General features: G+C 44.9%; 3 protein-coding genes and 1 long non-coding RNA gene across 5 annotated transcripts; 2 read left to right on the top strand and 2 right to left on the bottom strand.

The window, feature by feature from the left end:
* Positions 1 to 1,495: 1,495 nt before the first annotated feature.
* On the bottom strand, positions 1,496 to 61,913 carry RNF144A (ring finger protein 144A). Its single transcript, XM_083607425.1, has 8 exons — positions 61,504 to 61,913; positions 21,317 to 21,462; positions 12,364 to 12,468; positions 12,105 to 12,165; positions 11,144 to 11,351; positions 9,563 to 9,710; positions 7,613 to 7,702; positions 1,496 to 6,169 (listed from the first exon to the last, which is right to left on the bottom strand). Exons 2-8 carry the CDS (start codon positions 21,449 to 21,451, stop codon positions 6,038 to 6,040), a joined length of 879 nt encoding a protein of 292 aa, XP_083463551.1. The 5' UTR covers positions 21,452 to 21,462; positions 61,504 to 61,913; the 3' UTR covers positions 1,496 to 6,037.
* Positions 61,914 to 65,802: 3,889 nt separating this feature from the next.
* RSAD2 (radical S-adenosyl methionine domain containing 2) lies at positions 65,803 to 76,546 on the bottom strand. Its single transcript, XM_083607406.1, has 6 exons — positions 75,816 to 76,546; positions 74,708 to 74,869; positions 72,010 to 72,239; positions 70,955 to 71,104; positions 69,846 to 69,878; positions 65,803 to 67,701 (listed from the first exon to the last, which is right to left on the bottom strand). Exons 1-6 carry the CDS (start codon positions 76,096 to 76,098, stop codon positions 67,537 to 67,539), a joined length of 1,023 nt encoding a protein of 340 aa, XP_083463532.1. The 5' UTR covers positions 76,099 to 76,546; the 3' UTR covers positions 65,803 to 67,536.
* Positions 76,547 to 77,421: 875 nt separating this feature from the next.
* CMPK2 (cytidine/uridine monophosphate kinase 2) lies at positions 77,422 to 85,129 on the top strand. 2 transcript variants are annotated; one of them, XR_014546283.1, is made up of 6 exons: positions 77,422 to 78,202; positions 79,665 to 79,779; positions 81,131 to 81,409; positions 81,622 to 83,428; positions 83,500 to 83,993; positions 84,164 to 85,129. XR_014546283.1 is itself a non-coding variant. In XM_083606184.1 (5 exons), exons 1-5 carry the CDS (start codon positions 77,555 to 77,557, stop codon positions 84,699 to 84,701), a joined length of 1,323 nt encoding a protein of 440 aa, XP_083462310.1. In that variant the 5' UTR covers positions 77,422 to 77,554; the 3' UTR covers positions 84,702 to 85,129. The 2 variants fall into 2 exon arrangements, 1 of the variants encoding a protein (XP_083462310.1); XM_083606184.1 differs by lacking the exon at positions 83,500 to 83,993 and having other exon boundaries at positions 81,131 to 81,332; positions 82,627 to 82,860; positions 84,578 to 85,129.
* Positions 85,130 to 107,666: 22,537 nt separating this feature from the next.
* On the top strand, positions 107,667 to 108,053 carry LOC310758230. The gene is made up of 2 exons (XR_014545655.1): positions 107,667 to 107,764; positions 107,821 to 108,053. It is a non-coding gene; the product is annotated as an uncharacterized lncRNA (long non-coding RNA).
* The last annotated feature ends 13,843 nt before the right edge of the window (positions 108,054 to 121,896 follow it).

The raw sequence follows: 121,896 nt of genomic DNA, 5'->3' as shown, positions 1-121,896 counted from the left end.
GATCCTAAGGGTTCTTCCTTTCAAGTTGCTTTGCAGTGCCTCTTGTGCAGAGATTCGTTAATGGGGGGAAAGCAGTAATGGTTGTGTTTTGATTCCAGGAAGGAGAAAAAAGGACAGAGTGAGTTCAGATGATAATTTCATCTCAATTTGGCAGATCAAAGTTAAGTCACACTTGTCATCACTGTGCCCATGCTCACCTTCTTGTCAAAATGTGATCCTGCACACAAATAATCCAGTGCATGCAAACTTCAAAGATAAAGCTTATTTCCCAATGGAAAATCAACTGAGTGATTGAGGATTAAACATGGTGATGACCAGCTTTTTTTTTTTTACAGCCGGAACTCAGTTCTGGCTCCTCTCAGGTGGGCACCATTGCCATTATAAGAGAACAAGGGAGGCATTCATGGTGAGTTTCGGCACCTCTTTTTCTAAAAATAAATAAATATAGCAGTGGGGATGACACATACAAAATCAGCCTGTATAGAAGGACAGGGAGAAAGCATGCCAGGTTGGGGAGGGGGCAACCAGGCTCTGCTTACAGGCAGGGGGTTAGGTAAAGGTAAAGGGACCTCTGACCATTAGGTCCAGTTGTGGCCGACTCGGGTTACGGCGCTCATCTCGCTTTATTGGCCGAGGGAGCCGGCGTACAGCTTTCGGGTCATGTGGTCGGCATGACTAAGCCGCTTCTGGCAAACCAAAGCAGCGCACAGATATGCCGTTTACCTTCCCGCTGGAGTGGTACCTATTTATCTACTTGCACTTAGACGTGCTTTCGAACTGCTAGGTTGGCAGGAGCAGGGACCGAGCAATGGGAGCTCACCCCGTCACGGGGATTCAAACCACCGACCTTCTGATCAGCAAGTCCTAGGCTCTGTGGTTTAACCCACAGCGCCACCCGCGTCCCTCTGGCATGGGATTAGTTTGGGACAAAATGCCATTGGAAACACCCCAGGCTTTTCAGTTTAAACCGGGCCTTTTGACAGCCACAGGACTGTGGACAGGCTTGACATTGAAATATTATTATTTCTTCACCATCTTGAGATGGTTGGGTTATGTGGAGCAGAAGTAGCAAATAGGATGTTAGTGAAACATTGGGCAAGACTGAAATCTTGTCACTCTGATATGGGTTGACTGGGAACAACAGAAAAGACTGGAGCCACCAGAATCTCTATCAGCTATCATTGCTCAGTTCCATGGAGTGAGGTGGATGGTTCTTTGTACTGTTCTTGCAAGCAGCCAGACAGACGAAGCACATATTGCATGTGACGGAAGAAAATAGTTTAGCTGAAACAAACCAGTAGTCCCTGTGGCTTATTGCTGACCAAGATGCAAATCTTAAATGTGGTTTTTTTCTTGCAGTTGAAAACATCCAATGCATAGCCCTGAAAAAATAATCACTTTGTGTTGACTTCTCATTGAGAGCAAGCCCATGAGAAGGCTATTATGCTGAGAGGGAAGGGGGGAATAAACAAACAAACTTCTGACAGGAGACAGGTTCATTTAAAATATCTATTGAAATTACAAATAAAACTCTTCAATATGATTCGAAGTACAAAACAACATTCAAAGGCATTCAACAGCTCTTTTATACATCACAGTGTTAGTGGCACGAAATGTAGTTACATTTCAAATACAGAAAACAAAAATTCTTTTTACACTAGTCAAATACATCATTTATACATATGCATGACTCCTCCGTGCTTCTCTATACAAGGTTAAAAATACATCCATGGTAAAATGAGTAAGGGAAGGATTTGTTTATAGGGCACATACCTATACCTGTACCAAAGGTTCCTCATCTTTGTTAAGAAAGATACACACATTAACAAAGCCAGAACCATCATGGGGCCTTAAACACAAATGACAGGCATTTACTTTATGGAAGAGTATTAGTAAGTAAGCATGATTACAAGCTGTTTGGAAATCCCTAATGCCATCACCATCAACTAAATCCATTATTGTCCATCTTCAGTAGAGTCCCTGGGAGAAATCTCTTTGTAAAGCTAACCAGGCCAAAGAGCTTTGATACACACACACAAAACCAGAGATGAGTTCCATGGGTTGGCTCTGTCCTGCATTCCCTCACCCTTTTTTTCTTGTTCAACTTAAGACTTTTTTCAACATTATTTTTGGAATTTACTGCAGTTTTCAGTTCACTTTTTTTGTACCACCCTCTCTCCTACAGGTCACTGATGTGCAGGAACTTAAATTGAACTATGGATTTTAAAAAAAAGGCCTTCAAAGGATCTTGGTGCAATCATAGCATTGCCTCACGTGGACTTAAAAAAAACAACAACAACAAGCATGTATATGCACCCATGTTCATTAAAAACAAATGAGCAGGAACTGAAAACTGTGACACATTGTGTGCATGTATAGCAGCATGAACAAAGTCTGAAAATCAAAAATGGAACAATGATGGATTCCTAATGCATTGGTGCGATATTGCAAAGAAGATCAAGTAATTCAGAAACCCAAACCCATAGAGGAAGCAGCTCTAGGAAATAAACTATTACTTTCTCTCCCAGCCAAATATTTACAATTGCAAACAAGTATTTGTATGTATATATTTCTTAACATGGTTCATATGTCCAAAATTTCTGTCGCTCTGCTTCAGACAAAAAGATATTGTGCCAACTATACTAGACCATTCGTTGCATACGAAGAATTGGTCTAAATAGTTTTTATTTATTTTTTTGCAGCCCAAAGGTACACAGAATAAAACATTATCTAAAACACTGCCATGCCCAACATTAGAAAAACGATGACTTTGTATGGTACAAGGGTTGACGGTGAAGACAACTAGAATTGTACCCCAAGTGCTTCCCAAAGAAGCTTGAAAGACACAAGACACCTGCAAAATGAGGTTTGTTTATAGGTGGGCAAGGAAAGATGCAGTCAAAATGACTTGCCCCACATGGGTGAAGCTCAATTTGGCATACACTGGAGTTTGGTCTAAAGTTTAGGGACCAGGTGTGGCAGAACATTTTGCTAGTTGCTGCTCTCATTTTAGCATGTGTAGAAGTATAACCCAGGACATCTGGTAGGGGTTGGAACGTCCTAGGCCATGGAATGAGCTTTACATCAGTATTGTCCAAAAGAAAACACATTATGTCCATTAAAAAGGGATTTAAGGCAATGCACTAAAAGCAGCAACAGTACAGAAATAAAATACAAGTGATACCAGGAGATGAGGTCCACCCTTCATTAGAATGACAATAAAAATGCTAATATCCGATGTTCCTCTACAGAGGCTTGAATTTTAAAGTTTAAGTAAGTTCATGTTACATCATGCCCCCCCCCCATTTCAAAGAAATACTGATAGTCAAAATATGTGATTCCTAACAAATGGCAACTACTTGATTCAAAGCAAGGACCCAAACTTAAAACACAGTGTGATGTTTCTGATATGCAGGATGCAAAAGCAATTTCAGTATCTGGGTTCATGTTAAAGGAGGTTCCCACCCCCCCTCGTTGAAGTATTCTTTGAGGACGTGATATGTCAGGAAGAGCATGGCTTCCAAAGATAAGATGGAGGCTTCAACCTGAAGGCAAGTAAAGAAGTGTGCCTCTAACGCCATTTTGCTTCTAGTGTGATGCAACTTTGGATTTTTTTGTCGTCTGATGGTATCAGATGGACAGAACACCTCTGGAGGTTCTGTACTCACCCACATGCAAGCACACACAAAACAAAGTCGCAGTAATCAACCTGAGGTAACCAGAGAGAACAAAAGCGAGTGCCCACCTTAGCAGGTCTCTTCTACTTTTAACAGTTGCTCACTGCCTCAGCTCCATCGTTATTTGAAAGGGTGAGAAATGGGAGAGCCAGGCAGTGAATTTGTTAACTTCGTAAGCGGAATAGCTGAAAACACAGCAGAGGACTAAGTGTTTCCATACAAGACGGCCTGTGCAACTTGACAGGAGCAGGCAAACCATCCTCACTTTGATGTCTGAGGGGGTACATCCACAGCAACATATGATGCTGTTGATTGGGCGAATTAGTATATAAAACAAGGTCCAAAGATAGACAGAACAGGTTGCTTTCCCTCCTGCAATCAATGGATCGATTATTTGGAATGTGGGGAACAGCATGAACCAGGTGTACATTAGATTCACAAGCTACCTGCTCAATCCCCACTGCTGTGTACTTAATGCCTGGAAATTTTTGGTTGTCACCTACCTCAGATGTAGGCCTAGCTCCTGTTCACTGTCATTGCACAGGCATCAAAATATTTCCCATTCTCTTCATTCTTCGGGATCACGTTTCATTTTGATTATATACATTTTCAACTCATACTTTTTCCTACTATGGAAACCTACGTGCTTTTGAGAGAGTGTTTACAGTTCTCAACTAAAGCAGCACGAAAGACTCAAATAGAGTAGCCTATCGATATAGTAAGTTGATGTCCACATCATTCTCCTTCAGGATAATGGCAGCACCTCAATTTAGGCAAGACCCGGGACAACAAACAGAGCAGCAAAATGATAAACAAAGAAAAACGAAGGTGGGGGGAGGGCTGCTTAAAAACAAACAGAACAAAATGTTTTTTGTCACAGTATCATACAGCACGAGATATAACCGTTTTAAAAATGGACTGGAAAACCTATCAATCTCAATGGACCCTTTATATTATTACAACTGCGGGGGCTTGCATTAATTAAAGAAAAGTGAAAACAAAGCAAACTCAAGAGAGCCTAAAAATCTGCATACTCTATAGGGTGGAAATGATTGTACAAATAAATTTACATCTCATGCACTGAGAAGGATGTAAGGCTCAATACTACACTCTTTCCTTCCCTCTTCATTCTATTCAGGAGAAGATCTATTTGGCTTAAAATGACATATAGGTACATAAAAAGATACCTGACCAGAGGTAGCCCTATTTATGCAATACGTAGCCACGTAACGGGTGAGAGAGATGGAGAAAAGAATGTCGGACAGACTTTCAAAGAAAAGGAATACCAACATCTTTTTTTTTTTTTTTAAGAGCTTTGATAATAATAGCAGGTCTGGGTTGTGTATCTCAGCCTCAATGGTTTGCAATTTCTTTTTCTGTTCCAAAGAACAAATGTGCATCCACACAAATAGTTCACATTTCCCAAAATGTTAGGAGGCATCCTACTGAAAAGATATAGGCATAGGATGCCCTATGTCAGGGGTGGCTAACTTTTTTTAATAGATGCATTCACACTTTGCTAACCCTCCATGCCAGCGGCGGGTGCAACTCGCCCCCCCCCCCTACTCTCACATGCTCACGGACAACACACATACGCATGCAGATCAGCTGAGAAGCGGGGGCTACAGCCCAATCCTATCCAATTCCCCATTATGGGGAAAAGGGCATCCCTAGCTGGTGCTGGGGTGGGCAGAGAGGTTTCAACCCCCCCCCCCAGGCTGTGTCTACTTTTTTAGTGTCACTACCAAATTTGGTGGCATGGGGGATGCAGAAACATTTGCTTGGAGGGCTGCATCAGCCCCCACCCTCAAACATTCCTGGTCTATACGTACGTGGCCAGATTGTTCTTGTAATGTTGCATGGGGAACAGCTTCAGGGGTGTGTAGATGCTCAATATTTTCCCAGGGCAAATATTAGCAGAGACTTCAGTTTCATTAGACAAGATATTTAAAGTCACACTTTAAAATGGGCTGATTTTTCTTTTTTTTTTAATGGTAAGCGATTCTTAAAACACACATGTCTAACACCTCAATTTGATGCAAATAGATATGCTGAACGGGCTTTGTTTCGACACCGTAGCGTCTCAGTTCCAAATCGGCCAACGTAGCCTTGCGTTACTGACACATGATACTTCCGACGTCCCAGCTTGATTCGCGCTGGCCCCCCTAAAACACACCAGGATATGCCTTGCACTCTGTAAACCGACTTGCGGGCAAGGTCGCTGGGAATCGTGGCGCCTCCTGTCTCCTGCAATGTCGGGAATCAGGGTGAGTAAGGCCAACGCAATGTCAAGTGCAAGAAGGGGGTGGGTGGGTAGGAAATGCACTGTGATGGTGAGCCAGTCCCACTTTCACTCCACTTTAAGTCGGGAGGGGGTCGTCGTCTCCTTTACTACACTTGCACTTGCAGCAAAGCACGAATGGGGTAGCAAGCAGAAGGAAAGGGGAGGCCACTAACAGTAACAGACCAAACCCTGCAAAGATCCCCACGACCTGGATAAAAAAGAAAAAGAAAGAAGATCACGTATGCCAGTGGTTGTTCTCAAATAATCTGCTTGAAGGGGGACTGGGGGAGAGTTCTCCCCACCCCCTTCCAAACTGTTCAGTGGCAAGGGGTTGCACACTGTTGCAACACACACAGAGAGACACAGAATAAAGGGCTGGCAACTGCAGTTTCAACTGTTTTGCACTCCTGTCACCTGTCTCATGAAAGGCCCTGAGCTTATCCATGGAATTACGCACTCCCCAGGGTAGCCAATGAGGAGGTATGGGGTTCAGAAGGGTACTGTTCAATATGCATCTAAGGATTCAGTTTCATGGAGGATCAAAATCTCCAAATTGCTGACCTACTTGAAAAGTATGGTTCCAATGATTTATAAAATTGTCCAGCTAAAGGAAAGTACAACAGGTGCAGCCTTTAGCGTTTGACGTAATACATCCCCTAACATAACTGTCTTAAAGTTAAACAGGGATGATTTGGGTGGAGGGTTTTTCTTATTTAAAAAAAGCCACTTTATAATAATCTTTCTTTCTTTCCTTTTGCTTCAGATTCAGATTACTTAACTTTCTCTTTATTGGTCTTGAAAAAGTCAATTTGTTTTTGGCCAGCAGGTGGTACTGTTGAACAACATTCAAAATAAGGAATGGCATGCATTACTTACTGTATTATATAATAGTATATTTGGAGGTTTTCATTTCATTTCCCTTCCCACCCCCCAATAATTCCTCAAATATTTATATTTTTGTGGAGCGGCGAATTTATTATTGTGCTTAACATGGGCTTCCCCCGAATCCCCTGAAAAATATGTCTGCTTCCCTCTCTGCAATCTCCTGCTATACATCGTCTCTGAAGTGTAGTTTTGGCATGAGCAACACATTGCCTGCTGTAGTAATAAAAGCTCAGTTGCTCTTTTAATATTATTCTTCCAAGGTTCTTCTATGTCAAAATAAACATGGTAGGTTTTAACGGCTATCAATCTGTCTTGTGGGCCACCTCGATCAAATTATATCATCTTGGGTTTGTGGACTAATGTCTGTAAATCCTGCAACAGCTCTCAGGGGTGTTTTGTTTCTGCCCAGCAGAAATCTAGCAGCTACAGACCCACAGAAACTACAGAGAATAACTGACTGAGACCCCAATTTTACCTTACTCTCCACCTCATTGCAAGTTGGGTAACTGCCTCTATTTTCCTGGAACGTGACTCTGTAGTCTCTCCACCTTGAAGAGGAACTATTGTTTCTGCACCTCAGATCAGCTTTCATCAGCAATACTTGTATGCGAGGCAAGCCAGCTAACATTGCTTTTTAAAAACTTCCCATTTTCCTCATGCCATTTTCCCTCCTCTAACTCACAATTCCCCACATTCACTTTTTTCATGAATAAGATGAAAATTGGGGGGGGGGGCAGCAGATACGCAAAGTCACATCGACACCTACCTGCGTTCTGTGCCAAATAACTGATGCCCTGGAATGACCAAGCTTATTTCGGCAAGGTCCCTTGTCATAATGTATAAGAAGGAAGTCATCCTGTAAAGTGTCAATAAAAGGAGAGGGGGAAATATGCATATATATTATTTCAGCCGTGGTTGAGAACTTGACTCTTGACAAGCAGTCAAAAGGTTACCAAACCTTTTGGTTACAAAACCTTTTCACTTAGCAGGTATGGTTGCAATTTCAGCTGAATTTTCGGAAACTACTTGAAGCACCCGTTGGGTTGAGCTATTTCAATTGCTTCTTGTTTTCAGCAAACAGCTGAAAGTCTGCAAATTTTGATAATAAACCTGATTTGCGATGAGGGCTGAATAATTTCGATTGGGAGTCCAACTGCGTACTCAGAAATAAGTCCTACTGGGTTTAGCAAGCAGAGCTTACTCCCAAGTAAATGTGCAGAGGACTGCAGTTCTAGGATCCTGCCACAGGCTAGAGAGAGAGAGGAGTGAATGGTACTTCTCCCTGTTTTTCCGCCCCCAACTGCAGAGGTCAATTTTCATTTTTCCCCCTATCTACTTTTGGCACATCAGCCACATTTCACAATGCAATAGCAACGTCACAAGCTATGGATTTCGCTGCTGTGCCAAGTGGAATGACATCACTGAGTTGGCTCCTTTGGAACAGAGAGCAGCTAACAGCCAGCATAAATGAGTCAGACCACTCACCTCTATGGCACGGAGCGCAAAGTCAATATTAACTGCAGAAAGGGCCCCGTGGAACCCAATAACGCATATTTCACAGGTTTAGGCCGAAGTGGGCCACTGTGCAATCTACAAAATTGGCAGCAGCCCTTTCAGGGCTGTGAGTTAATGCCAGGAGGAGTTTAAAAGACAAAAACAAAAAAAACTTAAAGAAAGACAAGAGAAGGAAAAGGTAATACAGTGGTACCTCGGGTTACAAACACCTCAGGTTACAAATGCTTCAGGTTACAAACTCCGCTAACCTGGAAGAGTTACCTTGAGTTGAGAACTTTGCCCCAGGATGAGAACGGAAATCGTGTGCCGGCGGCACAGCAGCAGCAAGAGGCTCCATTAGCGAAAGAATGCCTCTAGTTAAGAACAGTTTCAGGTTAAGAATGAACCTCCGGAACAAATTAAGTTCGTAACTAGAGGTACCACTGTATGCCCAACCTGAGATAGTACAAATAAGACCCCTTCCCCAGTTTATCCCATTTGAGGGTTTGTTCTTGTGCTCTTTTTCTGCAGTTAAACCATGCCCAAAGTGTCATCATTGGTATAACAGCAAAACAATATTATGTAACAAAAAATGTAACCCTAACTTTTCAAAACAGTTAATTGCTTAAAAACACAAAAACCATACCAACGAAGTTTACAGCAGCAGAGAATCATCATTTAACAGGCCGATTCAAAAACACCCCGCATCGAAACATTCAGTACCAAAACTTAAAGATTAAACAGCCCATCATATTCAGAAGAATTCACAAAACCACCACCACCCAGAAACAGCCCTAAATTTAGCAACAAAAAATGTATCTCTAAAACAAAGCTAAATTTGCTTTCAACAGCAGCTAAGCCAAAGCCTAAACTCTGATACAGCCAAAGTAACTCTAACCTAAATGGCACTTCTGTCCCAGATGATGGGGCTTTTTATGCCATAAATATATACAAACTCTAACTTTTTGTAACAATGTTAGTTCATGCAATGGTATCTTGCTAATTGTTTACTGCAGTACAGCTAAATGTATGCCACAGTCTGTATTTATGTCTACAGAGGAAACCTAATTCTCTGGGACTTTTAACATTTCAATGCTTCCCTTTACAGTTTTTGAATATTATATCAATGGACATTTTGAATGTTTTATTAACAGGAATTTATTACAGGGATAGCATCAAGGAATTTCATCTTCCAATCTTAAACTCAACTACATATACTTACGTCAAGTGATTCCAAACAGTACCAGCAAAAGGCATGTTTACAGTTTTTGCACATCATTTGGGCACAGCCTTCATCCCGTTCAATGTAAACTTTGCATTTCGGGCAGCGTTTGATGGGTGCATCATCTTCTTCCATTTTATAAGCAGAGCTGGAAGAGACGTTTTGGAATTTTACGGGAGAAATGCGTCATGAGTCCAGGTTCCCGGCTTGGTAACACGGTAAGCGTCGTTAATTAAAAAGGAGGATTTATTGCAAAAACAAACAGATAGCTCCGAACGGCTCTAACAAAGCATCATCAATCAAGATGACCCTTCTGAAGACTCCTTCCGGTTTCTACAGAAGATATTGAACTTTCATACCTTGTCTCGTTTTGTTTCCTGTCTAGCAGCCCTCCCATTTGACGACTCTTAGGAGAGATTGGATCAGCTCCAACCTCTTCCCGTTCTGACAGACTGCTTCCGTCTCTGTTTGCGGCTGTTTGAGCTTTCTGAGAGCTTTGGTTGTGTTCCAGCCTGCTCTGTCGTTCCCTTGGCAACCGGCATTCCAATGTCCAGAAGATTTACCCTTGTCTGCTGTGGTCTTTGCTCAGCCTAAGTACAATCTAAGCCAGTGGTGACCAAACTCAGCCCCTCCAGCTGTTTTTGGACTACAACTCCCCTCACCCCTAGCTAATAGGACCAGCGGTCAGGGATGATGGGAACTGTATCCCACAAACAGCTGGAGGGCTGCATTTGGCCACCACTGATCTAAGCCTCTCTGTTCCTGGCTGCTTTCTGCAGTTGGCTGCAAACCTTCACTGGGAACTGGCTCATTCTTGACAAAATGCTCTTCATTTTTAAAAGGTGCATTTCTTAAAACACTCTGACCCTTTCGCAGACTGAAGCTATTCCTATGTCTGCATGGATTTGTCACACAGCCACAAGACCAAAGGCAGGTTTTCGTTTCCACTGAAACAACACATCCTTCATCTTTGTCATTCAGTTTTAATAGCTTCTACAAACCTCAAATAAGTCAGGTTGACTAGCAATACGTCTGCCCATATTGCTTGTATAAAATTGATTTGTATAAACCCAGGAATTGGGGGCGGGGAGCTAAGTTGTGCACACAATTATGGGCTCCTTCCAACATTGCGATGGTGGACTGCTCCTTATTTTTTTTTAATGCTGATCAGCAGCATTAGAATTCCGTAGGGAAACTGAGTAACACAGGTGTGCTGATAAAGCCACGGTGTGGAATATTTCCATCAGAACATGGACTTCTTACCAAACAGCAGGGCATAGAGCCACAGTCCAAAAGGTAACCCACATAGACAAGGTGACATCCTATAACTTCCAGAACCTTGAGGAATTCCTAGCATATACCTGGTTTCAGAAGTAGGGCAATCTATCTGCCAGAGTTGGCTTTTTCTGCTTCAGTCTTGTGATGGGAGGGAGAAAGGGCTTCAAATAACAGGTGAATAAGGAGACACCTGAGGCTATCACAATGAAAATCAGTCTTTTTTTAAAAAAAACAACTGCTGAGCGAAGCTGTTAATGTGTTAAGAACTATGCCAACATCAATTGGTAATGTACAGTTCTATACCTTGTTTCTCCTGGAAGGTAGCTGATTGGCATATTTTCTTGACAGCCTTGTCCTGGATGCCAATTCGATTTGCACGCCGAGCAAAATTCTATGTCGCAAGATTTGCATTGTACCAGCTGGGGGTTCTGGGGGCCTGATTCCTGAAGCTGACAAACCGCTTGGCAGGAAGAGGATGGGCACCAAGTCCGACAAGGATCCAAAAGCACTTCTGCGGGGGAAACAAACTGCAATTGGGAAAAGGCCACAGCTCAGTGAAGGAGCATGTATATAATATGCTTTTGCATGGGTTCAATTCCACAGCATCTCAAGGTAGGGCTGGAAAATCCCTGTCCTTGGAAGATAATGGTCTGACTCAAGCATAAGGCAAACGTTTTTAAGATGCAGAATTGATCTTGAATCAAGCCACACACAGTGGAATGCCAATTCCTGATCATATCCAATATCTTATTATTTGGTATGGCTGTGGAATATCAACGGGAAGCAGGAAGTTTAATAAATAAATAAATTTAAATACCATTTGTTTATAAAATGTTCCAAGTGATGTACAACCGTATAACGAAGACATAAGAAAAATAAATAAGAACCTTGTTAAATAGTATCTGTAGCCTCATTAAAACAGAGTCTACAATAGGTGCTAATACATGTAATCAAAATCAATAAATGCCTGGATGAACAGGTAAGTTTTTAACATCTGTTGGAAATACAATATTGACAGCACATTTCGAATTTCCGTGGGGAGACTATCCCACATGGTTAAAAAAAATAAAAATAAAGCGCCTTTTCCTCGTGGTTTGGAAATGTATTTTCCACACACGAGATTGAATCCAATGTTAGTCATGCTCAGAGATGACCCTTTGAAGTTAATGAACATGGGTACATTAATTTCAGTGGGTCTACTGTGAGTGGAATTTAGTTGGCTACAACCCCCAGTTTGGGGCCACCTGGGATGTCTGCTGTATACCTCTTTCAAACTGTAGCTTCTTATACTTCTGCATGATTTCTGATGCAACCATACACTCAATCTGTTTTAAAGAGAGAGAGGGAACGAGAGAGAGAGAGATACAAGCATCCGATTAATGATAGCGATAACTAAAGGGATAACAGGCAAAGATAGACAATGAGCTTGGAGCAGAAGTTACATAACGGCAACACGCACAAATATCTGCAATAACAACTGAGCTGAACTTTTACGTAAGACAAATTCGTGTCAGGAAACGTACTTCATTTTCTTGAAGATGACCTCGCTTCGGGCAGGAGGCATCAGGGCAGCTAATGGCTGTTTCTAAGCCTTCCTTGATCAAAATCTCCACATACTGTTTCAGGCACTGTAAGAAAGTCAGACCCAGTGGCTGTCAATATTATTCACCATTGAAATATATGCTTCAACAATAACAGTTGTTCTGTCATCCAAAAGGTGCAAATCCCGATGGGTCTACTCATGTGAGCAGCGTTATTTCAGATCTTCCTCGAGCATTTTCCATGCTATTAATCTTCCTTCTCCAATACCTGGCTGCTCACCAAAGAAGACCCCTGCCTCTGCTCCCCAGTTTGAATGTCTATTTGCACTCATCGGACGGCTCCTACAAAATCTGACCTGGCCATGGCCCAGTTGAGATGTTATGGCTGACCCACAGTTTTGATACCAAGCATGCAGTGGGGAAATCATGCGCCTTTCCTCTGCACATGTGCATTCCTTTTTTAACCAGGCTGGTAATATATTGGATGTAAACAGTCATGTGGTTGGTTAGACTCCCAACTTCCTGGACACCAGCTGGGAAACTATGAATAGTTTATTTAGAGCTTGGTTTGCCATGTGAGGATTGGCGAACCCTTCATCTTAAAAGGAAAGCCAACCTTCATTTCGTGAACAAGTCACTAGCCTACTAGAGTAAGCATCATTCTGTAATAATGCCCTCCTGCACATCCCTGGTTCAGGGTAAACCACAGTTTGCTGTTACCTTCATGACAGACCAGTAACTATGGTTGTAACTGGCTATAGTTGGCTTCCAAACCAGGATCAGAACCATGGTTTGAAGTGCTTTCCATTTCTGGTTTGGGGGAAAACAATGGTGATTGGTTACCCGATTCAGACCTCATGTCAAACTATATTCATTTATGAAGCAGAAAGTGTATGAGGGTTTTTTCCTCCCCCACCCCCAGGATGCAAGTCTATACAACATGTTCCTGATGACCAAGCTATAGTTTGACAGGAATGACTGAACCAGACTCAGACTTGACCAGACTCAAGAGAAGGTTGATGGGTTACAGAATCAGACACCAGGGATCCAAAGGGCTATTTTGGGATAGCCTAAGGGCTACAGCTCAGCTCGCCCAGTGGGATGTGTTGAACTCTTTCCCTTTCAACAGCAGCCTGTCACATGACCAGAAACAACTGTGGCATGGGGGGCTGCTATGGACTAAGTTCATTCATACAATCCTTGGAACTCTTTGTACACTTCTATGGTCCCTTCCCAGCACACAGGGCCTATTGACAGTTACATTTAAAACCAAGTTTGCGGCAGCTTCATTTTCTAAGACCGGTAACATGTTTTCATCCTTCGTGGTGTGAACTGTGGATTCCCACAGCTCTTTCCACAATGCTCTTAGCAACTACCAAGCCGTTCCCATCTTCAAGGATACAATACTAGAGCATTTTGCTATAATCGTTTTCTTTATATAGCTGTTTCCACCCACGGTGCTTTACATAAACGAACCCATGCTTTTTAAAACACACACACATATATGCATGCTCAGGCAGCCTCCATTCACACCAGCAGATACCCGCCCACCCCCCAGTTGCCATAGCTTTCTTTCATATGGCGTTTAATAGGTTTTAGGTGAGAATCCAGGTTTTGGGAGAGTAACGGTTGCAGAAAAAATGGAAAGCATATAGGTTTGTGTTCTGCTCACACTCAGCCTCTCTCGATGGGAGGGAATGGGTGCGCTGAATGGGACTGTAAGCAAAACTTGTACACATATGTACACATGTGGCAACCTGGTGCTGTGCTCTCTTTTTCCTTTTATAGTACCTCTGAGGCCAACTTCCTTCTCTTTCTCCCATGTTCCCAATGGCTAAGAACTGCAGACTCTAAAGAGAATGGAGTGGTGGGAATAAGAGGCACAGCTAGGCAGGAGAGGCACAGATAGGCAGGTGGTCATTTCAATTTCACTTTGGCTTCAGGGGAGGGAACTAAGGCAGTGTCTCCCAAACTTGTGCCTCTAGGTGTTTCTGGACTACAGTTCCCAACATCCCTGACCACGGGTTCTATTAGATAGGGATGATGGAAGCTGTAGATATCTTTCCTCCCAAGACACCCTAAAGCAGAACGGGCCTATTTCATAGTCTGTTCAGGTGACTGGATCTGCTCTGAGGGATTCCAGTCCTATTACAAATTACTAAATGAGACTAGGCTCTCCCATCCGCTTTCACAGAAAGCGCTGCTCATTTGATGGTCCCTCTTCTTCCTCCAATGAGACATACAGTGACCCGGGAAAGGCTATTCTCAGTGTTAAGTTGTGGGTGAACATATCAGACGACACAGCAATTCTCCAAACAGCTCTTGTTTATTCACAGATCAGAACAGAACTGAACTGAAGGGTTCAGCCAGCCTGCTTATATAGAGCTCCAGTACAACGTAACTGTAACAACTTTCTGTAACTATCCAATCACTGAATGTCACTTTCGAACCCTTATTTGCATATGTGGACCTGAACTATCTACAGTATCCCCCTGCTGGCCCAGGGTGAGAACTTCAGTACACAACACTCAGGCACCTCAACTTCCCTCGCAAACCCAAACAATGCCAACTCTTAAGTTGCTGGCATCAATTAAACACTTATTTATTTGCACAGCCCTGTGGGTGATTTATTGGCCTCTATGCCTGCTGCTGTGTAGTTTATTTATCTTGCTGCTATTTTATATTTTTAGAGTTTGTTGATGTGTTCCCTGCGGGTTGGGTTGTTGGGTTAGGTATTTTACTGGCAACCCACTGTGGGATCATCTTGCATGCTGAACAGCGGGATATAAATATTCGGAACGAACAAAGAAATATATATATATATATATATATATATATATATATATATACACACACACACACACACACACACACACACACACACACACAAATTGCCTTGTGTAAGCAGAGCAGCCTTCTGCAGCGAAATAAATATGGGCAGGGGAACTTTGTGCACATCACAGCTCTGTGCGCTCACAGAAGATCACAGAAAGAAGCACATCTTTCTTCAACAGGCGCACCATTAATGATCATCAGCCACACACCACACAGTACTGGAACCCGGCTAGGCAGGGACAGTGAGATTTCCGACACGGCGCTGTAAGTGCAATCGAGAATGCTACCCCACTTGCACATGAGAAATGTGTATTAAAATGAGACTGCGTGCATATCTGATGACAACATTTAGCCCTCAGAGAGCCACATCTAGAGATGAGTATACTTTGTGAATGATTTCCTGCTTGGCAGGGGGTTGGACTCGATGGCCCTTGTGGTCTCTTCCAACTCTATGATTCTATGATTCTATGATTCTATGATTCATTTAAAACAAAAGGGCTTCTTCCCACCAAGGTTAGCTGGAATTTTATTTTATTTTCCGAACATCTTCCAAACAAAAGAGGATACAGAAGATCCCCCTGCGATACATGGCAGGCAGTCCAGTTGTGTTAATACAGGTCTACCCATGCATTATTCTGAGATCTACAAGTAGGTATACAAATTTAACAAATAAATAACAACAACTCAGGTTCATTCCCACTATAACCAGGTTTGTTTGTTTTTTTAGTGCAGAGATAAACTGCTAAGTGGGCAAGGATGGCAGCTGTGTCACAACGCATAACACAATGAGCTGTTGCTACACATAAATAGCCAGAGGTAGCATGCTTGTACGGTGGCGTACAACATATCCATACATCAAAGCTAGCAATATATAGTACAAGAAATGCAAAACCCATGCTTTGCACTGATGAAACACACCACTCATGAGCTCTCATAATCAGAATAATTACTTGATAATTCATTTGGGCTAAAGCATTTTTATATAAAGATGATAGATGTCGCTGAGGGCTGTTTTATCTCTGTACAAATAACATCTCTTTTAGTGTTGTTGCGCAGAATATTGCACAGCAGATGTTCACATTGCTTAGCACCCCTTTACACTTTTTTTTGGAGGGGTGTCCACTTAGTGCTGATGTTTTTCCAATCCTCTCTGCTTGGGGCAGGGAAAGAGGGCACCCTTGTCTCTATTGCCAAAGTAACTAGGACATCATTTGAGCATGTAACTCCAATCCCAGCGCAACTGCTGATTAGTTTCCGGGCCCACTTCAAAGTGCTGGTGTTGACCTATAAAGCCTTACACAGCTCAGGACCTCAATACCTTAAGGATCACCTCTCCCCATACAAACCCAGCCTGCTTGTCATCTGAGGCCCTTCTCTATGTCCCCCATCCCAGAGAGGTTCGGAGGGTGGCAACAAGAGAGTGGGCCTTTTCTGTGGTGGCTCCCTGATTGTGGAATGCTCTCTCCAGAGAGGCTCGCCTGGCTGGCCATCATTACATGTCTTTAGGTGCCAGGCAAAAACATTCCTCTTTACCCAAGCCTATGGCTATTAAATAATCTATGGCCTGTGAAAGTAGGGGGGTGAAGGGAGACGGCTGTTATTATGATGATTATTTTATTATTAGGCTGTCTGACAGTATGCTTTCTATTATGATTTTATCATCGATGTTCTGTAATTTGTTTTTAATGCTGTACACTGCCAGGGATCTTTTGATAAAGGGTGGTGTATAAACTGCAGCAGCAGCAGCAATAACAACGATAATAATTCCCTTGCATGAGGATGTGTATACAATTGAGTACAGAGGAACAACATCCATACATGGGTGTCACTGCTCATTCCACTTCCAAATGCAAGGGAGCAGGGGACCAGTTCATTCAAGGAGCCAGTGTGGTGTAGTGGTTAAGAGCGGTGGACTCGTAATCTGGTGAACTGGGTTCGCTTCCCCGCTCCTCCACATGCAGCTGCTGGGTGACCTTGGGCTAGTCACACTTCTCTGAAGTCTCTCAGCCTCACTCACCTCACAGAGTGTTTGTTGTGGGGGAGGAAGGGAAAGGAGATCGTGAGCCGCTTTGAGACTCCTTAGGGTAGTGATAAAGCAGGATATCAAATCCAAATCTCTTCTTCTTCTTCATGGGAAGCTGCCTTGTACTAGAGAGACATTTGTCTCTCTAGCTCCATATTATCTACAATCGTCTCTCTAGCTCCATATTATCTACAATCGTCTCTCTAGCTCCATATTATCTACAATCGTCTCTCTAGCTCCATATTATCTACAATCGTCTCTCTAGCTCCATATTGTCTACAATGACCAGCAGTGGTTCTCTAGCCCTTCCTGGAGATGCCAGGGATTGAATCTAGGGTCTTCTGCATGCAAAGCAGGTGTTGTACTGCTGAGCTACAGCCCTTCTGTGAACAGGAGCTCCTGTTCTACCTGCCTCTTCTACCTGCCTCTTTGCAAACTCGTTTCAACTGCATTTCTTCTACAAGCAAGGCTGCACAACTAAGCCAGGGCCAGCACTATGTGTGTGGTTTTTTTCCCCTCTGCACCAGAAGATAACAGGCAGCTTGACAACCTTGGAAAGCTCTTCCCGCCCACACAGCGGTGAAACGTGGGCTGAGGAAACGGGTCCTTTTCTGCAACCTTCGTACCGCACTAATCCTGCTCGGCTGGCAAGTAATTCCCCTGCAAAGCATCAGTGCATTTTTAATCACGGCTGTGGCTTATACAAGGCCTCAGATGGAGCTGAGAGAGATTCTTCCTTAAAAAAGGACACAGGGCTACATGTTTGCTGGAGAACATGTCAAAGGGCACTGGCAGCAGATGCTCTCGCAAAGCTGCCCCGAGAGAGACCACAGCGCTGGCTACCCATTAAAAGAAGCTGGGATAAGCAGGACTAGGGGAAGTGACTGGCTGTAGACGGTGAGATTAATAGCCGAGAAACTGGAATATATTATAGGAAAGCAGTTTCAGAAATTGTTGCCGAAAGGATTAATTAGCAGTACTCTTAGGTGCTTCTCAGCTCGTGAACTGTGTTTTAATTTAAAGATGGTTTGATTCCCCAACAGCCGCTCACCCTCACATAATTAGCAATCAGGGAGAGGCATGGGTGCGGGACACAACAAGGAAACACAAACCCTGGTTAAGCGCTCAAACACCCACCCACACACCCCGGGAATCTCTTGCTATTGCTTAGCGGCGATTGGGGTGGTTTGTAATAGAAACTGTTCCAAAACATAACATAGTGAATTAAGCTGACCAATCTATTTCCTCCCCCCACCACCAAAAAACGACAACATTCTGCTAATGTGTCAAGGAGATTATCCTTTATGAGCTCCTTTCCAGCAACACTTCAGGGGTTGCCAATGTAGTGAGGGCTATTCAGTGATATAATGGTCCTTTACTAGTGCAGACTAAAACGTTGGCGTAGGATGTGTACTTCGTTCCGACTATGTAGTTCTGAAAGATCTCTGTGTGGCTCTTTTTCCATTCATTTTTCCACCCACAAAAATGAAAGAGATCTTCCAGCAGTTCCTACCAACGTACTGAACTGTAATAAATGCCAGATCTCTGAACAGCTGCATTTAGTCCTCCCCAGTTTAAGGGAGCTGCTCAGAGCTGCAATTCTATAAAAAAAGTTTGAAGTAAAGCCAAACCCAGTGATTTCAACAAAACAACAACAACAACAACAACAACAAAGAGTCTAGAACAGTCAGGTTTGTACCTAGGCTCAATTGCTCCTAGAAACCCTGCCTTAAAGGGCCCTTGCCATCATTCCCTTTATTTACAACATTCAGGCTTTCAGTACCATTGTTTATGTAGCCAAAATGCTCCCATGCACACACAAAAGGGAGATGTCAGCCAGCTTGGGGCAACCCAGAGGTTTATGGAAGTACAATGCAAGCTTCAGAGAAAGTGGGAGGGAAGAGAACCTCAAAAACAGCCAAATGTGGAATGAGTGTAGCCGCAGAATTGTTGACTATCTGGATAGTTAAAAATCAGGCAATGGGGAACCTCAGCAGGGCAGTGCTCCAGGCCTCTCTGACTGGCTTTCAGAACTCTCTGCAGCCACCTCTTGTCTCCAGGCCACACCGCTCACCAACCCTGCTTTGCCTCCTCCTGGAGCTAGAATGTGTCCGTGAACTGAGAATAGGCCTTGCTTGCCAAGGAAGCGCTGCCTGAGTCAATTAACAGTTGCTGCTCTGCTCTCGTTTGCCCCCTCCCCTGCCCCTTGGAAGGTTACTCAGAACAGAACATGGCACTGAAAAAAATTCCCCAACCTTGCTTTAGCAAAAGGACTGTGTGGACAGTGCTGTCTTTCAGGCTGAAAACCGAAGTGTGGGGCAAGTCACGCTGCCAGTTGTGGATTTGAAAAGCTTGGAACAGGTACCTCAAGCAGCCACAACCAAGTGGGTAAGAAGGGAAAGGCGCACCGCGGGAAGGTCCAGAAAATAGTTAAACTTTGCCAGTTACCTGCTCTATAAGGGATGATTGCTGCTTGTCACCAGCAATTTGTATGCGTGCACAAATTCCTGCTGCAACAAGCTGTAGAGAGCACAAAACTGCAAGCTAAGGGTTTTGTTGCTGTTGTAAAACTTTGCATAATTGATCTAGATGCTATGGTGCTAAAATGTTGCTTTTTGGTGAATGAAATACTGTACGGTGGTACCTTGGGTTACAGATGCTTCAGGTGACAGACGCTTCAGGTTACAGACTCCATTAACCCAGAAATAGTACCTCGTGTTAAGAACTTTGCTTCAGGATGAGAACAGAAATCGCGTGGTGGCAGCAGGAGGCCCCATTAGCTAAAGTGGTACCTCAGGTTAAGAACAGTTTCAGGTTAAGAACGGACCTCCAGAACAAATTAACTTCTTAACCCGAGGTACCACTGTATATGCAAATGTGGGGAAACTACCTCACTGCCCAGGGAACATGGAGTTGCCCTTAAGCCTTCCTGTGCTGCGAAGTGCAGTGCCTGAAGGAAATAAAGAGTCCCCATCACTTGGGCAAGAAGAATGTAGCTGCAGAAGAATGAAGCTGAAAGTCATTTAGGGTTGCACTTTTTGTTTAAGCCAAGGGAGGAGTTTTGCACCCTCTACCCACCCCCAAGAATTTCCGAAGAATTTTCTGCTTGGCTGTTGCTTAGACTCAGTCCTATTAATTTCTTTTTTAAGGGGGGGAAAACCTGTAGAAGTGGGTGGTGTTCTTTGACTGAAACTAGTCTTCTTCCTTGCTACCCTTCTAGACCCGACCCGGCCAAGTTCTCCCTGTGTAAATACATACTGAAGCTACTTTAGGCTTTTGTTTTTAACTGGAGATGGATGAAGCTCGACGCCCACTCGCTTCCCGCCCATGCCATTCTCAATACACTTATGACCTTAACCAGCTGGCTCTTTCTTTTCTGTGGCACGCTGCTTTTCAAAACCCAGACGTCAAAAGCTCCACACAGCCGTTCAGGAGATTGCTCTTTGGCTTCTCTGTTTGAAATGTCGCTGATGTAGCACAAAGACACCCTCCTCACACACACACAAACACACACATTCCGTTCCCCTCTTTCTTTCAGATGTGCTTTTTTATGAAGAAAGGCACACAACTTAATAAACACAACCTCACAATCCGGTAACGGATCATAACAATATGGGTCTGAATAAGCCCCAGGTGCCCGCTCATCCATAAATGGGCACATTATTATCATTATAATATTTTTATCCCTCTGCAAAAGCGGCACCTATAAGGATTACCTCCATTTTATCCTCTCACAGGCGCTGCAAGTGAGATTAGGCCAAACGCCAGCGAATGAACCAGCAAGGTGCATCTTGGGAGCTTCTGTCCAATAAACCTCACCACTCCCATCTTCCCTGAAGCAGCCCAGAATTTTCCCACAGGTCTGTATGTGTGGTATTAAGTACCAGGGTAATACAACAGGAGGTGTAAAAGCACCACAACAACCCTGGGACTATGCCCGCAAGCCTGCATTAACTATGTACAACCCACAAATCCTCAAGCATAACTTTTGTTGGCTTTGCACAGATCTTGGCGGTGTGGTGTGGACAACAGAACCGATTCCAGCCGAGGCGCATACATTGTTTGAAGCTTACTAACCAAAGTACAGAAGATGCACTGGCATTGTGCGATTGTTGTCATCTGCTCCACTGGAAATTCTCCAAGGCAGAGTTTGCACGACACGAGAGGATCGAGCACCAAGTCCCAAGTAGGTCTGTATCTTGCTGTAGTCATTGCAGAATAACCTGAAATGAGAGAGAAGAGATGCTTCAGTGAAAGAAAGAGAACTTTATCAGACACCTGGTCCATCTTCTGTCGCCTGGCCTCGATGCAGAGCTGAGCATAGCCTTATTTTTCCCTCCCGAAATGTGCATAGAAAGGGGACAGCCTGGCCACCCTACTTGACTGGGTGTTCTGCCCACAGCGTTCGCGCCACAGGTCAGTTTATCGCATCAGGCTATTCGTCACTTCCATCACAGCGCTAATGGGCTCAATCACTAGTCCCGTTTCAAACTGCAGAGTGTAATGATGCATAGAGTGGACACTTAAGACGTAATCTTGTTGAGGAGAAATGGTTTTATGTTATCACATAACTCATATGCACAGGCCAAAGAGGATGTTTATATTCAGCAATGGCCAGCCTTGCTGGCAAATATACTGTAAGCTGAGTCCAAGCTTCAGACTGTGCCATGCTAGTGAATCCTGAGCCTTGGTGTGTTTTTAGTTCTGTTCTACTGAGGTGGGGAGCAGAGCAACAGAGCATGAGCTTTCTGCCACAGGCTACATAATCCATAACATATAGCTCCCCCATTCTTTTAAATGCCCAAACACACACCTGCACCTTAAAACTAAAAGGGATAAAAGCCCACGCACTCCCGCCAGTCTAACAAACAATGTAATTACATAGATTCATCCCTATATCGAGCTACCGTTTTAGCTTTTTTCGTAATTCATATCTCAGCTCAAAAGGCTGAATTTTCCTGTAACTATCGATTTGCGGACTTGAAGCCCTCCAACGGTTACGAAAAATCGCTTTACAGTTTGGCCTTCAGGTCTCCAAGGAAACAAACAAACAAACAAAATATTTCAGATCTTCGCCACAAAGCAGTATTGGGCAAAGCTAACATTGAACTGGCAAGAATTGGTTGAGAGAGAGAAAAGCAAGAAAAGATCAAGCAATCATATATTGGGGTGGGCGTCCCAGATCATTTCTTCTGAAAATCCACGGCATGAACTTTGCTCGCGGCGAGGGGATAGAAAAAGGTACTGAACCGGATATTAGCTCTAAATCATGTTGTTACAGAGATACAGTGGACCTCGGAACAAATTATTTTCCTTGTGTGAAGTTCTAAGGGTGTGCAAGAGTGTGTGAACCAGGCAGAAGGAGGAGGGTAGAGATATTTGTGTGTATATTAAACCACACTTTTTGTTGGTTTTGGTTTACTGGGGTTCACTCCCCTCCCCCCCACCAATCAACCCAGGGCTGGTTTTGAAAAACGTTCATACAAATGTGTCTCTACAGATTTCCTGGAATATGTAGAAACCACTTTATTTTTAGATGGTTCCATTTTTTGCTTCCAAACTGAGAGACACTGAACTACCTGAGTTTATGCGGGAATGAAATTTGCTTACCAGTACATTTTTAAGCATTGCGATGCATTGGGTGTACCACTTACTGCTGCATTACGAAAACAAAAACAACACCGAAAATGGGAACATCAAGAGTTGCCATTTCATCTATGACTACTCAAGGAGCTGCTCTGTTTTCAATATGCCAGGGTGGCTCAACTGTGCTATTTTCCTCTCAAGATACACACAAGTAGCAGAGAAGAGCCTTCCCCAGTTGCCAAGTCTGTGGATTTTAAAGGAGAAAGTGGCTGTTTATACATATGTGCACTCTCACAAGTGATGTGGAGGCAAGTGTGTTTTCTACTTGCTGTGCTCCCTATCCAATTACAAAACACAACACAACAAGCTGCCCTTAGAGAGGAAGTCTGTTGTCTGTGGGTGAGAAAAACGCAGGCACTTGGTTGGTGCGAAGCAGAGAACAAAGAGGCCTGTTTACTTGTCGGGAGCCAAGTGGGAGTAGAACACTTAATATTTTGAAATCCAGGGTTGTGTTATTTCCTGTTGGGAAGTGCTATAGGGCCAGGCTGTGTGCAGGCCACAGAACCGTTAAAGGCGCAGAGTCCGTCCAGGGAAGAAAAGGGTGTCCATCTCTTCTGTTATTGTCAGGGATGGTACACAGGAGAGACATCATCTCTGAGAGAAGCTTTCGAAGAGGCTGGGCCTCATGCAGAAGCAAGCAAGACAACATTGATTTGTACCGTTAACTAATTGTATTTTTTTTTAAAAAAAAATCCCATCAGTATAATATCCACCATCCCATAAAATCTCTTCTGTCTCTGCTGACCTCATCCCTCTTGCAGCCTCATCCTCCAACTCTGCCCTCGCTAACTGCCCTCTTGGTACACCGGAAGATCTACTCTGATGTCACCTGCGGCTGCAAAGCAGCATGACATCACAGGCACTCTGGCTGCCATTAGCTCAGCTGCAAATAACTCACACGCTGAGCAAAGCTACACATCATGAGTAATGCCAGTCCAGTAAATGTTTCTCCCTTGTAAAGGAACCCTCGTTAAATATGAGTCGGGAACCCTGCAGGGCGGGGAGTGGGGAGACAGCTTAGGACGGTGTCAAGAGAAAATAGTCCACTAATGATAGACCCTAGCCTCTTCCCATTCTGCCCCCTTTTTTGCTACAAGCTTCCCCTTCCCAAATATGTTTCAAAAGGGGCAAGCAGCATAGCTCCATTGTAATGATTTTTTTAACTGGACCCGAGTGCCTTAGAACAGCCCTCCTCAATCTCGTGCCCTCCAGATGTTTTGGACTATACAACTATGAAGTCTCACTGGATAGCTCAGTTAGCTTAATCTCAGGGCTGTGGGTATGAGCCCCACGTGGGGCAAAAGATTCCTACATTGCAGGGTGTTGGACCAGATGACCCAAGTCCAACTAGGGTCCAGTTCTATTCTTCTAACTCCCATTGGCTATGCTGGCTAAGCCAATAGGAGTTGGAGTTCAAAACATCTGGAGGGGCACCGGATTGCCTTTGAGCGAGTGTGGGGAAGCGCTAGCCCTTCGGATGTGGTTGTAATAACACTCCCAACATCCCTGGCCACTGGCTACGTCTGCTGTGGCTGATGGGAGCTGTAGGTCAGTAACATCTGGAAGGCCAAAGGGTTCTTGGACCTGCCTTAAAGTGTCTTAGGTCCAAAAGCAATGGACTACCCTTACTCAGACATGATGCTGTTTGGCCGAGTAGTTTCAGAGCCTTATGCTGTTGAAGAGTCCCATCATATGCAGCTGCCGCTTGTAGTAAGTAATTAATCCCCAAGCCAGGTGATCAACAGAGGCCTGCATATATATTATTTGGGAGGCTGAATGAGGAAACGTTGTTCCTAAGGGGAAAGATTATGAAGTGTGTGTGTATGTGTTGAATCAAGTCAACCTAGGCTGCTCCAATGAGGGTGCACGTGGGAGAGCTGGACAAACTTAACTGGGAGCGAGTCCCATTCAGCAAAGTGTTAACCTGTGTTAAGAACAGGAGCACCATCCCAGAGAAACGATGAAAATAATATCATGAGGCACAGCTTACAAAAGATGGAAGCAACATAAACATCCCACAGGCTTCCTGAGGGATATTTCACTGTGGTAAATTATTGTTCCCAGCATGCACAAGTCCACCCATAATAGCAATGAATCATGGTAGAGCCTTAGATGCTACATTTTACAGTGTGACAGACAATGTGAGGGAGCCACTGAAAAAAAATATACCGTATTTTTCACTCTATAAGATGCACTTTTCCCCCTCCAAAAATTAAGGGGAAATGTGTGTGCGTCTTATGGAGCAAATGCAGGCTCCATGGCTTCAGCGATAGCAACACGAAGCCTCCGCAGCACAGTGGGAGCGCTCCCATCGCGCTCTGGAGGCTTCGCATTGCTTTCGCTAAGCCTGGAGAGCAAGAGGGGTTGGTGCGCACCGGCCCCTCTCGCTCTCCAGGCTTCAGGTTCCTTTCGCTGAAGCCAGGAGAGCAAGACACTCTCGGTTTCAGCGAAAGGAACCCGAAGCCTCCGGAGCGTGGCAGGAACTCCAATTGCGCTCCGGAGGCTTTGCGTTGCTTTCGCTGAAGCCTGGAGAGTGAGAGGGGTCAGTGTGCACCGATCCCTCTTGCTCTCCTGGCTTTGCTTTGCTGGAGAGGCCCTGCGCAGCTTTCCCTCTCTGCTCAGCGCCCCTTCAGCAAAGCGGGAGGAGAAATGGAAGGGGCTCCATTTCTCCTGCCGCTTCGCTGAAGGGGCGCTGCGCAAAGAGGGAGAGAATTTTTTTTTTCTTGTTCTCCCCTTCTAAAACAAGGTGTGTCCTATGGTCAGGTGCGTCCTATAGAGCGAAAAATACGGTACTCCCAGCGTAATAGTCTTCCTTCTTCGGGACAAAAGGCATGTGCGTTGGACCTTCCTTCCAGGTGGAAGGTTGCTGGTACCACAGGTGTGAATTGCAAGGCAAACCCTAATTCTGGTCAGGCAATTTCTGCCCCCTTTGGCAATTACTTGAAAAATATGAAAATGCGTCTGTTACTAATATACCAATGAAAATTACAACGTACTTTGTAATTGAGGAAGCATTTTTGTGAATTTTTTATGGTCCGCTTATTTAAAACTAAATGTTAAAAAAGGGGGGGGGGTGAAGGAAGCATCTTAACTAGAAGATAATTATTGTTGCCATGTCCGTCTCAAGCAGAAACCGAAAACTAACTTCTGAGTTAGTAAACTGATTAATTCCCTCCATGTCTCAGCTGCTTCTCTGAAAGTGGTTTAGCAATTCTAGCAAGCTAAGCAAATTAAGGAAGGGGAATGCCAGATTTAGAAATTAACTTTCCGTTTCAGTTGGAGCTAAAACAAATTTGTGTTCCCCTTACAGATGGTTCTGCGCTTCTTAAGCAAGCAACACTACTTAAAAGTTTCTCTTTGGTCACCATCCACCCACCTTCAGAGGGCAACAGGATACAGAACAGGGCCTCTGAGGAGGATTCTACCGCCTGGGGGCAGTTCTCTAAGTACCAGGGTCCAAAGCCATTAAGAGTTTTCAAAGGTAATTAGTGGCCCTTGGACCAAGAGTGGGCAGACAGCAAGCAAGAAATACACAAAAAGACACCAAACATTTGTACTTTTACATAAATCAGATCCTCCAAGTGTCCCTATTTTCCAGAGACAGTCCCAGATTTACAGAAGCTGTCCTGATTTCTGATTTGATCCCAGAATGTCCCGCTTTTCCTATTTTCACCGCAGAAATGTTCGAGGGCGTGGTAGGATGCCCCTATATTCATCAGAGAAGTGTTGGCAGGTATGGAATAGGACACCCCTATTTTGATCAGAGAAATGTTGGGTGGTGTGCATAAACACGTACTATAACTCATAACCTTGATAGCTTGAACATAAAAACTGAATGAAGAATTGAATGTATCTCAAGATACTAGAGCCAGCAATACTTTCCACACTTCCCATCATAAGCCCCTGCTCCCAATGAAGTTGCACTAATTGAAGAGGGGTGATTTATGCGCAGCCTGCTTGTCTATGCAGCCGTGTACCATATGGCCATTGCATAAACCAACTAAGTAGATACTACAATGCCACATCAAGCTGGGCACGCAGGGATCCATAATGGTCTGGCTCTCCCAACTTGTCAAGTACCTGATGGCTGGCATGGACAGCAATGAGGCCACAAATAACTTGTGTGGTGGAACACAGCACAGAGAAGCAAAGAAGCTAAGTGGACTGCAGGGGTCAGGAGAAGCTTCCTTCGTCCTATCAGATTTCAGAAAGAGAAATAATAATAATATACTTCTCTTATACTATGCTAAAAATTCTTCTGAAAACACCAGTCCTAATGATTTCGATGGAATTGATTTTCAAGTAAGCACACTCAGAACTGCAAGTTTTATTTTTAACTTCCAGATTGCGACTAAGTTATAAGGTGCATTGGGGGGAGGGGATTGGGTTGTCTCCAACAGACATCCAACCATAGGAGGTTGAGGGGGAAGAAGGGGCACCTCTCCCTTGGTGGGGAAGAGTTAAACAAGTGGTGCTTATTGTTAGAGCCTGTGGTCTAAACCACTGAGCCTCTTGGGCTTGCCGATCAGAAGGTCGGCGGTTCGAATCCCCGCAACGGAGTGAGCTCCTGTTGCTCTGTCCCAGCTCCTGCCAACCTAGCAGTCTGAAAGCATACCAGTGCAAGTAGATAAACAGGTACTGCTGTGGCAGGAAGGTAAACGGTGTTTCCGTGCACTCTGGTTTCTGTCACAGTGTTCTGTTGCGCCAGAAGCTGTTTAGTCATGCTGGCCACATGACCCAGAAAGCTGTTTGTGGACAAACACCGGCTCCCTCGACCTGAAAGTGAGATGAGCGCCGCAACCCCATAGTTGCCTTTGACTGGACTTAACCGTCCAGGTGTCCTTTACCTTTTACCTTACCTACAGGTGAATGGGCAGAAGCTATGAAAATGCTATTACAGACTTTCACTTCACCCAGAAATAATGCCTGCCATCTTTTTGCCCGCCGTGGAATCTTGTACAGCTTCCATTCACTACAATGGGGCTTTTGCTGGAAAACCTCCCAATGGATTGTGTGCCCGCTGGCATCTGTGACTGCATACACCAGGCAGTAGACAACACATGCCATATTGTGCTGACCATACTCCACGAAGGAGTACGGGTTGTCCTGCCAGGAAACTATTCTGGGAGGAATTTTCCTTTCGGGCTATTTTACCTTTGCGAGCCTACCTATGTCGGTGTTAATAATATCCAGGGCTCCGTGAAGGGCTCAAACATAGAGACGTCTTGAATAAATCCTAGTGCTCATTACAAAGCATCTGCTTGTGCCTCTCAGAACTGCACATTCCAAGCAGTGAAGTGGTTTTGGTAGAACATCAAACAAAATCCTCCTTCAGCCATGTCCTGATGTGACACCCAACATGTCCCTGCTTGAGGAGAAGCTGCTAGCCATGAGTGGTTATCAGAAGAGAGAAACTGCTTTATTCCTTTTACCTTGTGAGGATTCCATCATGCAAGAAAGAAACGGGGAATTAAGGGCTGTAAAAAGAAAACAAAAACAAACCTCTGGTTTGCTTGCAATCTTTCGAAGCTGAGGATTTCAATGCTTTTTCCTGCTCCATAAAAAGCTTAGTGCCTACAAATTCCAACCAATTCTGTCCATATTTACATAGCACTAAGTCCCATTCAGCTCAACGGGGGGCTTATCCACACTTACCTTTCCTCTGCTCTTTCCTGGCACAGTTTGCGATTTAAAGCTCTCATGTCTGAGTGCCTGGGGTTGTTGTTTTGCATTTCCTGCAAAAACCTGCTCTTTAAAGCTCAATTGGAGCAAACGTCAATCCACAGAGAAACTCGAGCTGACATTTGCACCGATTCAGCTTTAAAGAGCAGGTTTTTGCAAGGAAAGCTTGGGGCAAAAAATAAGAGCGGGGCGGTGCAAAAAGTAAGTGTGGATAAGTTTTACCTGTGAGTAACCAGGCATGGGACTCCTTCATAAGGCTGCAATCCTCCTAAACACACTTATCAAGGTGCAAGCTGCTCTAAAGACTTATTTAAAGCTTTTTAAAAGAAATCTCAACCTTCAGCTAAAGAGGGCTTCTGGAGCGGCTTACAAACATAGTTCCTGCCCTTAGTCTTACAATCTAAAAGACACAACACAAAAGGGATTGTGGGGGAGGAGGTACAGTAGTTCAGAGTCAACCTGCCCAGAACCACACAATGCAACCGGGAAGGAAAGGCTTTAGCTTCCTCGCAGGATTAAGGGACCCATTCTAACAAATCCATCTGTGCTCAACAGCCACACTGTTCATTTTGCTTGGATTGGCTTTGCCTGCACGGAGCAGGGTTGTGTGAATATGTGCACATTGCAGCAAACCCTTGAGAAGCTTCTGTTGTGGAAGGGTCCTAAAAGTCTAGCTGTGCAATTTTAATGTGTGGCAGTTGTGTGACCCTTTTGGCATTGAGCATTGTGGCTTGAAATTAGCTTGAACTGGCAAAAAGAAAGGAAGGAAGGAAATAAATGACAACCACCAGCACTAACCATGTGCACAAAGGCTCATGTGATTTGGCTCTGAAACTGGCAAGGAAAGGAGAAGAAAGCAAGAGAAAGGCACATCACTGCTACTGAAGTACAGTGGTACCTTGGGTTAAGTACTTAATTCGTTCCGGAGGTCCGTACTTAACCTGAAACTGTTCTTAACCTGAAGCACCACTTTAGCTAATGGGGCCTCCTGCTGCCGCTGCGCCGCCAGAACATGATTTCTGTTCTCATCCTGAAGCAAAGTTCTTAACCGGAAGCACTATTTCTGGGTTAGCGGAGTCTGTAACCTGAAGAGTATGTAACCCGAGGTACCACTGTATACCCAAAGCAGGACTTGGGTAAAATTTGGGGGGATTTGCCAATTCAGAATACTGCCCTGCAGAATACTAAACAAATCTAATGCATACTCATTTATCAATTGAAAAACTGCCTTGTGTACAGTGATGATCAAAAACAGTATATACTGTAAATTTAAAATTAAATGAAAAGTACAGACCCCCCCCTTTCCCTTCACACCATTTTTATAAATAAGCATTTTGTATTCTTGCAATAATCTTTATCCTTGCAGTAATATGATCCATTTAACTATGGTGGTTAAAAACAGCAAAAGGAATGCTTGAATCGGGCTTTGCTCTGCAAACTGTTCTCTCAAAGAGTTCTTGGGATACGCTTAGAAGACCTGCTTTTTCCTCATGCCCAAAAAGTAAACGCTTCAAATAAATTCTTATAAAAAGCTTCGCTGGAAAAATCAAGTTATTATTAAAGAGACTGTGATTAAAGAGGAAGAAGCCTGTCCTAAAGTTTCCAAAAAGAGTGTTTGCTGAATATTTTAGAAGGTAGGAATCTCAAAACTGAACTTATGCTGACAGAGATCAAACCAGTCCAAAACCCACAGGGCCCTGCCCTCTGTTAAAGCTTCTGGGACGATCGTAGATGAAGATCCCTCCACAGTAGCCCAGTTGAGTCATGTGGTAAAAGAAAATCAGCTCCTGGGACATACATGTCTATTTAAAGCAATACCACTGTTCCAACAGTGAATCTTTTTCTGGGTCAGTCTCTTTCATTATTGTCCTTTCCTATTTACTTTAATGACCGCTCTTTCCTTAAGGGCAGCCTTATAGTCCAGAATTACCATCTCAGATACAAAAATAGGATCTGGGTTCTAAGAGGGCACTACCTCGGGTTTTCCTATTTTAAAACTGAACACCCTAAATTACATCGGAATGCTTAAATTAGGACTTCCAAGCTGTTTTCGGACATTTCCAGTAACAGATTAAATCTTAATAAGTCATAAACTTTTTTCAGGGGAGGTTGTTTTTGTTGTTGTTTCACATGCTACTGCAAATGCGTACCAAAGAGGTCTGCGCTTGAGCAGAGTGTATATTTCCAGAGCTTGGATAGCTCATTTGGTAAGAGCTCGGTGCCGATAACACCAAGGTTGCAGGTTCATTCCCCTACATTGCAGGAGGTTGGACTGGTTAGATGATCCTCCCAGCTCTACAGTCCTATGATTCTATGACAACACTTGTACTAACCAAATGCAGTCCTCAGATGGTAAGAAAATGAAAGCAGAAAATACTTCAGAGGGCAATCCATGCCTTTGGTGGAGGTCGAGGTGGGGAGAATAGGAATACAGTGGTACCTCGGGTTACATACACTTCAGGTTACAGACGCTTCAGGTTACAGACTCCACTAACCCAGAAATAGTACCTCGGGTTAAGAACTTTGCTTCAGGATGAGAATAGAAATCGTGCAGCAGCGGTGTGGTGGCAGCGGGAGGCCCCATTAGCTAAAGTGGTGCTTCAGGTTAAGAACAGTTTCAGGTTAAGAACGGACCTCCGGAATGAATTAAGTACTTAACCCGAGGTACCACTGCAACTGCAAATAGTGAACTGAAATGTAGGCCTCCGAAGGAACAGCCCCACACCCTTGGTCTGTTATACCACGGGTAGGCAACCTAATGCCTGTGGGCTGGATGCGGCCCAATTGCCTTCTAAATCCAGCCCACGAATGGTCCTGGAATCAGCATGTTTTTACATGAGTAGAATGTGTCCTTTTGTTTAAAATGCATCTCCGGGTTATTTGTGGGGCATAGGAATTCGTTCATTTTTATTATTATTTTCAAAATATAGTCTGGCCCACCACATGGTCTGAGGGACGGTGGACCGGCCCACAGCTGGAAAAGGTTGCTGACCCCTGTGTTATATTATCTAGCTGGCCTGGGCTGGGCTAGTTGCTCGCTGGGATCAAACATTTTGGAATAGCACATCTCAGCCTTGAAGAGGAGCCTTGTAGAAAAATGCTCTTAAAAGTGGTTCTGGGTGGAATTCAACATTGCGCTTTTCCAACGGTTCTACTTGTGCAAGCATTCCAGCTTGTCAGATGTAAATAATAATAATAATAATAATAATAATAATAATAATAATAATAATCCCCCCCCTGCTGTTCTGGGGTTCTCCTGACAGCCCCTTGAGCCAATATGGGGGGGGGGGTCCTTGCTGTGCAGGCAGAAGTACCGTATTTTTTGCTCTATAAGACTCACTTTTTCCCTCCTAAAAAGTAAGGGGAAATGTGTGTGTGTCTTATGGAGCAAATGCAGGCTGTGCAGCTATCCCAGAAGCCAGAACAGCAAGAGGGATTGCTGCTTTCACTGCGCAGTGATCCCTCTTGCTGTTCTGGCTTCTGAGATTCAGAATATTTTTTTTTCTTGTTTTCCTCCTCCAAAAACTAGGTGCATCTTGTGGTCTGGTGCGTCTTATAGAGAGAAAAATACGGTACTTGCACAGGGTTTCTTGATGCAAAAACATTAGTGTGAGTCACCAACACATCAAAAGTCGTCAGTCATGACTAAGGCTGCAGTTCTAACCCTACTGACCTGGGAGTAAGTCCAAATGAATTCAATAGGACTTATGTCCACTGTGCAAACATGGCTGGCACTGAGCTATAAAGTCTCACCAAAACCAATGGAACCAATCTCAGTTGCAAGTTGGCTTAAGTCCCATTGGTGAGATTCAGATGTCCTGGGTTGGGCGATCTGGAACAAGCCCTGCGTCTCCACATTCCCTCTCTGCTTTCAGCTTCGTATACTGTGTTATGCATTGTAAGTATTTCTGTTACCATCCTTCAGTTGTATTCCCAGGACAGTTTACACAAAGAATAAAACAACGGAAACGCCTTTACGTCTAAACCTGTGAACCGTGACTTGACGAAACCTTCCAAATGGGGATCAAATCAGCAATGTGATCTATTCTTCTCAATGCATCTGGCAATTTTTAGGGTTTTACAGGTCAGGACTTTCAAAGCCATGAGTAGCAACGTCCCACGTTAGTATTTGCTTGACACCCAAACGGAATTAATTACTAGAAATTAAGTCCATACTACTCCTGCCAACCTAACAGTTCGAAAGCATGTCAAAGTGCAAGTAGATAAATAGGTACCGCTCCAGCGGGAAGGTAAACGGCGTTTCCGTGCGCTGCTCTGGTTCGCCAGAAGCGGCTTAGTTATGCTGGCCACATGACCCAGAAGCTGTATGCCGGTTCCCTCGGCCAATAAAGCGAGATGAGCGCCACAACCCCAGAGTCGGTCACGACTGGACCTAATGGTCAGGGGTCCCTTTACCTTTTAAGTCCATACTATTTCAATACAACTTTCAGGAAGTGGCTGCGGCTGCGGCACCATGCCGGCATGATTAGTCAAGCTTCCTAACAAACAAAACCGAAGGACTGATGGTTCTCAAAAGACCTTGCATAATCGGAAATGAAGTTAGCTGTGCATTGTTCCGATACCACCCATCCAAGTCCTGGGTTTTTTTTATCAGTGGGAGACCTGCTGCGTACAGTTCTAAATTTGCCCATTCCCGACCACAGAACACAATTAAAATGTACTTTAGCTTTCACCACATTCCTATGATAGAGCTCTTCCTTCCCTTTAGAGGCAGTTTAAAGAAAACAAACAACCGCTTGACCTGTGTAGGCAAGGTTACGCTTGCCCTCATAGAAAACTATTGTTATAGCGGCCCTCTCTGCGTTAAAAGAAATGGCTCCATCTAACTAGGACAAAGTAGCAACAAGTGGCACATTCATCACAATTGCACCAGAAATGTGAGCAGAAAAGGGAGAGCACGTGAAACGGCCAGGATCCAAGAAGCCACTGTTCAGTTGTCAGTCATACTTAGAGCAACCTCCGTCTGGGCTATATCATAAATTGCTTTTGAAGCTTCGCTCATTTTTAAAAGCTATTTGGCACAGTCATGGGATGGCGGGGAAGGCTGCGGTTTTGGAAGCGCGAGTCCGTTTGGGTGGAAGGAATGAGTTATGCAGTTGCTTCCGACACTGGCCAAATCTAACTATGAAGGAAAACTCAAAAGGTGAAACAAGAGGGAGTTGTGGCCAATTCATGTGACCCTAAGTGGGGTTGGTCACAAGTGTTTAGGTCAAGGGCATCTGAGTTTTGGCACCGGGCGATTTGATTAGGCCTCTACAGGCGTTACAGCCCGCTACACGAGTACCATCTTGAGAGGGAGAACGTTCCCTTCTGTCACCACCCTGCTCCGCAAACTGGGTGGTGAACTTCTGAAGTTAGGAGCACCCTGTACTCAGAGTCTCCTTTTGTGATTCAGAATCCAGGAAATTAGCTTTCTAAGCTGCTCTAATGGATTATAACACTTGGCTACTGATTTAGCACATGCCCCTTAATAACTCAACCCGTGTTTATCTGCCCCTGTTCAATGCACTTGCAGCCATTTTGTGTGGTGCAGTGCTTTTGAGAGTACTCTGCAATTCCGTCTTTTGAACTCAATTGATCTACTTAACACACAAATCTGCTCGTGGGACTCAACAGGGTCAGAAAAGGTAGGCAGCAATTGGGCACCTGTAATCTGGCCATGGGCAAATTCAGACAAGAACAGAGCCTAGGCTTGCTGTTAGATCCCTAGTCTACACAATATACGCTATGATAATCTTTATTGTCATTGTCCCATACAGAACAACGAAATTGAAAAAATCTACATCAGACATTCAAAAACCAACAAGCCTGCTATCCCAGCTATCCCAGCCTGGTTAACCCCCTAAAAACTCTGATACCCCATAATTAAATACCATATACTCCCATAGAGACTACCTTACACTGCGTTTAAAACCAGAAATGCATTTGGATAGAAACTGTTTCTCAGGTGGCTAGTCCTAGTCTTTATAACCCTGTACCTTCTTCCAGAAGGCAGAAGCTGAAAGAGATCATTTCCGGGGTGCGCACTATCCTGCACTATCTCTGCAGCTTTCTTATGACACCTGGAAGCATAGATTTGATCCAAGGTGGGAAGAGTGAACCCAATTATTCTCTCCGCAGTCTTTACAACCCTGGACAGCATCGTTTCTTCCCTTAACAGACCTAAAACATACTGCGGCTAAATCTGAAGCTCCCAGAAAGGACATTTACTTATCTCTGGCACAACAGCACAACTAAGGTCTACTTTGTATGTAGAATGAAGGAGCACACTAGTTGACCCTACAGATTTATTCTCTTGCTCAAAGTATACAATACAGCTGAACTGGAGTGCTGAAGGAGTTGAGTTTTAATCTGGAAGCGGTTTAGGAATCATCCCAAGTGGTGGCCATACCGCCAGAAAAAAATAGCAGTTCACAAAAGCCATGTTGCCTTAAGTCATAAACATACCAGCAGTGGTTCCCAACTGGTGGTCCACAGACCACAGAAGCTCCATGTAACCCACCCAGGGGGTCTGTGGCACCATTAAAATAACAAAAATTACCACAGAGATATCAAAATTTTCCAAAGTAGGAGGTCCATGCTTTGGCTTTTGAAAAACAGGGGGGTCTGCCTTCCTTAGCTAACTGGGAATCACTGCATTATAGGATTCTCTTTGATTGATATAATGCACAGAGCTTCTCCAGTATGAAAGGAAATTTGGCATTTTGCTTCACTAATTCATTATTTGGATAGCAGCCATTCTAGCTGTATTTAAAACTGAAAATGCATTTCTCATGCAACACTAAAATAATATATTAAACTGATAAAGTACATCAAGCTAAGTATTTTACACGGGGGAGGGGAGGGATTCCAGCTAAAATGACAAAAAGCCACCCAAAATCACTTTAAAAAGCAATTTACCCTGGTCCTGTTTAGCACACTGCCAAAAATCTTGTCAACTCTGTCCTTTCTTTTGCGCTGAAATTTGTTGCCAAGAGTTCAGTAATGAGCACTCATTTTATCATATATATCTTTCTGGTTCTTTCTTTTTTTTAAAAGCAATTGAATTATTTTCATGGTTGGTATGGGGGGGGGATATATAAATAGAAAGTTGCACTGTATCTCAGATTTGTTCAAAGGAACTTGCCATAATATTTCTTTATTTTTAAGCAAAGTAAAATCCAGGTTCTTCTTGGCACCGGACGACAATAAAAGGATAAAAAGTGAAAACCGTGTGCAGAGGCCAACTGTTGTCAAGACAGCTAATGCAAAGTCCAGCACAACAATGTCCCTTTTGTCTGCACTGCCTATCCCACGAGAAGGGCAGCAGGGGGAACGTTAGAATACTGTGAGCCAAATATCTAACAGAGGAACTAGTTGGAGGACCAAACCTTATCTAGATTACTAAACTAAAACAGAGGCACAAAAAGCGTGGAGTCATGGAACCACCATTATTCGTGTCTGAAGGTCACTCTTTTATACCTCGGGCTTTATGAGGCTGGTAACTAAAGAGCTAAATGAGCTGTCGCAGGTTTTCTGAATAGCGAGCCTCTTTTGAATGGGAAGAAAGGGCAACTGTCCGCTGCCACTGAATACATTAGGTGGAAATGGAACTAGGCTGTGCACGCTGCTTTCAGGAAAGACCCAAATTTAACTCTTAATGCTTGAAACCTCAAGGCTCTGGATCTGTCTCCCTGGGCATAATCTGAACTTCAGAAGCAATCGCTGTTCTCTGCCCACCTCAGCCCTCAATTCATACCTTTGAGGATTGAGGAAATAGCTCAGCTGGTTAGAGTGTGGTACTCATAATGCAAAGATCGCAGGTTTGATCCCTGTATGGGACAGCTGCATGATCTTGCACTGAAGGGTTGGACTAAATCAGGGCTTCCAAAAATTGGTCCTCCAGCTGTTTTTGGACTACAACTCCCATCATCCCTAGCCAGCAAGACTAGTGATGGTTTAGGGTGATGGGAATTGGACCAGATGATCCTCAGGGTCTATGATTCAATGACTTGTTTCCTATTGCTGGTGATGGCAAACGGTGTAACATTTTTCCGTGTTGCTGGTTACGTACGCCGTCTCTGTTGCCATAGGTCATAGGTAGGCAAACTAAGGCCTGGAGGATGGATCCGGCCTAATCGCCTTCTAAATCCAGCCCCTGGACGGTCCGGGAATCAGCATGTTTTTACATGAGTAGAATGTGTCTTTTTATTGAACATGCATCTCTGGGTTATTTGTGGGGCCTGCCTGGTGTTTTTACATGAGTAGAATGTGTGTTTTTATTTAAAATGCATATCTGGGTTAGTTGTGGGGCATAGGAATTCATTCATTGTTTTTTTTCAAAATATAGTCCGGCCCCCCCACAAGGTCTGAGGGACAGTGGACCGGCCCCCTGCTGAAAAGGCTTGCTGACCCCTGCTTTCTGGCTGCTCCCCACTGCTGTTCTTAGACGCATTTGCCTAAGAGCTTTCCTTTGCACAGCTCAAGTAAAGGAGGGGGGGAAACTGAGTCTGGGTAGATGAACTGCCACCTTCAGCGGTCTCTGCCTACGTAACACTTTTGCTTTTAAAAACCATATTCCCTCCACCCCTTTGTATGCAGTTTGGGCAAATCCAGGCTTTAAAACATCTGGATATGCTGCAACTACATCTCGGTTTGGCCCTAACTGGCGAATACAGTGCTGATGACAGGTCACATGGGCAAAGAGCAAATCACATGGACGGCACCTTCTCCACAGATAATAGAATCATAAGAGTTGGAAGGGACCACAAGGGTCATTTTGTCCAACCCCAGCAATGCAGGAATCTTTTGCCCAATGCGGGACTTGAACACACAACTCTGAGATGAAGAATCTCACGCTCTACCGACAGAGCTATCGAAAGACTGCAGGAGGGAGCAGCAGCATGACTGAATCTTCCTGTATTTAAAGAAACTCTCTACTCATAAAGAACTGGAGGTTGAAGAACAGGGTTCCAGCCTAGTATTCACTGACACGCTATTTCTCCCCCCCTCCCTTCCCAAACATTCAAACATGCAAATCCTCTGCTGCTAGTCCAAATAACAGAGCCAGGAACAGCTTTTATCACATGACCTGAGGCTTGTCGAAACCAGGCCAAAGTTATCAGATGCCCCTGTGGACAAAATGTGGCTTATTGTGTTGTTATCTCCATTTTCTTAACGTACCACCACTTTTTTCCCATTGGGAGAAAAGCTTCATTTCTTAAAGAGCTGAATTTTTACATCACTTTGCAAGTATACAGTGGTACCTCAGGTTACATACGCTTCAGGTTACATACGCTTCAGGTTACAGACTCCGCTAACCCATAAATAGTGCTTCAGGTTAAGAACTTTGCTTCAGGATGAGAACAGAAATTGTGCTCCTGTGGCGTGGCGGCAGCAGGAGGCCCCATTAGCTAAAGTGGTGCTTCAGGTTAAGAACAGTTTCAGGTTAAGAATGGACCTCCGGAACGAATTAAGTACTTAACCTGAGGTACCACTGCACTTGGAAAAAGAAAGGCACACAGTTCCCTTCTTCCCATAACGGAGCAACGTACCACCATTTAACTATTAGTGAATATACTTTTAATATTTCAATTTTTAAAAACGCAGGTATTTTGTATTACCAAAGAAATTCAAGAAATACATGCCTTCACCAGGAATGCTAGTAGTGCCCTTTCAAGCTGATGTGGTTGAACACATTGATGTCTTCATAATTCTCTCTTCTTCCACATACCTCCTGGATTTGCCAAAGCAGGTTATGCTGAGTTCTAGCATATAAACAAAGCATCTAAAAGCAATTTTGTAGGAATCGGCTCTCACCACAAGCAATGCTAGAAGCCCTCTGGTGCCATGCATTGAGAGAGAGAAAGATTACCTATCAAAAGTCACAGCCTTCCTGTCATTCAGCATTTTTTGCTTTCTGGAGCCTTTTTTTTTTTTAAGGGCGTTTCTATTTATATGTCTGTCAAATCCTTGTGACTTTGATAAGGAACATGGGTTCTCTGCATGCATGGCTTGCCATCATTCCTCTGTGCCTTGAGAGAGATTACCCTGAAGCCGTTCCTTTTTGCATTTATGCCCCCTGCATATGTGACGCATTTTCAGAAAAGACAAACTCTGCTACATCACAAGTTCTGGCTGAGCTGACCTAAGCCTGGCAAAGGGGAGGAAAGCCTTTAAAACAGAGTTTGGCTTGGCCCATTACCACTAAATATGAGTCTATTTGGCAACATTCATGTACAAATATAAACCGTGTATTTCAATATGGAATATATTTTACGAAAGTTTTTAAAACTTTCTATGATTATTCATTTATTATCTTGTAATTGTATTCTTCCTTTGGAATTTGCTGGATCCAGAGGTTAGAAGGATCTCAAATGCATCTTGCTTCCTCCCCACTCTCAAACTCATGACAATCCTTCCTTGGGGTTATCTCTCAGCAATAATAGGAGCTAAAACATACTGGAACACTTTGCAAAATCGAAGTGAATTGTTCAGCACAAACAGCCTTAGCAAAGAACAGGGCAGAGGAATGAAAGGAAGAGCAGCCTGCGCTATTTCAAAAGAGCAACTGTCTGGTAGTTAGAGAGACAGGCAATTAAAAAACAACAGCAACACCGGGTGAAAACTTTGCGTGACAATACAACCAGGGCTAATACATGATCAAAAGTAAGGAACAAGAGGGAAGTGTTAGGCTTTATGTACAACTGTGAACTGGAGCTGTTTGATGATTTAAATGAAATGTGAAATGGCTGGTGAAAATATTTTAGCACCAGCTGACAGTCTGCAAAGAGACATCCAAGTGCTTTGATTCTGCAAGTCTTTGAGGTATTTTGTCAAAGCCTCGTTTCAAGATAAACCTCCAACACAAACTGCAGTTAAAATTAATTTTCCTCTTCCCTGTGAAATCTGTCTTCCACATTGGGAGTTCTAAAATGGAGCTCCCATCTTGAAACAAAAGACGGAGGTTAAACGGGAAGAAACTGCGCCAAGCGGCCTGATTTTGCTGACAGACTTTGAGTACCAGTAGGTATTGCGCTGCCTCCCTTTTTTCCATAGAGGCAATGACAGATTTATGCACGTCCAATTGACGCCCCCACAGGCATCGCAGTGACTCGGAAGTGGCCTTCACACACGATGACCAGGCTCGTGACCCCCACACAAATCAGGGGTTGCCTGTACACACAGATGAGGCAATGGAAACATAATTTGTGTGGAACTGCAATTTATTTACTTATTTATTTACAAATAAGGCATTAAATGTAAGTGCATATATATATAGGGAGGCGGGATGTTACACATTTCTGTATTAGATGTGTTACAACACAGGTAGAGAAAACCCGTAACAACATATAGGACAGGAATCCCCAACCTTCGGCCCTCCAGATGTTTCAGACTACAATTCCCACCATCCCTGACCACTGGTCCTCTTAGCTAGGGATCATGGGAGTTGTAGGCCAAAACATCTGGAGGACCGCAGGTTGGGGATGCCTGATATGATAGGATATGGAGACAAGCAAACTGCAAGTGCTCCCACCAGTCAACACAACAAAGGCCCTGCTTGCAACCATGTTTTCTGAAAGCACTCCAATGCCTGCAGCCGCATGGTTGGCATGTGTGCAGGAAGCAAAACTTTCTGCTATCGCTGCTCCTCTAATCTGGAAAAGCTGCATTAGCTGAAACCTTGCTTGCCACCCATTTCTCAAGGCACCTGACACCTGCAAGGAAAGCAACAAATATGTTTTTTGATATCTGACGAAAACAAAGAAAGAATACAATAACTTGGAACTGTGTGTGAAAAAACTGTAGAAATAATAATACAGTGAGTCTAATCGGAAGCCAAATGTGTTTGTTTTGCTTTGTTTTCTTTTTCCTCCCCCCCCCTTCCCTTCACTCCTCCCCTCCTTCTTCTTTCTCTTCTCTTTTCCTTTTTGTGTCTCCTTTCTTGGTCTTTCTCCTTTTGATATGTTAAGAAAAAGATAAAGAGAGAAAAGTGTAATAGGAAAACCTCAGTAAGTTAAAAGTGATGTCGTGTAATTGGTTAATTGTAATGATTTGATGTACCATATTTTTCGCTCCATAAGACACACCAGACCATAAGGCGTACCTAGTTTTGGAAGGAGGAAAACAAGAAAAAATTATTCTGAATCCCAGAAGCCAGAACAGCAAGAGGGATCTGGCTTCTGGGATACCGTGTGGCTGTTCTGGCTTCTGGGATAACCACGCCAAGCCTCTTCAGGGCAGTGGGATGAAGGCTCCCCCTGCCCAAAGAGGCTGCGCACGGCTAAGGCAGAAGCCAGGACAGGCACGTTGAGTACCAGTGTGGTGTAGTGGTTAAGAGCGGTAGTCTCGTAATCTGGGGAACCGGGTTTGAGTCTCCGCTCCTCCACATGCAGCTGCTGGGTGACCTTGGGCCAGTCACACTTCTTTGAAGTCTCTCAGCCCCACTCACCTCACAGAGTGTTTGTTGTGGGGGAGGAAGGGAAAGGAGAATGTTAGCCGCTTTGAGACTCCTTAAAAGGGAGTGAAAGGCGGGATATCAAATCCAAACTCTTCTTCTTCTTCTTCTTCTTGCTGAAGGGGCGCTGCGCAGTCCTCCCGCTCTGAGAGGGAGAACTGCGCAGCGCCCCTTCAGCGAAGCGGGAGGAGGAACAGAAGGGGCTCCATTTCTCCTGCTGCTTCGCTGAAGGGGCACTGCACACAGCTCTACCTCTCAGCGCTGTGCCATTTGCTCCATAAGACGCACTCACATTTCCCCTTACTTTTTAGGAGGAAAAAAGTGTGTCTTATAGAGCGAAAAATACGGTAACAACTACTGTTTTCCCTTTGTTATTGTTGAATTCTAAATAAAGTATTGTTCTGTTGTTGTTTTTTTAAAAAAGACACCTGCAAGGAAAAGAAGGCAATTGTAGGAATAAATCTATGGCATTTGTTTGGGCAGGAAAGAGGGAGGGAGCACCGAGTTCTACATGGGTGGCAGTGATCCTCTGCCTTTAAGGGAGAACTGCCTGATGTGCAGCATTTCCGCAGAGGAAACTTTTCTAGGCCTGGAGAAGAAGTCATGGGAAAAAGCTTCCCCTGCTAAATTTCTGAAAGCCAAAGAGCTATTTAAAGGCATGGAATGTCTGCCAGGGAAAGGACTGGCAACTCTCGCAGAGGAGTGTGTCTGTGTGTGGGTGTGTAAAAACAGTGAAGATTCCTTGGTTTTAAGGAACAATTAGCAGTGCATGAAAATAACCAACAAAAATGACAAACGACACTGTTTGTGCAACCTGGTGCATGTAGTTAAAAATTAGATCAAACAAGTTGAAGTAACATAAAGGCAAGAGAGGGAACACCTAATACAGCCCCATCCCAAGACTGCAAGTCAGCCTCTTCTCCTCTGTCCTTCCCTGCCCAACATCCATGTTCTAGATCCCTGGAATAATAATAATAATAACCTCTGCAAACCTCAGTATCCTGCTTCTCAATGGCAAAAAAATAAATAAAATCCTAACCCAGCAAAGGGCAGCAATTATGAGCCCGTTATAAACCTGGATAAATAAAAAGCCTCAATTTTTATAAAGTGGCTGCAAATCATCACTTACAGTTATGAAACCCAACTGTAAGGTTGCCAGATTCTTGTCTGTCTAAGGCTGCCAACTTTGCAACTAGCACCTGTAACGATGTCTTTAAAAAACAAAGCTCCAACAGTGTGACCTATTGCAATTTGCATGTGATAATGTTCATCTCTGTACAGGAGAAAAGTTTTGCTGGCTAATTCTTGCCTTTTGTGCAGCTATTAAAAGGCATAGCTGCAGAGGCAGACTGAAAAGCTGGTTCTTGATGACAGTCCCTTTTCGCTTGTTGAAGCAGGCAGGACTCTGGGTTTTACCCCATAGCAGCCAGGGTATGAGGGACCTGTTGGAGAAAAGTTGGAGGGGGCACAAAAATATCTGCCAGGAATATAAGCTGCAAATGTATACCTATAGGCCTGAAAGTATGGAGTTGATTTCTGAGTAAGGTAAAAGTAAAGGGATCCCTGACCGTTAGGTCCAGTCGCGGACAACTCTGGGGTTGCGGTGCTCATCTTGCTTTACTGGCCAAGGGAGCCAGCGTACAGCTTCCAGGTCATGTGGCCAGCATGACTAAGCCACTTCTGGTGAACCAGAGCAGGGCACAAAAACGCCATTTACCTTTCCACCGGAGCGGTACCTATTTATCTACTTGCACTTTGACGTGCTTTCGAACTGCTCGGTTGGCAGGAGCAGGGACCGAGCAACGGGAGCTCACCCCGTCGTGGGGATTCGAACCGCCAACCTTCCGATCGGCAAGCCCAAGGCTCAGTGGTTTAGACCACAGCACCACCCATGTCCCTGATTTCTGAGTAGGGACTGGCAATTTGGTCAAACTCAGTTTCTCATTTTTCTAATGTTTAGTTCAGTTCTCCACAATCCCACAAAAGTTTGTGTTTATTATTTTTAAGTCCTCATGAAAATTCATCAGCAAATTTATACTACTACATAGGCTTTTTATGCAGTTTTGCATAATCTACACATTTTTGTAAAGCAATTTTCCCTAATTCAATGCCTTTCCAATGTTGCTTCCACTAATAAATACATTTGTATGAGCACTTGGACCTAGCATACGTATGTTACTACACACTGCTTGGCTGGAGAACTGCAAAGAAAATTCTGAAGTGTGAATTCAAACAATGCCTGAATTTCAGTTTGTGTAATGTTTTGTAGTTAGGTAAGCTTGCCTTTCAATGTGAATTAAATCTAATTTGTCTGCCATCCCTACCTCTGAGTAGACACAGTTTTAAAAATCTTTATCTGTTGTATTTTATCAGCTAGGCTGTTGTTTTATTGAACTGGAGTTGATAACAACAACATCAATAAACAACAACAACAACGTTATTATTTGTACCTATTTGTACTTAATTTATTTGTAACTCTATTCTCTCAACCCAGAAGCACTTGTGCATTGCAGGTGCAAGGTTAAAATAAATGACAAAAATACCAAGCTCTATCGTTACATTACTGCTGAATGAACTTCTGCATATATAGCTTTTCTTTCCAAACTTGGCAAACAGCTGGCGTCAACTTGCCAGCTAGCACTTTTTAAGTTGTTAGCAATTTATGTATTTTTAGCCATTTATTTTTCTTAAAGCCATTTGAACTTCAAAAAATACACATCAGAAGAATTTATATGAAATGAAGACTTTTGAGGCATGAGGTCCATGCACTAACAACACAATCCCATGTCTACTCAGAAGTAAGTCACACTTGAGTTCAAGGTGAATTCCAGGTAAAGGTGTGCAGGATTCAGCCTTAGCCTGTGATGGAGTGTTGCTAGATCCTGTTCTACAGCCCTTTTATAATACCTATGGTTGTCTTTAAAACTAAAACTAAGTGAGTTATCACTGTACAGTCGTACTGTACCTTGGTTGTCAAACGCCTTGGTACTTGGGACGTTTGGGTTCCTGAACGCTGCAAACCCGGAAGTGAGTGTTCTGGTTTGAGAAAATTTTTCGGAAGCTGAATGTCCGATGAGGCTCCTGCAGCTTCCGATTGAGTGCAGGAAGCTCCTGCAGCCAATTGGAAGCAGCACCTTGGTTTTCGAACCATTTCGGGAGTCGAACAGATTAAGTTCGACAACCAAGGTACGACTGTATGTGTGCCTGTTGGATTTCAGACTGTTACACCAAAATTAAAAGCACAAGAACCACGCTGGAACAAAACGTGGCAGTCCTAAGAGCATCCCCATTGTTACTAAGAATAAGGAGAACCTTTACAAAAATGTAGCTAGTTGCAATAAAGAATTGTATAAAGTTTATGGAATAAATTAACAAATAAATAACTTCAAAAACAACAAAAATGTAGCTAGTCTAACATGAACAAAGGACAGGAAGCACAACGTTAACTTTCCAAGGGAGGAACTGCCTTCTATTTCACCCTAGTCTAGTCAATATGTTTTGGCCATTGCTTCCCCTCTGCAATGGGGCACGGGTGGCACTGTGGGTTAAACCACAGAGCCTAGGACTTGCTGATCAGAAGGTCAGTGGTTCGAATCCCCACGACGGGGTGAGCTCCCATTGCTCGGTCCCTGCTCCTGCCAACCTAGCAGTTTGAAAGCACATCAAAGTGCAAGTAGATAAATAGGTACCGCTCCAGCGGGAAGGTAAACGGTGTTTCCGTGCGCTGCTCTGGTTCACCAGAAGCGGCTTAGTCATGCTGGACACATGACCCGGAAGCTGTCTGTGGTCAAACACTGGCTCCCTCGGCCAATAAAGCAAGATGAGTGCCGCAACCCCAGAGTTGGTCACGACTGGACCTAATGGTCAGGGGTCCCTTTACCTTTACCTTCCCCTCTGCAAGAAGGGCTTAATTTGCATTGGGGGGGGAGCAATACGTGGGAGAAGTATTTAACTCTTCTCCTGCTCACTGGTTTTCTTCCAAGGGGGCCCCTCCACCATTTTTCCTTCCAAAATTAAAACTGCCCTGGGGAAGGCACATTCATGTCTTCCACACTCAGCTCCCATTCTCATCTGAAAGTAGGAGCGGGGTGCGGGGGAATTCAGAAGGTGTGATACGTCTTCCTAGAGGAGGTGGGCAGGCAAGCAAAGAGTTTAATCCTGCTGCAACCTGCCTTTGACACAGAAACATGGGCCTGTAATCTGGGCTGCAGAAGGAAGCAGCTGGGGGTGGGTAGGTGGGTTAAGCCCCCTTTGCCCACTTCTCCGCCACCTCAATAAATGTATCAACACCTTCTGGAACCCCCACCCCAACTTGCAGAGGAGAAACGGTAGCAGGGTGTTGAAGACATGAGGCTGAGGCAGAACGTGCCGTCCGTCCCCAAGATGGCAGTTTTAGTTTTGGCAAGAAAGATGTGGTGACTCAGGCAAGTAAACTATATCCCAAGATTATTATTTTTTTTTAAAAAAAAAATGCAGAATCTCTTGCCAAAACCTATCTACAGAAGGCAGAAACCCTGCTGATGACTTAATATGGTGAGAAGTTAAAAATGTGAGAGAAAGGCTTTGAACACTGGTAGTTTCCTTATCCAATTGACAGCTACTTCGGGAAAATGCAATGCACGCCAGAAAGAAAGAAAGAACGAAAGTCTATTTTAGAGGCTAAGAGGGGAAATGTACCTACTGTGAAAGTTTAAAGCAGATTAGAACTGAGCAGTTTGAAAATGTGTTATTAGGTAGCCCACCAGACTGGATGTCAAGTGAGAAAACACAGATCTTAAGCCAAACAGATCACCACCTCGAGATACCACTGTCCTAAACTTGCCCTGGCTGGTTTTAGATTTGTCAGCTTCTGAAATCAGAAACCATCTCACTTGATAGCCACTTGTTATCACAGTAATGGCAAAACAACAACTAAACAACCCCCTGCCAGGAAACAACATCTCCTGGACAAATGGACCCCATCATGGGGTGTTAAGGCTTTAAAATTCCTTGCCTCTTTATCCATAGAATCATAGAGTTGGAAGAGACCACAAGGGCCATCGAGTCCAACCCCCTGCCAAGCAGGAAACACCATCAGAGCACTCCTGACATATGGTTGTCAAGCCTCTGCTTAAAGACCTCCAAAGAAGGAGACTCCACCACACTCCTTGGCAGCAAATTCCACTGTCAAACAGCTCTTACTGTCAGGAAGTTCTTCCTAATGTTTAGGTAGAATCTTCTTTCTTGTAGTTTGGATCCATTGCTCCGTGTCCGCTTCTCTGGAGCAGCAGAAAACAACCTTTCTCCCTCCTCTATGTGACATCCTTTTATATATTTGAACATGGCTATCATATCACCCCTTAACCTCCTCTTCTCCAGGCTAAACATGCCCAGCTCCCTTAGCCGTTCCTCATAAGGCATCGTTTCCAGGCCTTTGACCATTTTGGTTGCCCTCCTCTGGACACGTTCCAGTTTGTCAGTGTCCTTCTTGAACTGTGGTGCCCAGAACTGGACACAGTACTCCAGGTGAGGTCTGACCAGAGCAGAATACAGTGACACTATTACTTCCCTTGATCTAGATGCTATACTATTGATGCAGCCCAGAATTGCATTGGCTTTTTAGCTGCCGCGTCACACTGTTGGTTCATGTCAAGTTTGTGGTCAACCAAGACTCCTAGATCCTTTTCACATGTACTGCTCTCAAGCCAGGTGTCACCCATCTTGTATTTGTGCCTCTCATTTTTTTTTGCCCACTTCTCTTCAGGCTTATTAAGAGCTACTATTCTGGTTGTATGTGATGAGTAAAAACAGTTTCCCCTTCCTTTCAAGTCATCAATATGCCACAGGTAATTAGCTAACATAAATGGGCGAGGATATACTCACTGGGTGACCCTGGGCAAGTCACCATCTCTCAGCCTCATAGGGGCTGCTCTGAACTATGTACCTGACCTTAACCTCCTCAGAGGAAAAGTGAAGTATAATTCTGTTGTAGATGTCTTGCGGGCTGGTAAAAACAAGCCTGTCTCACCTTTAAATGCTGGGAAATTGTCAGGCTGAAGGGAGGGAACATTACAAGATGGAAGGCCTAACACTCCAATGTTCAGCAGTGCAACATGTTCGTTGTTCCTCAGTCATCAAAGATACAAGGACATTCCAGACTAGGTAGCAGACTTGACCATTCTTCCTACTATCTCTACTGAAAACTAAGCAGATCCTATACCACTGTACTATTCTGCTGCACAGCTTTCGTTATAATCAATAAAAGGTTTGCTAGAAACCAGAGAGGGAAGCTGAGGTTCTGTTGCAGCAGGATTAATCCGAGGAAATGCCTCGTGCACTGTTGGTGGGGATGGAGGAACTGTGCCAAATTTAAGCCACTTGTTTTCCTTAGTAATAAAAAAAATAAAAAAACGATTCCGGGGAACAGCAGGACAGAGAAGATTAGCTGGCTGTAGCAAATGCCGATTTCCTTGAGCTGCTGAGGCAACAGTTGCATGTATATTATTCTAACCTCAATTCAAGGCTTCAGATTCAAGATCTGATTTAAAGTGCTAGTGGCGGATACAAGTCCTAAACAGCTTGGGACCCAAATCTCTGCAACATCAGACAACTAAATCTGCTTGCAGACCCTGCCAAGATTCAGGGTGAGGGGATACACGGGGCAGCCTTCTCTGTGGTGTGGCCTTGACTCAGGCGTGTCTGTCTCCCACATGGTTAAGTTTCAGGCACCAATTGAAAACCTTTTTATTTACCTAGTCTTTTACAGTTTGCCAAATAGCAGCTCCTCTCCTTATCAGCAACGTATGTATTTCTGCTTTCATGATTTGCTATTCATTTCTTTTGTACATGCGTGCTTTTAGCTCTTCTACTAAAATTAGAGGATGAAATCAGGAGAGGATCAACAACCCCTGGAGGAATGATGGACTCTTCATTTTTCTCAATGGTCTTAAAACAATGCCCAGTTCCACCCATTGTTTTTGATACAGAAAGGTCAACATACAGCAATTTCACCATATTTGGGGTTACTTTGTTTGTATGCCCTGTTTGTTGGCAAAGGTTGGCACTTACCTATCAGGGCAAATTATATTTTGTTGGGCTCCCCCCCCCCATGGTGAAAATATCTGCTCTGAATCATAAACAGGCATATTAAAATGAAATATTCACCCCATGAGAAGTAACTCCAGTAACAGGGCAGTTACTATTGATTCTTCCAATAACAGGGCAGTTACTGTATGCAGAATTGAGTGAATGTGACTGCATGTGAATGACCCCCCCAAAAAAATGTTCAGCTATGGGATGTGGCTCTAACAGTCTGGAATTCCACCTTTCTTTGTCTTGGATTAGATTTATTTCAAAATCCGCTATGTGTTGTCTAAGTGGGGCTGGCCACACCGATTCACAGAAGCCACCAGCATATGTGTAAAAGTTAGTGTGTATGCATAGGACAGGGAACCTGTGGCCCTCTTATGTTAATGTATTCCAGCTCCCATCAGCCTCAAGCAGCATGGTCAATGGTCAGAGCTGATGATGAGCTGTAGCTCATCAAAATCCAGAGGGCCACAGAGTTCCCATTCATGATGTAGTGCTCAAAACGTTCTTGAGATTTTATCAATTCACTGAAGCCAAATCACTTTTAAAACCCTGTGTAGAGCAGTTTGGCACTGAATCATTTGTACTGGAAAGCTTCCTGTACACACACATACACCAACTTTGGTCTGCATCCATCCAAGGCTGCAGAAAGTATCTGGCAGTGACAGTTCAGAAATAATGTTCCAAGGCACATTAAAACAGTATCCCATTCATCTCATCTTGAGCATAATGAAAACCACAAGAAGTACACTACTAGATAAAATGAGACCACACTTGTCAAAATGCCCTTTACTTCAAATTCCCCCTGTGGTTCAAAACACTACGTATGTAACACTTAGTGGACCAAGCACATGATCCGGGGCCATAAAGGTTTGCTAACGCAAAATTTAAAGGGAGATACAAGAAAGAAAAACACAACAGAAGTCTCTCAGAAGTTACAAAACACGGCCACTCTGTTGTATACCCAGCTGAACCATAAGATCTTCAGAGGGGGCATTGCTAACCATACCATTATTGGCAAACTGTTGTTTGACAGTTTCTCAGATGTGGGTCTCTTCTGTGGTATTACCCACCCTCTGAAATGCTCTTCTTTGTCCAGTACAGGAGGCACCACACATAATGAGCTTCAGACTTCTTCAGATGGGAAGTCTCATCTGTTCCAACAGGATATCACTGACAGCAAGTATTAGTGCTTCACTCATTCTCTCACAAACTATATGTATCCATCAGATTTCCATGGTTCTGTGCAAGTTGAAAGGAGATCTGTGTGCCTTGCCAGGGGTGACAACCTTTGGAGCTCCAGATGTTACTGACCTACAGCTTCCATCAGCCCCAACAATGGCCACGGATGATGCAAGTTGTAGTTAGGAACATCTGGAAGCTAACAAAGGTTCTTCATGAAATCTGGGTGTCCAACCATTTGGAGAAGCCAATGTATGTACAGCTGTATACACACAGAAAAACCCCTTTCCATGTTTGCACTGAACACAAAAAGTTTGGAAGACAGAGCTATTGGGCACGATCCGTCCTCCTCAAATGTATCCAGCATACATGGAAATGGGGAGAGAAATCAAATGACTGAATTGGGCTATGGATTTCAAACAGAATGAAATGAGAGAAAAACTGAAATTATACTGGAATGGATGAAGTAAATAATTATATACAGAAGTCAGACGAAGAATCAAAATTTCTTTAGCTTCTTTACTTCTCCCTCTGAAATCTTTTTCTATTCCTTTTTCTCTATCTCTTCCTCTTTCTTTCTTTTTTCCTTTACCCTCTTTCCTTTCTCTCCCCCCCCCCCTTTAGATTATTGTTTTAGTTTGGACAAAAAAAAAGCTATTTGATAATAATCTTTGTCTATTTTTTAAAATCAATCCAAATTAAAAAAATATTTAAAGAAATCACCTTTACATAACACAAAGATTCAGGATGATCAATCTCCCCACAGAATAGAAAGGCATCTTCTTGAGCATCTTAGTGTGGGGAAAGATGCAAAAGTTCCAGTTTAGATGCACTGAGGAAGTGCAGGATCAGAAAGTGCAAGTCACTTTTGTAGCATTTCTCAGCATCTCCAAACATATCGAGTCCCTCTAAATAATAAACGATGCTTTCTTTTTCTAGGCTGATGTGTTTGTTTCCTTTGCCTCCTGCTCCCTCCCCTACCGAATCACTGGAGGAGACGGTGACTAGTTCACACCATCCCAACGGGATTGTTGTTTTGCTCTCAGCTTGAAGAACATTCAGTTGTCAGCAGCACTGGGAATACCCAAAGTGGGCCCTTATGGCTAGGATTAGGTGCCCATGAACAAAGGTTTAGAGATCCAGGGTAAGGATCACCCTGCCATCACATCTCATGGTGCCTCGGAGGGCACAGATGCAGTCTAGCAGCAGCTACCAGGAGCCACAGTTCTCTCCAGATGGGAAGAAGCTTTTTGGTGGTACTTTACCTCTGCTTCAACCACAGAGCCTAGGACTTGCTGATCAGAAGGTTGGCAGTTCGAATCCCCGCGACGGAGTTAGCTCCCGTTGTTCAGTCCCTGCTCCTGCCAACCTAGCAGTTCGAAAGCACGTCAAAGTGCAAGTAGATAAATAGGTACCACTCTGGCGGGAAGGTAAGTGGCGTTTCCGTGCACTGCTCTGGTTCGCCAGAAGTGGCTTAGTCATGCTGGCCACATGACCCGGAAGCTGTAAGCCGGCTCCCTCGGCCAGTAAAGCGAGATGAGCACTGCAACCCCCGAGTCGGCCACGACTGGACCCAATGGTCAGGGGTCCCTTTACCTTTACTAACCTCTGCTTCCTCCAAGGCAGCTACTTTGGCTTGGATGTACCTCTCACAAGTGCTTCTTGGGTGAGGAGTTCCATGGCTTTGCTGGGAGGCTGGCACCTCAAATGGGCTACAAATAACTTCCTGCCTGTCCAGCCCAGGGAAGAAGAAGAGTTTGGATTTGATATCCCGCTTTATCACTACCCGAAGGAGTCTCAAAGCGGCTAATATTCTCCTTTCCCATCCTCCCCCACAACAAACACTCTGTGAGGTGAGTGAGGCTGAGAGACTTCAGAGAAGTGTGACTGGCCCAAGGTCACCCAGCAGCTGCATGTGGAGGAACAGGGAATCGAACCCGGTTCACCAGATTACGAGTCCACCGCTCTTAACCACTACACCACACTGACTCTCTCCACACTGGAAAGCCTTTAATGGCAGGAAAAGCACATGCCAGGACACCTGCACATCACTTGCAAGCTGCTGTACACAGCTTGCCCAAGAGCCCCTTGCTATGTGGTACCCAATTCAATGTTCATCTGTGCTGCCAGCTTATCCAAGGTCAAGTATGGCTCTGGAAATACTCAGTTCTCAGTGTGTGTGTTAAGAACCACCACACTGTACCCAGCTCTGTATCAGAGCTAAGCCACAACCAGCTGTCAGAGGGAAATCAGGAGATGGGAACCAGAGCTCAGTAGTTGGGTCATGGAATGAGACAGTGGTCAGCTGTGGGAGGTGTTTTTTAGTGGGGCGAGGGAGACACTTTAGCCAGAAGTCAAAGCTTGGAGTCCGAGCAAACAAAAATGTGCTAGACCAGTACAACCACGGCTGTGGGAAGATACTCCAAGCCACGGTTCGAGTTGCTCCTGAAACAGAGTCACTGTGCACAGAGAACCAGATTGAGTCTAACCCATAGACATATGTGACAGCCAGGAACTAAGTAGCTGAGACGGAAGTATTTTCTAAAAGTTGGATATCTAGCTGGAGTCACACCTATCTCCAGGCTGATCCATACATACATGCATGCTCTTCCCTACTTCATGACTGTCAGACTTCATAATGGATCGTCACCACAGGCAGCAAAGAGTTGCCATCACAAACAGAGCTTTTTAGTAGCTGACACATTTAACAGTCAATCAAGTAAGAGCTGACAGAAAGATCAAGGGATGCATGTGAATCATGCGTGAAACAGGCCTCAGATGAGAGTTTTGCACCTCAGGTTCAAAGAATTCCCGCATGAGCACCGGAAAGCTATCTAGAAATTGGAGCAGAATTTAAAGGATATTATCTTGAGTGCAGTTTTCTGTTGAAAGCTCATACCACCAAAAGCTACCCTTTCAAAATATTAGCTAAATGTCTACCTGGGCTGGAGTTCCTATACAGTGGTACCTTGGGTTAAGAACTTAATTCGTTGCGGAGGTCTGTTCTTAACCTGAAACTGTTCTTAACCTGAAGCACCACTTTAGCTAATGGGGCCTCCTGCTGCTGCCGCGCCGCCGGAGCACGATTTCTGTTCTCATCCTGAAGCAAAGTTCTTAACCTGAAGCACTATTTCTGGGTTAGCGGAGTCTGTAACCTGAAGCGTATGTAACCTGAAGCGTATGTAACCCGAGGTACCACTGTATCTCAAAAGTCTGGACCCAAAAAGACCTAGTGTTCTGCTTTAGTGTACTGGAGCTTGGAAATATCCTGCTAATATGCTGCTTTATTTCTTCCTCTTTCACATCCTTCTGGAGAAGACAGCAAGAATGGATTACATGGGCAGCTCCTGAATGAGACATTATCTAGAGGCTTTCGAGGGAGCAACTGAGCCAATTATGGTTGCAATTGTTTTTTAAATGTCTGGAACATAATGCGCCGAAAGACCTAAATAGATAAAAAGAACTCTGACTGCTGCTTCTTATTACTTCCCTATAAAAATCTAGGAATGATACTGTACTCTTAGTTCTAGTAAACAGATAGAATTTTCAAACCAGTTAATTTTGGAAAATCCAAGAATAGTCCTATTTAATTGGTGGCTCTTGAGCATTTCCCCCCAAAGTACTGCAAAGCAAAAATGCCACATACCTTCCATAAAAAGCAGTTTACTTCAGATCATACAATAAAGCAGCATTTCTTAAACACTACTCAGGTGTTCTCAGATGCATAGGTCAGTCTTTTTACTGAACCAAACTATGCTGGAGAAGCTGGCCTCTGCATTTAACGGGCAGTCCAGAAGTACAAGCAGCCAAAACAAAGATGGATGGATGTTCTATATTACACAGGATGGCAATCTGCTCATAAAATAACCTGAGGCGTGTCGGCGAGTGACGGCATCGAAGGACAACTCAGTTAGGCTGAAACAACTTTCCACCTTCCTTAAATTGAGGGTGGGGGCACAGGCCATTGGTGCTGAGTGGAACTCTGAACAAACAGCCCTTTAAACGCACTGCCAAAACATTTCCACAAACTATGCCTCAGGGCTATGCGGGGGGGAAATGAATTGCACTGAGAGTTCAACACATTCTGCAACACCAACAGACACCAACAGCAAGAAGTCATCATCTGCACCAACTGGGGAAATGTGTCAGATGACGGTCCCCTAAAACATTTCCCTAAAATATTTGGAGGGATAGCCACACGACCGATATCATCCGCTGACACCTCTGCTGTTGGAGTTACCCTGGACAGAAACATGCGGCCAAGCATTCTCAAAACATTTAACTTCCAGGCATTTTTAAGAATGGATAGATCCCTGAGGCCCAGAACTCCTGAGTTCAAAAGCCTACAAATTTAGTGCCAAGCAACCTAGAAAATCTAAGATTATTTAGTTTTCACTGGCTACTGTTGTTGTGAATCCCTCCCTTAGCTTACTCTACATAATTAAATTGCCTTTCACTAGCCATTCCGCTGCCATCTGACCCCCACTGTTTCTTCCACCCATGTATAAATGTGCCTCTTAAGATAACCCTTTCACCCATCTGATGAAGTAGACTTCAGTCCATGAAAGCTAATGCCACAGTAAACTTGCTATTTGTTAAAATGTCACATAGATTCTTTGCTTTCTTTAATCCGTTCCTGAACCACGCGAGAATCCACCCTCCCCCCCCCACCCAGCCTGCTAAATTTACCCAAGAGCTAATGAAGAGAAATGCTGAAACCGTTTTGGAAGTCCAATGGGTGACTTCCTCCATGTGTGCTGACAGTGTCAAAGAATTCTAAAAAATTGTTGAGGCAGGGATACCAGCAGCCTTTTCTATAAAGCCATGCCCATGCTGTGCTTTATGCTAGCTACTTATCTGCATGGCGGGTGGTGTTAGATAACGTAGTCCTTAAAACAGAACAAAGTAACTACTGCTCAACAGATGCACACTTGGGTGTTGGAGGGCCTTCCCAACCAGTGTTCAAAATCAGCCAGGTGCCAGGCGCTTTTTGCACCTGGCTATTGGCCACTTAAGGGACAAGGGTGGCGCTGTGGGTTAAACCACAGAGCCTAGGACTTGCCGATCGGAAGGTCTGTGGTTCGAATCCCCGCGACGGGGTGAGCTCCCGTTGCTCGGTCCCTGCTCCTGCCCACCTAGCAGTTTGAAAGCACGTCAAAGTTCAAGTAGATAAATAGGTACAGCTCCAGCGGGAAGGTAAACAGCGTTTCTGTGCGCTGCTCTGGTTCGCCAGAAGCAGCTTAGTCATGCTGGCCACATGACCCAGAAGCTGTACGCTGGCTCCCTCGGCCAATAAAGCGAGATGAGTGCCACAACCCCAGAGTCGGACACGACTGGACCTAATGGTCAGGGGTCCCTTTACCTTTACCTTTATTGGCCACTTGCGACCAACGGAAGATTCCTGGGTGCCAAGATGGCGCCTGACATCTCCACCATCTGGAGGTGAATGCCTGGGGATCATTGGATCTTGACTGTTTCCACACACTAATTTCACATCCTGCAGAATTCTATCAGTTATATTTTATCTGCAGAATCGGAACAAATTTCAGGAACCAAACTTGGCTTTTTCTGTGCAGGGAACAACGTTATAGCTAATTGTTGTAGCTTGTCTCCACTTACCCTACCCCACTGCCCTGCTCAGGGCACCGTGTCACCATGAAGAAAAAGAGGTAGGAATAGGCCAATATCTACGTGCACTGTCTCTGGATCAAGTGACTTTTCTTCTCAAAGTTCTTAACCAAGCTCAAGGTTGTCTTCTGCACTAGCCTGGTGTTTAAGTGATAAACAGAGTCAGTCCATCATTTGCAAACTAAGACTTTAGAGCTGTCTTGCCCCAAAATGGCAAACAGACATTCTGTTTTGGCGACTGCAACCCTGGTTTAAGGAGCCATTTGGTACCTAGCTTATATATCTGAGTTTCTAACACTATTCCCAACCCCCTCAAAATAGCCAGTTTCTCATTTGTGATTCAGAAGTACAGTGTGCATGGGTATGCAAACTAAGGCCCTGGGGGCCGGATCTGGCCCAATCGCCTTCTAAATCCGGCCCGCAGACGGTCCGGGAATCAGCATGTTTTTACATGAGTAGAATGTGTCATTTTATTTAAAATGCATCTCTGGGTTATTTGCAGGGCATAGGAATTTGTTCATTCCCCTTACCCAAAAAAAATATAGCCCGGCCCCCCACAAGGTCTGAGGGACAGTGGACTGGCCCCCTGCTGAAAAAGTTTGCTGACCCCTGACCTAAGGGTACAATTAACCAAACACTGGTGCCCCATTAAAAGGAAGAAAAAAAAGACATTGCGATCACACCAGCATAAGCGATTAGCGAGGGAGCAGCACAATTAGTACTATTCCCACCCCCACCCCAGCTAAGGTTGCCAAATGTTTCCTGGCAGGACTCCTGGGTCTTTAACACCTACCTGGCGTGCAGAAATGTAGCAGGTGCAGCTTTAGCCATCCATTTGTCTTCATGGCAGGAAAAGCTTCATCTGCTATATTTCTGCCTGTCAGACAGCTGTAAAAAAAAGGCAAAGGAACTTGCCATGGCAAAAGAAGAAGAAGAGAAAGTTGTTAGCCTTTATTTCTAATCAGCTTACACTGCAGGATGCTTTCTCTCTCATTATTTTTCCTCTCTATAAAAGAGCTGTTTCGACCCCTGTGCTGGAAGGTATAGCTATTCCACTGTTGTGCTGAGAAACTGCAGGTAATTTTGCACAATGGGGCAAGAGCAAGCCTTTGTAAGGGTTCCTTCTTTTGCAGATTTAACTCCATGGTGCTGTAAATATTTACAGCAATGTTCCTTCCCACCCGCCTTCTGTTTCTGGGGAAACCCAGCCAGATAGGTGGGGTATAAATAATAATAATAATAATAATAATAATAATAATAATAATAAATTTCCCCTCTTATAGATAATAAGGAAACCCTCAGTAAATATTCATGTTTAAACTGACAAGCAAAAAAGGTAAGGGGATGGAGAGACCTCTTGAAGAGAAACCATAGGATCCTCATAACTCCCCATAAAGGCTTGGTGTGCAGCTACAGAGAAGAAATGGCCGGGGAGCAGAAGAGAACAAGAATTCTGAAGGATGTGAAGAGGTCAAAGGTCAGCGACGGAGGCTCATATAATTAGACCAGAAGATCTGCTGGAATAAAATAAGATTCCTATGATGTAACTAGATTTGAAATAGCCTGGGGTGACTCATGACATTAATGAAATCTGCCCCAAAATATAAGCCAAGATGGGAAGGACGCAGAGAACTCCAATGAATTATGGAAAATGCAGGCGAAACAGCAACAACTGAGAAGTTTTCATGCTGTCAGTGTTTCGTTAGCAAAGGATGGACTCCCTCATGATAAGCCACCCAGTTAATTCATCCGTTGCAGTTACTCAAAAATTAAAATTCCAGATTTCATCCCCAACAGCAGATGGCTTCAACTTTGCAAATTTTAAAATCTACAGGCTTAAAAAAAAAACCCAACACCAGTTTTTAAATTTAGGCCTTAATTTTAGGAGCTAAAATTAAATAGCTGTTTTGGAATGCATAGCTTTTTTAGCTTCTGGAATTCATGCTGCTGTTCCATTTATTTTTAACTGGTCTATGTTTCGGGTAATTTTGTGCTGCTAGCATTTAAAACGGTCTAGTTTGGCTTTAAATGGTATTGTGTTTTTATGATAGGTAAGCTGCCTTGTAAGGTCTATGCCCATAAAGACAGCTTATAAACAAGTTTATAAGTAAATAAGTACAGCCCAGACACGATGCAACACATACACATACATTCCTAAATTTTGATTTACACAGGGATGAAACCTGCGTCACCTGAAAGCTTGCATACAGCAATTCTGAACGACGACTCGGCCAAACAATACTTATTGCCTTTCTTTCTCCGTGTTCTATTTCTTACACTTCGATCTCACTCTGAGCCTCTTTATTGTGAAGCAAGGTTATGGATAAATGCCCAGTGACGCTGCGTTGACAGCATACTTGAGGGCACTATTCCCCCCCCCTGCCCCCATCTATCTCCTTCATGTTTCCCTGCAGCAAATGATGAGTATTCTGAGTCAATTTGTGTGGGTTTCCTGCCAGCGGCTTTAGCAAGGCTCGCTTTAAAAAACATACCAAGAATAGCACATGAGCCTCTCCAGGCAGCAGAGTTGGAGGGAGTGGAATATTCGCCAAGCCAGCCTATGGATGAGATGACCGGAGCTCCTTTAGAAAACACGTAAGGAGGCCTCTGTGCAGTTCTGCGGTCTCGAAGTGGCGGGATGCAACATATAGCTCCTCCTACACTTGGTATTTTTAAGATTAAGATTGCCGGAAGAAATATCAACAACCTCAGATATGCAGATGACACAACATTGATGGCAGAAAGTGAGGAGGAATTAAAGAACCTTTTAATGAGGGTGAAAGAGGAGAGCGCAAAATATGGTCTGAAGCTCAACATCAAAAAAACGAAGATCATGGCCACTGGGCCCATCACCCCCTGGCAAATAGAAGGGGAAGAAATGGAGGCAGTGAGAGATTTTACTTTGTTGGGCTCCATGATCACTGCAGATGGTGACAGCAGCCACGAAATTAAAAGATGCCTGCTTCTTGGGAGAAAAGCAATGACAAACCTAGACAGCATCTTAAAAAGCAGAGACATCACCTTGCCGACAAAGGACCGTATAGTTAAAGCTATGGTTTTCCCAGTAGTGATGTATGGAAGTGAGAGCTGGACCATAAAGAAGGCTGATCGCCAAAGAATTGATGCTTTTGAATGATGGTGCTGGAGGAGACTCTTGAGAGTCCCATGGACTGCAAGAAGATCAAACCTATCCATTCTGAAGGAAATCAGCCCTGAGTGCTCACTGGAAGGACAGATCCTGAAACTGAGACTCCAATACTTTGGTCACCTCATGAGAAGAGAAGACTCCCTGGAAAGGACCCTCATGTTGGGAAAGATGGAGGGCACAAGGAGAAGGGGGCGACAGAAGACGAGATGGTTGGGCAGTGTCCTCAAAGCTACCAGCATGAGTCTGACCAAACTGCGGGAGGCAGTGGAAGACAGGAGTGCCTGGCGTGCTCTGGTCCATGGGGTCATGAAGAGTTGGACATGACTAAACGACTAAACAACAACAACAACACTTGGTATTTGCACAATTCTGCTGCTTCTTCTGAGGCAAATTTTAGGAACTCACCATCTTTCAGCCATTTTAGCAGATCTGAACTTCCAAGAGCAAGGCATCTGCCAGTAGCAACACAAGAGAGACAGACTGACTTGACATTCACGCAACTCTGGCTCCTCCAGCGGACAGAGGGAATGGGAGAAAGGCGCTTGCACTCTAAGCCTCAACACTTCCACACTTGCATTTTGAAAAACCCACTTGTGAAGTGCCCAAAGAATGTGTTGCAAAAGAATTATTATTATTATCATCAGGACGTTTGCTAAACATGTGAACAGGAGGTACAAAGCGTTCCCGGATTGTGAACCAGGTACTCCATAAACCAGATTGCCCCCTTATGTAGTCCATGAATTGGTCCAGGCAAGCTCCACCATCTGTTTCCTTATGATCACAAGGAACTGGTTCACACATGCGAGCCGGCCACTTTCTCTCCCCCACCCATCTCTCAAGCAACCTTCCTGGTTATAGGGTTGCACAGACAACCACAATGACTTCAGGTGGCAATAGCCAGCAGCAATGCCAGTGCTTTTCTAGCTGGAGTGATTGCAGTGATTTCACACAGAATATCTCCATAACAAGAAGTGGTGAGCCCAATGGGTTCAAGGAAAGAGGTGGAAGCACCTCACCAGTGTATGCAAACCAGTGCTTCCCAAACTTGGGTGTCTCCAGCTGCTTTTGGACTACCACTCCCATCATCCCTAGCTAGCAGGACCACTGGTCAGGTATAATGGGAAGTGTAGTCCAAAAGCAGGTGGAGAGCCAAGTGTGGGAAACCCTGCTCTAATGGAAGCCTCCACTGGATGAAATGGCTTTCCAACAGGGGATGGACATGGCTGGATAGCACTCTTGCAACACAAGGCAGAACCAATAAGTGTGAGATGGATGAAGTGACTACAGGTGCAGCTGCTCCCAACAATGTATCCTGAAGAGACTGCTCATCTGTAAATGTTCACAGGTATAAGAATAAAGTCAATTACCCAAGAGCAGGGATGGAGAACCTAACACCTTCCAGATGCTGTTGGAATTCAACTCCCATCAGCCCCAGGCAGAATGGCCAATGCTCTCGAATGATGGGAATTAGGAGTCCTAAAAAACCCATCTGGGGGACCCACAGGTTCCCCATCGCAGCCTTACAGCCTTGACCTTCCCGGGGGACATAATAGGTAAAGGTAAAGGGACCCCTGACCATTAGGTCCAGTCGTGACCGACTTTGGGGTTGCAGCGCACAATCTCGCTTTATTGGCCGAGGGAGCCAGCATACAGCTTCTGGGTCATGTGGCCAGCATGACTAAGCCACTTCTGGCAAACCAGAGCAGCACATGCAAACGCTGTTTACCTTCCCACCGGAGCAGTGCCTATTTATCTACTTGCACGTTGATGTGCTTTCGAACTGCTAGGTTGGCAGGAGCAGGGACCGAGCAACGGGAGCTCACCCCGTTGCGGGGATTCGAACCGCTGACCTTCTGATCGGCAAGTCCTAGGCTCTGTGGTTTAACCCACAGCGGGATATAATATGTCTCAACAAATCAGAGAACCAGCAAAGGGGAATCTGGGCGTTATAATCACATCCATCCATCCATACACACATAGCACCATCCCAGGCCTAAATCCTCTGAAAGCTTCTTAAATACTCTCCCAACGCTTTCCCCTCTGTTCTGGCAGCCCTCCCCACATACTCAGACCTTCAAGTGCGGCCAAAGGTTGTCAGATCTCACCCTTTTTCCCCCTGCAGAAAATCTGCCAGTGGAAAGGATTAAGTTGGGAGATTGCTGTCCCTGCTGCTGCTTCTCCATGCGAAGGGATTCCAAGGCTGCCTGAGTATTAATGTCAGTGGAGACTGTGGATGCTGGCTGCATCTCTCTGCCTTTTTGTACTGTCTCTACAAACCTGCTTCTACCCTGGCTAGGGCAGGGTGGGGGAAACTAAACAAAAAAAAACAAAAAGTGTCCCATGGGTGCAGAGGGCTTTATAAATGGAGGGTCACGTCAGGATGGATGCCAAATGCGGCAGAAGGACAGCAGGAGAGAAGCCCATGATTATATTAAATTGTGTGCGTACAAAGAATCGTAGAGTCGGAAGGGACCCAAGGGTCATCTAGTCCAACCCCTTGCAATCCTGCCCACAGCTGTGCCTTGGTGGGCTCAGACCACCAGGCTTTGGGGTCAACAGCCAGATGCAATGACCCATTGTGCCACAAGATGCCCCATAGCTATGCAATAAAGTACTTCCACAGCCATCTGTACCTGCCACGGGTGCCAATCAAGGAGGTCTTCCCCCATACACCCTCATTTATTGGCCAGCGTGCAGGCCAGCTAAGGGGAATAAATAACTGACGTGAAAACCAATTCCAAGAGAGATAAATAACCAACACAAAATCAATTTGCGCCTCTTGGCGAACAACGACTTGCGTGGATATTTTTTTTTGTTTCAGGGAGATGCTACCTATATAGCACTTTATAAATCAAGAAGCGTTAAGAGGTGCCCGATCCAACTTCCTACACTCATTTGCCTGGTGGAGAAGAATGAGGAGAATAGACAAGGATGCCCACCACCCAAGAGGCACACCCACCGACCCAGCCAGAGGGACAGGCGAGAACCTGGAATCCGCATTCCCAGCTGCCCTGGGGGGCAAAGTGAACTTCTCCAAGGCGCCACCGCCTCAGCTTCTTGGGGGGAGTGGGGCTAAAACCTAACCCTGCACAGGGGTACCAACTTGAACAAAATATTGGGGATGGGGGACCAGGTAAGCTCCGCCCCGCGTAATCCATCACAAGACGTGGCGGTGCGCACAAGCCATTTGAACGGCAATGTCCATAAACTGTGGGGGGGGGAGCCCCCTCCAATATTTTATTTGGGGGAGGGGGGCGAAGGGAGACCTCGGCCCTAGGAAGGGGCTCCTATGCCCGCATCTTCGTCACCGGGAAGGAAACACAAAGGCGCGTGTCGGTGCGGACGCCTCGGCGAAGGAGCCGCCTCGCCAATCCCCGAGCGAGCGGCGTAGCGAGCGCGCCATCCCCGTCGGATGCAAGCAGACACAAAGCCGAGAGCGCCGCGCCGCCTTACCCTCCTGCCGCCGCCGCCGCGCGGGAAGAAGGGGGGACTGGGGCCGCCGCTGCCTCTTCCCTCCTGCTCTGCTGCTGCTGCTGCTGCTCCTCCTCCTCCCGCTCGCCTGGACCGCCGCGCCTCAGTCTCCCGCGCTGCCTTGCCCGGGTGTTGCCTCTTGGCGCATTGTGTGCGGCTGCCTTCCCGGCGAAGTCTTGCCCGCGCGCCTGGGCGCTTCTGCCTCTCCCTCTCCCGCCGCTCCTTTTCTTCTCCTCCTGCCCGCTGCCCGCCTCCCCGAAGGAAGGGGAGGAGGAGGAGGAGGAGGAGGAAGGAAGGAAGGAAAAGGGAGCAGCTAATCTGAGCGCAAGGACGCCATTAAGCTCCGGCGGCTTTGCAGCCGCGGCGGCTGGGCTTTGAAGCGCGCCGCTCAAGTCGGGGCGCGGCGCGCGCGCGGGGAGGACGCGCCCCCTGCCGGACTCCCCAGTTCGCGCCTCGCTCAGACGGGGCGGAGGCTCGGCGTGGTGGGGGTCTCCTTTCTCCGGCTTGGGAAGGAGAAGCGCCTCCGGAGAAGAGGGCTGGCTGGGGGGTAGCAGCCCCTCACAGCGCCCCGTGGTCGGGATAGGCCTCCGGATGGCGCTCCAGGAGCTGGAGCGCGGTTTCTTCACCCGTTGCGAAAAAGCGCCTCTGGGTGGGTTGTGCGGCAGTGCGAATGCCTGCCGTCGACCCGTGACAGAAAGCGAGGAGAGATTGTGTCCTCCCTGGCCAATATAGGTAGGATGAGTGTGAGTAGAAACTAGTCTGCTGTGGGGTTGGACTACAACTCCTGTCATCTCTGACTGCTGGTCTCTGCAGGCCAGGGATGGTTGGGGTTTGTAGTACAACAACATCTGGGAATCCGAGATGGAGAAAGGTAATAGGCATTCATTGCTTCACCTGGGCAGTGTGTATAGAGCACCTGGGCTGCCCGGATGACAAGCCTCGCTGATGTGGTCCGAAGAAAAGCAGAGCAATACGTTTGGCACCAGTTTGGCTGCTGGAGTTGCCGGAAGGAGGTGTACAAGGTGCCATCAACCGCCTTAGGGATTTGTGTAGACTTTTCTTCTCCTGAAGATATCCCACAAGGCAGTTCAGGTTTACGGTCGTTTCTTCTAGATGGGCTACCTTCCCAAGTTGATGACCCATATCTGCTCCTCGCTTCCTTCTACAGCAGGCATCCCCAACCTTTGGCCCTCCGGATGTTTTGTACTACAATTCCCATCAACCTGATCTGTTAGCTAGGGATCATGGGAGTTGTAGACCAAAACATCTGGAGGGCCGCAGGTTGGGGATGCCTGCTCTACAGCATGTGCAGAAACTGCCTTCTCGGCTGTTGGACCCGCTATTGGTCTGTCTGCTCAATCCTCCAGAGCCTGCCTTCACTCATTAAGGTTTTGATACCTATCAGCTGCCCTCGCTTGGTTTAGCCAGCCAATTGAAGCCATTCCCTGGGTATGGCTGCTGTCACATTCTGACAGCTTATAGGAGCCACAGGTGAGAGCTGAGTGCAGGGGGGGAGGCGGGACCAAAAGTGAGCAAACTACTCCAGGAGGACCACAACATGTCTCCCCCACCAGAGGTACTAACTCTCCCCTCACACTCCCATCAAGCACAATCAAGTGGGCAGCATTTTTGAACTGCTGATGATGATCTGAATGGGTTATCTGTTCATAACAATGAATGCCCGTTGCAAATGGAAGCCTGGCAGTTTCAAAGCGTATAGCTTTTTTTAAAAAAAAAATTTACTAATTATGAGCAAGATCAACACACTAATTAGATCATTCTCTGGGGCATCAGGAAGAATCTCTGTGCAGAATTGCCCAGGAAAACTACATTGCTGGCTAACTGAGCTAGGAGATTCAGTTCTACAGGCTGTTGTAATACATTCAGCTGCTAAGTAGCAGATATTCTGGATGAACAGCAGGCAGCGGTTGTAATGGTAGAGTAGCATTGCTAGTAAGGCTGGAACAGACACCATCACATTTCTTGCAACATGTGTGCTGGTGGCTTTGAGGTTTTAAGGCTCAATGCAATCCATAATGAAATATATGTGGTTTGGGTGTAGACTTGCAAACTTTATTTAGGCAAGATTCCATCTGAAGAGAGGGCAGATTTGGCTAAACTGCTGTGGAATCAAGCCCCATAATTTCTTCTTACATATTTTGAAGGCGGGGAGGGGGAAAACTAATGTCAAAGGCCTACATAAAAGAAATAATAAGGATGAGAGAATTTCTGGACACACTTTGTTGTATATGATTATGGTTATGGCAATAAAAATAGTGATTCAGAGAATTACTATTCAAGAAGTTCTTTTTTTTACATATTTATTTTGTCCCGGCAGCAAACGATACATCTTTATATAGAGCCTGTGGTTTGGTCTAAATTGGTGTCTTGCCGATGTAACGCGGGTCATCGTAACCAGCTTAAAATTCATCTTTCAAAATATTACTAGGCTGTGTGGTTAAAGGGACAAAATAAAATCCCTCTCAAATGGAAAGGATTGTAGCATAACGGTGCATTACAGTACCTTCCCAGGTTCATTGTCGTTTGGAATATTTATTAAATTTTAAATTGCTGTTATTTTTTACCTATGTCATTTTGAACTGCGATATTAATGCTGTATTTTTGATTTATGTGGAAATTGTTTTCCATTTGGTTGTGTATTTTTTTCATGTGGTTCATTTATTGTTTATGACTTTTGTAATTATGTAAATCTTGTCATGTTGTAAGCCGCCTAGGGCATAGTTTTTAACTGTGGAAAAGTGGCATGCAAATAAAAAATGATGACTTATTTTGAGGATTTTAGGCCTGTCTTTGAAATGTAGTTATTCTCAGGCCAGCTTACAAGTTGTTGACAGCAGCAATAACAAGCTCAAAACTCACATGCAGGCCAACAGCCCTGTTGATGGTCAGAGCATGCTCCGTGCTTGGGGCCTGCAATCTCACGGTCTCTGGCAGTTGCTATCCATAGAATCATAGACTTGTAGAGTGGGAAGGGACCTCTGAGGGTCATCTAGTCCAGCCCCCTGCAATGCAGGAATCTCAAGGAAGGAGAGTCCAGTGTTCTTTCTGGTGGTGGGAGAGGAGGGGAGCAAGCACCCTACAGCGGCTCCTTCACTGACTAATGGATGAGGCTGGTCTCCCCCATGTCATGATGTTTGACCTGGATAAGACTGGGCGCTCTAACAATATATCATTCAAAATAATCAGTTTGAAGTCCATATTGTGATATCCATTTCATTGTTTTTGACCTGGCCATATATCGTGAATCAGGATATGTTTTAGGGCTGGGCGATATATCATCCAAAACTGGTTTGAAGTCCATACCATGATGTTGCTTTCATAATTTTTGACCTGGCAATATATTACATTCATGGTGTGTGTGTGTGTGTGTGTGTGTGTGTGTGTGCTATGCAAAAATAACAATGTGGGGAAAACTGTGAAGCCAGCAGATGCCGTTCCATAGCTCCATCCTTGTTTCAGACATTGTGTATCAGTATATTGTGATGTTTGGCTGGCGGTACATCACAATGTTGAAAATCAGCTCCATCCTCATTTTGGACGTTGTGTTATCTCGGCTATATTGCAATGTTTAACTGGTGATACATATTGCGATGTTGAAAACCAAGTATCGCCCAGCCCTAGCTTTTGGGTGGAAATAGTGCAGGGGAGCATCAGCCTCCCAGTGTCCCTTGAGTCCCTGGTCTTGTAGGTATCCAGTTTTCCCACCCAGATGAACTGGGGCTACCATCTGCTTCATCATTTTGGCAAAGTCCTATTTCCAAGCTAGTTTGCCAAGGGTTATGGAAGTTGAGGGACATGGGGCCTTGGCGGGGAGGAGAGAATGGCCGTAGCTCAATGGTACAGCATCTGCTTTGCATGCAGAAGGTCCCAGGTTCAGTCCCCGACATCTCCAGGTAGGGATGGGAGGTGTCCCTACCTGGAACCCTGGAGAGCCACGGCTATCCAATGCAAGAAATACTGAACTAGGTGGACCAATGGTTTGTCTCGGTATAAGGAACCTTCCTGCACCCCATGTTTCTAAGCATGAGTGTGGAGGTGCTTGGCATCTGTTCTGTGGTGGACCCTCCTTCCTTGGTTTAGGGGCTGTGGGGTGAGAGGGAGAGAATATTATGTTGCGTAAGGAGGCTTACATTTCGCAAGGCACATGGCACCACATGCTCTTTTAACAGCCATTTTTATTTATTGCTTTTACTTCCATCCCTCACACAAACACACAAGCGCATGTAATCCCCCATCTTATTAAGAAAAACAACACTACTGTTTGTTTCTTTCTTTCTTTGTTTTTTATTTATTAAATTTGTGTACTTCCCTATACCCACAGTTCTCAGGGTGGCTTCAACATAAAATCACAATATAAAAACACAAAAAATACATAATCACTAGAAACAAGCAATGGTTTTTCCAGTTTTATGACCGTTCGCCTGTATTAGTTTACAAAAGTATTTATATGTCACATCAGAAACATCAAGGTGGTGTACGGCAATATATACAGAACGAAACAATACAAAATAATCTTCAAGATGCCTGCCTAATCTTAATAAAACTTAAACCAAATAGGCACATCTTTTCCATAGCATTATTTATTGAATTTATATACCGCCCTATACCCGGGGGTCTACACAGAATAAAATCAAGATATAAAACCACAAAAGACATAATAAAAATAAAAACAACCCAATAGCCCCCCCCAAAAAAAAAACACACACCACACATTTAGCCTCACTAAACACCTGGCTTCTAGCCCAGACCAGTTGGACCTCTGAAACACGGGGGACAAATCCTGCTCCTCCACATGATCTCAGTGATGGAGCTGAGATATAAGGACTCAGGCAGCCCTTAAGGTATCCTGGACACAAGTAGTTCAAGGGCTTTGTATATTAATACAAGAGATTTGAACCTGGGCAGCCAGTGCAGGTGATCTAGCAGAGTGGTCACACACTGCCAGCCCTCTCTGCCCCCATCAGTAGTCTAGCTGCTGCGCTCTCAACAGCTGAAGCAACTGGATCAGGTGCAACACAGCACAGTATCTAGAAGTTACCAGATAGCTCAGTAGGGCGGTTCTAACACCAACGCGGCAGGTTCGATCCCTGCATGGGACAGCTGCCTATTCCTGCAATTGCAGAGGGTTGAACTAGACAATCCTCAAGGTCCTTTCCAACTCTGCAATTCTATGAATTATAGTTTCCTTTTACAAAATAATAATGCTACGTGTGTCCAGCCAGAGTTAATGGATCATTGCTGGTGTATGGAATAAATGGCCATCACACCTATATATATTTTCTTAAAAGCTTGTGCCATTTTATTTGTTCTGTTGTGTTCCAATGCCACATTAGCCACTGCTGGGCCATTAGTCTGTTTGAGAGTTCCCCTGGTTTTTTGGCGGAATGAACATTTATATTTAGTTTTCTATGTATTGCTAAAGTCTTTGCCAAAGACAATCTTTTCACTCTTGGTAATTTAGTAATGCTCCAGTGATGTCTGTGTCTGCTTGATGCCCAGCTATATCTTCGACTTAAACAGCAATTATCTGAAAGTGTTGATGACAGCTGCCTCCGTGCAGGTAAATAAGTATCTGAGCGCTTGTGTCCTTGACACCGTGGGCCTTCCTCTTTATACATTTAAGCCTCACTGACGTTAGGTATTGCTGGTTAATATGTAGTCGTCCTCTACAAACCCAAAGACTTAGGAAGACTTGGTGTGGCAGTTCAAATCTTCTTCTGTGTTTGAGTCTTTGGGGAGATGTTTTATCCAAGCCGATGTATAAACCGTGCTGCTTTTGTTGCTGGTGCAAGCCATTATTTAAATATACAGTGACTGAAAGCTAATTCCCACTTGTGGGGAAATGTACACCTATTTTGCTTGCAGCAGTCCACAGTCATTAAAATCCTGCCGCACACCCAAAGAAGCTAAAATACATATCATTCTCTCTCCAGGGTGGAGGAAATGGATACTGTTCATGGTTTCAGTGCACATGTGGTAAACAGACAGGTTTGGTCACCATTCTAGTGCCATATCTGCTTTGCTCCAGACATATTTTCCTCCTCGCTTGAAAAACATATTTTCATCAAATCCACTGAATTTTATTGCGTCTTCTACACCTACATCCAGGATAGATCGGGAAGGCTCTTTCCGGCCATTTGCACAGTTTAGAAAACGCATCTGGGTGGAGGGGGGCAGACAGAGAGGAGAATTAAGAACATATATAGCAGATCCCACAAAACAAATACCCACATCCCAATCACTTGAGATTAAAGTTGTTGGGACACCCCTGGTGCCTAACTCCAAATGTATGTAAAGTATGCAGTGAAGCTCCACAGAGGAACATTTTAAATAAATGCATTTCCTACCCTGCCACACTGTATTTTTACACAACCCTTTGAGACCGCCTTGCACTACTTGTGTATGCAGGTGAAATAGAACAGGTAATAGAAATGTACATTCCAGCCAATAACAGAATTTGCTGTCACATTACAACCATGCACTTTTAATGAGATGTGCAACTGTCCCCCCCCCCCCAAAAAAAAAAACACTTTCAGAAAGCATTTATGGTTGAGCAGTTTGGGCTGCAGGTTTCCTAGGTAGGGTAAATAATAATAATAATAATAATAACGAATTGATACATTGGTGTGGTCAGGAATTAAAACCTCAGGATGCTGACAGCACAAATCTTAACCACTAGACTAAGGTTACCAGACGTCCCCATTTCCCGGGGAAAGTCCCCGGATTTACAAATCAGTCCCCATGCAAAATCCATTGAAGCTGAAAAGTGTCCCCGGATTCATTGAAAAAAAAATCTGGTAAGCTTACACTAGACACACACTGGGAAATGTTCAGGGACAGGGGCTCTACCCATCCTCTCAGGTATAGGTGTTGTATTCCATCAAAATACAGGAAGGCTCAAGCTGAATCAACTTATATTCCAGAACTGCACAGCCAAGCACAGTCATCTGTTCACGAACCCCATCGAAAAGCTGGTGGTGCAATGGTTAGAATGTTGGACTAGGAGCTGGGAGACTCCAGGGTTTGATTCCCCACTCAACCATGAAGCTCGCTGGGTGACCTTCGGCCAGTCATTCCCTTTAAGTCTAACCTACCTCACAGGGTTCTTGTGGGGATTAAATGAAGAGTGGGGGAACTATATAAGCCATCTTGAACTCCACGGAGAAAAAGGTGGGATATAAATTCAATAAATGAATAAATACTTCCGGTATCCAAGTGTGAAAAAAACATGGCGGGTATCTGTGCAGTATCCCAATATTGTTTTGTTTTGTTGCACTTCCTTGGGTTCCCCCACAGGATGTACCATTCCCTCTTTTTACTTTAATTTTATCATAATGAAATATAAACTAGAATTGTAAATACTTGCATCGGTGCCATTCGCACATTACAGGGATAAGCTTCAGTAAGCCTGCCTTTCCTCTCCACCAGCACAGTCACAAGAAAATCAAAAACTATCACTTCTGTTTTGGATTAACCACAGTTTACTGTGGGTTACCAGATTTTTTTTCAATGAATCCGGGGACATACCCCCCCCTTTTTTTTTTGAAGCTGAGTAGGGAGTAGGGAGTCAGTAGTGGGGATGCTGAGGCAAAAGACCATAGATCCAAGCATACATGCATATTGTATAAAGGTGCAAAGCCCTTCTTTTGCACCCTGTGAAACATAAATGCACTGAGTTTTTTAAAAAACTGGGCAACAGCCACCCGCCCGCGACTCCCGAGCTTCCCCCCGATCAGTCAAAACAAAGGGGAAGGGGGCAGGAGATTTCACAAGACACATCATATGAGCACAAGACACATCATATGGGGACTTCCGGTGAGGAAAAATGGTGGGCGCCACGGCAGCAAGCATCTCCTGAAGCCATCCAGAGCCAACTGCACTACCAGATTGGCTCTGGGCTGCTGAGGCTGCCGCTGCCACATTTCCCGGGGACAGATTTGCAAATCTGGAGACATTCTAGGGACGGAATTTGTCCAGGGACAGATTTGCAAATCCAGGGACTGTCCCCGGGAACCGGGAACATCTGGTAACCCTAGTTCAAACCCGAAAATGTGGTTAATCTTGAACAGTGGCAAGGTGGGTCTCCTAATTTGGCCTGTGAGGCAGTTTCCCCCAGACCACACTGCAGATTTCATATGTGACAGGTAAAGATGGGGCTGCGAAAGAACAATCCCCACTGATTTAAGTGAGACTCGTCCAACCAAGTAAATGCAGGGCAAAGCTGATATTTTGCCCCATAGATGGAATGAACATTTCAAGTTGTGGTTGTGGGGTAAATAAAACAACAAAAGAAAACAACTTACATATTCATCCAGAATTAAGTATGAATCTCTCATCTGTTAAATAAAAAGGGGGGTGGAGAAAAAAAATAATATTAAAATATAGCTGTAGGTTTGAATATTGGTGAACAGTAATAATGACAGATTTTACCTAATAATTTGTTATAGCTTTAGGATTGTTGTATTTCTAATAACTTAAACCTGTATATAAATTACATGGAACTGATCTATGCTTTAAGACAAAAAACAACTTCATTGGGTGTAAGAGGACAGCTCTCTGTCTTAAAGTGCTTTCAATCTAAAATTCACAGAGAGGAAACATAAAGGGGATGGTCTATCTTCAAACATTAGGAACCCCCTAAGATTTTCAGAATGCTGAATTCTACACCCAGTCCCAGTTTCTTCTCTTACACCTCTTACGTGGCCCTGGTGAGAGCATTCATCAGCAACAGCTCTATTACTACGGCAATTTTGTCTTCTTAACTATTTTGAAAAAAATGAGCTAATGTTTAAGAAGTGAGTAAACCTACAAAGCTACCCTCTCTGCCAACCTAGCAGTTCGAAAGCACACCAGCGCAAGTAGATAAATAGGTACCGCTGCAGCAGGAAGCTAAATGGCTTTTCCATGTGCTCTGGCACTCGTCACAGGGCTCCGTGCGCCAGAAGCGGTTTAGTCATGCTGGCCATGTGACCTGGAAAAGCTATCTGCGGACAAATGCCAGCTCCCTGAAAGCCAAGATGAGCACCACACCCCATAGTCGAATTCGACTGGACTTAACCGTCCAGGGTTCCTTTACCTTTTACCCTCTCTGATGAAACAGACTGCATCAGAAGCTGCTTTAACACTGCTGCAATGCCAGCATATTGTTAAGGCTTAATGTTTTCCACTGATAGACCTATCCGTCCAAGCCCTACCCATCTGGAGTGTTTATCATACAGCGCTGCAAGCTTACAAGAATTCTAGCCAACGTGGCCCCTATTTCCAACCGGGGAAAGCAAGAACTTTGTGCCTGCATTTTTCTGCTAGCAAGCTCCTTTCAAAATACAAAACCAAACCATTAGCATTTCTAGTTTTCAAGATAAAAAGGTCTTTTCTCAGAGTTGATGAATAGTCCGCATTAGAAGAACTTCACCTTTTGATTAGATTCGGGCACCAAGCACGAGACATCTTTATGGCGATGCAGGAATCGTTCAAAATCTTCGTCGCTGATGACAAATCTCTCTGCTTCTCTCAGAGCCTCTTCCCCTGTATTTTCTCCTTCGATGAGCAGGCACTGAAATACCTGTGAGACAACCGAGTGTATGATTAAGAGAAGATGTTTGTCGGTCACACAACCACCGCAGCAAAACAATGATCTGATGGAGAGACTCTCGGTAGTCTCTTTTTACACAGTAATAGACCATGGGTAAACTATACGATAGTGACTGGAGGCTCACTTACTGTCACCTATGAGAAAACACACCCACAGTATTTTGCCACCCACACCAGCCAGTAGGTCCATGATCCTCCTAGAGCAGCAGCAAAATCACTAGTCTCTTCTGGGGTTATGTGTGTGAAGAGAATGAATGTGGTGAAAGGGGCTGTGCAGCTGTATCTCATCATCACCACTGTGTTGGGCATAAATTCTGAAGCAATGAGTCTGCTTTACCAATGGAAGCTCCTGGCCCAATTGAGAACTGGGAGGAGCCACACAACCAGTGCTATTTTTCTAGGGCCAAACCTTCATTTAGTCCAGAACTCTGCTCTCAGTCGTCAACCAGGAAGCTTGTAAGCAGAACCTGAGTGCATTGCAGCAATCCTCTGTCAGGGATGGAGTTTTATTGGTGCAGAATCTTCCTGGATTCACAAGAACATTATTGTGCTTTCTAGTCAAACATGACCGCAGCTGGTGTTTTTCTCCCGTGAACCATGTGAAAACTCAAGATCGGTGCTCAGAGACAGGGAGATATAAACCTACCACTGAGCACATTATCCTTTCTTCTTACTTTACTTTTGGTCTGTATATACCATGTATTTTTTGCTTCTGCTGGATTCACAGCAGCTGGTATTTAGGGATATGCTGCCCCAAACAATGGAGGTAGAACACAGCCGTTACGTTCTAATGTGCCCTGGGACCTCATGGTGAAGGGCAAGTAAGAAATCTTATAATGAAATGAAAGCATTTTGCTGAAAAGAAGAAGTTCTTACCTTCCAACGGACAGGATTTAGAGCTTTAATGTGCTCATTCATATCCTCTTCCATGTTGAATCTGTTAATCACGGAGTTTATTTTGAAAGCGACGCCGTAATCTTGACACCACTTCTTCAATTTTTGGAGATTCTCAACATGGCTTTTCCTCCCTTGCCCACGGCCAATCAAAACATTGACTTCCTCACAAAAGCTGTCACAAGACACTGCAAGTATGTCTAGGTATTTCCCTGAAAGAGACAATGTTCACCCATGAACACCATGAGGCAAGGTGAGGCAAGAGCCCCAGGGGCAGCAGATCCCAATGCAGATCTTTCTTCAGGGCTGGCCCACCCATGAGGCAAGGTGAGGTGAATGCCTCAGGCAGCAGGATCCACCAGGGCAGCAATTCCTGAAGTTGATCTTTCTTCCCTCCTTGTTCATGACATAGATCTTACCCTCACCCCTTGTTTCCTGGGGCTACTTTGGGGTCCGCCTCAGGTGGCAAAATGTCTTGGGGCAGCCCTGATCCACACTAGGGGTCAATGACTCACATCCTATTCAATCCCAAGTATGGGATTATTTTCACAGGCCGTACCAGAAAATAACACACAATGTGCTTCTGGATTGTAATTAACTGTTCTTCCATTTACCTATAAATTCCTTACCAAAGCGTCAATCGAGCTCAACATTATTGTGACAACCATGAATTAATTCATTCAACATTACTGCCCCTCTTGCTGGTTGCCCTGGAACAGGCAAAATGATGGGAGTTTTACTAAAATACTAATAAACTCAGATGTTTTTAATTAATTAATTGAACAGGTATCCAATTGTCCAAACAAAGCAACTTATAGCTGAGGCCAAAAACAAGCAGAAATAAATTAGGGATCATCCATACTGCTGGGTAATGCAGACAACAAGCTTTGGTGCCTCCATTAATTCTCCACTGTTCACACATCCTCCTCATACTTCCTTGTCCCTCAATCCAGATTTTCTCATGCCTTCCCCTTTTCAGAGCATCCCTGGTATGAGAAAACCTGGGAAATCTCACCGGAGCAGAAAAACACCCCCCAAATCAACAATGTGATCTTTTTTTTTGCCCCCAGCCAGTAGATGAAGGTTAAGCAGGATAAAGGACTAATAACACATTTTCAAACAGATGAAAAAGAATGGGCCTTGAAACAAAACGTCTTGTATCTCTGCTACCCTAGAGAAAGATTCCTGTTCAAGGTTTCAGAATGTCTGGAGCAGCAGCCTTGAGCTGTTCACGCCTCTTGAGGAACGGCTGTCCTGATCCACCAGCTCATTGGAGTGGTTTGGTGCAGGGATACCAAAGGTGGATGTCAAAAACGCCAGTGTGGTCAATTCTAGTGCTCTATTATAGGAAAGAGTGAACTTACAGCCCAACCTTTGGAACTCTACTGCCTTTGGAGAAACGGGACAAACACCACAAATGTGGGAGGTCACCGTGACTTGTCCGTACCCAAGCAAACTTTTACACATTCCTTATACACAAAGCACCATGCCAGACCCTTCCACCCATTCACCTGCCTAGTGAGGCCATAGGTGGCAACTATTCAGAGCTTACAGATAAGTTTCTCTCTCTGGGCCAAGAGCCCAGCAACCCAAGGTCCGCAGATAAGCACAGCATCAAAGCACGTGAATAAACGGGCTCATTCTTCCAGCAACTACCAATTAATGTCTTGACTACCAAAATGCACACAAAAAAACCAAAACGCACACGAAAAGGCTGCACTAAAAATTCAATTTATGTGAGTAGTCGTGCATTCAGCATCAAATGCTATTGAGCAAAAGCAGACAAGAGTAAAAGGTAAAGGGACCCCTGACCATTAGGTCCAGTCGTGGCCGACTCTGGGGTTGCGGCGCTCATCTTGCTTTATTGGCCGAGGGAGCCGGCGTACAGCTTCCGGGTCATGTGGCCAGCATGACTAAGCCTCTCCTGGCAAACCAGAGCAGTGCACGGAAATGCCGTTTACCTTCCCGCTGGAGCGGTACCTATTTATCTACTTGCACTTTGATGTGCTTTTGAACTGCTAGGTTGGCAGGAACAGGGACCGAGCAACGGGAGCTCACCCCATCGTAGGGATTCGAACCACCAACCTTCTGATCAGCAAGTCCTAGGCTCTGTGGTTTAACCCACAGCGCCACCCGTGTCCCAAAGCTGTTGTAGGGATATAGTCATTGTCCTGTTGTGCATGGTTAGACTGTCTCCGTTGGCTCCATTTACATTCAGAGAACAGGGTCCCTATTAGTACAGTGTTACCTCGGGTTAAGAACTTAATTCGTTCCAGAGGTCCGTTCTTAATCTGAAACTGTTCTTAACCTGAGGTACCACTTTAGCTAATGGGGCCTCCTGCTGCCACCGTGCGATTTCTGTTCTCATCCTGAGGCAAAGTTCTTAACCCGAGGTACCATTTCTGGGTTAGCGGAGTCTGTAATCTGAAGCGTCTGTAACCTGAGGTACCACTGTATTAGTGTTTATCATTTTGTGGTAAATGGGAGATTATTTCTTTTACTTGTAAAGTAAAGCACCTATGCCCAGCTAGCTCAGTAGGTACAGCACAAGACTTTTGATCTCAGGGTCGTGGGTTTGAGCCCTACATTAGGAGGAAGATTCCTGCCCAGCAGGGAGGGTTGGTCTAGATGACCCTCACAGCCCCTTCCAACTCTATGATTCTCCTGCACTCTCTCTTACCATAGCATCTGAACCATCTTTCCTTAATCATACTTCCATTGCTCACGATGCTAACGCTCGGCAGCTGAAGGTCTTCCTTGCAGAACTGGACCAGCTTCCCAACAAATTCTCCTCTCTCGTGCAGAAACGGCTCCCCTCCTGAAAAGTTTATTTTCTCCATGCCTAGGATGCAGAAGTAGGTGGGGGGGGGGAGAGTAAGTCGAAAGCATATTCTGACAATTGCACATGCAGCGTGTATGTGTTTGTGTGTATTGTCACGAGGGCTGACAGAAAAGTGCTGGGCCCCTGCAGGTCAAGAAGAGGCCAGAGTCGTGCTTCTGCACAACTCACAGACTTAACATATAGAATAAGAGAACAAGAAGAACATATGTTTAAAGTTTATTGAATATATGGAAAATAATTGTGTACAGCTGAACATGCCGGCAGCATTAAGACAAATTCATCAGTATAAAATGGTTTTGATGGATGCAATAATGGAAGACTGTACTCAATGGCACAGGGTTTTTTTGGTAAAATATGCAGGGATTTATGATATGTAAAATGAACCACGGAAAGAGAAGAATGGAAGTCAGTGATATCTTAAGGATGTAAAATGAGTATTTTAAATTGTAAAACAGAAAGCTTAATAAAATTATATACAAAAGAAGAGTTTGGAGTCTTGGAATGCAATCGTTTTGTCTTGATTATTGCAAACGAAAGGCCGTGTGCAATTAATCTAGGCTGCAATCTTATACATATTCACACCGGGATAAATCCACTTGAACTTGCGAGGGAGACAAACATCAAGAGGTCCCATCACCGCTGCCCTTTTGCACGGTTGAACTACTGTGTGCCTAAACAACAAACAGCAGGACTCCCTCCTGGAGGAAAAGCACCAGCTATCTAGCTAGTACAGGAGCCAACTCCTAGGGGCTGAGGTCCCTTCCAGTCCCCCATAAAATATTTGAGATGTTGGCTCACCCACCCACCCTGCCCAAAGTTGATGGGCATTGCTATTCAAATAGCATCTTGTGATCGATTACTTGGGTGCCCCCAATGTTTTATTCAGGTGGGCAGCCCTGCTAGCTAGCCAGACAGCCCCGGGTCACCCACCCACCCACTCACTCACCCGCCTGCTTGAGCAAGCTGAGCCCTCTCTTGGCTTCCTGCAGGGGCAACACGAAGGAGGTCTTGGCTGTGTGGAAGCAGAAGCCGCACTTGTAGTTGCACTGCCGGGTGAAGTGGTAGTTGACGCTGAGCGGCACCGGCGTCCCAGAGGGGCTCCCTTTCTCCGGGGCGGGCAGGCGGCGCCCGGGAGCCCCCCAGAGCCAGAGGGGCGCCAGGCTGCTCCAGAGCGCGGCCAGAGCGCGGAGCAGGAGGCCGAGCAGGTGGCGGGGAGGCGAGAGCATCATCCTCGTTACGCACACAGGCGCTCCTCTCCGAGGCTTCAGTGCGCGGCGGGGAGCGAGCCGGCGGCTTTTTAGCTAGCAGATAACGGGACGGCGGGGCTGCGAGCAGGAGGAGGGGAGTTTCGGTTTCCATTTCCCGAGAAACTAAAATTGGCTCGGGGTTGCCAAGGGCGCGAGGACTCGCTCGGCTGCCTATGCAAAGGCGCACCCACTAGCAGCCCCCACGCGCACACAACACACCCAGAGAACACACCTAGCAGGAGTCTTTCCTTTTTAGTTAGTATACAGCCGTGATTCATTCATGACTCTACTTCTGTGCAAAAGGGAGCCTAACTTTTCATGCGGAATCTTACCTGTCCCGACTGCGCAAGTGAAGCTGGCGTTTAATATGATTTGGAAGTCTAGAAATGGAGCACATTCCACCCTTAAATAATTTGTGCCCCTGCTGATACTGTCTATCATTTGAATGCTCAATCCCCCCCCCCCATTTTTAAAACTGCGCATTACAGTATCCTCTTTCCAAGCGCACATTCCCCCACACCAAGTCCATGTTTTGTCACCAACTGCACGCTTAAAAAAAAACAAAACAAAAAAAACCTTGGATCAAGTCATGATATTAGGAAGTTGGTAAATAAGTGATTACAGAAATGTGATAAATATGTTAAAATAGTAGGAAAGTCAGAAAGAGTGACGGAAGGAAGTCGTTGCTCGTTTGGAGTAGTGATGTAAGCTCGAGATATGTATGATAAAATGAAATGAAATATGGAAAACTCAATAAAAATCACTAAAATAAACATCATTAACCAACGCAGGGAACGGCCGCTCCGTTCATAGTGTGCACGTTTGAGCTCTGTATTAGAAACGTCCCAGGCTTCTCTCCTAGCTTTTGGGGGTCTTTGTGGGGTCCTCGTTTCCGTTTCCCTATACCCGCGAATGTGAGCTGATGAAAGCTTATTCCAAAACATATCTGCGAAAGCGCCGTGGTTTTCGTTACGAGACCAATGCGGCTGTCCCTTTATTATTATTATTAGCCCTCTGGCTGCGTCGCCCCAGCAATCGAGAATGCCCAGGGGAAGGGTCGGCTTCACTTTCCCTTCGCGTCAGTTTCCATTTCGTTTTCTGGATCCGATTCTTGCTCCGCTTGGCAAAGAAGCGCCTGCACACCCCCGCCCCCTTTCCTCAACTCCCGCCTAATCAGGACATGCAAAACGCTCCCTGCCAAAGTTCAGGTTCGTTTCTCCCTCTGCAGGAGCGGCTGGTGATGAAGCGAACCTGCTTTTAAACAGAAGCCCAATGAAAAGTTGCAGAAAGCAACTCGTCCCCCCCGGAGCAAATGCACTATAGAGAGAAAGCGCATGCGCCGCCTCGCTGAAACCGCCCCCACTCCTCCTCGATCACTTTCGCGTCCCTGCCTGTTGCGCGCCCCGCTCGGTAAGTTTCGATTCTCTGCGGCGAAGCGATGCTACGACGGGGCGCCCTTGCTTTGCTGGTGCCGCTCAGACGCCGCTCCGCCATGGCGACGCCTCCCGATCGCCGCTTCGTGGTGGAACTCGCGGGCTCGGAGCTGGTCCATTTCACCCTGAGCGACGACGACAACAACAACAACCGTGCGCCTCCTCGGTGCTTCCTGCCCCGTCCGGGGAGATGCTACTCCTTCTGCCTCCCGGCGGCGGGGAGCTCCCGGGAGCGAGTCCGGGCTGCCCGGCTGCACCGGCTTCTGCAACGGAGGCTGAGCCAGGAGCAGCCCTTCGGGGCCGGGAGCGCAGCGCTGGCGCTCCTCTCCTACAGCCCCAGCCGCGAGGCTGCGCTGGAGAGAGGCTTCCTGGTGCAGGACGAGCGGCGGGCGCCGGAGACCGAGCGCTCCCTCGAAGAGCTGCTTCGCCACCTGCTGCCGGCGCCGGTCCACCTCGCGGTATACGAGGTGCTGGAAGGCGGCGAGGTGCGCTGCGCACTGTGGCGCCTTGACGGGGCGGCGCAGGGCAGGCAGCTGGTGCGCAGGGCGCGCGTGGTCGCCGAGGAGGAGCCGGCGCTGCATCCTGCCTGCGCGCACCTTCTGGACAACGCCGTGTTCCGCTCTCGGGGAGCTGCTCGGAGGGTCCTGGAGGAGGTGAGTGTTGCTTCTCATGTGCATCTCTTGCTTGTTGTTGTTGTTGTTTAGTCGTTTACTTGTGTCCGACTCTTCGTGACCCCATGGACCAGAGCACGCCAGGCACTTCTGTCTTTCACTGGCTCCCGCAGTTTGGTCAAACTCATGCTGGTAGCTTCGAGAACACTGTCCAACCATCTCCTCTGTCGTCCCCTTCTCCTTGTGCCCCCCCATCTTTCCCAACATCAGGGTCTTCTCTTCTCATGAGGTGGCCAAAGTATTGGAGCCTCAGCTTCAGGATGTGTCCTTCCAGTGAGCACTCAGGGCTGATTTCCTTAAGAATGGATAGGTGCGATCTGCTTGCAGTCCATGGGACCCTCAAGAGTCTCCTCCAGCACCATAATTCAAAAGCATCAATTCTTTTGTGATCAGCCTTCTTTATGGTCTCTTGCTTAGGCGAATGAAGTATTGGCAGAATGGGCAGCCTTCAGGTGCCAGTACTCACCATCAAGCTGTTACAGTAAACGCCACATTTTTAACAACAACAAAAAAGAGGTTCCTGCTGTCCCCCCCCCCCCCCGAGAGAGGGGCACAAGACAGCTTACAGCTAAAAACAGCTGAAAAGTGTAAAAAGAAACCATTCATTTTTTAAAAAAAATAATGAATTAGTAGAATTAAATCCCCCTCTCTTTATCTATCGAAAACATACAATCACAACAAAAGCAGCATGGCACCACCTCCCTTGTTAAAAGCAGTCAGTTCCAAAATGCCTGTTGGAACAAGGTCTTCTTCACCTGCTGGAAAAGTATAGAATCAAAGAGGCACCCTGAGGGTCATCTAGTCCAACCCCTGTAATGGAGGAATACTTTTGCCCAACATGAGGCTCAAACCCACAACCCTGAGATTATTAAGAGTCTCATGCTTCACTGACGGAGCTGTCCAGCAGCTGCTATACAGTGGTACCTCGCAAGACGAAATTAATTCGTTCTGCGAGTTTTTTCGTCTTGCGAATTTTTCGTCTTGCGAAGCACGGATTCCCTGGGTGTTAACGGTTTTAAGAAAAAGGAAACAAACTCGCAAGACGTTTTCGTCTTGCGAAGCAAGCCCATAGGGAAATTCGTCTTGCGAAGCAATGCAAAAAACGAAAAACTCTTTTGTCTTGCGAGTTTTTCGTCTTACGAGGCATTCGTCTTGCGAGGTACCACTGTAGTAGCATTGTTTCTTCCCTCTCTGTTTCCTTTAATGCCCAAATGAATCTCTCTCTGCAGTGTCCCTGTTTCAGGGAATTCAAACATATCTTGGCCTCCCAGCAAGGGGACTGGGCAGGCTGTCATTGGGGCATTTCAAAGAACCCCAGGAAACAAAGGCTACCTCTCAGAATTCTCGCAAGGCTTTTGTGACAGCCCTTTAAATGTTTCCCCGAGTTACTGATAAGCAACTGCTTCTTGCAGTTTTCCTTACTGCATTGCTGTTTTCCTTACAGTGCACTTCTCTCATTCCTGAAGCCAAAACAGTCCTTGATCTGGTGGATCAGTGCCCTCAGCATCCAAAGAAGGGCGATTTTCCGGTGATAGTTATCGAGGGTCTGGATGCAACAGGTAAGAGTTTAAGGCAAAACTCAAAAGGCGTGAATAAACCTGTGAGCTCTGCAACAGAATGTTGCAGTGAGAAGGGATTCAGGGCTTCAGCTGCTGCACCCAGGTTTCTGTCCATCCCCAACAGTCAACTTTCAGTGCCCACTGAGCACATTTGGTCTTCATTGGATGGTTCTTGGGGCTGCCCCTTGATAGGGCTGCTTCAAGAAAGTTGGGTCTCTCTGGTGATGATGCTAAACCTGCAGTCCTATTCACACACTCAAGATGACCCTAGCTCGTCAGGCGTGGGAGAAGAGCAGCAAGAGCACAGGCCACAAAACATGTCTAGAGGGTGAAGGAAGGAATGATCACGTCTTTGTCTCACCAAAAGAACCAGGAAGTGTCAGGAAGGAGGGAAAAACAGGCTGTTAAATTCACTCAGGCACATTTACATTGTGTGCCTCCTGCACAAGAAGTTCTGGAGGGTGGCAACACAAGAACGGGCCTTTTCTGCAGTGGTTCCCCATCTGTAGAGGTAAAAAGGTAAAGGTCAAGGGCCCCTGGACGGTTAAGTCCAGTCAAAAGCAACTGTGGGGTTGCGGCGCTCATCTCACTTTCAGGCCGAGGGAGCCGGCGTTCGTCCGCAGACAGCTTTCTGGGTCATGTGACCAGCATGACGAAACTGCTTCTGGCACAATGGAACACCGTGACGAGTGCTAGAGTGCATGGAAACGCTGTTTACCTTCCAGCTGCAGTGATACCTATTTATCTACTTACACTGGTGTGCTTCCAAACTGCTAGGTTGGCAGAAGCTGGGACAGAGCAACAGGAGCTCACCACGTCGCAGGGATTCGAACCACTGACCTTTTGATCGGCAAGCCCAAGAAGCTCAGTGGTTTAGGCCACAGCGCCACCCACGTCCCTTTGCCATCTGTAGAATGCTTTCCCCAGGGAAGCTCACCTGGAATCTTCTTACATATTCTTAGGCACCAGGCAATAACGTTTCTCTCCAACCAGGCATTCTGTGGCTATTTAAATGTGTGGGAGGGGACTTATTGGTTAGTTTTGTTTTATTATGTATTTTGTGTTCCTATTTTGTATTTTTCTGTTGTGAACCACCCTGGAATCTTTGGATGAAGGGCGGTATACAAATTTAATCAATCAATTAAATGATGATGATGATGATGATGATGATGATAATACATTACATCCTGTAATTTCTGGCTGAACAGTATGCATTTTTTTAAGTACTTACACAGATGCTACAAAATTCAAGAGGCTTTCAGAGGATGCTTTTGTCTCTGTTGAACTTCTTAGATCAGCTCTTGCACTGTGCCATGAATAAAGGACATGCTCTTCCTTGTATCATATATAGGCAAAACAACATTGACGCAAGCTGTGAAGGATTCGCTGAATGCTGTTCTCTTGAGGTCTCCTCCGCCTAGCGTCAGCCAGTGGAGAAAGGTATTTGATGATGAACCAACACTCATACGGAGGGCATTTTATGCTCTGACCAATTACATCCTTGCTTCCGAAATAGCGAAAGCATCGTCTAAGTCACCAGTGATCGTAGACAGGTTGGTAAAAAAGAAATATCCTCTTCATTGTACATTATCAAAAAGAACTTGGGAGCCCTTTTTCTGTCTGTACAGTAGTACCTTGGGTTAAGAACTTAATTCGTTCTGGAGGTCTGTTCTTAACCTGAAACTGTTCTTAACCTTAAGCACTACTTTAGCTAATGGGGCCTCCTGCTGCTGCTGCGCCGGCACTGCACAATTTTGTTCTCATCCTGAAGCAAAGTTCTTAACCCGAGGTACTATTTCTGGGTTAGCGGAGGCTGTAACCTGAAGCATATGTAACCTGAAGCGTATGTAACCCCGAGGTACCACTGTATATAATTACATTACCTGTTTCCTGTATGGGGCCACCACTGGCATTATTTTTGCCCTACTTGCCATCATTCTGCTTTAGAGTCTTAGAAAGCAGAAGCATGTATAATATAACCAGTCAATCACCCCTTGTTTTGATTGGCTGGACCTCACTCTTCCCCGAAGTTAACAGGCCTGAATCCAGAGAACTTGTTGCTTGTACTCAAGGAAGATTGAACGTGTGTTTGTCCAACAGCAGCTACCCTTTCCAGGATTCTCTGGAGGAAGCCATGACTGTCAAAGTGGTTCAGACGTATTTTAAATGCACATAGCATAGATGTGACCAGTGTCACCATCCCTTAAACCAGGGGTGGCCAACTTCTGAGAGACTGCAATCTACTTTCAAAATTAAAATCTGACAATGATCTACCCCTGCTTTTTGGGGTTCAGGGCAAAGTTGTTGACCTTTTCTTAAGGGAGGATGAAAGCCCCATTTCTTAGGACGGCAGTTCCATTTTGGGGGGGGGGGGTTAAAGGCAAGGGTCTAAGGAAAAAAGCCGCTCACAATAATATCACTTTTAACAGCCACAGGGAGAAAGCTCCGTCTTCCCTTCCACTGATCAGACAACAGTGGAGGGCAGGGCGAGGAGGCGGGGCAGGAGTCAGTTTCAATGCTGCTGAGGAAAGGGAGCCACAGATCGACCCGCGATCTACCAAAACCTCGCAGGGATCTACCAGTAGATCGCGATCGACTTGTTGGACATCCCTGCAGGCTTAAACTAACCTACCTCACACATGGTTCTTGTGAGGCTAGCCCTTCGTATAGACTGCTTTAAATGCCTCTTGAGAAGAGATGTAGTCCAAAATGAGAATGAAGGCCACATAACAGATTTTAGTTAGATGCAGAGTCGCCTATTTGCACAGCTCATTCTATGCACCTAGTGTTGAATTTTCTTGAAACCTTCAAATGCCTCGAGTTTCACCCACACCCGTAATTTGATAGGTATTGGCACAGCACTGCCGCGTATGCAGTTGCCACCGAAATAATTGGGAAAGTGCAGAATCTCCCTCCTCTACGTCATGAAGTATACCACTGGCCCGAAGACCTCCTAAAACCAGATGTTGTTCTACTGCTAACTGTTAGTCCTGAGGAAAGAATCCGGAGACTGAAGGGACGAGGGATGGAGAAAACAGAGGAGGAGACTGAGCTAGAAGCTAATACTTGTTTCCGTCAAAAGTATGTATTAAACCCATAATATTGTTGTAAGCTTGGCCAGAGAATTGGAGCGGATGAACTCAAGGGCCCCTTTCAACTCTTGATTCTATGATTGCAAGGTACTGCTAAAATGGACAAACCAGTCGGTCAGCTCTATCCCGGCATATTGCTTTGTTAGGTCAACAACCTGATGATGTGTTGCCTGGGAACCAAGATGGCCGAAGAAGGTTTAGGTGTTGGTTGAGGAGGAATGCCTGTATAGAGAAAGCAGAGCTGTCAGAGGGGAGCCACACCCTGAACAGAGAAGGAAAAAGAGAAGAATTGAACTGGACATTTTTTTAAAGAGTTGTTTTAACTGTGGCTCTCCAGAAGTTGTTGGGCTGCAATTCCCTTCAGCCCCAGCCTGTGCGGCAAATATTCAGGGATGATGAGAGTTGTAGTCCAACAACATCTGGAGGTCATAGGTTCCCACTTCATGGCTTACACCAGAGGTCAGCAAGCTTTTTCAGTAGGGGGCCGATCCACTGTCCCTCAGACCTTGTGGAGGGGGCAGACTATATTTGGGGGGGGGGAATGAATGAATTCCTATGCCCCACAAATAACCCAGAGATGCATTCTAAATAAAAGCACACATTCTACTCATGTAAAAACACCAGGCAGGCCCCACAAATAACCCAGAGATGCATTCTAAATAAAAGGACACATTCTACTCATATAAAAACACGCTGATTCCCAGACCATCTGCGGGCCAGATTTAGAAGGCGATTGGGCCGGATCTGGCCCCCAGGCCTTAGGTTGCCTACCCATGGCATACACCATGTGGCATTTTTAAAGACTTGGATAAGGCCACCTGTTCCAGGCGAGATAGCCTGGAGAAGGAGGCAGGCATGCAAACATCCTGCTACGCTACCCACTTGCTCCTGAACCAGATCACTTGACCCCTCCACCAATATGGCAATGACACCCCCTGCCCATTTTCTGAGCTGTTTTTCATCCTGCTCCCCTCTTCTCTCCACCCTGCCACACTGTCCTTTAGTTCTCCTTAGGAATCCATTTCTTTCAATGTTTTAATTATGGCTGTACTTCAGATGTGTCGTGAAGTCTTTTGACTCCAGTTGGAAAGTGGGATATGCATCTAAAACAGCTCAATTAAGGCTACAATCCTTTTTTTAAAAAAAATAAAATAATTTTTATTGAATGGTTTTATGTTACAAAAAACAATACAGCCATACTACCACTAAATATAATTAAAGAATAAAAATTACATACATCAATATTTAGTTTATTTGTTATTTACCGTCTTATTTCCTCCCAAACAATTAAGGCTACAATCCTAAACAAACTTTCTAGTGTGAAAGGCCTGTTCAGCTTGGTGTGATTCATGTTAGGTAAACACAGGTGGGGTGGTGCCATGGAGCCACCCATTTGATACCAACACTGTTGCTGGGATGGTGTGAGAGTGGCATGGTGAGGTTGGAGCTGAAGACGCACAGTGGCAGAGCCAATCAGGCATCCCTGCTGGTGCACTTACATGGCTCCGACCATGCCACCATCCTGGGAGGATAGTACTATAAACATATCAGTGGATAGCTGAAATCTGTTACGGGGGTCAATCCTAAATACATCGTCTTGGGAGTAGGTTCCTAAGGAGCGAACTGAGTAGCACTGCAATGGAAACATTGTGACTGACTTTTATGTGTGGGTTAAATTTGTACTCTTCCTTACTCTTTTCTGACAGAGTTGAAGAATCTTACAGAAGGATGGAGAATCCGACGTGTCAACCAGTTGACGCCAGTCCCTCTAGAGAAGAGGTTCTCAAAGCTGTTCTGCACCTAGTTAAAAACCAGTGTCATTTACCATAATTGGTTGCGAATGTGCCAGGCTGCTTTGGCACAAAAGGGGTTGCCCCCAAACTTCCCAGCAGATAAGTGTTGAGTAGGAGTGTTAACAACTTCATTTTCTCAAAGAGTGAGAAGCATATTGGATTATATGGGACGGATGCCACATTGTCGTGGGTTAGCCAAAAATCCTGTCAATTATAGTTTGCTGATGAGCACCAAGGATTTGTAACAGAAATCTCAGTAGAACCAGAGGCAAATCAGGGGTATATGTTTGGGGGGGGGAGGGATTTATTGCCCTCCCTCTCATTTTCACCTGTATTTTAAATTGGTTTCTTTTCTTTTCCCCTATTATGTTTTTACTGTGATTTTATTGGTGTTAGCCACCCTGAGCCTGGCTCTGGCTGGGGAGGGCGGGGTATAAATAAAATTATTATTTGTTGTTGTTGTTGTTGTTGATTTCCCCAGTTTTTCAGGGGACTACAAGAGTGAGGGCAATGCTTCATGCTCTTTCTCTGACTTGGCTTTGTGACAATATCACATGACCAAACCTGATGGGTTACTTAATTTAGCGAACTCATGCTGCCTACATGATTCCGCTTTCGCTAGCCCATTTAATAAAAAAATATGGAGCTGGAACTGTGGGTTAGGGAAGACAGCATTTCTGAAAAGTTGCAAAGCAGTACACCAAAAAGGTAAAAATGTGGTGATCATGAATTCCACACACACACACACCCTTCCGCTTGGAAAATGTTCACAGAATTCCCAACTCTCACCAAACTTCAGTGACAATTCTTTGCAGGAAGGTTATGACAATTAAGCCATTATAACACTAATGCGCTTTTGTGGAGTCAATCTGCCCAGTGAGTCATAGTCCATAAAAATGTAAAATAATGTCCTGAGAGCTGATTACTCTGATAATTAGAGATATAATTCTGCGCTGGGGGGCAGCACGGAATGGTGGATGTGCAAGTCCTTTCGTGCCACACTGCTGCTTTTCTGTGGCTTACGAAGTAACTCACACCACTCAACTTCATTTTTCCTTCCTTCCCTTTTTTTTGGCACACTCAAGTGGCAGCAAAGAGAGGTGCAGCTCACTGTTTTAAAAAAAGGAATTGGGGAAACAGGAGTTTTTATGCGTAGCCTGCTGGGCTGGATTTTGGCTTCAGCAAAAGATTGTAAGGGATATTGTTTAGATCTAAACTTTTAGTTTTGGCCTATATTAGCAGTGATCCTTGGGAGTGGCTGATATCTGAACTATTGCAGAAGAAGAAGATTCATGTCTCTTCAAGCAAGCTCTATGTAGGAAAGTAATCCAAAACTTTGACTTGTAGTGGGTAGAGCCGAAGGGTCTCTAGTTTTCACTTAAATGAGCCAGTTTACTCTCCCACTTCTCATGTTTTAATCAGCTGAATTTGTCACTGTCCTGCATTTTAACAGGAGAAGTAATGTATCTTGCACGGATTAAAAATGTCATTTCTCTTGCAAAACTTTGGCTGTGCACCTGTTGTCTGTGTGGTTATGCGTGTGCATATAAAATAAACCAGACTACTCATTCAGGGCAACAACATGATAACCTAAAAAGAACTCTGTGTAGTTGCCATCATGACTTTTAGTAGTCATTAATAGATGCTTGAAGATGCATTTCCACGAAGAGGGATGTTCATATTTCAAATTGCTTGGTGCTATAAATTGAAAGATAGCCTCAAAATGTTAACCAGCGGATTTTTGTGATTTTAATGCATATTTCAATTCACTAAAATTGAAGAGAAAAAAATAAGATTAATACTCTAAGGCAGTGGTGTAGCGTGGGTTGTCAGCACCCGGGGCAAGGCAAGTAATTTGCGCCCCCTAACCCGTGGATTTGCGCCCCCTAACCCATGGATTTGCCCTAACCCCAGATGTTGCGCCCGGTGCGGCCCGCCCCCCCTGCACCCCCCACGCTACGCCACTGCTCTAAGGAGTTTTTTTTCACTTATCACTTCCCTCTGTGGCCGCCTATCCTTGTGCTGTGGCCCCCCATTTATGCATTTTCACCTGTGGCCCCTTGGAATATCCTGGGGCCCACCAGGGGGCCTTTGGGCTAAAGCATCACTAACTTGTGCATCTAGAGCAGGGGTCAGCAAGCCTTTTTAGCAGGGGGCCGGTTCACTGTCCCTCAGACCTTGCGGGGGACCAGACTATATTTTGGAAAAAAAATAATGAACGAATTCCTATGCCCCACAAACAACCCAGAGATGCATTTTAAATAAAAGCACACATTCTACTCATGTAAAAACACCAGGGAGGCCCCCAAAATAACCCAGAGATGCATTTTAAATAAAAAGACACATTCTTCTCAAGTAAAAACACGCTGATTCCCGGACCATCCACCGGCTGGATTTAGAAGGTGATTGGGCCGGATCTGGCCCCCAGGCCTTAGTTTGCCTACCCATGATCTAGAGCTAACATGATATTTTACTTGACCAAAATCCCATTAACATAGTACTGCGTCGCCTTCTCAACCAATATTTACAATGGCTCTTTTTAATCCAAAGGACTTGGTTGTGGTCTATGGAAATTACAGTGGTACCTTGGGTTACATACTCTTCAGGTTACAGACACTTCAGGTTACAGACTCCGCTAACCCAGAAATAGTACCTTGGGTTAAGAATTTTGCTTCAGGATGAGAACAGAAATTGCAGAGCGGCGGCAGCAGGAGGCCCCATTAACTAAAGTGGTTAAGAACAGTTCCAGGTTAAGAACTGTGCTCCAGAACGAATTAAGTTCTTAATCTGAGGTACCACTGTAGTTTCTTTGCTGTGTACCGTACTTGCCTTTTAAAATTGGCAAACGGTTTTGTTAGGGAGGGAATTTCATTTTGTTGTTGTTTTTAACTAGATGAGCAGATATTGCCACTAGAGGGCAGAAAAGAGCTAGGCACAGCACGTCTCAAAAGTCAGGCAACAAATACCTTCTGTCATGGCAATCATTTCCAGCTTTGCAGGGATAGCGAGCAGAGATAAAGAGCGCTGAAACAGCAGAACGCATTACACTCAGTCTAGAGCTTCGGGCCATGCTGGAGCTCTCTGGTGGAGCTGCTGTTGATAGATCGTGGTCTGGCAGGATTTTGTGAATGGGGGGGGGCCTTCCCTGGGCGAAATGCTGTGAGACAGCCTTTGGCAACCTGGTGCCCTCCGGATTTTGCTAGCACCCATCGTTCCTGGCTGATGGGTGCTGGAATGACTTCATCTGAATGGCACCAGGATGATGAGAAAGGCTGTTTTGGCTTAAAAACACTTTGGCATTCCCGTTGAAAAGGTGCCTGCTGCAAGTGATTATTATCCCCAACATGGAAACCTTTCTTTAGCATCTCAGTTTTGCTGCGGTTTCCATGTTCTGAAATGAAAATGTTTCACACGTGTTTCCAAAGCTGGCAAAAAATTTCGTTAAATCATGTGAAAACTAGAAAGTAGCGCTTTTGGAAGGCCAACATATCTCTTGACCCCCTGCTAGGAGCTCATCTCTTTTGCTGTTGTTCAAAGGCATTTTGCTAATTAGGAGTTGCTGAAATGGATGACCCATCCAAGAAAACCGGTATCGGCAACATAAAACACAGACTATTGTTGTAAACAAAATCTGCCCTTCTTCCCTTATGGGGTATTCAAGAGCCCGTATAGAGTCCTTAAGTGGGTTCCCTATCAGTAGGAGAAAATAACAGAGGCCAACCAGAGAATATTGAGAAGCAAAGCAGCTAGTAAGCCTGATCTTTATTAAAGCTGTTGCAACAGGATACTTCCCTCACACACAGGAGGACGGAGGAGGACCCAGAAAAAAGGTGTGCCTGCCCATATATAGACATTTTAAATTCCCTGCCCTGGAGCTCAAGACCATCCCTCCATACATCATACATACATCACAGAAGGGGTGTAACCCAAGACCACCCCCCACAAACATCATACCTACTTCACAGAAAAGGCGGTCTACAACAGAAATTTGAATGTTGTTGTTTTTCCTGTCTGCCAGGTTATCTGATAATGCCTTATCTGATTGCCTTTCCTGGTAGTCTGCCCATTCCTTTGAGATGTTGATTACCCAATTCCCATAGCTATCAACTTTTCCCCTTTTTAAAGGGAAATTCCCTTATTCCAAATAGGATTCCTCGCAAGAAAAGTGAAAAGTTGAGAGCTATGCCAATTCCTGAGACAATGGGAAGGTTTCCTCACCCCCTCCCTCCTTGCAGAGAAAACATTTGGTCAGTTTGGGAGTCAAAATGGTTTCAGGGAGGTCTTCCTGTGCTGCTCCAGACATGTGGTCCATATATCTATGTACGTGCTTGGTTGGTACATTTATGAACATTATATATATATATATATATATATATATATATATATATATGACCTTATTTTTTTATTGCGCTATAAAGGAAGGCAGCAAAACTGTTGTCTACTGATATTGACCTTAATGGAGGTGACTTTAACAGGACTACTCTAAAGTAAATGGGATAAAGAGTACAAGCAGTGAGGTGGTGGCAGTAAGTATTCAGGGTTGCTCACATGGGCATAGCTGGGATTTATTTTAGCGGTGCAGGCTTTATGTTAGGGGAAGCAGAACCGAGTTGTCTGCAATGCAATTGGTCAGTTAGTTAAGTATTTTTATTTATTTACTTGATTGGGGATGGGGCAGCTGGCTACACCCATGGTTGCATTTTCTTCGGCACTGTGATTGAACAACAGTTCTTCCTATTTTACCAGACCTGTGTGTTTGCATATATCAGGGGTATACATTGGCTCTGAATGGGATGCCAAGGAACAAAGCAAATAGAGGTGCTTTGAGGTTACCCTTCCCCTAAGTTGAAGGGAGACATCAGTAGCTCCTCTCGCCTGAGTTAGATTTTTTAAGAGTTCGTTTTTAAATCCTGTGTTGCTCTGCTATACCACACATGCGTGCGTCTGCACAAACACACAGACACACACGCCACAGCTTTTCAGAACTCTGCAGGCGGTGATCTGATCGAGAAAGCCTCACATAATAAGACTTATTAAAGATCCCTGCCATAAGGGATGTGGAAGAAAGTGAATCCATTTTACTTCCCTCACAAAAAAGCCCCTGGACCTATTTGTCTGCAATTTCCCAAGCTTCATTCATTCTAGAGCAGGGGTCAGCAAACTTTTTCAGCAGGGGGCTGGTTCACTGTCCCTCAGACCTTGTGGGGGGTTGGACTATATTTGGGGGGGGGGGAAGGAAAAAAGAACAAATTCCTATGCACCACAAATAACCCAGAGATGCATTTTAAATAAAAGGACCCATTGTACTCATGTAAAAACACGCTGATTCCGATTTAGAAGGCGATTGGGCCGGATCCTCGGGCCTTAGTTTGCCTACCCATGTTCTAGAGGCTTAATCCACACAGCCATGTGAGTAAATTTCATCTATTTTGGCAAAAAGAAAGGGAAAAGGCATTCCAACAATTTTTTTTAGATTCCCCATTGTAGTGAATCAGGGGACTCAGAGCTTCATTTTCTACACAGAGCATCTTGGGAGCTGATTGCAGAGCAAAGCAGAGAGTGCACAGAACACCTCAGAAACAGGCTAGAATGTTTTTAAAGCACCAAAATGCAAGGTGAAACTTGAACCTTGCACATACCCCTGGTATGTACGTATGTGTAGTCTTTAAATTGCTGCGGAACGTGGTGGTGCACTGATCATTATAGAATTGCCCATCTCATCAGCTCCTATGAGCAAAACCTCCACTTTCAGCTGCATCGCTCTTTAATTTTCGAAGTCTTCCTTAGCAGACCTGCTCTGCAACATTGCTGTTCTCAACCAGCGCTATTTCCGCTATCATTGCATCATTCAGCCTGGGGAAAATGTTGGTTCCTGGAACTCCAAAACCATATACCAATTGCATTGATCTGACACCACATTGTAGAGAGCCCTTCTGTGCCTCTGATGTATTATATTTTAATAGGTTCGCTCATGCTGTTATAATTAAGGGTGTGTCAGACTTTCCATAATAGGGATCTGATTTTTTCAGGGGGTCTATAAAATTTCACTCTTGGCTGCATCTTGGGATACATACAAGAGGTCCCGCTGTTTTTAAAGCTTTTCTGGATGCCTTAAAACATTCTTTTTTACCAAATTGGCTCATTAAGAAAAGGAAAGGGGAGTGGACACAATAATACATTAGCTCCTGAAGTCTCCCTTCCCCTCCAACTGGGTTACGCAGCCCCCACCTCCAATTTTGTTCTGGTGCAAAGAAATATAGCCGTAATGTGAATTTGCTATTAAAAGAAATCACGAAAAGATAATTACGAAAGGATGCGCTGAAACACCATCTTGCAGTTGGCAGTTATGGGAATGTGGTTCAAGTGGGGAAATGAAGTTTTATGTGTGTTTTGTGCCTCTCTTAATCAGTCCAACCCTTGACGTGAACAAGTTGCAATCCACAAGCTTCGTGATCCCTTTATGTTGGGCAAACACAATAGTTTAGCTAGCTAAATTCACTAAATTAAGTAAAGAACTATTAACAAAGAGCTTAGTTAATTAATCTTCGGATCGCATTGTTTTATAATACAGCTTTAATTTAAGTCTTCTCAGGTCTTAGATAAAGGAGATCTTTGATGAGGATGTCTCAAGCCTCTTTGGGCGATCCAAACTAAAGGAAGCGAGTGCGATTTACACAAGGGTAAATTACGCTGGTGTAACTTGCTTATTCACAGTTCCTCTTGTCTCACGGCTTTCCCCCAGGGAAAACCACTCTTTTTTTGGCTCAATCAGAGCAAACGGCAATTTGGGTCTCCCCCCCCCCGGATTGCCACATGCTCCAATCTATCGCTAAAGAGCTTGGTAAGGAGCATGGCAAGAGGAAAACAGCTTGGACTCCTTGGATTCCTGCATTGCACTTCCGGGTTGGCGCCTCCGGCAATGGCAGAGCTCCTCCGATCGGGAGAGACTTGCTCCGTGAAAAGCAGGGTCTAACCGCCACGGCGGAGACCCATAGAAATCACAAGTGGGAGAAGCCGGTGAACTTGGGATTCGGCTGGCACCTTTTGCGCCTCCCCTACTCGCGGGGAAACCCTGTTTTGGGGATCCGGAGCTACGTGGGGTGAGTGGTGCGGTGCTTTGAATCGACCGCTTCTTTCATGGAGTGAAGCCACATTGCTGCTGCCGGAGAGCGCTGACTTTTTCCTTAAACAACTACCCGTGAGTAGACTGGAAAATTTGGATTTTCAAATATTTTAATTTGGCAACGAAGCGGGAAGGCTCTAAACAGGAAGTCCGCCTTCCGCTTTTGTAAACAGACTGAAGCAAAGACGTTACAAACTAAAGTCTCTGAAAGGTTTTGATAAAGGATTAAAATTCCATCGGTTAAAAATACAAAACCCCCTTGGAAGCAGGAGAAGAGGGGGGAAGTCGTGAACCTAGTGAGAACCTGCAGGAGAGAGTGAAAAGCAAACTAGCACTGCTCTGAACCTGGGAACGGTCTGCCTGATGACGTTTGGGGAAGATTCATTGACAGAACGGATTTGACAGTTACTTAAAATTGGAAAGATACTGTTTCCATTGATCTCTTCTGAGTTTATCAAAGGGAGGAAAAAAATAACTGAAAATCGAAACTGTTTCTGTGCTTGAAAGAATTGATACAAGTTGAGACTGTTTCCCTCTAGAGGGAGCATGTGAAACTGTTACAGGAGTGTAACAGGGTAAGCTCCAGCTGCAAGATAAAGTTTCTGAGAATCAGAGATTGACCTTGGACTATTCAAAATGCTGATAGGAGAAGGTATTGTGACTGTATTATATAAGATAAACCACTCACTTGAACAGCTGCATAAAAAGGCAGATGACATGATTTCCAAAATTGACAGCCGGGAACAGAAAGTGACCAATTTGAATCAAAACGCAAGCAACAATACAGAAATAATTCAGGACTTGGAACAGGAATATACCTTGGTAGGACAAATGGTGGAGGAAAAGGAGAAAGATGCCGTTGTGAAATCTAAGGTAGTTCAAGCAGGATCCTCAGTTCTACAGAAGCAAATTGAGGATTATAAATTGAAGCCTTGCATGATTGATTCTAGCAAAAGCCAGATTTTGAGGATTGGACCCTGGCTTGGACTGAAGAACGAAAGTTGGAAAGATCCCTTTATTCAGGGACCAACTGACTTTTGGGACATGGGTTTGGGCCTGGAGGAACTTGAAGCTTTGGGGGCCTATGGATTTGGAGGAATCCTGAAATACGTCCTGAAATACCTTATGGACTTTAGTTTTAATTATGGAAACTTGGCTGAGCTGTTCAGAAGGAAGAAAAGTTTTGTTTGGTTGGAGTTTTCCCGAGATTTGCTCCTGAGCATTCAAGAATACGAAGAAGATCCGCAGAAGGGACTTGGAAAAGAATTAAGAGCCTCGGATATAAGATCTCCAGGTTGATGGACTACATGGATCTGACGGAAAGGACTGGCAGAATCCGAAACCAGGGAAAAGAGGGGGTGGAAGAAGACTGGGAAGTCAAAGTTCATATTTAGAAATTTTGTAAAATTAATGACTGTTAGAAAAACCGTGGAATGATATTATAGGGATTTAGTAAAATGTTAGAAGAAGTTAAGTATAGATAAGTAGATAAGTAAAATATGTTATTTACAAGATGATAAAAAACAGAGAAAGATGGAAAGGATTTGCTGAAACAGTTAGAAGAACTGGAATACAAAAAGGGAGGTGTGAGGAAGTCGAGGAAACAAGGAAATGAAGGATAGAATATGGAAAAGGAGAGATGTATTTTAAACTGTTTTTGTTTTAAGTCATGTGTTTAATCTAATGGGTTTGGGTTGGGTTTTATAATATTTGTATACTGTATTGTATTGTGGTGTTTTTTCACTTTTTTGTTTTTTCTCTCTTTCTTTCTTGTCTTTATTTTTCTTTTTTCTTCTTTTTCTGTAATCTTCAAAAGTAATAAATATTATTTTTTTAAAAAAAGGATTCCTGCATTGCAGGGGATTGGACAAGATGACCCTTTCTATGATTCTATGGTCTCGAGCCTTCTAGGGCCCGACACAAGCAGGAATGTGGGCAAGCCCCTTTTCCAAACACTGTTCAGGAGCCTGCCAGAGCCTGGCAGAGGGAAAACAAGCCTTTAAAAAAAAGGTTGACTTACACCACTGAGTTGCTAGGTCACATGACTGACGTTTGCATTTCTTAGTGCAGAAATTATTGATCTGATGTGTAGAGATCTTTCCTATTCTAATTACCATATTTTTCACTCTATAGGATGCACTTTCCCCCTCCTTAAACGTAAGGGAAAATGTGTGTCCGTCTTATGAAGCGAATGCAGGCTGCGCGGCTAAGCCAGAACAGCGAGAGGGAGCTCTGCGCAGTGCTCCGTCTTGCTGTTCTAGCTTCGGGCTTAGCTGCGCAAAGCCTCTGCAGGGCAGCGGGATGAAGTCTCCCTGTGCCCTGCGGAGGCTTCGCGCAAAGCTAGACCAGCTAGAGCTATTCTAGCTACTCTGGATTTTGGATAGCCCCCACAAAGCCTCTGTAGGGCTGCAGGACGAAGGCTCCTTGCTGCCCTGCGGAGGCTTCGTGCGACTCTTGCAGGAAGTGGGGGGAAGGGACAGAGGGCAGCTTACCTGTGCGCAGCCTCTTCCGGGCAGGGGGAGCCTTCATCCCGCTGCCCGGGAGAGGCTTCAGCAGCTATCTCAGAAGCCAGAACAGCAAGAGGCTATCCCAGAAGCCAGATCCCTCTTGCTGTTCTGGCTTCTGGGATTCAGAATTATTTTTTTTCTTGTTTCCTCCCCCCCCAAACTAGGTGCGTCTGATCGTCTGGTGCGTCCTATAGAGCGAAAAATATGGTAATTCAAGAGGGTTCTGGAAAGCTTCTCTGTGTGAAAGAAACAAGCAGGAGGTTCATGATGTTTGGGTTATTCCTTCAGAGAAGCTGAGTACAGCTGGCTTAAACTGGTTCTCTTATCTCTTCTGTCAAGGTCATGCTGACTATAAAAATAGGGCCATAGGGAGCCTGGGTTTCACTTTCTCTTTCTATCTCTTTTACTTCTGGTGTGGCGTCCTGTACATAGTATGCTTAGTGCTAAGGTTATTATAAGTTATGTGACTTATTATAAGTTACAGTAAATTTAAGTATGCTGCAACTGGATTTCTTATGAACAATGCCAATCCTGGGTGTATTGGATTTGTGACCCTTATGCTCATTTGCCTTCAGTAGCAGTAAAGCAGTAAATGACAGAACACAGTTTGGAATAAGGGTATGTCGCCCACTGCCCTGTTCTGCCCCCGCCACACCCATTCCACCCTCCCAGGGTGCCCACTTTCCAGGACTCTCTCCAGCTTCGGCTCAGCTGGCTTCCACCGAGCGCCAGGTGAACTCAGAGAATTTCTGATGGCATATACCTTTCTGAGCTGGAATGAGGGCCTTCAGGTGGCTCAGCCAGAAACCAGTCTATTCTATTCTGGATTGGATTTGGATTACTCCCTCAGTGTATGAATTAGCATTGCCCTGTGGTGGCTGCTTTGAAGACTGGGGGGAGTAATAATAATATTAATAATAATAATTTATTATTTATACCCCGCCCATCTGGCTGGGTTTCTCCAGCCACTCTGGGCGGCTTCCAACAGAATATTAAAATACAATAATCTATTAAACATTAAAAGCTTCCCTAAACAGGGCTGCTTTCAGATGTCTTCTAAAAGTCTCGTAGTTGTTTTTCTCTTTGACATCTGGTGGGAGGGCGTTCCACAGGGCAGGTGCCACTACCGAGAAGGCTGAATTGGGATGGGATGGGGAAGGAGAGGAAATGACATCACACATAGCCCTCTCTATCAATTGTATTTCTATGGTCTGAGTGTCTTGCCTATCAGCAATACAGCTCTGTGGGCTCGGCCCCTTCTCATGCTAACTAGCAAGAATATACACTTGCTAGGTTTGGCTGCTTCCACATGGGAAACATTTAAGTGGCTATCCACTCTGGTTCTCCAGTTATCTGTTTCCATCCAGAGAAGCGGCAGGTTATATGTTTGAAAAGAAAGCAGAGGAAAGAAGTGAACCGCATTCCTTTCTCCCAAAGTGTCGACGACTCGTAGTTTAATTTAAAAGCTGCATTAATGAAGTGACAAATTAAATCTAAGTTTAAAACTTACTTTAAATAAGAGTACAAATCAGTCCCAGCGTTATTCAAACAGGAAACACATAATTTACAGCACATTTAATTTCAATCAGTGCTTTCAAATGGTTCACAGAGAGTTCAGTCGCTCTATAGCACAAGAGCGCAAGGCTGACTGTGGAAGGGAGTGTGAAAATGTAGCCAGTTATGCACATGCAGTGGTTTGGGTGGTGTGTTATTCTTCAGCTGTCTTGCTCTTGGCAGAGGCTGTATTTTTATTCTGCAGAGGAAATTTGCTCTAAAAGAGTGTCTTTCATTCAAGGCAAATCTGACAAAAGCCCTTTTGGGGGAATATATCTTATATTTGGCTTACTGACCATTAGTCAGGGCTCAGATGGGGGCATTATCTAAAGTGCAATCAAATACCATGCTACGGAGGGAAGCACTAAAACCTTTTTAATTAAAAATGTCATAAAGGCTTAAATAAAATAATAACCTCCAGTTAACAGCAATTGCTTAAAGGCTGTGTGTGTGTGTGTGTGTGTGTGTGTGCACTCATAAATGCACGCGCACACACACACGTGTGTTTGCAGCAAGAATAAGAGCATGGTCACCTGTTAATCGAGTATATTGTCTCGATTTCAACATGCTGATTCCACATTATGGTCACTTTTCAGTAACCTTCCAACCACTAAAGCACAAAATACACAGGAAAGCAAATGCAGAGTCTGAGCGCTCAAATCTTGTTAAAATGCATTTGCTTTCACAAGAGTGGAAAGAAGTGGTAAACCAGGATTTGCTGGTAGGTTGCTGTAGATGGCAATTTTTATTTTGACTTCCAACTGTCTAGCAATAGCAAGAAGGAGTATCCATGCTCTGTAGTAGTTTAGATGAAGATATAATACATACATATTATACATGTGTGTGTGTGTGTGTGTGTGTATTATACACACACACACACACACACAGACCATCTGGCTGAGCTACACCCTGATATGTCCATGCCCATTCAGGTTGTCCCAATGTATAACTCATGAGGTTTATTAGATAATTGGCTCCACCTGCTGAGCCACCATTTTGTATCTGGCTATACCACCTTCTCTGGGACGCGGGTGACACTGTGGGTTAAACCACAGAGCCCAGGACTTGCCAATCAGAAGGTCGGTGGTTCGAATCCCCGCGACAGGGTGAGCTCCCGTTGCTCAGTCCCTGCTCCTGCCAACCTAGCAGTTCAAAAGCATGTCAAAGTGCAAGTAGATAAATAGGTACTGCTCTGGTGGGAAGGTAAACGGCGTTTCCATGCGCTGCTCTGGTTCACCAGAAGTGGCTTAGTCATGCTGGCCATATGACCCGGAAGCTGTTCGCCAGCTCCCTCAGCCAATAAAGCGAGATGAGCACCGCAACCCCATAGTTGGTCACAACTGGACCTAATGGTCAGAGGTCCCTTTACCCTTTACCTTTATACATACCACTTCTCACCACTATTGCACATGACTCCTGTTGGTGGGGGGGTCCTAGTTAAAAAAAAAGAGAGAGACCACAGTAGTTTGGAGTTTACAGGGTTAAAACTCCTTGGTGTCCTGTATCTGGGGAGTGGCCTGACGCAGGGCCGTACGTCACAGGCTTTGTCTGAGTTGTCTGTGAGAATTGCTTTCACTTTTGACTGAAAGATGCAACAGAGAGACTGTGTGTGCTTTTAGCACGGGAAAGATGCCGGAAAGCTCCGATGGAATGAGACTGATTTATGGCTTTTAAATAAACGTTTTTAGAGATAGCAACGAACTGTCTCTGGACTTGATTTATCCCTCTATCTCACACGGACAACAGGACCGCTGCAACTCTGTTTTCCTGCCCAGGTCAGCCCCCAAGCAGAGCTGCGTAGGGGAAGAGCTGACTGGACAACAGGATTTATTGCCAAAGGTTATGGATCATCCGTGTTTCCTGCCAAGTGTGAGGAGGGAAGTAGGCTGCCAGCTTTGAGCTGCTTTGAGCTCCTGCCAGGAAGGGCAGTGGGAGACGCTGGTGGAGAGCGGAGCCAAGAGGAGACTGCTTCGGAGGACCAGCTAGCTGGCAACGCATGAGTACGCTTAAGCCCCGGGGGGAGGAAGATGGCTGCTCAACCACAGCAAGGCCATGAGAGCTACCCCGGTGAAAGACTCAATGGGGCCAATTGGGAAGCCTGGAGTAAGCGCATGTACTACTGGCTGGAAGGAAAACAGCTATGGGAATGTATGCAGGCCGAGAGGGCCGCAGGCGCAGTGGAAGCTTGTGAAGCAGACGTGGCTGATGCTCTAGAAAGAGAGCAAAGGGTGCTAGCCATTTTAAGGGCCAGCGTTGATGCTTGGCTGTTGCCAAATCTTCAAGGGAAGAAGCCCTGGGTCGCGTGGCAGGCACTGAAGACGGCATGTCAGGCCGCAGTGGGAGCCAGACCAGAGGGGGCTAGAGGATGCCCAGAGAGAGCACCAAGCCCAGAGGGGGCTGGGACTGTTCCGGGAAGCTGTTTCTATGCTTCGACACGTCTGTGTGATGGTCCGGGAGAGAGGCTGAGAGCTGGGAAGAGGAAGGCAGTAGCAGTCCGTTCCTCAGGCAGCTGGGCACCCAGGAGTGGGGGTGCAGGCCGATCCAAGAGCTCTGGGAAAGCCAAAGTCTCCGAAAGTTGTTTGTGCTCTGAGGCGAAGCCCAACAGCGAAGGGCATTGTTCTGCAGAGGCTCTGGAATGCAAGGTCAGCCACCTGCTAAAGCAGATAAGCGACAGTTCTCAGACAGCGAAGCGTGAGAACACCGGCAGAAGCCTTGCAGCAACCATGGCAACCAGGAGGGACACTGGCAGAGGCCCCGGTGGGGGTGCGAGCGTCGCCATGGCAACCTTGGAAAACAGCCAGAGAGCCACTTTATCTCTTGTTGTCGATACGGGAGCAACCCACAGCCTAGTCCCATCTGGTGGGCTCCTGAGAAATTGCAAGACAGTTAAATCTGGACGTTTTGTCACGATGGCAGATGGTTCTAAGAGACAGTTAACTGAGACTGGTTTTTTATACTGTCCTTTTATAGATCATGAGGTGCAAGCTTTTGTGGTCCCCGAGCTTGCTCATTCTCTTTTAAGTGTATCAGCACTTGTGGCTGATGGTTTTGATGTGGTGTTTACTAACGATATGTGTTATTTCTACAGGGATGGGAAGAAGCTCCACAGTGTTGAGGGGAAGGACAAGCTCTTTCTGGTGCAGATGCCTGTCACTGATGCTACTGTTGCAGAGTCCCCTGAAGAAGCACAAGTGCAGTGTGCAAATGTACCACCACACCATGATTGTTTACATTTGTGGCATCGCAGATTTGGGCATGCAGGGTGGTCATATGTTAAGAAAGCCGCAGAGAACACAATTGGGTGTGGGTTCAAGGCATGTGATAAATACTTAGATTGTCAAGCTTGTAAGCAATCGAAGGTTACAACATGCACATATCCCAGGTCAGAAAGGAGGACCAGCAAACCCTTTGAGCTGGTTCATGCAGATTTATCTGGGCCGATGCAGGTAGCTTCTTTAAGTGGATCGAAGCATGTTTTGGTTCTGATTGATGATTTTTCGAAACACACCTGGCTGTTTACACTTAAACACAAGTGGGAGGCGGCTGCACTGATCAGGGATTGGATCACAGTGGTAGAGCTGCGTTTCTCCGCCAGGGTGGTTTCCTTTCAATCTGATCGGGGGGTGGAGTTCACAGGTTCTGCGCTGCAATCTTTCTTCAGGCAGAAAGGTATCAGTCATCGATTGACTGCCCCCTACTCTCCGCAACAGAACGGGGTTGCGGAGAGAAAACATTGCACCCTACAGGAAGCAGCGAATGCTATGCTGGCACTCGGGTCTGCCACAGTGCTTTTGGGCCGAGAGTTATAAGACGGCATGCTTTGTTCAGAACAGGGTGTTCAATTCAAGTGTGGGAGACACACCGTACTTTCTGCTGCATGGGAAGAAACCCAAAGTGGATTTCTTGCGTGTGTTTGGCTGTGAGGCTTGGGTCCTCATTCCAAAGGCCACTCGCAGAAAGGGTGAACCAAGATCTAGGAAAATGATCTTTGTAGGCTATGAGCCGGGCTCAAAGGCGTGGCGTTTCACATACCCTACTGGCAACCAGTCTAAGCTGCTTATTAGCGGCAGTGCTGAGTTTTGCGAGCAGAGTGGGTGGAAACATCTTCACGGGAACCTGGATGTTCTGTTTGACTCAGATGAGGAAGAGGAGGAGGACGAAGCTGAACCTGTTGCTGAGGTGGACAGTCCACAGCCACAGAGTCCAGAACCGGGATCTCCAAGGCAGAGGCTCCGAACCTCTCCAAAAGGGAGTCCCAAGACCCCTCCACAGGTCTCTGTCAAGTCTGAGCCAAGGAGTGAGCCATCCTCGCCAGCAGACCCAGCTGTGAGGCCAAAAAGGCGCAGCAGGTCAGAGGGGGAGGTTTCTGACACAGGGGATGGTGTGGCTGGCCCAAGTGAATCAGGCGCAGTTCCAGAGTTCACGCTGAGGAGGTCAGCAAGGTCAACCAAGGGAAAGCCACCAGAAAGGTATGAAGCCACTAGCGTCTGGGTAGGTGTGGCTAGATGTGAACCTGAATCCTTTGAGGATGTTCAGAAGTTGCCTCAGGAAGAAGCTAGCAAATGGCGTGAGGCGATGCAGAAGGAGATGAACTCAATGGAGTCTCTTGGTGTGTTCTCACTCACACAGCTGCCGGCTGGCAAGCAGGCTGTGAGTTGCAGATGGGTTTATCGCCTTAAACCCACAGAAGCTGGAGAACCACAGTATAAAGCTAGGTTAGTAGCCCGAGGATTCACACAGAAGTCCACTTCACGGAGGTCTATTCGCCGACCTCGAGGGCCGAGACTCTGAGGACGCTTTTAGCAGTTGCTGCACAGAGAGGTTGGAAGGTGAACCATTTTGATGTGGATGTTGCCTACCTGAACTCAGACCTCCAGGAGGAGTCGTACATGCTTCCTCCTCCAGGGTTTGAGGTCAGTGTGCCAGGCACCATGTGGCGGTTGCACAAATCCATCTATGGATTACGCCAATCTGCCAGAAATTGGAACATGTGTCTGAATGAAGCCTTAGAAGAGCTAGGTTTCAGAAGTATTGCGGACAGCTGTCTTTACCTTAAAGGTTCAGGTAAGATGCAGCAAGCTGCTCAGCTTTTTGTTGATGATATCTTGATCATGGCACAGACAGGTAAACAAGTGGAAAAGTTTGCTAAGGAGCTTGGAAAGCGGTTCAAGCTCAAGCAGCTTGGAGATGTCAAGTCGTATCTAGGCGTAGGGATCACAAGAGCAAGAGATGGAAGCTTTTTGCTCAGCCAGAAAGGTAAGATTGAACAGTTGCTTGAGAAGTTCAGGATGTCTGAGTGTGCAGGTTGCAGAACACCCATGGAAGTTGGATACGCGAAAGAATGTCAGCAAGTAGAACGCGCTGTGTTCGAAAATACTGAACTCTTTCAGTCAGCTCTGGGTAGTCTGCTGTATCTGTCACAGTGGAGCAGACCAGACATAGCGTTTGCTGTCAATCTGCTCATTAGAGAGGCTTCAAGTCCTAGTGTGCAGGCCTGGAATGGTATTAAACGGGTGCTACGTTACCTGCAAGATACCAAAGACTTTTGCCTCAAGATGTCAGCTGAGGGTGGTGTCAAGCTGACTGCCTGGGTGGATTCAGATTGGGCTAATCTTGAGGACTGCAAATCAGTGTCAGGCCTAGTGGTGAAGTTTGGGAAGGTCCCGGAAGCAAAGTCTCATAGCGCTTTCATCTACTGAAGCTGAGTTCAGTGCGCTATCTGAGGTTTGCAGAGAGCTGGAGTTCTATGCGTGTTTGGTCCAGGAACTCTGTGGGAAACATTGTCTGCCCATCGTGGTGCACGAAGACAATCAACCGTGTCTCAAATTGGCCAAGACGGCGCAATTCAAGGCCAGGACCAAACATCTGGACATACGTTTTCAGAATGTGTGTCAGAGCGTTTGTGAGGGGCTAGTTGCTCTAAAATACTGTCCCTCAACCAAGAACCTCGCTGATGGCTTCATGAAGCCATTATCCTTCCAGAAGCATGAGGAGTTCTGTGAAGGTCTGTGTTTGGGGTGAGCATTGTTGCTTATTTCCCCAGATGCAGGACAAGAGGGGGTGTGGAGTTTGGAGTTTACAGGGTTAAAACTCCTTGGTGTCCTGTATCTGGGGAGTGGCCTGACACAGGGCCGTACGTCACAGGCTTTGTCTGAGTTGTCTGTGAAAATTGCTTTCACTTTTGACTGAAAGACGCAGCAGAGAGACTGTGTGTGCTTTTAGCACGGGAAAGATGCCGGAAAGCTCCGATGGAATGAGACTGATTTATGGCTTTTAAATAAACATTTTTAGAGATAGCAACGAACTGTCTCTGGACTTGATTTATCCCTCTATCTCACACGGATGGCAGGACCGCAGCAACTCTGTTTTCCTGCCCAGGTCAGCCCCCAAGCAGAGCTGCGCAGGGGAAGCGCTGACTGGACGACAGGATTTATTGCCAAAGTTCCCACTAGCCTGAAGTCTTTCCACAGTGTCTTTCTCCTGACGGCTTTCCAGCTGTGATTTGGGGCACCAAAGGTTTCTCAACGAACAGATTAGTAATGGTAGACCTTCCCTGAAGGGTCTTCTCTGAAGAACAGCTTTTCTACAGTTACAACTCTCTTCCCCTAAAATAGGGAAGCTGTGGCCCTCCAGATGTTGCTGAATCCCAGTTCTTGTCAGCTTCAGCCGGTGTTGCAGACGATGGGAATTGTAGTCTAGAAATATCTGTGGGAGCCACAGAGAGTGTACTGCCAAATCATGTGAGGTAATGTTGAAGCCTAACAGGCATCTCTGAGGGAACTGAGACAGTGTGTCTACCCTTTTCAGCCTGAGGCCTGCATCCCAGTGGTGGGTGAGGCCAGAGGCCAAAGTGGGCCAAAGTAGAAGTGTAAGTTTCACCTTTGTACAGTAGTCTAGCACGCGCGCACACACACACACACATTCAGACATTCCTCTCTGTCCTATACCAGCACTCAAACACACATTCCAGCCAGGCAAGAACACTCAAATAGGAAGGTGAAGGGTGCTGGTTGGAGAGAGGGTGTGTGGCCTAGAGGGAATCCTAGGAGCTAGATACAGCGAAACCAAAGGCCACTTTTGGCCTATAGGTTTGTCGTTGTTGTTTAGTCGTATCCGACTCTTCGTGATCCCATGGACCAGAGCACGCCAGGCACTTCTGTCTTCCACTGCCTCCCGCAGTTTGGTCAAACTCATGCTGGTAGCTTCAAGAACACTATCCAACCATCTCGTCCTCTGTCGTCCCCTTCTCCTTGTGCCCTCCATCTTTCCCAACATCAGGGTCTTTTCCAGGGAGTCTTCTCTTCTCATGAGGTGGCCAAAGTATTGGAGTCTCAGCTTCACGATCTGTCCTTCCAGTGAGCACTCAGGGCTGATTTCAATTCTTCGGCGATCAGCCTTCTTTATGGTCCAGCTCTCACTTCCATACATCACTACTCGGAAAACCATAGCTTTTACTATACGGACCCTTGTTGGCAAGGTGATGTCTCTACTTTTTAAGATGCCTATAGGTTTATGGTTTCCAAATTCTGCCCCCAAAAAAGGTACCCCAGAATCTTCTGCAGACAACCAGAGTTTTATGGAAGACAAATACCCAGGAACTCCTCAGAAGACGAATAAATGTTGTGGCATCGGCAGGAGGATTTGAAACCGCTGCTTTACCATGTGGATTTCATTTTTAAATGTTCATCTCAGCATGCAGGAGTCACCACACTGGTTAATTCTTTAAGCCACAATGTTTTATTTCCAAGACCTTGAATCGATTTGACTCTGTCAACAGTTACTGTTGATGGGGTAAAGAGGCTTGTTTTCTTTCTCACTCCTTTTTATAGGCCTGTTCATGATAAGAACCCATTGAACCATGTTGGCTCCGTTGCAACTAAATGTTCCCTGAAAGTATTTGAACCAAGCCAGTTTTTCTTTCCAGGATTAATATGTGAGTACTTGTTTGCTAAATGCCCTAGCTAGCCTCCATCTGCTTGCTTCAAAGAGATTCCCACAATCACCCATTACTCTCTGGGCTGTGTGCACCCAGTACAAATCAGCTACCCAAGCAATGGAAATCTGAAATATTTTTCCCCTGCTCTGCATACATTTACCCTCCATAATTCATTTTGGATTTTGCAGATCATGAGGTGGAGTGATGACCTGTCCAGGGCACTGAAGCTACTCTTCTCCTCCCAATCGTCTGGATATCTTACTCAGCAAGCCTGATTTCAGCAGACATTGCAACGTGGAAGCGTATATTCACAGAAGGGCTAGAAACCTGCTACGTTAAAAATAATAATAATAATAAGGTGGAGCCTGTCGAGAATGTATTCAAGTCTCCAGGGCCAGATGAACTGCATCCAAGAGTATTAAAAGAACTGGCAGATGTGATCTCAGAACCACTGGCAGTCATCTTTGAGAATTCCTGGAGAACAGGCGAAGTCCCGGCAGACTGGAGGAGGGCAAATGTTGTCCCTATTTTCAAAAAGGGGAAAAGAGAGGACCCAAATAATTACCGCCCAGTCAGTCTGACATCAATACCAGGGAAGATTCTGGAGCAGATCATTAAGCAAACAGTCTGTGAGCACCTAGAAAGGAATGCTGTGATCACCAATAGTCAGCATGGATTTCTGAAAAATAAGTCATGTCAGACTAACCTGATCTCGTTTTTTGACAGAATTACAAGCCTGGTAGATGAAGGGAACGCAGTGGATGTAGCCTACCTTGATCTCAGCAAGGCATTTGACAAGGTGCCCCATGATATTCTTGTAAAGAAGCTGGTAAAATGCGGTCTTGACTATGCTACCACTCAGTGGATTTGTAACTGGCTGAGTGACCGAACCCAAAGGGTGCTCATCAATGGTTCCTCTTCATCCTGGAGAAGAGTGACTAGTGGGGTGCCACAGGGTTCTGTCTTGGGCAAGGTCTTATTCAACATCTTTATCAACGACTTGGGTGATGGACTCAAGGGCATCCTGATCAAATTTGCAGATGACACCAAACTGGGAGGGGTGGCTAACACCCCAGAGGACAGGATCACACTTCAAAACGACCTTGACAGATTAGAGAACTGGGCCAAAACAAACAAGATGAATTTTAACAGGGAGAAATGTAAAGCATTGCACTTGGGCAAAAAAAATGAGAGGCGCAAATACAAGATGGGTGACACCTGGCTTGAGAGCAGTACATGTGAAAAGGATCTAGGAGTCTTGGTTGACCACAAACTTGACATGAGCCAACAGTGTGACGCGGCAGCTAAAAAAGCCAATGCAATTCTGGGCTGCATCAATAGGAGTATAGCATCTAGATCAAGGGAAGTAATAGTGCCACTGTATTCTGCTCTGGTCAGACCTCACCTGGAGTACTGTGTCCAGTTCTGGGCACCACAGTTCAAGAAGGACACTGACAAACTGGAATGTGTCCAGAGGAGGGCAACCAAAATGGTCAAAGGCCTGGAAACGATGCCTTATGAGGAACAGCTAAGGGAGCTGGGCATGTTTAGCCTGGAGAAGAGGAGGTTAAGGGGTGATATGATAGCCATGTTCAAATATATAAAAGGATGTCATATAGAGGAGGGAGAAAGGTTGTTTTCTGCTGCTCCAGAGAAGCGGACACAGAGCAATGGATCCAAACTACAAGAAAGAAGATTCCACCTAAACATTAGGAAGAACTTCCTGACAGTAAGAGCTGTTTGACAGTGGAATTTGCTGCCAAGGAGTGTGGTGGAGTCTCCTTCTTTGGAGGTCTTTAAGCAGAGGCTTGACAACCCTATGTCAGGAGTGCTCTGATGGTGTTTCCTGCTTGGCAGGGGGTTGGACTCGATGGCCCTTGTGGTCTCTTCCAACTCTATGATTCTATGATTCTATGATTCTATTCTATGAGAACCTGCATCCAGTATAATAACATCCTATGCTTTTTGCTGCAAGCTTGCAAAATTGTGGCTTACACATGGGTCTGATTATTCTGCCCTGTGGATAATCCTCGACTTTGAGAGGAGCCCTCAACATCTTTTGTGTGTGTGTGTGTGCCTGTGCATGCATCATCATAATTAATAACATCTTCTGAGCATCCCAGTTGGCACGCTCTGCACTGGAAGGGAATTAACTCATGTACTAATATCTCTGGGGGGGGGGGTGTCACTCCACCGGCTGTTCCTTCAGCAGGCCTGGGGCAGCAGGGAAGCACACACCTGCTCTAAATTAGATATGGCTTCAGAATCTGACCCGCTTCCAAAAACCTTTTGGCCTGGGAATCCTGCGTAAGGCGGCCTACTCCAACCAGTCACTCGGTGCTACATCGGCTAGCGAGGTGTGCATTTGAAAGTTACCTCTCGCTGTAGATCGGGCTCTGTGTCTCTCTGCCACATAGCCGGTGGCAGCCCCAGAATTGGCAGGGACTGGTGGTGGTGGGGCACTGTCAAAAGACCTCATTAAGCTGAAAGTTAGTGCTTGGCTACACAGGTTGAAAAATCCCCCACTATTGTCTTCAGCCTTCTTGGATGCTCCCTGCAAGGAGGGTAGGTCCATCTCAGATAAGGCCTTGGCAAATGCCCAGCTGTGCCGCTCTCCAAAGACATCCGTGTTGTTCAGCTGCCTCAGCATAGCCAAATAAAATACCGTTCTATTTCACCGCTGCAGTTCGGAACGGCAACGGTGCAGATGCGACAGAGGAGATGTTTCACGGGCGAGGACAGGTTGGTGCATAACAGCGATCCATTATCTCTCTGCTGCAGCTTTAGGAGTGTGGCAACAGAAGCGCTGAGCAGATGGCACCTTGGCAGACTGGGCTGCCTGCATTTGGCAGTCCTTCCTGTTTCAGGGCTTCAGCAGCTATTTTGAACATGTGTGACAATATTGGCTCTTCTGTTCCACAGGAAGGTAAGGTAGACCAGCTCTTTCTCCTTATGAAACTATCAATCACATTTATGCTCCACTTTTCCACCACACACACACACACACACGCACACACACACACACTTTCTCTTTCTCTTCTTGTGTGTGCTTCCCATCCAGGTAATTTAAATGGCCAGACCCACTTAAGTCTCCTTCAGATGACCTCTTTTTATTTTTATTCTTTATCATTCATCCTGGTTTGCTTGCACAAAGCTTACGTGGAGGCCAGATTGGATCCAGGTCTTATTAAGCATCTGCTGTGATTTATTTGTTGGGAGGTTATGCAACAATGATTGTTTGTCCTGCATCCTGCATTTATCTCCGTTTGCTTGCTGTGTCTTTGCACATTGTCTTGTTAATCGTTGATTCGTTCCAAACTGTTCAATACATTTCCTTGTCACTTTCGAAACTGCAAAAGTTCTTCTTCTTTTAAGGATTTGCTTTCCAAGGTGACATGGCCTTTAACTCATGTTAGTTGCAGAAACCTAAATCGACCTTACATTCTCGAATCCCTCCTGCAAAATACCGACAGTCTCCGGAGGCACCCTTACTTTCAGCAATGCATGTGCGCTGTGCTCCTTCGCAACATTCGCTGGGCTCTGACTGGTCACATGTGTTAGAAATGAGTGTTGGAGAACAGAGGTTGCTTAGAGCAGAAATCAGAATATTCTCTCACATGCTTAACACACTAAGCTGTGTTGTAGCCTGGAATGTGGATCACGAGGGGTGGGCAACCCGAAAAACGGCAAATATAATGAGGCTGGGTTGTTGATAGGTCAGCTGGAGGCAATGTTGTTTTGGAAGACTTGTCTTTCTCTCTAACCTTAAGAGGACCCAGAACAGATAGTGGCCTTGCAAGGGCATGTTTATGGGTTCAAAATCCAGCTGTTGTTGTTATTATTACTATTATTATTTATTAGATTTATATACTACCCTGTGTGGCGTTTGCCTCCTAGGATGGGTCAAGGAAAGGGTTAAAATGGGTGTGATGTGATTGGCCAGTGAGAATGCAAGGGGGGAGTAAAAGATAGAGTGGGAGGTTTTGAAAGTCAGTTGAGGTTTGGGAGTTGGGAGTTGAGGTTTGTCGGTTGGGAGTTGAGGCTTGGGTGTTGGAGAAGGAAGAGGGTGGAATAGGCAGTGGGTTGGTAGAGCTGTATTGTGAGAGAGTGAGAGGAATTGTTAGGTTGAGTCAGATAGATAGTTGGGAATAATTCAGTTTGAAGTTGTTAGGAACTAAGATTTAAGAAACTGACAAGAGAAAAATAAACTGCAACCATACGCTTGTTCCTGCATCTAAAAATAAACTTGATTATTTGTTAATGTTACAACTGTCTGGACTCAGTGTGTCCCCATGAGAAGCGGGGTGGTGGCAGCGAAGAAAGTTAACACAGTGGTGGCACAGGGTCAATAGACCGTGAAACGTCCAGGGGCCCTGTGTGATCGCCACACCCTGCATCATAAGATCTTAGGGCAGTTCACAGAATAAAATACAGGAGAGTTGTTGTTAACAACAACAACAACAACGGTGGCATTTATTTCTTCTTCTTCTTCTTCTTCTTCTTCTTCTTCTTCTTCTTCTTCTTCTTCTTCTTCTTCTGCGATCACTCATAGCCGAGTAAGATTGTCTTCCATAAACATGGTCTTAACAGTGAGTCCATAAGTGACCAATTCTGGATCCATACGTCCTTCCACAGTGGGGACATAGGTTTCTGGGCGGGAGTGATCATGGTGAGGGTTTGCCAAGGGTGCCTTCCTCTTAGCATGTTTCTCCCTATCATCCTGAGTTTGAGTGTCTTCAAAGCCCATGACACCGTTGGTAAAGGCTGTTCTCCAATTGGAGTACTTGCAGGCCAGTGTTTCCCAGTTGGCGATGTTTATACTACATTTTTAAAGATTTGCCTTGAGAGAGTCTTTAAACCTCTGTCGTTGACCACCAGCATTAGGCTTTTCATTTTTTAGTTCATAATAGAGTAGTTGCTTTGGAAGACGATCATCAGGCATCCGCACAACACAACCAGTCCAACGAAGTTGATGTTGAGGAATCATTGCTTTGGCACTGGTGATCTTTGCTTCTTCCAGAACACAATGGCATTTATATCCCACCTTTCTTCCAAGAAGCTCAAGGTAGTTCCCTTCCCTATTTTACACATGGTTCCCTTCCCTATTTTATCCTCACAACAACCCAGTAAGGTAGGTGAGAGACTGTGACTGTCCCAAGGTCAGTCTGGGAGCTTCATGGCTGAGTGGGGGATTTGAAGCCTAGTCTCCCAGGTCCTAGTCTTTCACTCTAACCTCTGCACCACACCAGCTCTCACCATGGGGTGATGATGATGATGATTCCTGTCCCCATGAGCTTAATACTTATGCACAGTGGTATTTTTCTAGAAAAAGAGGTGCCGGAACTCACCATGAATGCCTCCCTTGTTCTCTTATAATGGCTATGGCGCCCACCTGAGAAGTGCTGGAACTGAGTTCCGGCGAGTTCCAGCCACAAGAATACACACTCACACCCCATTCACACACAATTCTCATTACAAGTCACCAAAACCAACCAACCACACCCTAAGCCACCTCCCAACCTTTCTCACCACCAAGGAAATACAGTGGTACCTCGGGTTACAGATGCTTCAGGTTACAGACGCTTCAGGTTACAGACTCCACTAACCCAGAAATAGTACCTCGGGTTAAGAACTTTGCTTCAGGATGAGAACAGAAATGGTGCGGTGGCAGCGGGAGGCCCCATTAGCTAAAGCCGTGCTTCAGGTTAAGAACAGTTTCAGGTTAAGAACGGACCTCCAGAACGAAGTTCTTAACCCAAGGTACCATTGTACAACAAGTGAATAGTAAGAGAACCCAGACAAGTAACGCTGACACAACCCGCCCCCCCAAGTACAAAAATAGAAGCATAACCACTGACCCCACCCTAGTCACCATTCCTCCCCCTCTCTCTCCTCTTTTCTTCCAAATAGTTTAAACCAATTCATGAACTAAGCACTTATATCTTGATCACTAATAATGAAACATATGTTGTAGTTATTTTCCCACATTTATTGTGCTATTTTTGTGATATACAAATGACACGAGAAAACTTGGTGTACTTATTTGTATATTATTCTTGTTTATAAAACCCAAAAAGAAAGAAAGAAAGAAAGAAAGCCCTGCTTGTGCATGCCACTTTCAAGTTGTGATCACCACTCGCTTGAGATAATACAACCCATCTTTTTGAAAATCAAGTTGTGGTTTGGAGACCAGCAGTAGAAAGTTGCTCTCATGCTTCTTACAGCTGCAAACATATATAAAGGGGCTGTGTAAGATACAGCCAAACACTGCATTTACGTTGCAGTTGAAAAGAGGCGACGAGGAAGGCTGCCTGCACTGCAAAACGGAAACCTGGCATTTAAAGGGTGGCGTGGAGCCGGTTCCTGCTGTAATGCAGAATGCTCCATATAAATAGTGAAGCAAAAGACCCCTGTGGCGGATTGTAAGGCAGTAAACCAGGAAACAAATTACTGCTGCTGTAAAAAAAAAACACACAAATGAAATAATACAAACACAGGAGAATGGCAAGGCTCTCCTAAGATAATGTGGATGGCAGCAGGAGTGGCACAATGCAAAATCCCTGTAAATAAGATTTCAGCCTCCTGGCTAGGAGCCAAAACAGGAGTGTGTACTGTGGGGAGAGGAGAGTCAATTGTGTGTTTTTTTGCACGAGAGAGGTTCCTTTTAAGCAGGTTTTTATTTCTTTTCTGTACAGTGCGATTTTTGAAACTAAAAAAAAAAAGCAGTACTTTGCACACACCCAAAAGCACTTCCCCTCCCCTTTATAAGGTGGAAATCACTCTGAATGTGTTGAGGGGGGTGCTGTGCCCTTAAATGCAACCCAAGGAATGGCTCCCAGCTGTGACAAAAGGAAAGGGACTCTGCTCCTGTCCAGAGGCATTCAGACCAGGGTGCCAGAATTGTTTTAGAGCACCAGACTTCCCTTTCATATGCTTGCAGCACCCCCAGATCCCAGGGACAAAGTGGACACCAGCAAAAGGGCAGTGGGCTCAGCGTTGTGCTCTGTGTTGAGGCCCTTGGGAAAGAAAAGGGGGCGAACTTCCCTGGAAGTAACAGGGCCCTCTGTAAGAAGGCAGGAGGTCTCTGGCGTCCCTTATTAGAGAGGCTCCTCTTGTCAGCAGTCAGATGCAACCAGCAAACATAAGGTTCCAAATATGATTTCCATTTTGAATGTATGTATGTGCCTCTGGTTAAAAGGATTAGCTGGTGGTAATCTAGTTCTGGAGGACATTATCTTAACAAAAAAAAGAGGAGGGGGTAAATAGAATTTTTTTAAAAGAAAACTCTTCAGCTGGACATATTTTTGGCTCCAGTTCATTAGGCGGGCTGCTATTTGTGCATGTGCATGTGTGCAAATAGGGAGACGCTAACCTCTTCCATCCATCCATCTCCCCTCGGGAGGCCGCCACATAACTGTCAAAAAATAAGCTTTTATTGTCAGCATCTTCTTAGGTTTCCCCGACTGACAAAAGGCAGGGGCAAGTTGTTGCAAGATTCCGTGGGTTGTGGAGGAATTAAAGACTGTCCAATTATAGCGTTCCAAGGCCCCATAAAACCCTCCCCTTCTTGCCCAGAGCTACTCCTAATTGGGTTTAATTATGAGCCAGTGGTTTCCCTAGAATTAATTGTACAATATTTGTAGTCTGATTCTAATAACGAAGCCAGGTTCATACAGACACAGCTCTTGATTTATGTTTACAAGCGTGTAAAACACAGAACAGAGGGAGCCCCAGTTTGGGACTTCAAACATTAAATCAGGCCCGTTTTTATGCGGAATTCCTACAGGAAGTTCCTAAACCAGTTTTAAATGCCAGGCCCTCAGCCCTGGGACACATGGATGAATAACAAGCAAATACACCTGAGCATGTGCAGAATGCCTTTTTGTCATTCTTAAGTGAACACAGCGAGCTCTCCCCTCCCTGATACAGACCAATACATAGAAGATAAGGCTATCAATAGCCTTTTAGGAATGTTAGCTAAAATGGAACATCCTCGTTCAGACTAGAGATGGATGGCTCTCTCCGTTTTGAGTTCGTTCAGTTTCTCATTTCCCCAAACTTAAATTCAGCTTTCCACATTTTTGCAGCAATTTGCATTTTTTTTTGAAGTGTGAAAATTCCTCGTGCAAATAAACACATTTGGTTACGCACTTTTGACAGATTTTTGCTTTGCATGCAATTAGTCATAATATAATGCATTAATACACACATTTTTATGCATACCATATCCTAATATATACTTTCTTGTATGCATTGCTAGGCTGCAGAACTGCACTGCAAAATTCAAAGAAGTGCAAATTTCAAAGAATGGCTTCATTCTGTTTCACATACCGTTTCAGAAAGTGTGCATTTGCTAAGTTTGCTTTTAAATGTAAACAATATTGGATTTTCCACCCATCCCCAATTGTAGGAAAGGATCCCTCTGCTTCTTCCTCTTTCTCCTTCTGGATTTATGCTTAAAAGATGGACCAGGTTTAATTAGTAGAATGACATAATCCTCTGTCAGCCCGTAAGCTCTGGGAAAGGAATGGCGCTAGGGATTTAGCAGGCTTAGGTGAAGGAGCCAAACCACTGTGCGTCTCTTGCTTGTCTCAAATGCACAGCACAGAAGCTTCAAAAGAATGGACCTCAGAGGCCCTTTAAAACTCCTAGGAAAATTTACTGCCTTGGCATTGGGCTGGCCCCAGTGTTTACTGTTTGCTTTGCAATCTCCCTCTTCAGAAGAATGCAAGAGGTTGTGTTATAATGGCAAAGAGGTGAATGAGTTACGGAACTGGGGAACTCCTTGGTTTGATTGCTCAGACCCTCAGCTCTGTCATATGAGGGCAGTCAGGACCAGTTCAGTAGTTGCCATCCTATGTGGAGGCCACATCATGCAACTCCACACAATTCCACGTCACATCTCCATGCATGGTATGTTTGCCCTGGACCAGGAATGAAGAAGCCTGGCTTTGTGGAATTGCTGATCTGAAGCAACTCCTACACACCTCCATGCCTACTTTTGGCACACAGTGTCTTTGTGAGTCAGCGGAAAACAAAGTTATCACTTTGCTTCAAGGTAGACCTGCCAAAGATAGGTGAGTAGAGGGCTGCTCACTCCTAGAATTGACCTCAAATGCATGAAGGCCCACAAGGGGAGGGTTTTGGAGCATTCAAAGTGTCCTGCTCAGAGGCTCCAATTGCCTGTCTCTGTCAGGGACTGCCTGGATGAGGAAGAGTGGCGGGTGCCGCCTGCCCTAGAGACCCTCCAGAAGACATAGAAGATGACTTAGACCCTAGATCATGGTGATGGGACACTGGGGAGCTGTCTGGGGGAAAGGATGAGCTGGGAGGTGCTAGTAGCAAGAGGTTTGAGTGATCAAGGTGGGTCAGAAGCAGTGCCGGATTTATGTATAGGCTAAGTAGGCTGAAGCCTAGGGCCTCTAAATCTAGGGGTCCTCACCAGCCAGCCTGCTCCCCAGCAGGCAGTCACCCCTTTCCCAAAATTGAAAACCCAAGACTTCATGCAAGGGCAGGGCAACTTGGGCCTCTAAATCTAGGGGGCCTCCCCAGCCTATCTGCTCCCCAGTGCCGAAGTTTCCCCTCTCCCAAAATTGCAAACCCAAGACTTCATGCAAGGCCATGCAAGGACATTTCAGGCCCAGCAACTATGAGACTCAGGGCTAGCCAGTGGGGCCCAATTTGAAGCATTGGGGCCCAATTTGTTTTTTTTTGTAGGGCCCCAGTTCACAGCCAAAGTCTGCAAAATCTTAGAGATATAAATAAAATCTATCTAGATTGCCCTGCTCTTAGGAGCAGCCTGTAGGGCCCAATTGGCCAAATTGCTCCAATTGCCTTAAGGCCAGCCCTGATGAGATTGTGCAGGGGTTGGACTGACAAGCCCTGCCCCTTCTAGGTCCCTGGTGTCACTATTCAGAGTACAGACTCAAGGACTTGGTATGGAAATAAAGGGAAGCACTTATTGGAAATCAGTTTTGTCACCTCTCTCACCCCCCCAAACCCCAGGACGATGAGCCCAGCCACCTTTTATTCACAGTCGCATAAGCACTACACTACAGCATGGCCATAAACCTGTACGTATACACCCAATATGGACCAATGGAGATTTATGTTACTGCTTTATGAATGAACAGTGTGTTTTATGAATGGACACTGTATTTTGTGAATTACCTAAGAGCCACCAATAGCGAGCTCTATAATTTGACAGCTAACCAATCGGGTACTACCAAACAGTGACCCCTATTGCTGAAATCAGGTAACCAGCAGCAAATGTTTCAGCTCAGCCTTTGCACTGTTTACTGAACACCCCCTGCTGTGCAGATAATGGAGAAAGCTCATAAATTGTATAAAATATTATGAAAATGATGTAAAGTGGTATTTAACACCAACAAAATTGGCCAAAATGTATAAATTTAAAAAATAAGGAATGTTGGAAATGTAATGAAAAGGAAGGGAATTTTTATCATATGTGGTGGACTTGTGGTAAAGTAAAAGCTTACTGGGATATGATATATAATGAGTTAAAGAAAATGTACAAAAGTACATTTGTTAAAAAACCAGAAGCATAGGTGAAGAAATTCCAAAAAAAGATCAAAGATTGTTCAGATATGCAACAAATGAAGCAAGAATTTTATTAGCTCAAAAATGGAAACAACAGGATATACCAATGACACGACAATTGCAAGCAATTAACAACACTGGCAGGAATTAATTAAGAAGACTTATAATGTTGACTATATATACCTTTATACATATTGGTTAAAATTTTTGATAAACGAAGGGACATCATGTAAAGAGGAAGAAGTATAAATGCTATGATATAAAAAAGAATTAAGGTAACCATGAGATGGGAGGGAGATCAACAGTTTATTTGAACAAACAATGTGGAAAATATGAATGTATTTCAGAAGTCAACTTAGGAACAAAGAGGTCAAATTCTGAAGGGTTTTGGGAGCCACAAACACACACACATGTTAGTGGGCCCAAAACTTGACTGTTTATGTGCCGAACGTCCAGAACTTCTCAGACAAAGCTCAACAACTTTTGTGTCTGGATTTTCACTTTTTGAAATATGGCAACCCTCGCCCATGAATGAATCTGCCTGTCCTTTTCTCTCTCTGCTGATCTTGAGCAGCAGAAGTTCATGCACTGAAACAGAAGGGAGCTTCCACTTCTGCTTTGCTGCTACAGCCATATTAATGCTGGCCATTTGAAAGCACTACCCTAGAAGCACCCAGAAGCACCGTGGAACAATGTTAGTCCTGGTTCTTTCTGCCTTCCACGCTGAAACAAATTCTCTCTTTCTGTGTCTCCCTCCCTCCCTCCTTTGTTTTCCAGAGCCTCTGAAGAGAGTCGCTAGGCTTGTGCTTCAGAAGTGCTCAAATAAACAGACATATGGGCTGCACCTGGACAGTGCTTGCGATGCCCTTGGAGTCCTGCATGCTCTTGCTGGGGCTCGCAGAAGCCCCGGGAACCCAAGCTCTGTTTATATATTCCCAAAGGCTGTATAAACAGTGAGCTCTCCTCCTTTCCAGCAGTTCGAGGCTGAATATATACACAGGCAGGTACATGGGCTGGGCCTTTCCTCCTCCCATTACTTTGGAGGAGCGTTAGATTGTCATGGCTGCTGCCACCTCCTTCACTACTTTTCAAACTGCCAGTCCGATTGGCAAGAGATCTTCTCATATGTGCTTTGGGTTAGGGCAGCTTTCTCAAACTTGGGTCCCCAGATGTTGTTGGACTACAACTCCCATCATCCCTGATTGCTGGTCCTGCTAGCTAGGGATGATGGGAACTGTAGTCCAATGGGGACTGAAGTTTGGGAAAAGGCTGGTTTAGGAGAATATGGCTTAGGGCGTACACACATGGACCTTTCCAGGCACAGGTCTGAGCCTAAAAGCTGTGTATTCATGAGATTTCATTTCATTTCACTTTTATTTTGTATACTGCCTTTCTTTATTGCTATGCGCAAGGCGGCTTACAGCGGCTTACAGCAACATAAGACAAAGAACACACACCTTAAATTAATCTGATCCCATATCAAAAGTCACAATAAAACGTAACTTTGAAATGGGTAGGCTTATAGCAAATAAAGTAACAACCAATAATGTATTGGAATATAACAGCACACCATGAAACTGACTCTCACAATATCAGCAAATAATAATCAGAAGTTCATCCTTAACAACTGCAATAAATAATTACTAAGCTGTGATCAATAAAAATAACTGCAAGTAGTCACAATGAGTAAAATACCACAATACATACCAAACCATGTAAGAGGATCAAACTGAAAAACATAAGGCACACAACTTATAAAACTATTCTTTTAAAAAATCACTGAACTGCATGAAAACCCACTCTTTAGTGCTCAATCAGAACAAACATCCATTCAGGTCTTCTGTGGATTGTCGTTTGCTCCAACTGAGCTTTAGAAAGTGGGTTTTCATGGGGGAAATTCCAGGCCACGAAAAGGGTGATTGGACATGGAGCTTTAAAGCATAGACTGTACCTGGAAAGAGCAGAAGAAATGTAAGTGTGGATAAGCCTTTAGTTTCTCTTTTTTCCCACCCAGTGCAGTGTAGTGGTTAAGAGCGGTAGACTCGTAATCTGGTGAACCGGGTTTGTGTCTCTGCTCCTCCACCTGCTGGTTGACCTTGGGCTAGTCACGCTTCTCTGAAGTCTCTCAGCCTCACTCACCTCACAGAGTGTTTGTTGTGGGGGAGGAAGGGAAAGGAGAATGTTAGCCGCTTTGAGACTCCTTAAAGGGAGTGAAAGGCGGGATATCAAATCCAAACTCCTCTTCCTCCTCCTCCTCCTCCTCCTCCTCCTCCTCCTCTTCTTCTTCTTCTTCTTCATCTTCTTCATCTTCTTCTTCTTCTTCTTCTTCTTCTTCTTCTTCAGTTTGGTTCTCTACATTTCCACATACGTTTGCTCTTTTTATTTGGTGGGGGAAAGTCCTCATGAAAACTCATTAGCATTTTGGTGCAAATTTCTCTGAATATATACATTTTTGAAAAGCAATTTTCCCTAATATAATGCCTTTCTGTATGCTACTGTCACTAATAAATCTGTTCATTTGCACATTTCACCACAGCATATGCATTTTTGTACCCATTACTTGGCTGGGAAACCGCATTGCAAAATTCAAAGAATTGTGGATTTCAAAGGATGGCTTTGTTGGAGTTCACGTATTGTTTAGTAAAATGGGAATTAGTAAGTTCACCTTTAAATGTGAACCAGATCAAGTTTCTCCGCCATCCTGTGTTGTCCTACTGTTGTCCTTCTATGCTTAGAGCTATGCTTCTAATCTCTCAACTAAAAACACAGACCCAGTGTAGTTGAGTGGCAAGAGTGTCAGACCTGAACCTGCCCATCCAGGCTTCAAATCCCCACGTGGTCAGGAAGCTCCCTGGCATAGCTGTCAACTTTTCCCTTTTCTTGCGAGGTATCCTATTCGGAATAAGGGAATTTCCCTTAAAAAAGGGAAACGTTGACAGCTTGGGCCTGCAAGGGTGACCTTGGGCCAGTCACTGACTCTCAGTCCAACCCACTGCACAGGGTTCTTGTGAGGATAATGTTAAGAAAACAAACTTGCACTGGCAATTAAGATAATATCCTTCTGTAATAGCTGGTCTCTCATTTTAAAATTGTATACGGTTTTATGTACAATTATTGTAAACCGCTCTGATTTTTTTAAAAAAATGAAAAGTGGCATATAAATATTTCTATAAACTAATAAATAAAGTGGAGATGGGCAGAGAACACCAATGTACGCCAAACCTGAGCAGAGCTGTGCAATAAGGAGTAAAAGGATCATAAGTCTTCAGCACAAACCGCAACTCTGATGAGAATGATGAACAGATGGCTTTATCTTGCATCGTCGTTTTCCTTTCGGCCAAGTTCAAGCTGGAAAACCTTCCTAAGGACCCCATCCTTTTTATCTGCAATTGCTTAATAGGATGGTTTTATGAACTCTGCTGGAGAAAGGCCAATCTAGTCTAGGGAGATGTTCGCAACCTCTTTGACGGAGCCTTTGCTTCTCAGAGGACGTTATGTTTCCAGCGGCCATTTTGCTCCATTTGTCTCAACGTTCTGCTGCTCATGCTGTGAGCTCTTCAGGAAAAAAACAACAACCAGGTCTTTGTGTCTCCTCTACCTGTATCCTTTGCCTGTGAGCAGCTTTGCAAAAAAGAGCGAAGGTGAGGGAAGGCAGTTTACAGACTCTCCTATACGTTTGCAATACAAAAATCTATCTCATTTTATTAAGGTTAATTTGACCCTTGCAATTGACACAAGATTCCTACCAATGAAGGAGACACATTTCTGGAGATCATTCTTTTCAGATGCATGCAGAAATCCTATTGCACCGCTGAAGTCCTGTGATGCTTTTGAGAAACACAATACACGTACGCAGGTGGGCTTCTGACATTTTCCGTGGTTTTGCACAGTATGTACCAATAGGTGGCAGTGTTTTCCCTACTATTTAAAGCCTTGCTTTTTGGAGAGAAACTTTCTAGCATACTTGCAGCAGATGCTACTGTGTGACCATTGAAGGTCCTGTTTGACCCTTTGACATTTTTGGTCACCGTGACTCATAAAGCTGTGATCCAGCCCTTTGCTTCAGGGCAAACACTGAAGAAGCAAACACACAGTCAATTCCACCTTTGACTGCTGCAGGTGCTGATTGTAATATTCGCTGGCAAAACTTGCGCAAAAACCTTGTTTCCAAAATGGAAGGTTTTCTGTGGGAAATTTTCCAGTTTTGGAAATGTGTTGTATCATAAAACCCCTCAGCAGCACAAGGAATGAACACTACACAAATCAGGTCGGGCAACTGGAACGGATAGAAAGCTAGTCAAATCTAAAATATTTTACCCCAATGAGACATGTACATTTATGTGCACAGCTCTTTAGTATGTTAATAGTTTTTTTGCCTTTTCTTCTTGAAATCGAAATAACATAATGGAAGTATATGCTACTGAGACTTAAAATATTTGCTCGTTTTGTAATGAAAATAGTCCAGCTCCAAATTTAAATGTAATATTTAAAGTGAACTTTATTGAATTCCTGCCTCTCCCCACTCAAAGATTTTAGATCATTACTTTTGGCTGTTAGAAAACCAAAATGTTTCAGATGATCTTGAGATAATTTTAAAAAGTGTTTTTTTTAATGTAAGAAAAGCAAACATACCCAATCAGATCCACATCAACAATGTTGTCCTATTATTGCACATGCTCCTCTTTGTGCAGGTATCCAAGCCCACTTAATTTTATAGCTGAGTTATGGAGGAATGTGACAAAATACACACAGACCTTGATGGTGAAATGTGTGCATGTTGTATCAGGGTACGCATGCAAAAACCTAAGTGAGGAAAAAAAGGCATCTGAGATGTATCCTCACACTTGGAATCACTCATAAATAGGTAAGGTAAAGGTAAAGGACCCCTGGATGGTTAAGTCCAGTCAAAGGCAGCTATGGGGTTGTGACGCTCATCTTACTTTCAGACTGAGGGAGCCAGTGTTTGTCCACAGACAGCTTTCTGGGTCATGTGGCCAACATGACTAAACAGCTTCTGGCGCAACGGGACACCGTGACGGAAGCCAGAGTGCATGGAAACACCGTTTACCTTCCCACCACAGCGGTGCCTATTTATCTACTCACACTGGTGTGCTTTTGAAATGCTAGGTTGGCAGGAGCTGGGGCAGAACAACGGGAGCTCACCCCGTCGTGGGGATTCGAACCGCTGACCTGATTGGCAAGCCCAAGAGGCTCAGTGGTTTAGACCACAGCGCCACCTGCGTCCCCACTCATAAATAAGCATGCACTAAACAACTTCATGTTTAGTTCCACAGCAAATGAAACGTGGCCTCATTTTGCAATTCTTGCATGTGAACTATTCCTGCAAGAACGTCATGCCAGCTGATTTTCAAGCTGTCATTCCTCGAGAACCACAGCCACACAGGAGGTCTATCTTTCGACATCTTCACAGGGCTTTTGGAAGTGTGCGGCTATTTGGATCACCACTGGATGACACTGTTGCTCTGTAGAGCAGGACTAAGGGGCTCGCTTTGCTAATGAAACTTGGGGAAAGAACAGCAAAAAACAAAAAGGGGAAGAAGATGTGAGAGGTTTTTCTTCCAAATGCTTAGTAGATTGCCTGTCTTGCGCTCTCCAGTTATTCTTTCCAGTTGCACCCAAAGGCATCTTTGCTAGTTAAAAGCTGTTTTCTTTTTGCATGGCTCTTGAGTCTGCCTTCAGATATGGCTGGGATTCTAGTGACCGGGTTTTCCAGAACAAGAGCAATGGTAGAGGAGGGGAGGAAAAAAAAAAGCCCAACCATATATAGTAACTTCATATGTCGCACAGGGCGGCTTTCCTTACAACATCACTTAGAAGATTAAAAATAAATTGAAGCATATGTCACTTCAAAGAGGGCAGAAAAAGGACATCTGCATGATTTGGGTGCATTAATAAGAAAGATCTGCTGTGCCTTGATTTGAACTGCATGGGCAAAGATGAGATTGGTGAGCTTGTGAACGGAGTGTTTTTTAAAAGATTTCTTTCTTTCTTTTTAACAAAAAGGAGTCTCAGGCTGGGTTGGATGAAGCAGGAGGGAGGGGAGAGCTGACTTGGACTTCTGACATATTGTTGGTAAATTGAGCTTTCACCCTTTTAACTTGAAGAGTTTACAATGGGGGGGGGGGAGAATAAAAGCAATTGAGCTCCAAATATCTAAGGCTGCATTTCAGTGTAAGCAAGAACAGCCTCCTCAGCCTCAGGCAAGCTTTATCAACCATGACCATCTGGGCTGCTACCTTTGGCTCAGTGTGATTATGGAGGTAGCGGCCTATAGACTCTGAAATGAAATGAACAACCATCTATTTGTCTTTCTTTCTTTCTTTCTTTCTTTCTTTCTTTCTTTCTTTCTTTCTTTCTTTCTTTCTTTCTTTCCTCCCTTCCTTCTCCTCAGGCTTTGCCTCAAAAACCACCCCTTTCCTTTTCATCTCACATCAAACACAATGGCATCGCCATCATCATATCAAAATGCACCCTTAAGACAAAAAATAAAAAAGGGGGGGCGACAGGATTTTGAAAGAAGAACATTTCAAATACTCCACTGACACTGTACAACTTTGCAGTAGTCCGGCCTCACTTGCTATCTCTGGCTGAAAGCCAAAGAAGTACTTTAGGGGCACCCAGGGGGACGGGGCATTCCCAGTGACTCCCCTGCCTGCCCTCCCTTCATTTTGAACAGTAGGACTTCATGCTATTACATAAGATTTAAAAGCTTCATTTTAAAAGCCCCCTCAGTTTCAAAAGTGATTTTCTCTATTGGACGAGGGGGCTGTTGTTTTTCGAACATCAAGCTCAGGAGTCGCATTGTGCATGTGGTTCATTAGATCCTGACCCATATCTACACACACAAACATGCACACACACAAAAAGACTATACCAGAAGTCAGTGCTTTATTCTGGGGGGACGCAGGGGTACGCATACCCCTAAACAATCTAACGGGAGAAGAAACTTTTTTAAAAAAAAATAGTTTCTTTTCTAGCACGGTGAATCTTCACTTCCGTTGCTACCCCCGATGGAGGCCTCATTTCCTGTCATGCTTTTTCCTGAGTCTCAGACAGAAGTGAGCATTTAATGTGTGAAGTAGGAGTTGGAATCTAGCACAGTGATTGGTCAGTTTCGTTGTTATTTACTGTATTTATTTTTCCTGATTTGAACTATATAATGGTGATTTTCTTGAGTCAAAATGAGAGTACCCTTAAACACTTTTTTTTAGGAAAAAAAGCACTACCAGAAGTACAGACAGACATTGTTAATATTTATTTATATATGTGTTTTAGGCAAAATGCATATACAATGTACATTTTAGCAGGAAATGGGTACATAAACGCTTCTTTAGGGGGGAAAGCATACATTTGAAATTGATTTTTTATTTGCTGATTTCTTAATTATTATTATTTTTTTTTGCAGCTTCATGATTGAACACTTATGAAACTGGCATGGACTTAGGATTGAAAGATGGACAGGGTATAAATAAATTATTATTATTATTATTATTATTATTATTATTATTATTATTATTAAACACATGCAAAA

This window comes from Podarcis filfolensis, assembly GCF_964270895.1.
Source record: "Podarcis filfolensis genome assembly, chromosome: 3".
Lineage (NCBI taxonomy): Eukaryota > Metazoa > Chordata > Lepidosauria > Squamata > Lacertidae > Podarcis > Podarcis filfolensis.
This window is presented reverse-complemented; position numbering and strand designations above follow the sequence as displayed.

Bases quoted from the DNA above. Each gene is read 5' to 3' on its own strand.
- RNF144A (XM_083607425.1), bottom strand. From the start codon at position 21,451: ATGACTACAGCAAGATACAGACCTACTTGGGACTTGGTGCTCGATCCT. The intron at 12,166-12,363 runs GTACGTTTCCTG...TCTTTAAAACAG, and splicing joins GTCATCTTCAAGAAAATGAA to ATTGAGTGTATGGTTGCATC. The intron at 6,170-7,612 runs GTAGGTGTCGAT...TTTTTTATCCAG, and splicing joins TTATTTGGCACAGAACGCAG to GTCGTGGGGATCTTTGCAGG.
- RSAD2 (XM_083607406.1), bottom strand. From the start codon at position 76,098: ATGATGCTCTCGCCTCCCCGCCACCTGCTCGGCCTCCTGCTCCGCGCT. The intron at 71,105-72,009 runs GTAAGAACTTCT...GTTGTCTCACAG, and splicing joins TAAATCCTGTCCGTTGGAAG to GTATTTCAGTGCCTGCTCAT. The intron at 67,702-69,845 runs GTAAGTTGTTTT...CCCTCCACCCAG, and splicing joins ACTTAATTCTGGATGAATAT to ATGCGTTTTCTAAACTGTGC.
- CMPK2 (XM_083606184.1), top strand. From the start codon at position 77,555: ATGCTACGACGGGGCGCCCTTGCTTTGCTGGTGCCGCTCAGACGCCGC. The intron at 79,780-81,130 runs GTAAGAGTTTAA...TATCATATATAG, and splicing joins CGAGGGTCTGGATGCAACAG to GCAAAACAACATTGACGCAA. The intron at 82,861-84,577 runs GTATGTATTAAA...CTTTTCTGACAG, and splicing joins AATACTTGTTTCCGTCAAAA to AGTTGAAGAATCTTACAGAA.